Genomic DNA, 137938 nt, shown 5'->3' with positions numbered 1-137938 from the left:
ACCACTGACCGTCCTTGGTCTCATAAGTGGGTCTGGAAACGGGCGCATTGCCACCCGAAATGACCTAAAAGCCAGTGCAGCTTGCATCCGGGAGGCGCTGGGGAGGCCCGAGCCCCTGGGTTGGCGGCGGGGCCCCCTCCTCGGTCAGCAGTCTGTGGCAAGCCAAGGCTGCAGATTAGTTTCCGCTTTGGTTCATATTCCAGACAGGCTACTACTTGCTTCCCCACCAGATTCCCAGTCCACCGGCTGCTGGGCCCTGTCCCTTCCAGTGGTGGCCAGCAGCTGCTCCCAGGTGTACCTCACTGTCCATCGTAGCTGAAGTTAGGGGGGGCGGGGAGCAGCCTTACCCCACCTTAAAGGAAAAAGACCAATGCTCAGTCCCTAGATCCCAGTCATGCTTCCTAAACCTTTGGTCTGAGGAAGCCCCTGTACACTTACCAGAGGCCCCCCCAGGAGCTTTTATCTGGGAGGCCTGGGTCAGCTGATACCCATCGTATTAGAAGTTGGATTCTCGTCCAGACAAAAGTAAAAGTACACATCCCACCGGCTGCCAGCAGCGGCGCCTCGAGAAAAGGCCAGCGGGTGACAAGGTGAGGCGGGTGAGCACCAGTGTGGCAGGGAAGTGGTCTTGACCCTGATGGCCGTCTTGTTGGATGTGAGGGATGGGGTCAAGGGACTAGCAGGGCGTGTCATCCCCTGGCGCCCCGGGGTTCATCCGGATGAGTTAGAGGCCCCGGCCACGAGATGGCCCCTGCACCCACCCACACAGTGTCCCTGGGACTTGAGTCCCTGGCCGTGCCCCGCGAGCCACAGAACCGCTGGGGGAGGAGAGCACTGATGCCCAGGCACCACCTGGGACCCCTGCATCAGAGTCTCGGGGACATGCACGTGGTGTTCTGTGAGCTTTGCTCTACCTCTGTAAGTGCCCCAAGGGCCCCTCCTGAGTCGGGGATGGGAAGCAGTGGCCTGCGGGATCGCGGGGCACAGAGAGAAGGTGGGTGAAGGGCCGGGAATGTCCGCTGCAGGAAAACAAAAGACACCCAGGATGGCGGAGGAGGTCCCAGACTGGCTTTACCCTGTGACCCTGTGCCTCGACTGCCCGCAGCTCCACCCACACCCGCTCGCAGCGTCCGCAGCCCTTCCCGGGGAGGCCGGGTCCCCCGCCTTTGCCCAGGGTCCCGGGCCACTTCCCAGGAGCTGCCGCAGGTGCAAGGCCGCACTCTGGCCCCTCGGGGGCGCCTCCGCGGGCGCGCAGGTGCCGCCGCCGCCCCGCGAGCTGCTTTTCGGGAACCCTGAGCTGGCTTCTGTCCCTGCCTGTGTCACACACTAACAGTGTGGCCCTGGGCAAGTATCGGACACAAACTCGAGGCCCCGCGACAGTCTGGTGTCCAGAGAAGCCCCCTGGCGGCCGCAGCCGGAATCTGTTGCGAGCAGATCTGTAGCGAGCCCCACGCGCTAAGCTAGCGCACCGGCTGCGGAGCACAAGGTCCGCGGCCCCCCTCCGGACCGGCAGCCAGAAGACTGGGGGGCTTCGGGAGACGTGGGGGAGCCAAGTCCCGCGCCCCGCTCTCCGGAGGCCAGGCCGCGAGGCCGCGCGGGGGTGCAGGAGCACCTCCCTCCTCGGGGACCAACCGCTCTACCTCAGATCCCCAGGCGCCTGTCCCCAGAGCCCAGCGGGGGCGGCAGAGGCGGGAAGCCGCTGGGAACCCACTCCGCCCGTCCTCCCGCGCCGCTCTTCGCGTCCTGGGCTCCGGGAGGGCGCGAGGGCACCTGCTCCGGGCCTCCGGCAGGTGGACCGGGTGCCGAGGCTCCTCGCCCGCGCTTCCCTCTTCGGAGGCGATGGAGGGGCGCCCCTGGGGGCCGAGCGCCCCAGTCTCCGCAGCGAGGAACCAGACATCAGCCAAAGCAGCCTTCACTCCTCGCAGGGGGCCGTATTCCCCACGCAGGAGGAAAGTTCGCGTAGACCTCGCCGGTGATCGGTGTACACCTCAGTGGGCCCAGGTACGGCCTCTAGGCTAGTCCGCGGCGGGAATGAGTCCACATCTACACCGGTTCTCTTCGCTGCTGCCCCACTCCCATGCCAGGAGCCCGCGCGTGCTCCACTGAGCCTTCCAGAACTTCGTAGGGCTCCTGCAGAAAGGCAGGCGGAGGTAGAAGGGCCAGGTCACACTCACCAATGCCTTCAGGGTATGGTATCTCAGAACAAAATTAAAATATTTCCCTAAAGTTAAAAAGAGAAAGGTGCCGATTTGGTTCATTTGTATCAGTGGCCAAGAAATAAAATGCTGTGGTCTTGGATCAGGCTGAGCCCCACTCAACCGGGAGCAGCCGCAGCACCCTGTGTGAAAATCGGGTTTCCCTGGCGGGGACAAAAATGGGCCCAGAGTCACACTGCAGGAGTGGACTGGGGCCAGACAGGTACTTCCTACCAACCCAGTGAGACGAGCTAGTGGACTTGAAAATAGCCCGTTTATGCTATTTTATGGTTTTTGCATCCTAGGTGTCAAACTAAGAAATAGCCAAGTTAAGTAAGAAAGGGCAGTGGTCTGTTACTTGGGTGTCCATCAGGATTCCCGGGGCTGCTCCACAAGCCAGAAGCTGGGAAGGATGGACTGAAGTTGTAGGAGAGGGCTTGGCCCCCACTGGGGCCTTTTCCCAGCTTCCCTACCTTCCTACTCCCCAGACTGCCAGGAAGCCCCCTGGACGGTCCCACCCTCAAAATTGCCCTGCCATTTGCCCATTTACTAAGCGCCTCTTCATCTGTGGGCATCTTTTTAGTGGTTATAACCTCTACACTTTCTTACACTTTGTTTTATTATAAACATTAATTCATACTCTGTTTGGCACATGTGAACAGTGGAGAATCACTGTAAAGAAACAGAAATGAAATGTTCTTTCTCCAAACCCACTTCTTAAAGGTCACTACTGTTAAAGAATATAGTACCTTTTGAAAAAACTTGATAATTTAAAAACTTTTTTGAAGTTTATTTATTTTGAGAGAGAGAAAGAGAGAGAGGGAGAGAGAGCACAGGCAAGCAGGGGAGGGGCAGAGAGCAAGGGAGAGAATCCCAAGCAGGCTTTGCGCTGTCAGCACAGAGCCCAATGTGGGGCTCCAACTCCTGAGCCGTGAGATCATGACCTGAGTTGACGTTGGACGCTCAACTGAGCCTCCCAGGCGCCCTAATTTTTTTTAAATCTCAGCAGTTAAGTGCCTACCACATTTATGTATATATTGAAAAAAGTGTTCAATGATAAAAAAAAATCCATGTTAGGTATGTGGAATTTGAGATACAAAACAGATGAACATAGGGGAAGGGAAGGAAAAATAAGATAAAAACAGGGAGACAAACAGTAAGAGACTCTTAAATACAGAGAACTGTTGCTGGGGGGAGGTGGGGGGGATAGGCTAGATGGGTGAGGTGCACCTGTTGGGATGAGCACTGGGTGTTGTGTGTAAGTGATGAATCACTGCATTCTATTCCTGCAATCGTTATTACACTACATGTCAACTAACTGGGATTTAAATTAACACGTTATTATTACGTTGTGCCACCAAGCCAACAGCCCCCATGCAGAAATGGAATTGAAAACTAATGTTTCATTACTTTAGGCTTGATTCAGACTCAGGCAAATGCATCCTCCCTGGTGGTAAAACAAAACTTTTTGAGCCTCTGAAGTTGAGAGAAAAGTATCTCTATTTCGTGAACTCTGATAAATGGAGAGATTGCTGCATTTCTGATCCATTTCATATTTCCTTTCAGGCAAACAACTTGCCTTTCCAAGTAAGTCATTAAATGAAGGAATGCTCACCCTGGGGGATCTAGTTGCCCTTCGATTTTGATTTCGTGTTATGAGACTCTTGTTCAGTTTAGGAACATGAAAATTTTTTTTTGTTTTTTTTTGTTGTTGTTGTTGTTTTGTTTTTGTGTGTGTTTGTTTGTGTTTGTGTTTGATTCTGTGACATACAGTGTTTCCCCGACCGTAACAACAGGAAGCAAAGGTAGTTGCTTCCTACCTTTAAGCTTTGGCTTGGAGCTCAGAGCGAGCCTTGATGAATATATACATTGTGTCCCTAGAATGCACACACAGTTCAGAATACAAAGGCAGGCTCCCCACCCTCAAGAATAAATAATGCAAGAAGAACGCACGTTAGGTTCTCAGGTTCTCAGGAAGACAGGAAGACAGGCAGACGGCAGTCCTCCAAGGCCAGGAGAGCTGCTGTCAGCAATGTGGAATGTTCTAGTGCGGCAGCTGCTATTCCCTGGCTATGAAAACCCAGCTGGGGATATCACTCAGGCTAGTGACTCATCAGGGCAGGAGGGGGTCTCATTTGTCTGCCCAGCTGACACCACACCTTTTGGGGGTGGGGGTGCTACAAACTTGCTTTGGATGTACGTGCTTCACTCTGCCAAACCCTCTGGCAGCTCAGGTGTTCTCTTGTGGATGGGACCCAGGATGAAACAAGTCTGTGGGGAACTCACTGCTGTGTTTCTGCACTGCACCTGCCAGTGAGCCTTTGGAGGCTACACTTGGCGGGAGCCAGCTCTTGCTTCCCCTAAAAGCTGTTCTCACCCACCCGCCAAGGGCCAGGGCCTGACATCGAATCGAGGGCGCATTCTAGAGCAGGGCTGTGGGCACGGTCATTCTTACAGTCATTAAGCCCACAGTGGACCTTGCCAAGCACCCGCCAAGGCCACACCCCAGGCCTTCCCAGGAGAATTTGGCTGTCCTTTCCAAGAGTGGCCAAAAGAAGATTTCTTTATAATATTTTGGAGAGTATCTCCATGTTAAAGTGAATTTAAGATTCAACACAGGGGTAAAACTCCTGGAATCTGTGTAGTAATCATGTAATCATGAAGGCTTTCTACTCGAGAGGCTAAAACACGGTCATTTCCCTGACAACATTGGGGAAATGGATGTCTGGTATAGGAGGACCCTGTCCGTGTAAATGTATTGTTGACTCAAAAAATTACAATTTTGCGAAGAAGAGCCATTGTGTGGAGTCAGGTGTCCCAGGAAACAGACTTGGACGTGGGGATTTGCCTTCATGGGGTTCACTGTGGGTGGCTCCTGGTGACATTACTACGAGAAAATGAAGAAAGCAGCATTAAATAGAATGGCGATGTTGAACAGCAATGCAGTTCAAGCAGGTCGGTGTCAATCACACAGCAGACTCTGAAATGGAAAGGCTCTTCAGAGTCCAGTCAGAGTAAGGCAAAAGAGCCGGGCACCATTACCCCACACCCACTGGTGGCTGGTGATTGGCTGCCCCCGAAGCACTGATCCCTGGGCCATGCTGTTCCCTCTGGCCAAGCACAATTCCCTAGAAGACTGCTGAGCAGCGACCAGTCAACACTCAGGTGCTGATGCAAAGGTGCCTCTGTGACTATGTGAGAAGCTTATTCTCAAATTGTAGGGCACACAGATCCCCTGGGGGCCTGATGGGCCCACGCACAGTTTCCCACTCAGTGGGTGTGGGTTGGGCATCAGAACCTGCACTTGCAACAATTCCAGGTGACCCCAATGCTGCTGTGTAGGGACCACACTTTGAGAACCATATACTGTTACCTGACCAGGTTAAATCCTGCAGGTTGAATAACCTGACATGTGTGGTAGTTTATCACTTGTAGATGCTAATTCCTACGGTTCCCTGGTTAGGCTGGTCTTTGTGAGCCCATGCCACCTGCTCTGCAGCCCTGGTTCACTGGAAACCAGACTTGATTCGCTGACACACGTCCTTTATAAAATTGGTAATAGGCAGGTTTTCTTTTTATAAATGCGGGAAAGTTCCCACCCGATTTTCTTCTGTCTGTGGGCCTCAATCTCCATCTAGTTCTCTCGGCTCTAAACAGGATGCAGAGATGGGGAAGCGGATCACTACTGTTTGTGATGAGCGCCAGTGTCTGTCACCCTAACTGCACTGTCCTCCACTCTGAATCAAGGACTTGAGAGCCGAGGGGCGACGGAATGAACTGGCGGTTAAGGAAAGAAGTGACCCAAGTGACCGTGTATCGGACATGACCCCGTGCTAGGAACAGGACGCTTCCTCCTAGGTTGCTGAGTGAGCGCTCACCCCAACGCTGCGCGGTGGGCACTCTTGCGGGCAGATTTAATGACCACACAGGCGTGGGCATACGCGGTGCCCTGCGCGGACCACGCAGCCAGGGAGCGAGCGCTCGGGGTCAGGCGTCCCCACGGGTCGCACCGCCCGAGCCAGCGCTCGGAGCTGCGCGAGTTTGCGTTCCCCCCGGCGTTGTTGGAAGGCCAGGGTCTGCAGGTGAGCGCTGGGGGTGGGGGTGGGGGAACGGCCCAGATCTCAGTTGAGCTCGGAGAGCAAGGGAGTCACCGAGGGCGCAGGGAGAACCGGGGTCTGCAGGTGAGCGCTGGGGGTGGGCCGGGGGCGCGGGGAGGGCGCCCGGGCGCGGCGGGAACCTGCTCTGGAGCCAGACTCGGGGTTGCAGGGTGCCCTCCTCTCCGCCACCCCCGCCCGCACCGGGACCACCCGGACTTCACGAGGAAGCCCCCACGGGAATCTGTGGGGTCCCGGCCGGCGGTGCGGGCGCTCCCCCTCCCCTCCGCTCGCCCTACGTCCCTGCCCTGCGCGCACGCACGAACCCCTGGCGGGAGCGCCGGGAAGAGGACGCCTGCGGCTTCGGAGAGGGCGGCGAGGGGACAAAGGCTGATGCCGGACGCGGGAGAAGGAAAAGACAGGAACATCCCTGCGGGGCCAGTCCTGAGAAGGCCGACCGCTTCCCCTAGTCTCGGCGCTCGGACGCCCCTGAGAGCCACAGGCTCGCGAGAAGGCGCGCACGCAGGCGACGCCCACCGCTACTTCCGCCCAGAACGCAACTCAGAGACTACTCCCCGCAGAGAACGCGCGGGAAAGCGGCCACCACCTCCAGTCACCCCACACATTGGCTAACCCCGCTGTCGTTCCCGGCAACCCGCCTCCCCTGCTCGCGGGCAAGGTTCTCATTGGCTGAGTTCTGCCAGCCGTCCGTCCTCATTGGTCCGCCCCTCCATTCATCCGGCCCGAGCCTTGGAGACAGGCGGAGAGCGGCGCGTGGCCCCGCCCCCGCTCGCACGAAGGGCGGTCCTTGTCGGGGCTGGAGGCCCCGCCCCCGTGTGCCGTGTGCAAAAACAAACAGCCGTTAGGGAGGTGGTGCCGGGGGCGGGGCCGGACTAGAAGGGGGTGTGCGATTGGGCGGCCTCCGGGGTTCAAATTAGCAAGGCGAGCGGGGATTGGTCGGGGCGGCGCGAAGCGGGTCCCGGTTATTGTCCGGGCTCCGGCGGCGGCGGCGGCGGCGGCGGCGGCGGCGGCGGTGGTGGTCGGTGCTGCGGGGCGGCGGCTCGGCGGCGGCTCGGCGGCGGCTCGGCGGCGGCTCGGCGGGAGCGAGGGCGGGAGCGGCCGAGACCATGGTGAGGGCAGCGACCGGCCGGGCGGCGGCGAGTGGCGCTACCTGTTGACGCTGCGCGGTGCCGCCTCGCCCGCCGTGGCGCCGGCGTGGAGCGCGGGGAGAGGGCCCTGCGGCCGGCCTGCGTCCCGGGCGGGTGGGCGCTCCCCGTGTCCCCCGGCGCGGTGCCTCAGACCTGCGTCCCTCCACCAAGCCGCTAAAATTACGGGTTGGCCGCGGGATCTAAAAATAGCGGCGGCGGAGACTTGTCAGCTAGTTGTTGGGATGCTGACGTCGGGGCTCCGGGAGCAGGTGCCCTGCTGGAAGGAGACCCGGTGTCCGGCTGGGAGGGACCCCCGTCCGGCGCTCCCTCGTTCTCCGGGGCGCGGACCCCAAGCCGATGCTCCCTCGGCCCCCGGGACGCGGACCACCGGCCGGGCCCCTTCGTCCCCGAGACGCGGACCCCCGACATGTGTCCCCTCCCTTCCCGGGATGCGGACCCCGGCCGGTGACCCCTCCGCCCCTGGGACGCGGACCCGCGTCAGCTGCGGGAGGTGGACGTGCCCAATCCGGGGCGGAATCGCCCGCTGGCTTCTCGAGTGCGAGCTGACCCGGGCGGAGCGCCGGGCAACTTGGTGGCTGGTGTCCGGAAGGTGACCGCGGCCCCCACACCTGGCAGAGTCGTGACGTCTGTTGTTCTTAAAACCGTGATTTCACGCCTGCCTCCTTAAAAAGCAAATCAGACAGTAAACAGGATGGATTGGACACAGGCTGAAGTTGCCTATGAAGAGTCAATTCGGGCTTTTGCGGTTTGGTGGCTTTGGATTGGTAACTAGTTCTTATTTCCTGATTCGGCCCTGGAGGCACGGTGATTGAGATTTTAGATTCCTGCGCCTGTTGAAAGGTTTTTACATTTTATTCCGGGACAGATAGAGCTGAAACAATTTCTGTACTTGAGGAAGAAGTGGGAATGTGTTGTTATGTAAGCCAAATTCAGAAATCAAAAAATTCTACAAAAATCTTTTTATCGTATATCAGTGTGATCAGAAATTATTAAAACATACAAGGCATCCTGTAGAAACCTAGAGCTTCTCAGTCCCCTCTGTTAAACTTAAATCACTGTCTCCTGCTAAAGTGCTAAATGTGAAAAACATAGGAATTTGTTCTTAAACTTTTTTCCTGCTTCTAATACGTGCCAAGACCTGTATTTTTTTTTTTTTTTATGTCGTTCCGGGAAATAAACATTAAATCACCTGAGGCGTGCAGTTGGGGGGGACTATGTGCAGTTGATTTTTTTTTAGCTTAAAAATTTTAAGAAAAACATTATAAAGGGGATATGCCATTTCATTGCTTATCCTCTGCTTCGAAAATGTAGACCCTTGAACAGCTTGCCCGTCTTGTAAACCATTTTTTTTTTTTTAAAAAAGGGAAACCATAATAGACTTAAATGGTAAAATTAAACAGTCCAAAGAAAACAGTAGTTTCTCTCTCAAGTCAGATTCTTGGTATTCCCCCCCCCCCCCCCCCCCCCCCCCGCCAGAGGCAAATAGCTTTTCTAACCTATTGTGTGTTCTTCTGGAAATCTGTGTGCACACATACTCTGCATAGAAGACCCCATGTTTATGTAAGGAAAAGCTCCCTGCACTGGTACATACTTTGCCTTTTCTACTTAAGAGTTTTGTGGGTGTTTATCACACATATCTTTGTCTCATTTGTTGAAATGGCTGCATAATATTTTCCTTTTTTTATGTAAAAGAATTTTTAATGTTTATTTTTTTTATTTTTTATTTTTTTTAACGTTTTATTTTTTTTTATTTTATTTTATTTTTTTTTTTTCCAACGTTTTTTTATTTATTTTTGGGACGGAGAGAGACAGAGCACGAATGGGGGAGGGGCAGAGAGAGAGGGAGACACAGAATGGGAAACAGGCTCCAGGCTCCGAGCCATCAGCCCAGAGCCTGACGCGGGGCTCGAACTCACGGACCGCGAGATCGTGACCTGGCTGAAGTCGGACGCTTAACCGACTGCGCCACCCAGGTGCCCCTTAACGTTTTATTTTTGAGAGACAGTGTGTGTGTGGAGGAGGGGCAGAGAGAGAGGGAGACACAGAATCCAAAGCAGGCTCCAGGCTCTGAGCTGTCAGCACAGTGTCCAACGCGGGGCTTGAACCCACAAACCCCGAGATCATGACCTGAGCGGAAGTCAGACGCTTAACTGACTAAGCCACCCAGGCGCCCGTTGAGTATTTTTTTTTTTTAATGTTTATTTATTTATTTTGAGAGAGAGAGAATCCCAGGCAGGCTCCGTGGTCAGCACAGGTTCATGGGGCTCGAACCCATGAACCATGAGCCAAAATCAAAAGTTGGATGTCCAACCGAACCACCCAGGCATCCAGCAGGTTTGGTTTACTTTTCATTCATTGATTGACCTTACCAATAAAAAATGATTTTATTCAGGAATAAAAGAGAATTGCAATGTGGGAAAAACAAGCTGTGAGCAAAACTGTAGGCAAGTCCTGGCAGGATTGCTTTTTTGTTTTTCTTGTTTTAAACCTCAACCAGCCAAGTATTTATCTATCTATCTATCTATCTATCAATCAATATGAGAGAATACTAACACACACACACACACACACACACACACACACACACACACACACACACACGAGAGGTGGTGGGGTGGGGGAAGGGCAGAGAGAATCCCAAGCGGGCTCTGCATGGTCAGTGCAGAGCCCAGCATGAGGCTCAGTCTCACAAACTGAGATCATGACCTGAGCCAAAAATCAAGAGCAGGACGTTTAATTGACTGAGTCACCCAGGTGCTCCTATTTAATTAGTTATTTGAGACAGAGTGAGTACAGTTGAGGGAGGGGGAGAGAGAGAGATAGAGACCCAAGTAAGCTTCATGCTCAGAGCAGAGCCCCCCACTTGGGGCTTGATCCCACGACCCTGGGAGCTGAAATCAAGAGTTGGCCCCTTCCCCCTGCCCATCCCTTGCTTACGTACTCCCTCTCAAAAATAAACATATTTTTAAAAATTAAGAGAAAAAAAAGTTGCTCCCTTAACTGACCCACTCAGGTGCCTGAGGTTTTTTTGTTTTGTTTTTTTTTTTTTTTTTACTATCTATTGATAGTAGGATTTGTTTAACCTTTTTAGTATAAGAGGTTCTTTTTTTAAAATATACATACTAAAACTTGCCATTTTAGCCATCTTTAATGTGCAATTACTGATGTTAAGGACATTTAACACTGTTATGCAGCCGTCACTGCCAGTCACCTCCAAAACTTCTTCCCAAAGTGAGTAACTCTCCATTCCAACCCTGTCTCCAGTCTCCTGCAACTACCATTGTACTTTCTCCCCCTCTGATTTTTTTTATTTTTATTTTTTAATGTTTGTCTATTCTTGAGAGAGTGAGACAGAGCGTGAGCGGGAAAAGGGCAAAGTGAGAGAGGGACACAGAATTCAAAGCAGGTTCCAGGCTCTGAGTTGTCAGCACAGACAGAGCCCGATGTGGGGCTGCAACTCCCCAGCTGGGAGATCATGACCTGGGCCGAAGTCGCCGCTTAACGACTGAGCCCCCCAGCTGCCCCCCCCCTTCTGATTTTTGACTAGGCACCTCATATAAGAGGAATCCTACAACGTGTCCTTTGGAGACTGGTTTATTTCACGTAGCATCACATCTTCAGTTTATCTGGCATAGGGCGTACCACAATTTCCTTTATATAGCCGAATGCTGTTCCATGGTGTGTGTACACCCCCTTTTGTTGATCATTAGTTCCTCAGTAGGCCCTGGAGCCCTTTCTGTCCTGAGGCTGTTGTGGACTTGCCTGTGTGTTGCTGCATTGAGTCCTCTGCCGGTTTCAGTTCTTTGGGTAGAGACCCCCAAGTGCAGTTGGTGGGCCGGATGTTAATTCTGCGTTTAATTTTTGGGTTTCTTCTAAGGTGCTTTTTTCTCTCCCAAAAGAGCTAACTTCTTTTTTTTTTCTTAAGTTTCTGCAGTTTTTTTAATGCTTATTTATTTTTGAGAGAGAGAAAGTATGGTGGGAGAGGGAAGGAAAGAGGGACAGGATCCCAAGCAGGCTCCACACTGACAGCAGAGAGCCTGCTATGGGGCTCGAACTCACGAACCATGAGATCAGGACCTGAACTGAAGTCAGAAGCTTAACCGACTGAGCTTACCCGGGCTCCCCGATATGTTAACAATTTTAAAAATCACTACGTTATGAAATATTTCCAGCATGAAAGTTATGTTGACTTGATGAAGATTCTTTGGTGTGAAATTCAAGAAAAATAGGCAAACTTATAGAAAACTCAATTTAAATAAGAATTTAAGGTTTGACATCATATTTACATAAGTTAGTAAATAATGATATAACACATGTATATTTGAAATTGAAGAAAGGGATCACTTACAAATGTATATTTTTTAACTACCTGAAGTAAAAGTGGAGAAAATTGTTTCCCAAATGTTTTTGAAATAGCATTTTCGAGTCTTCATCTGGAGGTTTGTTTGTTTTTTTTTCTTTTCTCTTTCACTTAGGCTGGAGGGAAAGCCGGAAAGGACAGCGGGAAGGCCAAGGCTAAGGCAGTGTCTCGCTCGCAGAGAGCTGGGCTCCAGGTAATTGATGCCGTCATAATTCACGACTGGGTTATTTTCTTCATTGTTGTAATTTAGGACCCATAAATGTTTCATTACTTGCAAAATTATACTTGTACCGCTGACCTTTTAATGAGAGTGAGTGGTCAAAAATTAAAATCCCAATGCAACAGTCTTTTAATTTGGATTCTTCCAAATGAGAACAAGTTATGAAGCGGTGTTAAATGAGCTCTTAAAATCTGTTATTTCTAGATTATAATTATGTTCCTGTTTTTGTTATAAATTGACCCCCATGAAAGTAAGTATGCTGTGATTTGTCTTCCGGGGACTGTCCGCGCCATGTGTGTTCACCCTGAGGCAGACACAGAGCTTGGGGGAGGACCGGGCGGTGCACCCGTCCCCTGGATGTCTCCCCTTGAGCTTCCTTCAGTTTGAGCCAGAGTGATACGCTCAAAACACTAAATACTTTCAAACTTCACGCATTTGAGTTGTTGCAACTTTGATCCACAAACTCCAGTGTTTCTGAATGAGCGAGAACCGCACCTACCTAGAGGAGGAGACTTTGAAACAGGACAGTTTGCAGGCCAGACTGTAAGGTTTGGGTTTTCTTCTTGGCGGTGGCGGGGAGCCACTGAACATTGTGGAGCGGGAGAGTGCCTTGAGCCAGGGGCACCGAGGGGAGGGGGAGGGAACTCCCCCTTGAGGGTGACTAGCTGGGCTCTCCCTGAGCATTGCCGGGGGCAGGGGCGTCAGTGACCGACAGTGACCCTTGTCCGCGAGAGGGCAGGTGATGAGGTCAGGTGACGGAGGCTGTGCCGCGCTTTAGGACTGAGGTAGGCGCACCTAAACCCCGTGCAGCAGAAGGAATAGAAGGCACATGTGTCTCCCGAGAGTGGACAGGGAGGCACGGGGGTTCTATAAGGCTTAGAAGCACAGCATCAGAGGAGTTTATGTTGTAGCAAGAATGCGTCAGGAGAGAAGTTGAAGGTGAGTCATTTGAAGTTCCACCGAAACATTCTCAGGAAAATGTCTCCAAGTTGTAGATTTGAGTCCCCTTTCCAAGAGGAATGATGAAAAGAATTACAAAGTTGAGATCACATGTGTAAATTTGGGAGCTCGTGCCGCAGTGAGTCTGGTCACAGAGGACGAGAGGGGAACGGGGGGCCTTGGGCGGACCCCACATGCAGCCTGGGAGTCCCGGGAAGGCTGGGACCGGCCCGAGGGCACAGAGAGGCTCGAGTCCTCGAGGATTGAATCTAAAAATGGCTACTGGATTTGGCAGTTAAAGTGCCACCACCTACCTTTAAGAGCAATGGCAAAAGCCAAGGTTGGGTTAGAATAGAACAGGTGAGGGGCACCTGGGTGGCTCAGTCGGTTGAGCGTCCGACTTTGGCTCAGGTCACGATCTCGCGGTCCGTGAGTTCGAGCCCCGCATTGGGCTCTGGGCTGATGGCTCGGAGCCTGGAGCCTGCTTCCGATTCTGTGCCTTCCTCTCTCTCTGCCCCTCCCCCGTTCATGCTCTGTCTCTCTCTGTCTCAAAAATAAATAAATGTTAAAAAAAAAATTTTTTTAAATAAATAAATAAAAAGAATAGAACAGGTGACGGGACTTGGGGTGCCTGGGTGGCTCAATCGGTTGAGCATCTGATTTCAGCTCAGGTCATGATCGCGCAGTTTGCGAGTTTGAGCCCCGCATAAGGCTCTGTGCTGACATCCTGGAGCCTGCTTCAGATTCTGTGTCTCCCTCTCTCTCTGCCCCTCCCCCACTCATGCTCTGTCTCTCTCTCTCTCTCAAAAATAAACATTACAAAAAAATTGGAAAAAAAAAAAACAGGTGAGAGGACAGTTAGGTGTCCAGGATTTGCTTTTAAGTTTTGCCTTTGGAAAGGAGAGCAGGGGACGGGCTGGAGTGGGGTTGTTTGCTGTGAGGCTCAGAGGACAGGTGCAGGGGGGAAGGCATGGGGGTGGGGGTTGAGCTGTTGTGGTGCTGGCGTGGCGAAGGGTCACAGAAAGTGCGTGAGAAGGGGGCCGTGGGGGCGACATGCCTGAGGACACATTGGAGAAAGTCTGTCCTCGGAGAGTCCCCAGGAGAGTTAGCATAGCTGTCAGCCGCAGGGAGGGAGCCGGGAGCTGGCCACCCCCCCCACCCGGCTGCGAGGCTGCCCCGGAGGGCGGAGGGGTCAGTGGTCAAGGGTCAAGTCTGGCACCAGCACACACCTGGCCCCTCCTTGGGCTGTGCTGTGCCGGCTGCCCGTCTTCACACACCTGGCCACTCCTTGGGCTGTGCTGTGCCGGCTGCCCGTCTTCAGAAGCTAGTTCCTCAGACCACCCCCCCCCCACCCCCCCGCCAGTCTCTCCTCAGGAGGGCAGAGGTGGGACCTCTAGGCCCTTACTGCAACACACAGGTGCTAGCAACTGTTCCTTGTTAAGTGGGTCTGACTTCTCTGATCCGTGCAAGCGAGTTCACGGTCTGCTCCGCCTTTGGTCTCGCTCGGTAGCGGGCTGGTAAGGCCGTGGTGCCTCCCACCTGGATGCTCTGTCTTTCAGTTTCCCGTGGGCCGCATCCACAGACACTTGAAGACCCGCACCACGAGCCACGGGAGGGTCGGCGCCACAGCCGCGGTGTACAGCGCCGCGATCCTGGAGTACCTCACAGCTGAGGTCAGTCGTGCGCGGTCCCGGCAGGTGCACCGGGTGCGGAGTGGTAGAGCCCACGGGGGAGGGGGCGCCTCCTCGGCACCCAGCCCGGTGGCACCCAGCCCCGTGTGGGAAGGACCTTGATGCACTCATGCTGAGTTAAGGCAGGGTCCGTAGCCCCACGTCTGCAGGAGGTAACATGTGTCCGGTGCCTGCGGTACTCCGCTACTAAGGAAGCGAACCCTCAGCGGGAAGTTTGTGAACTGAAATCATGATCTCTTCGTGAAGATGGGGGGGGAGGGGGCAGAGTTTGCCAGGGTGATGTACATTACACATCCATTCTGATGGTGGAATCTGGTGGAAGAGCAGACGAACCCTCTTCTCTGCGTGGTTGCCTGCGTAGACTGCTGGGTCTTGGCCAGTGTGACATTGCAGGAAGATGGGCTGATTGGGTGAAATTCTTAACACCTGGGTGATGGACCAGCCCCTTGTAAGGAGAACCCCCTGAAGGCTGCGACCACCCCCCATCCCTGTACTGTCCGCCCCAGTCAGGGCAGGATGAGTAGCAAGCAGGTCAGGCGGTTAGAAACAGAGGGAAGTTCTTCCCCGCGATCGTGTGGTGGGGACCCGGACTGAAAGGTGGGAGTTTGGGGTGTGTGTGAACTGTTAATGCCGTCATCTCATTAACTTCATCTGGTCCCTGCACTCCAGGCGGTTTCTACGGTGTTAGGTCCTGAGACAGGGACACGGGGCCTCCCCCCACCCCACCTTCTCCTTCAGCCTTACACCAGTTTGTGTTTGGTGAGTGGCAGACTTTTCAGGAAGGTACACGTTTCATTCATCACGTGGAGGCATATTCTTCTGACTCAGAATGTTCCAGGTCTCATCCAGACTCCCATTTTCTTTATTCCCAGGAACTTTAAGTACAAGTTTTTAGGTTAAGATTAGACCATGAGCATTTATGTAAGCAGTTAACATATTTTCAGGTATTTGTGTTTGGGGTGTTAGTCATAGTAGGATGCAAAGAAAATACTGAAATCTGAAGTCAGTAGCTTCACACTAGGGTCACTTGGAGCTTCCAAAAGATACTGGTGCCCAGATGGGTCAGAGTCTTGGGAGGAAGAAGCAGGGGTCCCCGCTGCTTCTGACATACACGGGGACTTCCCACTGCTCTTTTTAAGCGAGGCTCTGTGGAGTTTTTTTTTGTAGGACTTCCATCAAAGGTTTTATAATGCCAGTATAGTCTGTAGAGGCAAAACAAAACAAATTAGAAATGCAGTTTTTATGGCCAGCTGGGACTTTGGAATTGTTTTAGTTGAAAATTCCCATTCTAGAATAAAGGGCTTCTAGTATATTGCCTCTAGATTAGAGGACCCAGTGATGTTAAAAACTCTGAGTAAGAAATTATTTTTTAAACTTTTCTACAAGTACTAAGAAATAAGTTCCGTCCATTAAGGGCTGGACAAAAATAGACTATGGGGCCATACTGAAATCACAATTTTCCTTGATGTTCGCATTCGGAATCTTGGCTAGGGAAATAGTGTTATCCCTTGCCCTTCTTTCTGGAGAAGTGGGTTCTTGCTCAGGGGTCTAGCTGTCCTGCAGAAAATGAATATAAGAGACCCTAGCGAAGTAACAAGATTCCTATGAAAGCATCAGAAATGTGAAAAAGAAACCCACATTACCGGCTCATATGCATTGTGTGTCTTCTGTGCAGATACCGTACAGGTCTGTGTAGCTATAACTGCAGGTCTGCGCTGAGCCTCACGCACTTGAGCCTCTGATGCATCGTCTCACGGTGCTTTGCAGGTGCTGGAGCTGGCGGGTAACGCCTCCAAGGACCTCAAGGTAAAGCGGATCACCCCGCGCCACCTGCAGCTCGCAATCCGCGGCGATGAAGAGTTGGACTCCCTCATCAAGGCAACCATCGCCGGGGGTGGTACGTAGGATCCCCACTCCCGCCCACGTGGCCGTTGGCCGTTCTGACATCATTCAATCAGTGACCCTAGAACTCATACAGACCTCGACTCCAGGATTCCAGGACTCCAGGAGTGTTGAGTCTGTTACGTTACAGTAAAGGCTCCTTTATATTCTGATCCCAATAAATGCTATGGCCAGATATAGCACTGCTTTAGTTTGGCACATTCCTTGTCTAAATCTCATAAATGATCCTTAAAACCTGGGGTTTTAAATATTTCCCATACCCTTGTAGCGGTGTCTTAAAGATGATCCTGAGAACCTGCTCTGTGTGATGCCCTTGAAAGTCAGGGCTGAGGTGATTGAGTGAGTCAGGGTCAGTGAAGGTGAGATGAACACCTGAATCCCTTCCGGGTCACCTTCGGAGAAGCTCTTGAAAGCTATGCTTCCTCTTCCCCAAAGTCCATAAAAGCGGTGTTTTATGTAGTTTTAGGGGGGTTCCCAGACCTCAAGAGAGGGAGGCCTAGGCGTGGGGTGGGTGTGTGAAGAGGGCCATCGGCAGATTTCATATCTGGGGAGTTGCTCTCCGGGGAGGCCCCGAGGTGGAGAGAGCGCCCGTGGAGAGTCGTTCATATGTTTCCGTTCTCTTCCAGGTGTGATCCCGCACATCCACAAGTCTCTGATCGGAAAGAAGGGACAGCAGAAAACCGCGTAGAGCATTGTTTTAACCAGCCCCTTCCTCCCGTCATTGTACTGTAACCGGGACAGAAGAAATAATGGGGACATGGGGGGTTTTTAAAAAGAGGCAGATGGAAAAGCTTAGACAATTACTGTAGACAAGATAAGAGACATTTGTACGTTCTTAGGCTCAAAGTTTGATAAAGTACCTTTCCACGCGGCAGCGCTTGTGTGGTGATTGGCTAGGTTTCTCCCGTTGTGTTTTATACAAAAACGGAATTGATAAACCATTTTTTACAAAAAGAATTGGTCTCAAAACTGTTCTGTTCGTGACGTGTTGGAAATATTTTGCTCATACTTTGAAATTTTTTAGATTTCAAATCGGTTATTCTATATTCAGGATAATCTGAGAACAAATTGGGAATCTAGATTTACCAGGATTGATACCATATCACCGTGTGCTACCATATCAGTAGGTGCCATCCACTTGCGGTACAAACCGTCGTGTTACACACCCCAAAAGAAGGAAAAACGGCCAAGTAAACCATGGGGCGCCATCAGCTGTGGGACGCTCCCCAATCCAGAGATGCCGGAATAGGAAAACGCATGCGTTTAGGATTGATGACCTAGGGTAGTGGACTCGTCCACTGAGCACTTACCATGGCAGGCCCTGAACTGAGTGCCTTAGTGATCCAGACTTTTACTCCCCGCCCCGCCCCCCCCCCCCCCCGCTTTTATTTATTTATTTATTTATTTTTTTTTTTTCAACGTTTATTTATTTTTGGGACAGAGAGAGACAGAGCATGAACGGGGGAGGGACAGAGAGAGAGGGAGACACAGAATCGGAAACAGGCTCCAGGCTCTGAGCCATCAGCCCAGAGCCTGACGCGGGGCTCGAACTCACGGACCGTGAGATCGTGACCTGGCTGAAGTCGGACGCTTAACCGACTGCGCCACCCAGGCGCCCCCCCCCCCCGCTTTTAAAGATGCAGAAACTGAGGTGCCCAGAAGTTACTTGCTGGAAGACATTTATCTAGTAGGTAGGACTCGCAGGGCTGGGAGACAGGCCTCGATTCAGCAGACTCCGGATCCCACACTCTTACCTGGATCAAAGTTCAGTCTATCAGTTTTCTGCTTTTACTTAAACCTCCAGCTTTTAGTGGTCTTCTGTTGACATAGTAACATCCAGCAGTTGGTGCCATATTTAAAAAAATATTTTACTTTGTCAGCTTTTAAGTAACTTGTAAGGTTTAATGTACCAACTAATAGTCCATCACAAACTCTTTTTCTGCTTGGAAGTCTTCATTAAAAAAAGATCTTTCAATGTTTTATAATCTAGCTCTATCAAAACAAAGCTCTCATTTAAAAAAAACTTATTTTATTATGGAAATTTTCAAAAATACAGAACAATAAAGAGAAGAGTATAATGAACCCCCGTGTACTTACCCTCCACCTTCCAACAACCCTCCTGCGGTCAGCATTGTTCCACCTGTTGGCTCCCTGGTGGGTTGGTTTGAATCCTGTTTCAGGCGTGACTTCCTGCCTTATATCTATACTTAAGTGTGAGTCTCTAAAGATGGGGCATAATCACAATCTTAAAACAGCATTTAATGTTTTATTTTTTAAGATTTTTTTTAAACTTTATTTGGCGGGGGAGGGACACAGAAAGAGGGAGACAGAACCCAAGCAGGTTACAAGCTGTCCGTGAAGAGCCTGATGTGGGGCGCAAACTTACAAACTGTGAGATCATGACCTGAGCTGAAGTCAGACACTTAACCAACTGAGCCACCCAGGTGCCCTGACAGCATTTTATAGTATCTGATCTATTTGGTGTTCACGCTTTCCTATCAATTTGTTTATGGTTGGTTTGAATCAAGATCCAGATGTGTTCTGGATCTTTTTTTATTTTTGAGAGAGGGAGACAGGATCTGAAACAGGCTCCGAGCTGTCAGCAGCACAGAGCCAACACGGGGCTCGAACTCACAAACTGTGAGATCGTGACCTGAGCCAAAGTTGGACACTGAACCAAGTGAGCCACCCGGGTGCCCCTTTTTTTTCCTTTAAGTTTGTTTAACCTCTGCAGTCAGCATGGGGCTCGAACTCACAACCCCAAGAACGAGTTGCATGCTCTACCGACTGAGCCGGCCTGGTGCCCTAGCTTGTCCTATATCCTAGATTTTGTTGATCCCTCTTGTTTCTTTTCTTTTTTTTTTTTTTTTTAAGTTTTTTAAATGTTTATATTCATTTTTGAGACAGAGCATGAGCGGGGGAGGGCAGAGAGAGAGGGAGACACAGAATCCGAAGCAGGCTCCAGGCTCCGAGCTGTCAGTGCAGAGCCCGATGAGGGGCTCGAACCCACAAACTGTGAGATCATGACCTGAGCCGAAGTCGGACTCTCAACCGAGTCCTGTAGGCACCTCCCCCACCTTGTTTCTCTTTAATCCATAGGTTTCTCTTCCCTTTTCCTTACAATTTTTAAAGAAACGGGGTTGTTTGTGGAATTTTCTCAGTTTTACTGAATGCATCCTGCTGGTATTTGAGATGTCTTTCTGTCCCCTAAATTTCCCGTAAGCCAAAAGATCTTGAGGGGTTGGCTTTTGTTGCGTTTTGCTTTTTCACAAAAATAATTCCCAGGTGACACTGTACTCCCTGCGGTACTTCGTCGGGGGGCACCTGGCGCCTGCCATGTGAAAACTGCCGGTTGGGCTGTGCCAGCCGCTCTCCCGGAAGGGGCCTGTCCCAGCATTCCACGGGGGGCGCCGGTGGGGGACACGCTTGCCATCCTTATGCATCCAGAATTCCTGCCGAACTTCTCTTTGATTTACAAGGCAGGAATAAGAAAGAACATTTCAATTTTGGATTCAGTTAGCACGTATTTTGAGGTTTCTGTGTTGAGTGGGCCCGCGATTATCCTGTGAAATTTTAGTAGTTTCCGGAAGCCAAAGTAACAATAGCAAAGAAGGCAAAATAGAGAAGAGTGACTTTTACTAGAGTTTTCTAGGTAATTGCTTCAGATACCGGCCTCCCTTTGGCAGTTGCTTGTGGTGTTCCTAGAATTGTTTTCAGTTTTTTAAAGAGGAATTTTTTTAAGATTATTTTGAGAGAGAGTAGGGAAGGGACAGAGAGAGGGAGAATTCTAAGCAGGCTCCACGCTGTCAGCACAGAGCCCAATGTGGGCTCAAACTCACAAGCCCGAAGATCATGACCTGAGCTGGCCACCCAGGTGCCCCTTGTTTTGTTTTCTAATGGAGAGGAAGTCAAACAGCTGGGCCCTGCCCTCCACCCCCACGGGTGGTCCTTGTTGCCCTGCATGTACCTGTCCCCCACCCCGCTCACGGGCCTGGGCCTGTGTTGAAGTCCGTCCCCTCCCAGACTTCGTGTTCCCTCTGTGGTGCCTTAACAGGTGCCTCCAACAGAAAACTTTTTTTTTTTTTTGAGAGAGAGAGTGTGTGTGTGTGCACGCGCCCTTGGGAGCAGGGGAGGGGCAGAGGAGACAGAATCTGAAGCAGGCTCCAGGTGCTGAGCTGACATGACAGAGCCTGCTTAGGAGTCTCTCTCTCTTTCTCTTGCCTCTCTCCTGCTCACACTTTTTGTCTCTCCAAATAAATAAATTAAAAAAAATATTTTACCATATTTATCACATAATTATTTTATCACACCATATTTTATCACATAAGTATTCATCAATGGCCCTTATTTGCCTGATGTTTTATGCTCTTTATTTATTGAGAGAGAGAGAGAGAACGTGAGTGGGGGAGATGTGGGGGGGCATGAAGCAGGGTCTGAGCTGTCAATGTAGAGCCTGACACAGGGCTCAATCTCATAAACCCTGGGATCATGACCTGAGCCAAAATCAAGAGTTGGATGCTCAACCGACTGTACTACCCAGGCGCCCAGGAATCATTATTTTAGATGCAAATAGTGGTATTTTGGTTATGTTAAAAATGCAAATTCGTATCTTTTAGAGACAAACTATTTACTAGAATATTTGTGCCTATGATATGTCCGGAATTTGCTTCGAAACAATCCAGTCGGAGAACAGGGAGGAGGAGGGGAGGACACGAAACAAGGTTGAGTCTGAGGTAGCAAAAATATACATGCAGACACAGGTGTCCTCAAGTGCCTGCATGTGACATGCGCCAAGTCAAATAGTTAATAGTTAAACGAGTACAAGCTGGGAGCTCACAGGTGAACTGTACAGTTGTGAAAACGAAGACTGTTCCCCCCGAGTTAGGTGGCCAATTGCATGGACGCATCGACCTCTGCTGTCCCCAGACCCTCTTATAACTGCAGCTCACAAGGAAGGGCTCACAGACCCCTGGGACTAGGTCCAAGCAACACAGGGCAGCTCAGAGGGGCTCCTGCTGGTCAGATGGGGGGTGGTTTGAGTGTCAAAAATTGTATTGTTTGTAACAGGTTCAGTAAAAATTCGTGAGCCCTTAGTAACTGGAAGAGGGAGAGATTTGAAATTGTTTTTACAACTACAGAATAATCATTGATCGAGGCAAAGATCGTTCACGGGTGCGAAGGCAGAGCCATCAGGTGAAAGGTCTGGGAACGGGGTTCAGACCGAGGCAAAGTATGGCCCACAGATTGCCTCCTCGCTGGGAAGAGGACACAGTGCCTCCCAGGGGGCTGTCTGGTGAGTTGGCCTGATGTCGCGTGCACCCCCCAGGTGGCAGGATCGCGTACACAGTCACCCACAAAGTCTTCCTGCTACAAATGTGGAGCTTGTGTCTAAATTGAGATTCTCGGCCTAGCTTCCAGTTTACAGAGAATCCAGGAGCTAAATAAGCAGGGGACAGGAACTGGTGGCAGTGGGCAGCTCCAGAATCAAGCACGTTCCTTGAGGTTAACGTCCTGGACCACTTGAGGAGCCAATGACATAGAAAAAAGTGGAGGCCAAAGATCTTACATATTTTTAGTATTTATTTTTGAGAGAGCACAAGCAGGGGAGGGGCAGAGAGAGGGGGACAGAGGATCCAAAGCAGGCTCTGTGCTGACAGCAGTGAGCCCAATGCCGGGCTTGAACCCATGAACCACAAGATCATGACCTGAGGCGAAGTCAAACGTTCAACCTACTGACCCGCCCAGGTGTCCCTAAAGAGTTTAAAAAAAAAAAAGGGGGGGGCCTGGGTGGCTCAGTCGGTTGGGCAGCCGACTTCGGCTCAGGTCATGATCTCGCGGTCCGTGAGTTCGAGCCCTGCGTCGGGCTCTGTGCTGACAGCTCAGAGCCTGGAGCCTGTTTCAGATTTTGTGTCTCCCTCTCTCTGACCCTCCCCCGTTCATGCTCTCTCTGTCTCAAAAATAAATAAACGTTAAAAAAATTTAAAAAAGTACATTTATGGTGTATAATTATAATCTCCATACAATTATTTTTTTAATGTTTACTTATTGAAAAAGAGTGGGTGCATGCATGCTCCTGAGAGCAGGGGAGGGGCAGAGAGAGACAGAGACAGAGACAGAATGCCAAGCAGGCTCCATGCTGCCAGCACAGAGCTCCACATGGGGCTCGACCTCAGGAACAGTGAGATCACGACCTGAGCCAAGATCAAGAGTTGGATGCTTATCTGAGCCACCCAGGTGCCCCTCCGTAGTTATGTTAATAATAGAAGTGACAGTGCGAAGGTCGCCTGATGGCTCTCTCCGGCTCTCTCCCGCCTGGCAACAGCCTGAAACAGGCGGAAACCGATGCACAGAGCAGGGGAAGCGCGGCCTTTGCACTTGCAAGTTCTTGGCTTGGGCCTTTCTTTCCCTCACTTGGTAAATTCTCCAGGAAAGCCACTCGGGACCGATGAGGTCTCATTACACACGCTAACACCATGTTACCAACTTGGCAGCTGGCCTGCCTAACCCTTGGAAAGCTAAGTCGGGCACCGCTCTACTTTGGTTACCTTTTTTTCCAGTACCCAGTGCGGCACATCGGTGTCAGACACTCGGCGGCAGAATACACACAATCAGTGACTAGGCAGGTGTGATCACGTGCTCGAGGACAACTCTAAGTGAGGTTGGGTTGATGAAAGCCTATCACCACCTGGACACAAGCCATCCATGGACATTAAAGGTCACTGCAGTCACCCAGGGGGCAGGGGAAACGGGACAAACCCAGAGGCACAAGCATTTGGTGAAGGAAGCAGCCAGCAGCCCGACAAATTACATTCTCACACCATCAGGACAGAAATGGCTCTGGGTCAAGAGCCCCGGTGGGGAGGGGCCCTGCAGGGAGAGGAGGGTGTCGGGGCTCTAGACAGGTGCCCCTCAGCCTGTGCAACTAGCTCTGGTCACCAGTTTGCAGCCCAGTTAAGGGGAAGGGCCTCTCCTTTGCCAAATCTTACAGCTTGTGACCGTTAGATCTTCGTGACTGTGGGACCTTGAGGGGGCCAGGAGGGGATCACTGGTCCGGGAGAGCAAGGACCGTGGGTCACAGCACCAGGCACCCCATAGGCCAGGGTCTACCAGACTTTGTCAATTCCAGAATTGGACTTTACTGCACACCTTTTGCCCCAATTCTATACCCCCAGACTAAACCGGATCCGAAGACCCTTCCCCAGAGCCTGAGGTCCAACACTCAGTTTTCCCTGCTGATAAACAGCACAACTAGCGTCTCCTAACACCCTTTTCAAACTTCATCAAAACCAAGAAATAACGGGGTCTTAGAAGAGCAAGAGGCGCACATATTCTCCAGTGTTAGAGGGATTCTCCACTTACTGTGGTGCCAGTCCACGTGCCAAGTGCAAATTTGTCCCTGCTCCCCTTAAAGGAGCACCTACCCCACCTGCCCGTGGTCACCACCTCCCTCCCCAAATCCTGGCTCTTTCCTTCCTTGCCCCCACCCACATCTTCAACACCCCCCACCCCAGGACCTTTGGGCCAGGGAAGCAGAAATGGCAGCTGTGGAATCCAGCAAACTGCAGTGTTGCCAAAAAATGCAAGCTGCAGGACCCCCGCGCCACACAAGGACAGACAAGTGTTGTTTAGCTTTTATTTCATGATCATAAACTTCACTCTGCAATCCAGCTAAACTTGGAGGGGAGTAAGGAGAACACAGGACCCGTGGAACTGCGGCAGGAACACAGGGACTCTAGATTTCGAGCAGATGGGGGCGGAAGGGCGCTCTCCCGAGCTACAGAAGGAATGGTCTGGTAGTTAAGATAAAACATGAGTCAAATTTATTAGATTTGTCCACAGTCAGCAATGGTGATTTTCTTGCTGGTCTTGCCATTCCGGGACCCAAAGCGCTCCATGGCTTGCACAATGTTCATGCCCTCCTTCACCTTGCCAAACACCACGTGCTTGCCATCCAACCTAGAAACGAGATGGAGCGTCAGCACTGGTGCCCAGGGGCCACTGAGCCTGCGCTGCACCCCGAGAACAGAGACCCACAGAGCAGTACTGCACCCCCAGAAGAACAGCTGGAGGCCGGGTTGCACCGTCGTCAGTACCAGTTAACGTGAATCAACAGTGAACACCTCATCCTTCTAACAGAAATGGCAACACCATAGGTCACCAGGAGTCAGAAGATTCTCCAACTCCTGTCAAAACTCCCGAATTTAGAATGGACCCCTAAAAAAGGGCCAACACCCACAGGCCAAGGAGATCTAAGTACTACTCTTTTGTAGTTTGCTGACTTGCTCTTTAAGTCTATTGTTGTTAATTACCTCCACCCCCAACCTGGACACAAAGGGGTGCATGCTCTGCAGACAGAGCCGGTGGGCACCCCACAAGTACTGGTCTTAACTACTCAGTTCAGCGCCCCGTTGCGCTATGCTCGGTATCTTGCTTTCTCCACGGACCCCCATTTCGGCTTTCTCACATACTCCTACGCTAGAAACAAGGCCAGGCTGAAGCGGGCAGCGCTCCTTGCTGCAGGGATCTGCCCTTACCACTCGGTCTTGGCGGTGCAGATGAAAAACTGGGAACCGTTCGTGTTGGGTCCGGCGTTCGCCATGGACAGGATGCCAGGACCTGTGTGCTTCAGGATGAAATTCTCGTCGTCAAACTTCTCCCCGTAGATGGACTTGCCTCCAGTGCCATTATGGCGTGTGAAGTCACCACCCTGTGGAGTGAGCAAAACCTGTCACTTCTGGCAACAGCGTCAGAAAACAAGCCAAGTCTGCAGAGACCTAGCTTCAAACTCAAGTTTAAATGGACTAGAAGGTGAAGCCGGACCAGACTGGCAGAAAACAGCTCCCATGCACTCATGCTGCGTTCTCCTAGCTGTAGCTCAAGCTCAAGGACCACCACCCAAACCAGAGTCCATGAATTTCATACCTGGCACATAAATCCTGGGATAATCCTGTGAAAGCAGGAACCTTTGTAACCAAATCCTTTCTCCCCAGTGCTGAGAGCACGAAAATTCTCTATTAAGAGACAAAAACATTGGTCACACACACAACTAAAATCCAAACAGGTAACGGTGAATTAGACAAGAGAACTAACCTGCTGTCTTGGGAACTTTGTCTGCAAACAGCTGTAAGACAAGAGGAGCATTACTTCACCACCTCTGCCCCCCACTGCGGCTCACGGAGTCGGGGGGGGGGGGAGGTCCCGGGCACGAGCCCACTTTCTCACCCTAAAAGAATGCTTCTGCAAGAACCACCGGCCCCAAACCAGAGCCGCTACCTGAAGCCTCGGGGCCCTGTAGGGTCGCGCAGAGTAACAGAGACCGCCCCCCCCCCCCAATCCAGCACCAGCCAGGGCTCCACCCACGGCCGTGCAGCCCGTGGGGCGTCTCCCACGTGCCCCCGTCCCCCACCCGAGCACGACTGCGGGAAACCGGCGAGGCTCCCGCAGAACCCCTCACGCGCGTGAGGGGCGCGTCCTGGCCACACACGAGGGGACGAAGCCCGTCCGCGAGGACAGCTGCTTAGGCCTCCACGAACCGTTCCGAACACGTGCGACCGAACCCTCCCTCCGGCTGCGGAGCAGGCGCCGCCATCTCAGGGCCGGGTGTTCGGGCCCCGCGCGGGCGTACAGCCCACTCAACACAGTAATCCGCGGGCGTCCGTCTCAGCCCGCACCCTTTCCGCGCGTGAACGCCACCCCCTCCCGGCCGCCCCGCCCCCGCCCTTCTCGCGGGGCCGCCCGAGCCCCCGGAGGCGAGCGGGGACGCGCACCCCGAGGGCCGCGGGCTCCCGGGAGGCGGCCGAAGGAAGGGGACCGTTAGGCGCGGGCGGGGCCGGCGTCGTCTGCGCGGGGCGGGGGCGCCGCTGGCTTCCGCCGGGCGGGGCCGGGCCCGCTTCCGCAGTGCGCCCGCCGCCGCCCCCCGCCGCCCGCACACACCCGCGGCCGCGCCTGCGGGCATCGCCCTCACCCAGCCCCCACCGCGACCCTGCGCGGCCCAAACACGTGCGCGCCGCCCCGCCTTTGTCCGCCGCCGCCCCCGGCCTCCCAAAATGGCCCCTCGTCAGGAAATGGCGCCACCCGCCGCCCGCGCCCCCCGCCCGCCGCCGCCCCGGAGCCGCCCGCGCCCGCCCGGCACACCCCGCCCGCCCACCGACCTCGAAGGAGACGCGGCCCAAGGGCTCGCCGTCCACGGCGATGTCAAAGAACACGGTGGGGTTGACCATGGCTAAGAGGCGCGGGCGATTCCGGGGCAGCGGCGTCTGCAAGGCGGCACGAGCTCCGCCGCGGCCTCTTTTATAGCCGCCCGGGCCCCGCCCACGGCCGGTCGCGCGCCCGGACCCTGGCCAATCGCTACCGCTGGCCGGTCGGAGTGATGGTGTGGCTGGCCTATGAGCTGAGACGGCGCCGGCGGGGCGGGCCGGCGGCGCGCGTGCGCGTTGGCGGCGCAGGCAGGTTCCCGCCCGCGGGCTCCGTCGCGGTACTGCGGCGTGGGTACTGGGACGGGGGCCGGGCGCGGGGACGGAGGCCCGGGGGACCGGCGGAGCCCGAGGGCGCGCGGGGAGAGGGGTCTGCGGCGCGGGCGGACCCACGCAGCCCGGCGATCAGGGCGTGTCCCCATTGCGCAGAGGGGGCAACTGAGGCGAACGCAGGCCTCAAGGTCGCGCCGCCCCGCCAAGGTCGCCCGGTCCCGGGTGACCCCGCTACCCCGCGTATATCTGGGGGCTCGCGGGGGGGGCTGGGACATCGCCTCTTCCGCGCACGGGAGGTGCCGTCGTCCCCGTCTGAGAAGTTACGAAATGCTTCCAAAATGCCCTACTTTCCATAAATATCTTGCTCAGTCCGTCTGAATTTTCTCCAGCAGGAAAACGTTGACTCGAGAGCCTGGCAGACTCGTACCTGCAAAGGCGCTGTGTGCTCTTCCGCCCTCCTTCTCCGTCCTTCTGCGCCTCTGCGCTCCCGCACGTGGGGGCAGGACTGGGCCGCGACCCCGGGCGCCCGGGAGCGCGCCCTGGTCAGCCCCCACGCTCGCACGCCAGCGGTGACCCGGTTCTCTGTGCGTGCGGAGCCCGGAGGAGGGACTTGACAGGTTCTCGTCCGCCCCTGAGTTGCAGTATCCAGAGCATCATCTGGTTTCCAACTCGCTTTCTTCTCCGCACTACCGGGGAAGCCTTGGGATGCGCCGGGTGTCGGGCATCCTGCATCCCAAGGGTCGCTAGCTGCCACCAGAGCGCACCTGGGCTGGGACTTCGTGCCCCCACTGACACACGTGCCTGAGGAGGCTCCGCCGTGGGAGGAGCCCGCCCCGGGTGTCCCCAAAGCCAGAAACTGCTCCCCCCGTCTTCCCCCGCCCCCCCCCCCCCCCCCCGCGCCCTTCTCACCTGGTGCTCCGTGACCTTGAAGCTGCTCGTTCGTTCCCCTGTGGCTGAAAACCAAACGCCCAAGGCCCTGAGATACAAGCGCCCTGCACTCCGGTCCTTCCTCCACGCTGACCCTTGCAGCAGCTAGGGACCTCTCCTAAGAAAGGAACGAGTGTGTGGATGAGAAAAGAAATCAGCCCGTGTGACTTACCTGGAGCCATTGAGAGTCCTGTCCTCTTGTAACCGGCAGCATCATCAAGGCCACTGCCTAATTCAAGAAAACTAACCGCTGGTGATTTGTTTCTGGGGGAGCTGGTGTTGTAGGGAATCCTTCATTATTACCCTTACCTGTTGAACTGGACTTTCTAACCAGCAAAGGAGGGGCAGGCCCAGAACCTCAGGAATGTAGGGCTGTCCCTACGGTGCTGGGATGAACCAGACTGAACTCAGCAGGGCCCAAAGGGACGGGCAGCCTGGGTTCTGTACCCACAAGCGCAGTGCTGTGGCTTCGCTCCTACAGCGGGTTGTAAACAAAACTTCTGTCCAGAGCGTCTCTGAGCAAGAGAAGTTAATAGGGGGGAAATCAGGGCATTGAAACATCCAGAAAACAGACAGCTTTGGAAGAGGGTGACTCACCTCCCTTGTGCCTCTTGCCCAGGGGCGGGCGTGGTCACCTTGCATCTTCCGGGACCACTGGTGACTTCACAGCCCGCCATCTCAGGGCTTCATCCAGGGTGAACTTTCCGTGAAGACACCCTCCATCAGGCAGGTGTCCGCACCCCTACTGCTCCCTCAAGGCATTCTCCAGCCCTGCCTTTCCCTGTGAACTCCTCCACAGATTACTCCCATGTCAAAGTTCCGTGTTTGATCCTGTGGGGTTCCTTGCACATGTGCCATGACCAACCTCCTCCGTTCCCAAGGCTCAGATCATCAGGAGGCTTCTAAACCTGCCCCTAGACCCACAGCTCACTCCACAGTTCCTACGGATCCTCCCTGCTCACCAGGTCCTCCCCATGGATGAGTCCCTCACAGAGCTCTTCCAGTTCCCTCTCCAGGCCACAGCCTAGGCTGCTATGCTACCCTCCTCCTCCTCTCCCTCCTCCTCCCTCCTCCTTTCCCTCCTCTCCCTCCTCCTCCCCCTCCCTCCTCCTTCCCCTCTTGCACCTCCTGCTCCTCCCCATCCCCCCCTTCTCTCCTTCCACCTTCCCTTCTTCCTCCCCCTCCCCTTTCTCCTCCCCCTCCCCCTCTCCCTCCCCCCCTCCTCCTCTACCTCTCCCTCCTCCTCCCTCTCCTCTTCCTCCTCCACAGGCTTGGTCTCTGTGCCCACAGCTACAGCTCCTGCTTGGCCTTGTTTGCAGCAGCCTCCTGACTGATTACTGGGCCCCAGTTTTTCCAGGGACTTCCAGGATGCTTATTCTCAAAACCTTCTGCAATTGTAACTCCTGTGCTGGACGGCCTCTCCCGGGTTCCTGGTTGCCCACACTACCGAGCGTGCCCCACAGCAGCCCTGTCTCAGCTGGCTCGCCTTCCACTCTTCTCTGGCCGCGCTGAATTTCCCCACACTGCTCCCTGTGTGTGCAAGGCTCACCCCTGGCCTGTGCAGGGCCTCCCTGCTCCCCGCCAGCAAAGCTCCCCACTGTGCTTGGTCCTTTCTGGGAAGCTTTCCTGAGCTCTCCCAGAACTGGTTGCTTGAGAACACCGTGCAGAATCAAAACTCAGCAAAGATGCACTGAGCTAACACATACACGAGGTCAGCCCTGGTGCGTGTGGTGAGAGCCTGGCACTGAGGTGTCCCCCCAGGGGGCTAGTCAGTGAGTTTGCATACCCCGTGGTCACTAGCACCCCAAGCTGTCCCTGCTCAGGCTCCAGGATCTCGGATTCACAAGCCGCAAGGACTCGTGCTCTGTGGTGGCTGGCATTGACCCCATGGAGGAGGCAGGGCGCCCAGCTCGGGGCTGCAGTGCCCAGCCCACCGCTCGGGTCAGGGCGCAGCAGCAGCAGCAGCAGGTGGGGAAACCCCACCACAGTGGGTCCTGTGGGAATTTATCTCTGTGCTGAAGGTCACAGGCAGAGCACAGCTCCCGGTGCCCTCAGTCAGGAGAGCTGTGCGGGGGACACCTCTCAGCAGGCACGCCTGCCCCCCAGAGCAGCTGGGCCCGGGAAGGCCGCGAAGGCACCATGGGGCAAGGTTGACCCAATACGGAGAAGATGTTTATGGATCTGACTGAGGCATCATGCATAAGGGTGCTTTGGGAAAGAGGAAACAAACACGTGGTCCGTGCGTCCCCTTCCAGTGAGGACAGGGGGCCCTGAGTGGGCTGCTGGCAGGAGCCGGGCCCGGGACAGTCATGCTGGGGTGGCCACAGGCCATTATCGCTGGCACCGACCTTGGTTAGGTGTTAGAGTATGCACTTGTTTTTCTCTTTGATGTATGTACCTACATGGAATTCACTTGTGTTAAACATACAGTTCAGTGAATTGTAGAAACCAGAGCTGTGGGGCGCCTGGGGGTGCTCAGTCGGTTGAGTGTCCAACTCTTGGCGTAAGCTCAGGTCATGATCTCTCTGTTCCTGAGTTCCAGCCCCATGCTGTCAGGGCAGAGCCTGCTTGGGATTTTCTTCCTCCCTCTCTGTCCTTCCTCTGCTCCGCCTGCTTGCGTGCTCTCTCTCTTTCTCTCTCTCAAAATAAATAAATAAAATTTAAAAAAGAGAGAGAAATCAGAGCTGTGTAGATCCCGCCACAATCTAAGATTAGAACATTCTCTTGGCTCCAAAAAGGACCTTGTGCCCATTTTTAGTAACTCCCTGTTCCCATCCCAAAACTGCATTTTCAAATGTGAAGTTAAAAGTTGACTGAGGGGCACCTGGGTGTCTCAGTTGGTTAAGAGTCAGACTTTGGCTCGGGTCATGATCTCATGGTTCATGGGTTCAAGCCCCACATCAGGCTCTGTGCTGACAGTGTGGAGCCCACTTTGGATCCTCTGTCCCCTTTTCTCTGCCCCTCCCCTGCATGCTCTCTCTGTCTTTGTGTCCAAAAAAAAAAAAAAAAAAAAACCATTAAAAAAGGAAATATTTGAAAATTATTAAAAACAAGTTCAAATCTGCTATACTCACAAAGATACTAACATGGTTTCTAAGCTAAAGAGTTATGTTCTAAAATGACAACTTTAATAAATGAGATATCAGCTGTTACGGTAAAACAAAATAACCCCGAGTCCTTTTCCTACATAAAGAAGCCCCAGGTCCCAAATCGCCAGACAGGGGCCCCGGGGACTCTGCTCTTCCCGTCCCTCAGGCTCAGGCCAGTCACCTCAGGGGCCTCTCCGCAGCCCCCAAGTTCACGTTCTTCATCCGACTGCCTGCTGGAAGACTAGGAAGGGGAGAGAAGGAAGAGGCCAGAAGGCTGGGAGTGACGCCACCAGTCAGGCCTGTTCTCGGCTTCCCCGGGAGCCCGCCCAGCTGCTTGCACCCTGGTGCAGGAATCCGGGAAGATGAATGTGTGGGTCCGGGCACGCTGCCCCCCCCCCCCCCCCCCCCCCCCCCCCCGCCTCCTGCTGGTGAGGAGGGAGCAGGAGCAATGCTTTGGGTAGCTGGCTGGCCAGCGGCAGAGGGGGGCACAGGCCGGGAAGTAGCAGGCGATCAGAGCCAGGAAAGCAGCACCCGCTGCCGCTGCCAGGGGAGACGCCCCAGCCCATGACGGCCCGGCGGGAGGTGGGGCGGGGGGGGGGGGGGGGGGCGGGAATGCAGCTGCTGCCTCCAGAATCGTCAACGCGATGGCGGGGCGGGGGCGGTCCATCTGCCAGTGGAGCCCGGATCACGCAGATCTCTGGAGGCTGCTGCTGTCTGGAGTGTGCACACAGCCTCCCCTGGGCCAGGTGGGAAATGTCCCCGGCACAGAAAGGGGCGCAGTACCCAAAGCAGGGCAACGAGGCCCAGTTCCTTCAGAATTCTGGGGACTGTCAGGGCCCCCCAGCCCCATGACGCTGCTGTTTTCCCCAAGGGCAGAGAAAGCTCAGGGAGGATGAGAAATTTCCTGAAGGCAGCACAGCCAGCCAGAGGTAGAGCCAGGGTGGACGCCCATTCTCCCTGACTCTCTGCTCGGTGCTCATCAGCAGGGCTTGGCTTGAAATTAAAACAAACAAAAAAACCTTGGTGGGGCGTCTGGGTGGCTCAGTAGGTTAAGAGACTTCAGCTCAGGTCATAATCTCCCAGTTCAGGAGTTCGAGCCCCGTGTCAGGTTCTGTGCTGACAGCTCCGAGCCTGGAGCTGCTTCAGATTCTGTGTCTCCCTCTCTGTCTCTGTCCTTCCATCGCTCACACTGTCTCTCTCAAAAGTAAATAAACATTACAAAAAAATTTTTTTTAATAAATACAATTAAAAAATTTTATCAAGGATTTCGAGACAGGGACAGCAGAGTGTTAAAGCAAATGCAAGTCCTCTCTGAGAACCCCCGGGCCACATGCACTGCCTTTGGCGACAACCTGTCAGTCCCTGGGGGGCTCCAGACACACATAGCTCAGCTCTCTTCCAAGAGCCGTCACTAAGTGCTCATAAGGAAGACGGTGGGGGGTCCAGGGGACCAAGGAGCTCCCTGAGGCACAGGTGCTCAGGGCCTGCCAGAGTCTGAGGGAAGACCCGGGCCCTGAGAGACCCTCCAGGACAGGGGCTTCCCAGTAAGATCCCAGGAGTGACCGTGCATCTGCTGCGGGGAGCCGTGAGTGGGGCCCCGGCCTGAGGCCCAGGCATGTTGGCTACCAGAGCCTGAGACTGGAGCAGGAGGCCTGGCAGAAACCAGCCAGGTGAGCCTCACACCAGGTAGCACCTGGGATTCGACCGAGAGCCAAGTCCACGCAGAGGCTCAGGTCCCAGAGACTCATGGTGCTCTGGGGGCAGGGGGGCACCAAGGGAAACATGGGGTGTGTCGATTGCCAGCTGGTGGCCCTCTACCGTTCGGGGAGATGAAAGAGAACAGAGGGCCACTGGTCAGCACAGGGCCACCTGGCCTGCTGCAGCAGACCCCGACCCACTCAGATGCCACCCCCGCCCCACTCCACCAAGAGGAAGGTATGATCCTTCTGCCCGCAGGCCACACAGCCGAGCCCAGAACCAACAGCCAGCACCGGAAGGGGCAGGCCGTCCTGGGCACATGGCCGCTGACCTGTCACAAAATGCCTGGCATTCAGTCACGAATCTGTCCCACCTTCCTCCTGCCTCCTGCCTGGAACTTACCCCATCACTTGTCCCGGGGCCCTGGCTGCCAGTTCACCTTGCAGAACTTGGGATGTGTCAGCCTCTGTATTCATGCGAGTTAATTCCTTGTGATAAATATCTTTATATTAATTCTATTAATTCCTTTATGTGTGTGTGTCTTTTATTGGCTCTATTTCTTTGGAGAACTTTAATACAGACACCCCAAAAAAGCAAGCTGATGTGGCCCATCGTCCAGGGAGACGACAGTCGATAGAAGCAGACCCAGGCATGGCCTGCAGTAGTGTGGGAAGACAGTCTTTAATCCTGGGGAGCGTGTGATAGGGTGTAGTGCTAAGGGTGGACAGCATGCGCGAAGACATGGGGGTTTCAGCGGAAAGAGAGAACAATAAAGAAGACCCGAGCAGAGCTGCCGCAAAGGGAAATTATGAAATTAGAAGGAAATAGGACATTGGAGATGAAGGCCTCTTGTAAGGATGGAGGGTGGACTGGACTCACAGAGGGAGGTCCCGGCGGGTTTGAGGGCAGCTGTGGACTGGACGTCTGTCCCTCTCAACAAGTCATGCGTTGAAGCCCTTAGCCCCAGTGTGACTCTGTTGGAGATGGGGTCTCCACGGAAGTAACTCAGGTTGAATGAGGTCACGAGGGCAGGCCCCGATCACATAGGACTATGCCCTCCTCACGTCTGGCTCTCCCTCGCTCAGCGCACACACGAAGGAAAGACTGCGGGACCGAGAAGGAAGCTTCCTGAGGGTCAAGAAGAGAGGCCTCACCAGAAAGCAGATCAGCCGGAAGCTCGACCTTGGACGTCCAGCCTCCAGAACCATGAGAAAATACACATTTGCTGTTGAACCACCCAAATTGTGATGTTTTGCTGTGGATGCCCAAGTCGACTAAGACAACAAGGCAAAAGAAATGATCCAATCAGATATATGAAGATAAAGAAAAATCAGGAGAAATAAAGCAGCAGCCAGCACTGCAGATGTGTGAGACGGTGTCTGACTGTCCGACCTGCCTGCAACTAGCATTTCCTGAAGGTAATGAAACGTGTCAACTGATCCCAGAAATCCCAAAATGGATTTAAAAACAAACAAAGGGGGCACCTGGGTGGCTCAGTCAGCTGGGCGTCTGACTTCTGCTCAGGTCATGATTTCACGGTTTGTGAGTTCAAGCCCCACGTCAGGCTCTGCGCTGACAGCTCAGAGCCCAGAGCCTGCTTTGCATTCTGTGGCTCCCTCTCTCTGCAGCTCCCCTGCACTCTCTCTCTCTCTCTCTTTCTCAGAAATAAATGTTAAAAGACATGCATTAAAAATTTTTTTTTGAAATGGTCAGTAAAACCCTTGAATGGCCTTAAAAGTCTGAATACTATTAAAAAAAATAAGACGTTTAAAAGAACCAGATATAAAGTATGAGGTGTTATTTTTTATAATCTCGGAGAAGAGAGGCAGCCAGGAGACGCGGACTAGATTCATAGATCAGTAATAATAAAATTAAAAACTACTCCAGCCAAAGGCTATAAACAAGGTTAAGATAAGCAAGATTCAGGCACAGACAGAAGGTCAATATCTGTAATATTTGAAGTGTTCTTTTAACTAGAAAAAGACACTAGAGAAGAAAACCAAAAAAGGAACATTCGGTATGAAAAACAGGATGCGGCCCACCGATCATCAAAGAAACATAAAGCATGACATAAGACCATCCATGGTGTCCGCTCTGGCAGAGATGGAAAAGGAAATTATGCCAGGCTTCTCCCTAGGCTTGAGTTGGACACACGGAATACACAGCTGTTTGTATGTCATATCTCAGTAGAGTGCCTTAATAAAAGAGAGAGAGAAAGAACGAGAGGGAGGAAGAAGGACAGGAAGACAGCCTGGGTCTGGCAGGGAAGTGGTGGGGGAGAGCATGGGGAGGCAGGAAGGTCATCCCATCACTAGACCTGTGGCCCGGCCTGTGTCCAAGCCCCAGGCGAGGCGGGTGGGCCTGGACAGCTCTCCCGGGGTGGGGCCTCAGCTGCTGGGACTCGGTGAGGGTGGGGGGAGGGGCACAGGCATGGGAGGCGTCCTCCGGCTGTGAGGTCGCCAGGGAGCCACGTTCCATCAGAGTCGAGCTGCTGGCTTGTGTGGAGAGTGGACGGCTGTGCCGGGTGAGCACCCGCTCCCGTCAGTGCCCCGACGCCCTTGGGGGCCCCCTCACCGTACTGCCCATGCCAGGAAATGTGATGGCATTTGGTTTAGACCAAATTTGGTTTAGGCCCGGCCAGCATGGGCCTCCCCAGAGCTTTCCCATGGACATGGGGTTGGAGGCTCCCTTTCTGGCGGCCATGCTGGGAGGTGGCCCTCACTCCTCCCTTCGCGGGGGCGTCCCTGGGCCGTGTCCCTGCCCCAGGACCACTTCTCAAGTCTTGGCTCAGCCCCCCCACCCCCAGCAGCTGTCCCCCTGGCCCCTCGTCTCGCTCTGGCTCTGCCGGGACTTCATACACAAACTCTGGAGCCCAGGACAAAATAAATACTTGGGGCCGCTTCTTGTGAAGTTATGAAGAGTTTCAAGACAGGGACGGTGCTTCTGAGCACAGGTCCTGTGTGACTCTGCAGTGGCCTGACCTGAAGCCACTGCTCGCCGTGCAAGTGCGGCTAGAGGTGCAGCTAAGACCCAGCGGGGCCATCGGAGTCCCCGAGCTGCCTCTCTGCAGGGTCCTCTCTGGACCTGACCCCAGGCCCTGCTGCTGGGGCAGGGTTTCCTCAGTCCCGGGGCCCTGCTCTCTGTGGGTCTGCTTTCCTGGCCTGGTCTGGCTGGTGCCACGGGGAATGTGGGACGTGCCCCAGGCCCCTTGCTTCTCCCAGAGACCATGGCCCGACTGTCTGGCAGCTGAGAGCTGTTGTCTCTTGCGTCCAGTGCTGATGGGATGGGGTGAGGGGAGTGAGTTCTTCTGCGGTGACTAAACCAGAAGTCCAAGGTTGTTTTTTAAAGATGTGTGTATCTGGGCGCCTGGGTGGCTCAGCGGGTTAAGCATCCAACTCTTGATGTCAGCTCAGGTCACGATCTCACGGTTCATGGGTTTGAGCCCTGTGTTGGGCTCCTTGCTGACAGTGTGGAGCCTGCTTGGGATTCTTTATCTATCTCTGCCCTCCCCCCCCCCCCCCCCCCACTAAATGAATAGACTTAAAAAAAAATAAATGAATAAACTTAAAAAATGTGTATCAACCAGCCAAAAATCGTGTGCCTATCAGCAGAAACCAGTCCCGGCTGAGTTAGGCCGATCTGGCCACACTCATGCACAGTGGAGGGCTGGGGCTGCAGGCTCAGAAAATGGGCAGGAACTAGGAGCCTACATGGCCCCGGCATCCGGAAGGATGCCGCCCAGTGCCTTGGTGCTCCAACTGGCCCTGCGCCTGTGGCAGCCCAGGCCTCACCCGCTGGGGGACCTGTGTGGGCAGGGCATACATGTGCTTACAGGGGTCCTGCCTGCTTCCCACCTGTTTAGGCCATTTTGTTTGTTTTAAAGTCAATGACGGGGCGCCTGGGTGGCTCAGTCAGTTAAGCGTCTGACTTCAGCTCAGGTCATGGTCTCGCAGTTTGTGGGTTCAAGCCCCGTGTGGGGCTCTATGCTGACAGCTCAGAGCCTGGAGGCTGCTTCAGATTCTGTGTCTCCCTCTCTCTCTGCCCCTCCCTTGCTCATGCTCTGTCAAAAATGAATAAATGTTAAAAAAAATTAAAAATAAAGTCAATGACAACGATTAAGAATTTGTATCTGGTATTTAAAAATAATACGTAAAATGCCAAATTTTTAACAGACTTTGTGAATAGACATTTTTAGAACAGTTGTAGGTTTACAGCAAAACTGAGTGGAAGCTTCGTACAGAGATTTCCCCCCACATCCCCCACATCCCCCCACCATCACCACCCCCATGATTCGGTGTGCTGGTTACAACCGACAAGCCCACACTGATGCGTCATCACCCGAAGTCCACGTTTGACGTGAGGACTCCCTCCTGCTGTTGGGCATTCTCCAGGTTTGGACAAGTGTCCCGCATGTACCCACTGTTGTCGTGTCACACAGGGCTAAACCCTGTACTCTGCCTGTTCATTGCTCCCCGCAAAACCCTGGCAACCAGCAACCTCCGTACTGTCTCCATACTTGTGTCTTTTCCGGAAGGTCAGAGAATTGGGACCAGTGTGTAGCCCTGGCTTCCTTCACTGGGCAATAAGGTTTACGTTTCCTCCGCGTCTCTCCATGGCTCAAAGGCTCATTTCTTTCTAGCGCTGAGTAATACTCCAATGTGTGACTGGACTGCCGTGTAGTATCCGTTCACCTGCTGAGGGACACTCCTCAGCAATCCTGGTTGCTCCCAGGTCGTGGCAGCTATGACTGAGACTGCTGTGACACCGGTGTGTGGGCTTCTGTTTGGACACAAGTTTTGAGCTCCTTTGGGGAAAATACCAAGGAGCTCGCCAGCCGGACTGTATGGTGAGAATATGTTCAGTTTTACAACAGCCCCCCACAACTGTCCTGCAAAGCGGCTGCACCATTTTGTATTCCCACCACCACCGGGTGAGCCCTCCGGCTGCTCTATTATTTCTTTCACCACGCGTGTGTTTTTGCAGTACAGAAGCAGCCTTTCCTGCCCATGCAGGGAGCTCTGGGGACCGTGGCCCCCGTGGCTGACCGCCGGCTCTTCTTACTTTGGGCTCCCATGGGGAGGGTCAAAGGACACAGAGGCGGACAGCCAGTTGCTGGCGAGACGGCTGGAAACCAGGGGCCTCTGGCTCTGTGGTCTTGGGCAGCCTCGGTCAGGATAAGGTTTGGCTTTGAGACAGAAGCCACCACAAGCCAGGCTTAGACTGCACGGCTGCCAACCTGCGCACACGAGTGAAGGCCCCGGGGTCTGGGTGCCGTGTCCTGCCCGCTCAGGAGAGAGGAGCAGTGTCCTGCAGGCTGGGTGTGGGAAGCCGGTTCAGTCCAGCCGGAGAGCAGGGCAGCCGCTCCTGAGGCGGGGGGGGAGGAGGGGAGGTACCCCCATCACGTTGTTGGAGGGGCTCCTAGCATAGGCCTATGCTGGGACCCCGACCATCAGGGCTCACCTTGCCCTCAATCCTCATCGGAGCACATGCTCGCCGGACACCTGCCGGCCATCCCACGGTGCACCTGCAGGGCACAGGGCCTCAGCCGGGACAGCGGCAGGCTGGTTGGAGAGACGCAAGCGGGCGACAGTAGGGGTGCTGGGTGCTTAGCCGGCCATGGGGTGGGGGGGCTCGTTCCGGGCACCGGGGCCTCGTCCCTACTTAATCTCTCGGACAAACATTGCTGGCTTGGGGATAAATCGCGACACAGAAGTTGGTCCTCGCCCCCATGGAGCTCACGGTCTGGAGGATGGACACTTAAAAACCAAGGCTTGTCTGGGGCGCCTGGGTGGCTCAGTCGGTTAAGCGGCCGACTTCAGCTCAGGTCATGATCTTGCGGTCCGTGAGTTCGAGCCCCGCATCGGGCTCTGTGCTGACAGCTCGGAGCCTGGAGCCTGTTTCAGATTCTGTGTCTCCCTCTCTCTGACCCTCCCCTGTTCATGCTCTGTCTCTCTCTGTCTCAAAAATAAATAAAAACATTAAAAAAAAAATAAAGTATTCAAAAAAAACCAAGGCTTGTCTGACCAGGAGCATTCAGGCAAGCTCTAGATGTCCCTTCTAGGGGACAGGACACACAGGGCAAAGCACTGAGCGTTGCCAGGACCATATATACAGGTGAACGTGGGCCTTTCTGTGAGGCAACTGGCCCAAATTGTTCAGAAAATCAGCGTGAGGGAAAAAAGCCAAGGGCTCTTCTCTCTTAGAAGGAGCAGAGACACAGCCACCAGTCGCAAAATGTGAGCCTTGACAGAGTCTCGGTTGGTAAAAGTTATAAAAGGCATTGGGACACTGAAATGTGATGGAGGACGTGGTGGGACTGGATGTGCTCACGTAAGGGAACATTTTTGTTTCTCCAAGACGCAAGCTGAGGTGTTTAGAGACCAAAGGTCCATCTGCAACTGACTTTCCAAAGTTGGCAACAACTGTGTGCACATAAAAAACACAGCTACACGAAAGGATGGTGGGAGGAAAGAGGTGGCATAATGCTCAGTCCGCAAACCCGAGGGTTGTGCAGACGCTCCCTGTGCTGTTTAACTTTGCAAAGATGGAAGTGTTTTTGAATAAAACATCGGGGGGCGTCTGGGGTGCTCAGTCGGTTAAAGCGTCTGACTTCGGCTCAGGTCATGATCTTGTGGTTCATGGGTTCGAGCCCCACGTCGGGCTCTGTGCTGACAGCTCAGAGCCTGGGGTCTGCTTCTGGTTCTGCGTCTCCCTCTCTCTGCCCCTCCCCTGCTCACTCTCTCACTCTCAAAAAAAAAAAAAATAAATAAATAAAATAAATTAAAAAAAATTGTGAATAAAACATGTGGGAATGATCACTACCAAGTTGTCTGTGATCAGCTGCACGGGGGCCACGGAGGCAGCCATGGAGAGAGCAGTGGCCACAGCAGGCGCCCCGACTTGTTCTGGAGGAGGGCCCCCTGGGGCAGGGGCAGGTCAGGCGAAGCCTGGATTTGGGAGGAGAAGCCTGTGTGTCTCTGGCGGGTGGCCTGTGACAGGTCAGCAGGGGCCATGGTACTTCTGGTACCTGTTCCCTGTGGCAGGGAGCACTCCTGACCCTACCCTGGTCTCGACCCCCTAGCCAGCCGGCCAGAGCCCCCCCACTGCAAAGCAGGTGGCTGAGGCCTTGGTGGGGTGTCGGCGAGAGCAGGCAGGGCTTGGAAAGGCAGGTCTCTTGCTCTCTGGCAGCCGCTGCTCTGGAGAATGAGGCCCTCAACGGGGGCAGGCCGTTCCGGGGCTGTGCCTGCCAGAGTCCGGCTGTCCCCAAGGCACTGGGTGGCCCTTTCAGGATGGCTAGCTTCCATCCTTCCCTTCCAAGCTGGTCCTGGTCACTCGCAGCCTGAGCCGTGGCGAACGCACACAGAAAGGGAACAAGTGGAGGGGGCCTGGCCGGAGGTGTGGAGGCGGGAGTGGTGTCAGCTCGTCCCCCACACCCGTCACAGACAAGGAGGTGCCAGCCTGGGTGGCCAGCAGCTAACGAGGAGGCACAGCCCTGTGACCCCACTGACAGGCTCAAGACCATGCTAAGTCATTGTCTGCTGACAGAAGCAAAGTAGTGGTGGGTGGCCGCACAACAGGGACAGTGACGGTGCGTCACTTCACATGAGCCCACTGCACTTAGCATCTGGGTAATTCATAGATGCCAACTTTAAAAACTGGATTGGGAAAAAAAAAAAAAAACTGGATTGGGCAAGTGGCCAGTGATTCCTAACCTCAGATGTAAACTAAAACAAGTGATCCTGTCCAGGGACCCTCCCTCCAAAAGGGGCCTGGCGTCCCGACTTGTGTCATGATGCCCATCCTGGTCCCTGTGGCTGGCCCAGCTTGGGAGGGGGTGAGGCAGGGGCCGCGCTGCAGGGAAGGGGCTCCTGAGGCTAAAGATGGGGGATTCCTCGATGTCAGGTAAACGAACCCGAGCTGCATGGGGTCCCAGCTTGTGTGTGTGTGCTTGGGGGGCAGGTTGACCAGGGGCTCCGCGACCATGCTAGAGTGTGCACTCTGTGGTCCTCTCGCCTCCTGGGACCTGCACACTGGGTTGTCTGTCTTCTCCTCTCTGTGACGGTGGCCACAGTTTCCGGCCCTATTGCTGACCTTAGTCACTCGGTCAGACTCCAGGTCGGATCATTCTGTCGCTTCTTAGAGATGCGCGTTTACCTGGCCTCCTCTGCATGGGCCTTGATTTCCTCCTCTCTGCGACTTTGGACTGTTTCCCTAGTTCCTTCAGGTGCAGAGTTGGGGTGTTGAGAGCTGTTGGCAGCTAGAAAATTCCCTCCTGTCGCTGCTTTCACTGTTGCCTCTTAATGCCTGCTTGGCTGCAAAGTATCTTCTAATTCGGCTCTGCACTCCTCTGCGCCTTGGACCGTGGTGGTTGTTTGACCTCCACGCTAGTTACTGTTCCATGGAAGGTTACGGTGTCCCACCGGAATGCTGTTGGTAACATGCAGCCTTGTCCCGCTGGGCTCAGAGAAGGTACCTCATAGGATTTCTGTCTCTTTAATTTATGGAGACTTGTCCCGTGGCCTCAGACAAGGGGTGTCACCCCGGGCACTTGAGAAGAGCTGGTGGGTGGTGGTCAGTGCTCTGAGTCCCACCGGCTTGTTTTCATATTACACACATGGCAGACATGAGAACACGATGAAGCATGAGGACAGCTGCCACTCACCTGGAGGAGGTCATCACCGGTACCCCCCATGGTGAAGCACTGGTCGGTGTGCCCTCGCTGTCCCCCGGAACTATAGCGCATACATAGGAGTCCCGTGAAAGGTAGATTTGGTGTTGTGCTTTACTAAAATGGCACGTCCTATGTGAACGATCGCACCTTGCTGTCACCCCACGTTGTTTGAGGGGAGTCCCCATGTGGCCCTGCCCATCCCTTGGGAGGACTGCCTCAGCTCAGGTCTAGAGTTCTCCGTTCCACCCAGAAGCACCCAGAAGACGCTGACGGTGCACGGATGTCCAGTGAGACCACACCCCGCATGGCACCCTGGTCTGCCCCCCCCCCACAGTGGGACAGCACTCTGGACAGGCCCCCTCATCCCCTGCCGTGCTGGGTGGCACTTCCCATTCCCTCAGCAAGGAACAGGCTGCAGGCAGACACTAAGGCTCACACCCGGGGTCCCGAGATGTCAACGGCTAAAGCCACCTGGGGCTGGGACACCTGAGCTCTCAGTACCCCACCACAGGGTTCAGACCTGCTGTACAGGAAGACCCTCGGGGTCAGGAGGAAAGGGCCACCCAAGCAGCTGGCAAACGGAGGGGCCTGCAGGACCCGGGAGCCCAGGACCACCCTCCATGAGCCGCCTGGGGCTGGTGTCTAAGGCCCCTCCGGAGACCCCTGGCTCCCTACCCCAGGCACGACCACGCACAGTGACATGGTGGCAGATGTGTCTCCTGGCCCTGGTGACACCTCACAAAATAGTTCTCCAGCTGAGGCCAACTTGGAAAATTCCAGAGACCAGGAAATTTACCGTGAGGCAGGAACAGCCGGGTCTTGGCTTGGAATGGAGCCCTGCCCACGTGAGGAACACGGGCAGGGCACAAAGGAGGGACTGGCCAGGCCCACCTTGAGGGAGTCCTTTAATAGAGACTGGCAGACAGGGGACACGACTGGCCCCCCCTCCCCCACCCGGCCTGGCCCCGGGGTGGACGCGGGAGAGGCAGTTTTAAAAAACACAGCGGGACCAATTCTTCACGTTCACGGAAAAGGGGTACTCGGGCAGCCCGCTGGAGTCTGTACACAGAGCTGGGTCTGGGCACCCACCCCCGGGAGACCGAAGCTCACGGCCATCTGCCCCACTGTCTGCACCCAGGAGGGGCAGGAGCCCGCGGGGTCCCCGGCTGCTTGCCCAGAGCTCTTAGTGTTTCTACACTATGTACACTGTTGTGCTTTGGACCTCCTACCCCATGGCCCTGGCCTGAGGCTTGGGTGGGAAGACGGACCGCTCCCACTGCGAGCTCAGGCTCAGGACAGGGCCGCCCTGCTCCTTGCCAGGGAGCCACAGGGTCACTGCAACAGAAGGGTCAACGCTGGACAAGATGCAGGCTGGTGGGAGCAGGCGGAGCTGGGTCCGGGGGTGAGGTTGGGGACACAGGTGTGTATGGACGGGGCCCAGCTGGGGTCGGGGGCAGCAGGTGGTGGATGGGGTGGGGCTGAGCTGGGCGGGGGCGGGGTGTCTGAGGTCCCCTCCCACCCAGCGCAGCTGCCTCCACGGTCCGAGGGGGGTGGTGGGCAGGTGGCTGGGGCAGGGTGTGGTGGCATCTGCGGGTGTGTCCCCGCCAGCTGGGCGGGGGCGACAGGATCAGTTGTTCTCGAAGAGAGAGAGAAGGTCGTCATTGTTGTTTGTGGGGAGGTCAGGTGGGCCAAGGTAGGACAGCAGTTCCTCGGGGTTGGTCAGTTCTGGGAGCAGCTGGGGACAAAGCAAAGCCATCAGCAGCTTTGGCCTCAGGCCCACCACACCCCTGCAGGGGACCCTGTGCCTGAGCCCCTCAGCCTGCACGGGCCTCTCCCTGCCGAAGGCTGCTCTTTGACCAGGAATCACTCCATACAAGTTGTCCAAGGACAACCTGGGACACAGAGCACCTGCCCCAGGGGGCACGCATGGGGCCATGTGGGGACCCCTATGTGAACAGAGCAAATGCAAGAAGTGGGGTTTCCAGTGTCTGGGATATTCTGCTTTGAGCTGCTCTAATTTTCTCCCGCTGAACTTCAGGGTGTTCGGTTTATTAGAGAGAAAGACCGTTACCTGCAGTGCACACACTGATTTTGGCTCACGTGACACCTGTGGGTCAGCTCAAACCACACCGAGGCCAGTGTGGTCCTCTGCAAGCCCAATCTTCTTGGGGACTCTACACAGGTTCCTGTAGCCAACTGCCTGGACAGAGTCATCCCACCGCTACTCAGGTACCTGACACTCATCATCAAAAGAGCTGACGCTACCTGACCAGCTGTCCTGGCTTCGAGGTCACTAGGGCGTCAGTGTCCTCCCTTCTATGAAGCATGTGGACCCTGGGGACGACGGACACACCGTCCCCAGCCCCAGCTCCCATGCGCTCCCTGGCATGGGGCCTGTACTCACGTCCAGGGCTGGTTCCGGGGCCTCCCCCGCCCCAGACATGGGGGGCCCCATCACGCCTGTGGCAGTGCTGAAGGCCAGCTCGCCGATGGGGCCTGAGCTCACTGGGCCCAGGGGCTGCCGGGATGCTGGGGGAGGGTTTGGATGGTGCAGCTGGGGCCCTGGGGGCCCTCCAAGGCTGGGGGCGAGCAGCCCTGGAGCCCCTGGGTTGTGGGCAGGGTCCAGGTGACCCGCTGGCGGCATCTGGAGAAAGAGAGAAGAACCAGGTAGAACAGCTCCTGGCCCCCTGGAGTTGGCCCTCCGCCCCACAGCTTGCACTGACCTGGCCTGGGAGGCAGGGAACAGACTTCTCAGGTGTCAGGAGGCTGCTAGGAATGTCAGACTGGTAGGAGCTGGGGGGTGGCCCTGGGGTGAACTCAGGAAGGGCCGGGGTGCTGGGCGTGGCAGGCGGGAAGGACTCAGGGAAGGTCCCGGGTCCCAGGAAGCTGGAACCTGAGAGCAGAGCCCATGTTGGGTGAGGCCTGGGAGCTGGCACTGGGGAGCAGCCAGGGGGTGAGGGGGGCTGGCGGCCCAGGCTCCCAGCGCTCTCCGCAGGTAGCTCTGGGTTTTACAGAAAAGAGCATTTCCTCTCATCACAGGGGAGCGGGCCTCACCCAGGCACACCCACACATGGGGTCAGGTGGGGCCGGGCCCCCAGCGGGCCAACAGAGAGCCTCCATTCCCAAATGCCGGGCCCCCCTGCCCGTCCCCATGGCGTGGCCACACCTACCCCACCAGGTCCCCAGGAGGCCCCCCCAGGCACAGGGCCCGCAGCAGACTGGTCTGGAGAGAGCAAATCACTGGCCCGTGGCACTCACCCTGGCCGGGGTAGTCACCAGGGGCTGGGGCCGGGGCCGAGGGGGGCTGCAGGGGGGCGAAGGGGGCGGCGGCGGGGCCCAGGGCTGCTATCATCTCCATCACGCTGGGCATGAGCATGTGTGCGGGGCTCACGGTGCGACAGCGCTTCAGCACTGGCCCGTCCGGCTCTTCCTTGACGTGAACGTCGGGCTTTACGGGCACCGGCTTCCAGCTGCACGTGGGGTCGATGGTGATCTCCTCGTAGTCAGAACTGGGCAGGGACACATGGCTGGTCACCAGCTGTCCTTGCCGTCTCTCTCGGCCCCCGGCCCGCTTCTAAGCAGACCTCCACTCCAACGCCTGTAGCCGCACGGCCCATCACACAGGCCCCGTGGGTGGCCGGGCTCGGTTGGATGTGGGTTCCATCTGCGGCCGGAATCAGCCCGCCCCGTGGCCGAGCTGTCACAGGGCAGCCGGCGGCGGGACGGCACGAAGACACTTACTTCTGAATGTGAACGAGGACACCCAGCACATACTGGTCCACCTGCAGGCCCTCCAGCAGCGCCGTCTTGCTGTAGGAAACCAAAGGCATGTGGCTCAGGGGCCTAGCCCGACCTTGCCCCGGCACACTTCTCAGCTCTTTCACCCTGCTTGAGGCCACATGGCATGAAGTGACCCCGCATGCGATGACCCCGTGTACACGGACCCCACGTAAAGCTATTCTATGAGATGATCTCAGAGATGACCTCGCACAAAGCGACTGCGTGCGTGAGACTTTTGCCCTGAGCCGCACCGTCCTCGTCTGCTCTGTGACCCCCTAAACCTGGGGTTTTGTTGGTCCCCGTGCCTGGGATCCCGGGAGGACTGTCTGGGAGACACTCACTTGCACACAGGGCACCGCCAGGTCCCCCGCTCACAGTTGAGCTGCAGGTAGGACTCCAGGTCGAAACACTGCGGGGAGCAGGAGAGATGGCTTCTCACACGGGTGCCGGGGGCAACCGGGCCATACTTTGCGATTGAGCCTTGTGGTTTCGGGCTGAGTTACGTGAATGTTGAGAAGCCACGTGGGCCAGGCTTGCCCGGGGCACCATGCTAAGTGCTTGGCCCTGGGGGCAGCCGGGAGAGCACAGCCCTCCTGGGACTAGAGTGCCTTGTGGCCAAAGAATAGGGTATCTGTGCTGGCAAAGACCTGCCTCCGGGACACGATGCTGAAGGGAAACTAGGGCCAGGGTCTGTGCGTGCTGCTCCTGGCCAGGGCAGGAAGACCCCACCCGCCACACTGACACCTCTTGAGATGTGACACGAGAACGCAGGAAACCATGGGGTGCGCTCCAAGAAACCAATGCCTGGTCTGGGGAGCACGTGGGGGACGGTCTGGTGAGTGCATGGGGGCTGGTCTGGGAAGCACGTGGGGGAGCCGGCTACCCACCCGCTGGCTGGTCACCTGCTGGTGGAGGGTCCGCGGGAAACCGCTGCACGTCACAAGTTCTGGACCACCCACCTGTATGTGGCGACAGTCATGGCCTCGGGCGGGGAGCTGGATCCTGCGGAATGTGATGGGGCACCTGAGGGACACCTTGATGGCTGTCTGCTCCACCCCGTCCTCACCGTTGGGCCCAGGGGTGCCAGGGACGGTGCCGCTGCTGAAGTTGCGTTTTACTGGCGTGCACGGGGAGAGGACTCGAGTGAGGGGCCGCCAGCTGGGCCAGCCGCTGCCCCTACCCCCCGAGTCCCCAGCCCCGGCAGATGTGGGGGTGTGCCATGTGGTGGCTGGTCACCGGGTGGCCACTCACTCTTGGTGATACAGTGCTCCGCGGGCAGGAGGCGCTTCCTGAGGAGGCCCTGCAGCACCGAGCGGACGGACGGCCGGTGCACCAGCTGCAGCACGAACAGGTGGGACTGCGGGAGGTGAGGAGGGTCAGGGGCGCGGCCCACACCCCCACATCCCGCACTAGCTGTCTGTCTGCGGCCTGTCAGAGCACCGACCCCCAAGAGCCCCCCTGCACGCCCTGCAAACTGCACCTCGGTGTCTGTGCAGGGCCTGGGCCTGCCTGGAGTCCCCAGCCGGGGAGGGTTCAGGTCAGCCTCCCCCTGGGGAAGGACAGGCTGCCGTCTTGTAGGGAGTAAGCGAGAGCGCCAGGCCCGGGTGAGCAGGCCTCACCAGGGAGGAGGGAGGTCCCCTCTCTCGGCAGGGGCTGGGGTCGGGGGCAAGCACAGCCAGGCCCCTGCAGGCCCAGGAGGCACTCACGCAGCAGCAGGCTGTGACCGTGATCTGGATGGTGTTGCGGCCCGGCTGGCACACGTGCTTCAGGTACAGCGGCTTGTGGGAAGTCTTGTTGTCGCCGCGCTCGATGGTGAGCGGGGTGGCGTTGACGCTGACCTGCACCGACGCTGGCCAGTTGGTGTTGGTCTGCCGGTCCTCATGGTGATAGCACTTGAACTGCAGCTCCAAGTCTGGCCTGCGAGGGGTGGGCCGCTGAGCAGGGGTTGCAGGGCGGGGCTCGGTACAGAGCCACAGTGGGGATGGGGCAAGAGGGCGGGGCCCTAGAAAGGGGCCGTTGGGTGGGACCACTGAGAAGCCTCAGGCAGCCGGAGGGGGCTGCGCGCAGCTAGGCAGGGCCACAGGGCGGGGCGGGACCTCTGGGAAGGGGGCTGCAGGGCGGGGTCACACTGTGTGGCGGAGCCAGGCACCAGGCCGCTGAGATGTGGCTGAGGGGCAAGGCTTCATGGAGTGGGGCGTGGGTGGGAGGGAATATCTTGGGGTGGGACCTCACCGTGGGGCGGAGGCACTCAGCAGGGGTCTCTAGGCGGGGCCACACTGGGGGCGGGGCCTCCGGAGGGGCGGGACCTCTCAGAAGGGTCAGGCGCTGGAGGGGGCTGCGCAGCTAGGCGGGGCCGCAGGGCCCGCTCACCTCAGCATCAAGGTCTTGTAGACAGAGTCCCGGAGCTGGAACGCGTGGTTGCTCACAGCCAGGTTGTGCTGCAGGCGGAAGGGCTCCAGCACTACCCCGTCCCGCACCGGGAAGGTCAGCCGCAGCTCGTCACCCTGGCCGCTGCCTGCGACACGCTGCTATGAGCAGGCCACCCCTGTGGCAGGGCCCCGGGGGGGGGGGGGGGGTAGGGTGGGCAGGTCATCTCATCCTCCCGCTCGGGCTGGTGTGGGCGGCATCTCCCCTGGGGTCCTGGGCCCGGCCATCACCCCCAACGGGAATAGGATCTTGGTTCTGTCCTGGTTCTCCCGCTGTTCTGTCCTGCCTCAGTCACCTGGCCCCATGTCCCCTAAGTTATGACTGGAGAACGTGCCCCAAACCCAGAAAGGAGGGTGCTCCTGTGCTTTCAGAAGGGGTGCGAGGCTAAGGTGTGAACAGACCACCTGCCATCATCCTAGCGCTTGAGCTAGGGTTCTAGGACCCCAGCTTCTGTGTGGTGGTCTCCCCCAGAGCATGGGTCTCTTAACCAGGAGTGGACCTCAGGAGGCCCATAAATCCCCTGAAATTATACACAGAACTCTGCGTGTGTGGGTATTTTTCTAGGGAGAAGATCAACACCTTGAACGGATGTGCAGAGTTCTAGGAGCACAAAATGAAACTGAGGGCCCCCACCCCCACATTCCCTGCAGAACTCCGGGGTCCTGGGACCCCCGCCCAACCGTCTTAAGAGCAGGTGACACTCACTGGGGGGTGATGGGTGCAAGGAGCTCACGCTGGGCTTGAGGTCCGGCAGGAAGGGCGATTTGACCTCCTGGCTGGTGGACATGTAGGGGACGCTGCTGCCGGGGGTCATGGGTGGCGTAGGGCTCCCAGGCAGTGGGGAGCTGGGGTAGCCAGGGATGGAACGGGTGGGCTGTGGGGTTGAGCAAACAGTCAAGGTGGGATGGTGGGGGGTGGAGTTTGTTCTCGAAGCACCCGCTGGGACCGGTCACAACAGAAACAGGCAGGGGTATCCGGCTGGCCACCCGCACTTCCTCCTGCTTGGGTGCCCTCTGTCCACGTGCCCACCCTGAGAGCCGCCCACCCGTGTGCCCGTACCCCACTCAGGCCGGGCTGGCTGTAGCTGACGCTTCCCCCGTTGAAGTTGGCACCCTGCCCGTTGAACTGCTCTGTGGGCTGTAGGGAAAACACGGTGTGCGCCCGGGGCCCCAGCCTGCCCACCGCCGGGCCCCTGAACCTGACTCAAGGAGTGGGCTGGGGGCAGGGAGCCCACCACACACATGGCACTAGCCTGTTTTCTTTGTACACTTTTGAAGTTTACCATGTGATCTGCGGGGAGCACGTATCGTTGTGTAATTAAAAAAAATTGCTACTATAGAGAACAAGATGACCCCATGTGTCAGAGGGGTTTTGGGAGAGCCACAGAGAGGCTGACCCCCCCCCCCCCCAGGCCTTGCTGGGCTTCTCCATGGTGAGTGGAGGGAGTGGAGACACTTTTCCACAATGAAATTCAAGTGACTTGGGGGCCTGCCTACTGCTCCCTACACCCAATTTCCAACAAGATATATGAATTTCAGAGGGTCCTTTCAGAGCTGGATCCCTGCCCTGGTCAGGAACCCTATGAAGCTCCTGGCTTCTTGGTCACCCTGAGTGCACAGGGCCCAGCAGGAGCTGTGTCGGGCCCGGAGGAGCCATGCCTACCTTGTAGTGCAGTCCTGCTGGGCCAGAGGCGGACAGGGACTGGCCCACACCCTGCTGCAGGGGCAGCCGGTGCCCAGGGTAGGAGGATGGGGCAGGGGGCGGCCCGGCACCGGATGTGTACTGGGTGGCACTGGGTCCGTACTGGCTTCCTGGCAGGTACTGCTGTCCTGGATAAACCTGAAAGAGGCACCATGCCAGAGGAACAGGTGTCGGGGAGGCCAGGTCCCAGGGAGGATGTGGTGCCCGCTCCATGAGGCGTGGCCGCTTTTCTCACACAGATGCCCAACCTCACCATGGGTCTGGGTGGAGCTCAGGATGAGGGAGGAATGGACACTCACCTCGCTGGAGTAGGCTCTCTTGACCCCCTGTCGGGGCAGTGGCTGGGCCTGGGGAGGCCCAGGGTACCCGTGCTGGGGCAGGCGCTGCCCTGCATAGAGGGGTGCCATGCCTGCTGCCCGGATGGGGTTCATGCCCATGGGGTTCATGCCAGAGGGGCCCAGCAGCCCTCCCACGCTGGTGGGGTTCATGCTGCCAGGGACGCTGGGCCCCCGGGGACCTCCGTGCTGCAGGAACTGGCTGTTAAAAGCCTGCCCGGCCCCCATCTGGGGAGAAAAGAGAGGAGCCATTCAGCACCCCCACCACTGTGGGTGCTGCCCAGTTGCCCCCTGCACCCCCTCAACCCCCTCGTCTCTCTGTGTGCACATCCCCAGTCCCCAACCCAGCTGCCCGACTGGTCCCTGCCTTCCAGACCAGCACATGTGTGGGCTGCATAGGAGGAGCAGCTGGGCCTCACCGCTCCGTACTGGCTCAGCTCCTGGCTCTGCTTCTCCTGGAGGGCAGCCACGGTGGCCGTGGCGGTGGCCGTGGCGGTGGCCGCAGCAGCAGCCACTGCAGCTGCTGCTGCAGCCTGAGTAAAATCGGTGGAGGGTCGTGTGGCATGTGAGGGCAGACCCAGGCCCCCTGGCCCCCCCGGGCCGCCCGCATACCTGTGAGAGACACAGATGGCTTGGCTCAGAAGTGCTTCCCTGCCTGTCGCCCAGGGGCCCCCTTCTTGTCTAGATGCTCCAGCATCAGCCGTGGGAGCCCACAAGAGCATCACACTCACAACAGTCAACAGACTGGTTCACATGGTCCCAGGCACCTGCCAAACCAGAAGCTTTGCACCTAGAGGACTCCCAGCACACCTCACAGGTCAGGGGTCCTGCTTACCCAGCCGTGAAGCCAGGGCCCCCTGGGTAGCCCCCGCGGCCATACACTCCTTGCTGCACGAAGCCCTTGCTGGCAGCGCCCTCGCCAAACGCCTGCTGTCCGAGGCACTGTGGGGAGTTCAGGGCAGGGCCACCACCTGCCACGCCAGGCATTACAGAGCTGCCGGGGGGGCTCCCTGCAGGGCCCATGGGGTTCCCCAAAACCTGCGAGGAAGCAAGAATTGCCAATGGGAATCATCCAAACAACTCACTTCCTGCAGTTGCTCTAAAGGGCTACAAAGGAGAGGCCTGGCAGTGAGGGGCTGGGGGCAGAGGTGAGGGAGGAAGGAGAGGAAGAGAGCAGGGGTGCAGAGGCCCAAAGACGGGGGAAGAAGTCCCACACAACATGTGGCGGGGGGACTCGTCTACAAGGATGGGGCAGACTCGGGGAGCCCAACCCCATTTCTGTCTAAGGTCTAGGGGGGCCCTGGCAGCTCTCGGGGGTGGCCCCACTGCAGGCTCACCTGACTCTGTGCCGCGTTGCCGACGCCCCACACGGTCGTGACGACAGACAGCGACCCTGCTGGCTGAGTGGCGCTCTGCTGCCAAGGCACCGGTTCATAAGCAAATGGACCATCACTGCAAGTAGACAGGTGGGTGGGGAGGCCCAGGTCAGGAGGCCACGGGTGTTGAGACCCCTGGCTGGGGAGGCTGGCAACTGGAGGAGGAGAGGTCCTGCCCTGCCACCCCGCCCGTACCCGAGGCCTGAGAAGGGTGGGCGGCAGGAGACCCACTCACCCGTGCGGTGTGGGGGGCAGGGCGGGTTTTACGGGGTGCATGGGGTTCATTAGCCTCGGGCAGCCTAAAGGCCGGGTCTGCGGGTGGCAGGAAGTAGTCCTCACAGCTGTTTACGTGGGACTCGGCTGCTCTGGCTGTGGGGACAGAGGAGGACGTCAGTGGAGATGCAGTGGCCGGGGGCTGTCGGTGGGGTGCCGGGAACCCCCAGCACCAGGCCCCCTTGCTCTGCTCTGACTGATGGAGGGCCGGGCGACAGCGGGGTCTGAGGGCCACTGTGGGGGTGGGGGCAGCCTCAGCCTGAATTGCCCACCCTGACAAACCTCTGTCCTCTGCACCCCTAAAGCCAGCCTGGAAGCCAGCATTAACCCTTTCAGGCCAGGCCCTGCTACTCACAGCCCCTGAAATAGAGCAGGCTTTCTGACCCAGATCCTTTTCACACGCCCCTCCCTCAAGAAAGCCTGGATATCCATTAAAGTCAGGGAACTCCCAGGACCCAAGTGCCAGAATCCCCCAGGTAGGCCCCAGGGTGGAGGCCAAGGCCAGAGCCAGCAGAGAAGAACAGAGGAGGACCAGCTGGCAGCCACCTTCTGCTCAGGCTCTGAGACTTGCCCACTCTGGGGAGGGGGCTCTGTTAAACAGGGCTGAGCAAGGTCAGCCAGCTGCTGGCTTCACCCTGGGCTGGGGAAGGGAGTACAGGTCACCTGCGTGCTCCTGGCTGACAGCCCCTTGAGGGCTGACGTGGGCACAGGGCCAGGCAGACCTGACCCCCATGGGCCACGGTGACACCCACTGAGAGGTCCCCAAAGGGGAGGGATGCACACACGGAGCAATGGGCAGGGGGTTGGTGCGAGCCCAAGGGCATGTCAAGGGGCCAAGGGGAACACGGCGGCAGTGGCTGGCAAACTTTCTTGGGACCCATGTGCCCGTGCAGGGGGCGTCCTCCTACTGTGTGAGGCTCACCGCCCCCTCCAACTGCTGTCTCAGAAAAATGAGGGAGGGAGGGCCAGGCACTCACATCCTTCAACACCCCCAAAAGCAAGCCCAAGCCCTTGTTGGCACCCCCAGGGGTATGCTGCACACCTACATCTGCCTGACCCAACCACAGAGGCGCACTGGCTGTGGTTCTCAGGGGTCCCCGGGAATCCCAGGTGGGGGGACTCTGCCCTCCTGGTGTCCAGGTTCTGTCCTGGAGCACCAGTGCCTTTTAGGGGCTGCAAGCCCCCCCCCCCCCCAGCATGCACACGTGCCACCCTGGACAAGCTAATGTGTGGTGGCTCAACCCAGACACCCCAGCACTCACAGCACCTCCCTCTGGCCTAGGAGTGAGAAAGTCGCCCCAGAACCCACCCAAGCCCGTGACTCACATTCCTGAGTGCTGACCAGGGACCTCAACGTTACCATGTCGTCTGTAAATAGTCCTGGAGGTGTGTGTGGGGGGACCCTCATCAGGGACCCAGAGCAGGGAAGGGGTACAGTGGGAACTGTGACACGGGTGGTTCTGCCTTCGGCCCTTCGTGCCACTGAGCACTGAGGTAAGTGGGTCCCGGAGCCGCAGCAGAGCCGGGGCTGGGGCAGGAACAGTTGGCAGGTCTGCCTCCTACCTGGCTCTGCTCCCCCTCTGAACGCTGTTCTCCCCTGCCACCCAGACCAGGTCCCACTCTGGAAACAGAGGCCAGAAAATGCAGGAGTCAGTGGGTCCAGAAGGCTGTGGCCCCAGGAATCTGGGTAGACACAGGCCTGCGAGCCAGGATCACCCAGCCAGGCTGGCGTCCTTGGTCCCTACTGTCCAACTCCAGGACGGTGATGCGGCCACCGTGGATATGGATGGGTGGACCTGCCAACCAATGGACCAGACCACAGAGGGCACAGACCAGGCACCGGAGGAAACCGGCATTGTAACGCGGGGCTCCCACAAGCGAAACCAAAAGTTCTAAACTTCACATCTTGTGCAAAAATTAACTTGAAACGGGCCACGGATGTAAATGAACAACAGAAAATGATAAAACCTTTGGAGAAACTCTTCGGGACCTGGAACCAAGGAAAGAGCCCTTAGATGTGACACCAGTGCAGTCCTCACAAGGGAGAGGGGGAGTCATCTCAGAAAGGCCCTGCTGATGCAGAGCGACAGGTATGCCCGCAAGTCGCATCTCTGACGAAGGACTAGTATCTAGGATATATAAAGAATTCTCAAAACTCAAAAGAAAAATAAACACCCCAGCTAGAAAATGGGCAGAGGACACAAAGAGACATTTTAGCGAGGAGGTCGTCCGGACGGCATGCCGGCCCAGGAAGAGACAGACATCCGACGTCATGGCCACTGGGGACGTGCAAACTAACACCACATGGAGGCATCGCTATGCACCTATCAGAGTGGCTACAACAGTGACACCACCAAGTGCCGGGACTGGGGGGACTGGGGGGACTGGATCTCCTACCCACGGCGGGTAGGACTGGAAAATGGCGCGGCCACTCTGGAAAAGTCTGGCAGCGTCTTGTGAAAGTCGGCACACAGCTACTGGGCAACCGGGCGACCGCACTCCTCTTCGAGACATGCATGCTGAGGTTCACAGAAAACTATGCGCGTGTCTATACCAGCTTCCTCCTAGCAGCTCAAGAACGGCCACCCAGACGCCCTTCGGGTGAGGTTAGCCAGCCGTGGGGCGTCCACAGCCCGCGGGCATGAAAAGGAAGAGCGAGCAGGAATCCCCAGAGGATCGAGCCGTGGAAAAAGCCAGTCCCCGAAGGTTACACGCGGTATGATTCCCTTTATGTAACGTTCCTGAAATGATGAAATCACAGAAGCGAGGAGCAGAGCCCAGCTGCCAGGTGGGGAGGAGGGAAGCAGGTGCGAACAGAAGAAGGTGTGGAAGGAGAGATGTGCATCTGGCCCGTATTCCCGGAGCATCCCGGTGTGACATGCCCGTCGTCTGGTGAGACGTCACCGCCAGGGGAGCCGGGAAAAGGATACAAGGGTGATTTCTCACAGCTGCACGTGAATCCGGAATTCTCTCAGAATACAAGTTGACTTGAAAAACCACCACCACCACCCGTGGTCTCCACAGAGAAGCCCCCGACAATGCTCCTTTAGCCCAGGCTGGTTGGGCTGGCTGGGCCCACTCAGCTGTCCCAGAAGCAGGGGGGAGACCAGCCCCCTGCCCGGTGCAGAGCCCCAAGACTGCAGGTGCTCCACTCTGCTCCGGGCCTCCTGTCTGGCACATCACACTCACCTGGAGGGCGGGGGCCGGAAGACTCCTGTTTCTAAAGAGCTTGTGGGTCAGGGTCAGGCTGCTGCTGACGCAGGGACCCCAGTCTGAGAGCCCCGGAGATCCAGGGAGGAGGGGGCAGGGCAGGGGCCCCAGGAGGCCTCCTACATCACCCCCGAGACTTCTCTGCCACGGACGAGACCACAGACGGTTCCAGTTCCCCCTGAGCCTCCTGCACGCCTGGGTGCTTGGGTGTATGTGTGACTTCCTGCCAAACTGAGTCTGCTCTCCTCCCTGAGAAGACCCAGACTCTCCGAGTGGGGCACCCCACAACCTGCTGCTCCCCACAAATGGACAGGTGCCCTCTGAGTGGAGACCCTCCTCCCACTTCCTGGCCTTGAAGACAGAGCCAGGAAAACCGGTGCGGGCCCACGGGGCTTGTGCCCCAGTGCCAGCCGGAAGCCGGGACCCCTCGGCAGAACTGCCCTGGTTCTGGTTCTGCGCCCCATCTTTCTCCAGAAAACTCACCACTCAGGCCCCCTGCCCCAGGGCCTCAGAGCAGCTGTGCCCAGGCTCCTGCGTGCCAACCAAAGGCAGACGTTAATGTGGGTCAGCCTCTTCACTCCACCCTGTCCAGGCCGCTTGGTCACCCAGGGGCGGCACGCCCCATGACAAGCCACCTGACCCCAGGAGGGCAGGCCTACTCCATGGTCACAGAGCAGGGAGCCCATGGTTCCAGGGCGAGTCCCCAACCGGAGGGACACCAGGGTCAAATGGGCTCAGAGGAGGTAGAAATGACGGCTCCAGTGAGCGCGACGGCACAAGGTGGAGACTCAGGTGTTCTGGTGTCTGCAGGTCCTACCGCTCTACATGCGAGGTCCCAACACTGACCAGCTAACTAGAGTCGTCCGAACACCCAGGAAGGAGCATTTGTGAATGGCCCAGACACCAGACACATCAGAGACCAGCTACAGGGTTTCACTACTCTGAGCCTCGGTTTACAATGTGTAAAATGGGTACGTGGTAGCCACCCCAGGACTGAGGAAAGAGGAAGACACATGACTGCATTTATGCCAGCAGCCCTGACTGCTGTAGTGGAGGCAGCCACCAGTGGACACGCCATGGGGAAGCCTGGCTGCCCTTGGAGTCCTCCCCAGGCACACCCTGCCTGTCCTTCATCATCTCCTCCCCCCGCCCCCCCTCCCCGACTTCTCTTCCCAGCCAGTAACCAGCCCCTGGGCATGGCAGGTCCTCAAGGCCAGTATCCCACCAGGTGAGGCTAAGACCCTGCACGGATCCTGGCACCTCCCTTGAGCCTGGAGAGGCCCCCGCTGCTAGCAAGCCAGGGTCTGGTTGGTGAGTCTGTGCTCACTCTCTCTACATCCACCACCGGCTTACAGATCAAGTCACGTGTTCTGTGTAGGTCCCTGCGAAATCTTGAGATAAAACAAACGACTTACAGACGTGGCCATAGATGTTCTGCAACTATCAGGAAGAGAGCAGGGCAGGGAGGAAGCAAGGGGGGGGGGGGTAGGAGGGAGTAAAGGGGAGCAGGGCTGTGGGGAAAGGGGACCAGGACAGGGAGGAAGCAGGTCATGAGGGGGAGAAGGGAGGATGGCTGGGAGCAGCTCAGAGGGGGAAAGCGGAGGAGGAAGGGAGCAGGTCGGGGGAGCAATACACCCTCCCGCCTCAGCTTCGTGCGTCCCGTTTGGAAAGGGGTGTCCCCACGGAAGCCGCGGCCGGAGGCTGAAAGGTCTGCCAGTGTCGCCGGCCCGAAGCAGACCTGCGTGGGTCCCACGTCGCTGGACGGTGGGCGCGCACGGCCCAAGACAAGCCCGGAAGGCGAGCCCGCCGGCCAGAGCGCGGGGCGGAGGCGGCGGAGCCAGGTGGGGCGAGGGCCGGGGGTCACCCTCCGCGCGCAGGAGGTCGCCGGGGCCGCGCACACCCGTCGGGCGATCGGCCGGCTACCAGCCCCAACAAAGGCTCAGGTGAGGGTCTCCCGGCGCGCACGGGGTCGCTGGGCCCAAAACCGCGACGCGCACGCGGCAGGTGCGGCAGGTGGGCGCCGGGGCCGCCCCCAGCGCGGCCAGAGCCCCGGGGCAGAGGTGCCGCAGCGCCGGGCCCGGGGCGCCGCACCTGCCCACCGCGCGCACCTGCCGCACCTGCCGCCCCCGCCGCCCGCACCTGCCCGCCCGGCCCGCTCACCTGCGCCCGGCCCGGCCCGGCCCCTCGCCGCCGCGGCCCCCGGCCCGCGCCGCTCCATGCGCTCAGCCCGCCCTCCGCGCCGCCCGCCGCCCCGGGGCCGCGGCCGCCACCACCCGCGCCATCGCGCCGCCGCCCGCTCCGAGGGCACAATGGAGCCGCCGCGCCGCTCATGCATATGCATGACGCCGCGCGCCGGCCCCGCCCCCAGGCCAGAGCAGTGGAGCCCCGAGCCGGCACTCGGGCGGGGCTGCCGCGGGCCTGCGCGGGCCGGGGTGGCTGACCGAGTGGGGCCGAGCCGGGAGCGGGCGGGCAGCGCGGGCGGCGGGGGACCGTGACCGGCGACCCGCGCCCCCTCCACACCTTTCCGAACGCCGCGCCTGCGGAGCCTCCAAAGCTTCCTGCTCGCTGTCCGCCGGGGCGTGGCCAGATGGAGGGGCGGGGCCTGATGGAGTGGATGGGCCCGGGTGGCGGCGGGGACGGCTGATGGGCGGGGCCTGTCAGGGGGGGTGTCAGAGCCTGGCTGGGGGGCGGGGCCTGGTGGAGGTGGCCCGGCGGAGGGGCGGGGTCCAGCCGGAGGGGCGGGGCCTTGTAGAGTGGGGTGTGAGAACCAGACTGGAGGGCGGGGCCTGGCGGAGAGGGCACAACAGAATGGAGAGCGCTGCCGATAGGCGGGGCCTGTCAGAGGGGAGGGGTCCGGTAGGAGAGGCGGGGCCTGGTAGAGGGAGTTCAGAACCCGGCTGGGGTCGGGGCCTTGCTGAGAGCGGGGCCAGTCAGATGGGGGGGCAGGGCTGAGGGCGGGGCCTGGGCCTGTCAGACGCGGGGTATCATAGCCTGGCTAGGGGGCGGGGCCTGGCGGAGGGGGCCGGTGGAGGGGCGGGGCCTGGCTGGGGGCAGGGCCTGTCATGAAGGGCGGAGGCGGGAGGTGAACGGGGTCTCTTCAGGGGCGGGGCCTGGAGGAAAAGAGGGCCCGCCCACGCTGGACAGGTCGCTGTAGCGCCTTAGCCGATGAAGCGCCTTCTCTGATCTGCTGGTACCTTCCAAGTACTGTTCTCACTCTTTCAGTTGTCCGCTTTTTCCTATCCTTGCTTTAGTGACACCTCGTTCTCCTGAGTACTCATAATTAATCTTTTTTTATCGGGGGAGGGCCAGAGAGAGAGGGAGACACGGAATCCGAAGCAGGCTCCACGCTCCGAGCTGTCAGCACAGAGCCCGACACGGGGCTCGAACTGCCGCACCGCGAGATCATGACCTGAGCCAAAGCCGAACACTCAACCGACTGAGCCACCCAGGTGCCCCTCATCTTAGCTACTTTAAAAAGTATTTTTGAACAATTACTATGCACTGGGCAGTTCTTTATTTTAAAGTTTTAATTTATTTTGAGAGAGAGAGGAGCACAAGCAGAGAGGGGCAGAGAAGGAGGGAGAGAGAGTCTCAAGCAGGCTCTGTACTCCCAGCCAGAGCCTGTCATGGGTGGGGCTCGAACTCACAAACCGTGAGATCATGACCTGAGCCAAAACCAACAGTCAGATGCTTAACTAACTTATCCAGTCGGGTGCCCCAGAATTTCCTTCCTCTTTAAGACTGATAATATTTCATTGTATGGATGTTTGGCAATTTGTTTATTCATCCTTTGGTGGATGTGCCATGGCTTTTAACATTCTTCCCTCTAAGACTGTCTGAACCCTGTGCTGTTTTTCTTCTTCTATTTATTTAAAAACAATTTTTTTTTGTTAACGTTTATTCATTTTTGAGAGAGAGACAGAGTGCGAGTGGGAGAGGGGCAGAGAGAGAGGGAGACACAGAATCCAAAGCAGGCTCCCCCCTGGCGTGGGGTTCGAACCTATGAGCCATGAGATCATGATCCGAGCTGAAGCCAGACGCTCAACTGACTGAGCCATCCAGGAGCCCCTTTCTTCTTCTTTTAAATGTTTATTTGTTTTGAGAGAGAGAGAGAGAGAGTGTGTGGGCCAGCAGGTGAGGGGCAAAGAGAGAGGGACAGAGAAAGAACCCCACGTGGACTCCGTGCTGTCAGCACAGAGCTGGGTGTGGGGCTCGATCTCAAGAACATGAAGTCATGACCTGAGCCCAAATCAAGAGTAAGATGCCCGACCACCTGAGCTGCCCAGGCACCCTGGTGCTCTGTTCCTTCAGAGAACCATTTGTCAAATGGTGGACCTGTTTTGTGCCAGGCATTCATCTGGGCTCTGAACACTGGTCTGTCGACAGTGACCATGGCAGCAAGGACTCTCCAGCCCCAGTAGAGGGGACAAAAAGAAGCAGGTGACTCACCAAGTAACAATGCGTCCTTCAGGGAGAGGGTTAGGAAGAAAAATAAAGCCAGAGCAGGGGATGGGGAGTGCGATAGAATGGGGGAAGATTCTATGGAGAGTTGGCCCACATGAAGGGGGAGGCAGGCGCCAAGGGACCCTGACCCTCTTCTGCCTCCAGGAGGCCATGGGTTTGGGGGAGCTGCAGGCAGGTGTCTGGAGGAGGCCAGAAGGGCTGTACCAGGCCTCTGGGCCTGAGACTGGCATCTCTGTCATCTCCCCAGGGCAACAGCCGCCCCCCTCATCCTGGGAGATGCCATTTGGTGGCCACTCCCTTCTACATCGTGTTTTCATCTCTGACCATATGAACTGTTAAAAGAGTCTTCCTTATTTGCTGGGAAAAATATGCCCTCCCCAAACTTTTCTTCTGTGACTGCATAAAATGACAGTCCTCACTTTGGTATGTGACAGCTCTTCAGGGATTAGAAGAAACTTCTCATTGCCCCTGAATCTTGGGCTGGAGGACACAAGTAACTGATCCCTTAAGTGTTTCAGAGCCAATACAACAGGCCACTCCCTCCAGGCCACTCCCTCCCTCCACTCCCTCTGCTGGGCAATGCCCTTTTTAAATGTGACACCAAGTGGGGGACACAATACTCTAAGTGTGGCCTAAAGCTACATTTGCTTTTTAACTTGGGCCCTCGGTCTTTATGAATGGCTGCTAAACACACATAGCTTCACCTGTTCTTGACTTGCAAAACTGACTTTGAAAAGAAAAAACCTACCACTTCTTTGTATACGAGTATTTTATTCTGACTGTAGAAAATACAGAGGAACTTTTTTTTTTAATGTTTATTTATTTTTGAGAGAGAGACGGAGTGCAAACGGGGGAGGGGCAGAGAGAGAGGGAGACAGAATCCGAAGCAGGCTCCAGGCTCTGAGCTGTCAGCACAGAGCCTGACGCGGGGCTCGAACTCACAGAGCGTGAGATCATGACCTGAGCCCAAGTCAGACACTTAACCAATTGAGCCACTCAGGTGCTCCTAGAGGAACTTTCATAATAAATCGAAACCTTCACCATCCAAATGTTCAGCGTTAATCCCTGTTGATTTTTTGGTCTATTTTCTCTCAGATGGTTCTCCACATATCTGAGCACACGTGTGACTTTGCAGCCTTATTTTTCACTCCATCAACAGAAATGTTTCCCTTCTCGTAAATGTTTGAGCTTCCTAAAATCAATGCGAAGGTTTGTGCACCAGGATGTTGCACACAGGCAATTCCTGTAATATTGGACAACTGGATTCAAGCTGTGTTCGACCTTTCAAAACTTTTTACTGAGCTCCTCCTACTTGCCAGACATTGTTCTCAGCTGAAAATACGTCAGCAAGCGAGCGCAGGAAAACGTGTGGTGGCCAAGCGTCCATCTGTAAGCCCGGAGTCATGCTCATTAAGTACAGTACCCCCGCAGGCTGCAATTTAGGGAGCGCCCAAATAATGCTGTTGGAGCTGTTTAATTGTATGAGAAGACATTCACAATTCAATCTGCTAAGTAAAAAACCAGGATACAAAGTTGTGTATGATGACAGCATAGTTTCTTAAAACCATTCATGGAGCAGAAGATCTTCCCCAGGTGTAGAAAAGTACTTTGCAGTAAAGATGTGGCTCAAACACCCCCTTAACCAAATGAGTGACCAAGTCCGCAAGGCTGGGCGCGGGGCCGCTGACATCCGTGTGACTCGCGACCAGAAATGTTTAACCTGAACCTAATCATGACAAGGCCACGCGGGAGTCAGCCCCCAGCGCTGGTCTGACTCGGAAAACTCCAGAAAATCGGCCTGGGGAAATGGCCAGCAGAGGCCCCCGGGGCCGGGACCCTCGCCGCGACCTTGGGTGGGTGGGGAAGGCATGTGGCGACGCTGGGGCTCCCTGGGCGCGGGCTACAGGCGGGAAGGAAGGGGCTTGGCTGAGGACGGCCCTGGGGGACCCCTGCGGGGCCTGGGGACCGGAGGCCGGCCTAGAGGCCCCGGTGAGACCCGCCGAGAGGTGTGCAGCCGGAAGTGGAGGCACGTGGCAGAACCGTGGCGGGGCACGGGGGCAGGAGAGACACAGGCAGGAAGTGGATGGAGGGCGTGTTTGTAAGTGGTGCGCGCACTCCTCAAACCCCGCGATGCTGTAGCTGGCTGCCTCCGCCCAGGCCAGGGAACCCAGAGCCTCGGGGCACGATGGGCCGCGCACAGCGGCTTCCGGGAGTCCCCGCAGACCCGCGGGGTGACGGCAGGGGCTGTCGAGGTGGGCCGTGGCGCAGGACGGTGGTGTCTCCCAGGGACTTGGAGACGGGGACAGGGGACCGAGCTTTTTCTCAAGGGTGTCCTTGGCCGCTGGCGAGGAGCTGCAGGCCGCGCTGGGTGACCGGTCCTGGCGCAGGCACGGCAGGGTCACTGCGACGCGGCAGGTCGGCGCTCAGGGACTGCTCCCGGGGCACGGTCCTGTTTTCTTCTTGCAAGGGGTGCTTGGCGAGGAAACCCGCCCAGGCCCCACCCAGGCCTCCCGGCCCCCATCCCCAGACCCTGCCCACCCCACACCCCGTTCCACCCTATCCAGACCCCGCCTGACCTCGGACCCGGCCCAGGCCCCACCCCAGGCATCCCCAGACCCCACCCCACCCAGACCCCACCCAATCCCCAGGCCCTACCCCACCCCAGAGCTCACCTCACTCCAGACCCCATCCAAGCCTCACCCCAGGCCTCAGGGTCCCCGCCCCAGACCCCGCCCCACCCCGCCCCACCCCGCCCCTGCTCCACCCCGCCCCACCCAGGCCTCACCCCAGGCCTCGGGGGTGGGCCCCCATCCCGACTCCACCCCACCCCAGACTCCACCCCAGCCTCAGGCCCCGCCCCACCCGAGGCACCCTGGCCTCACCCCAGACCCCACCCCCAGGCTTAGCAAATTGTATTAGTTTTTAAAATAAATTTTTTTGTCATAAAAGTAATACATATTCATGTAAAAAATTAAAAATAAGCAAATAGAATAAATTTTACTGCAACTTCGTCTCCCCGAACAAAAATTATTTTTGGTGTACCTCCTTCCTGTATTCCATGTGTAAACTCTCTCGGGCAGCAGCAGAGACCACACGCACTTGTTCCCTACCCAGAGCTGGGCCTGACTCCGCCTTCTCCTGGGTCCCTGGGGGTCACCCGCCTCCACCTCCACCTACCTGCCCCAGCGTTCCTGTGTCTCAGTGGGGGCTGCCCCGTTGGCACAAGCAGGGTCTCCTGGGGGCTCCTGTGACCCATGACCAGCAAGACTCTCACTGTTACTGTTTGCTTCCCAAGCCCCCGACCCTTGGGGTCCGGCAAGGGGTGGACATCTGAAAGGTGAGGACAAAAGTCAGCTGCGTCCCTGTCTCTGCCGGCCACGGAGGCTCCCACGCCCACAGGGCAACACTCCAGCCCTGAGCCTCAGTGGGGGTGGGTGGGCAGCGGAGAGAAGGGCAGTGTCCACACTGTGTCCCCCAAGAGCCTGTGACACAGGACACACCCCCACCAAGATAGCACCTCTGGTGGCATCCACATCCTCCTGAAGCGTCTGCTCCTGGGCTCTTCAAACCTGTCTCCATTCACACATGCAGCTTGGCACCCGCCCCCTCTGCCTCTGTTTTCTTTCCCTACCATTGTCTACAGTGTACCTGTTCTTGGTCAATTCACCCAGCTCTGCCAGACATAGACCACTGTCCCCAGCTTCCTGCACGCTCTCCAGAGGGCCTGCTCGGGATTTCAGGAGCTAATTGAACTAACAGGGGACACAACCCGCGTCCCTGTCCAGCTGCACCTGCTACTGACCCAGTCCTCTCTTCCCTGGAGGTTGCTGCTTGCAGTGGGCAGATTAGTGGTCCCCAAAGACATGTCCATGTCCTCGTCCCCAGAGTTTGTGGACATCACTTCCTAGGACAAGAGGTGTGACCAAGGACTGGGAAAGGATTAGCCAGGTGGTCCTGAGAGGGTCAGGGAGAGAGAGACAAGGCGACTTTAGAGATAGACCCACAAACGGCGATGCAGCCATGGGCAGAGACAGGAGGTATGCGGCCAGCAGCCGAGGAAGTTGGAGGTGCCCGGAAGTGTCCTACCCCAGAGCCCCAGAGGGAGTGTGGCCCCACACACCCTGATTTCAGACTTTGGCCTCCAGACTGGGGAGAATGAACTGCTGTGATTTGGGGCCCCTGGTTTGTGGTCCCCTGTTAGGGTGTCTGTGGGGCCCGCTTCCTCTGTCTCCTCCCCTGCATCAGGTCCCTCAGCGCCTCCCACCAAAAACCGGGGACTCCCAGCCCTCGGGGACCTGTCTCCCTGCAGCCACCCTACTTTCTCCAGACTTGCTGTCCCCCACCGTCCCTGGGCAGTGGCCAGCCTGGGCTCAGTCCTCAGGGCTGCCCTCTGCAGTGACACGTGTGGCCCTGGAGCTTTGTCTTTCACGAATCTCCTGCCACCCTCGTCTGTCTCTTTTTGATTCTGGCCTCGGCATGTGCACAGGTGGTACTCCGGATCCTGCCCCAGGCCTGCTGATCCCACTCCTCCGGCAGGTCCTCCCGCACAGCCACCACCGTCCAAACCCCAGTTCTCAACATCATTTTAGTGGAGATACTGTTCAGCCGCTTGAAGTATACAATTCGGTGGCACTATGTGTATTCGGAATAGTGCCGCCATCGGCACAAGATGAGGACATCTGCATCCTCCGGGGAGAAATCCCGCTCCCGGGCGCTCACTCCCCAAGCCTCCCCCAGCCCCTGGCAACCAGCCGTCTACTTTCTGTCCCCTTGAATTTGACTGCTCTGGACATTTCCTACCTACGGTATCACACGGCATGCGGTCTTTCCTATCTGGCCGCCTCACTTACTGTTCCCAGGTTCTGCCGTGCTGTTGCAAGACCGCACTCCTGTTTGAGGCCGAGGACTGCTTGTCACGTGGATGGACAGGCCTTTGTACCCATCGGTTAAGGGGCATTTGGATTGTTTCTGCCTTTTGGCTATTATGAGTAATGCACGTACACGTTTCTGTGTGGACATGTTGTGGGTCATACGAGAACTCTAGGTTTAGCACGTGAGGCGCCACTGGATTGTCTTCCACAGTATCTTACGTTCCCACTAGTGCACGAGGGGTCCAGTTTTTCCACATCCTGTGTCTTACTCACTATAGTCATACTAGTGAATGTGAAGTGGCATCTCATTGTGTTTTTTTTTTCTTTGTAATTTTTTAAAATGTTTTATTTATTTTTGAGAGAGAGAGAGAGAGAGAGAGAGACAGAGCACGAGCAGGGGAGGAACAGAGAGAGAGGGAGACACAGAATCTGAAACAGGCTCCAGGCTCTGAGCTGTCAGCACAGAGCCCGACGCAGGGCTCAAACTCAGACCATGAGCTCATGAACTAAGCTGAAGCCGGACGCTCAACTGACTGAGCCACCCAGGTGCCCCTCATTGTGTGTGTGTGTGTGTGTTTTTTTAAAGTAACCTCTATGCCCAATATGGGGCTCAAACTCATGACCCCTGAGACCAAGAGTCACAAGCTCTTCCAACGGTGCCAGCCAGGCTCCCCCTATTGTGGTTTTGACTTGCGTTTCCCTGATGACTAATGATGTTGAACATCTTTAATGTGCCCATTACCTATTTCTATACTTTAATTAGTTGTTTTATCGAGTTGTAGGAATACTTTATATATTCTAGACACAAGTCCTTTATCAGATAGATGATGTGTAAATATTTTCTTTCACTCTGAGTTGCCTTTTTACTTTCTTGATGGTGTCTATTGACTTACAATTTTTAAAATGATGTCTAATATATATTTGTTATTTATGCTTTTTGTATCATATATAAAAAACTCATTGCCTAATTCAGGGTCACAAAGGTTTATACTAATGTTTTCTTCTAACAGTTGATAACTTTAGCTCTTACATTTATGTCTCTTTTTTAAAAAAATATTTACTTACTGGGGCGCCTGGGTGGCTCAGTCAGTTAAGCGTCCGACTTCGGCTCAGGTCATGATCTCACGGTCTGTGAGTTCAAGCCCCATGTCGGGCTCTGTGCTGACAGCTTGGAGCCTGGAGCCTGCTTCGGATTCTGTGTCTCCCTCTCTCTGCCCCCCCCCTGCTCATGCTCTCTCTCTGTCTCAAAAATAAATTAAAAAAAATAAAAAAAATTAAAAATATTTACTTATTTAGAGAATGAGCAGGGCGGGGGCGGGGGGCAGAGCGAGAGGGAGACAGAGAGAATCTCAAGCAGGATCCACACTGTCAGCTCGATGCAGAGCTGGAACTCACAAACCATGAGATCATGACATGACCTGAGCTGAAGTCGGATGCTTAACCAACTGAGCCACCCAGGCACCCCAGTGTTTATTTACTTTTGAGAGAGAGAGAGGGAGACCGTGAGCAGGGGAGGGGCAGAGAGAGAGGGAAGCAGAGGATCTAAAGTGGGCTCTGCACTGATAGCCTGATGTGGGGCTCGGTCTCATGAACTTCATATTTAAGAAGACAATAGATGCTAACGCCAAAGTGAAAGAAATGTTAGAATTATCTGACAGAGATTTTAAAGCCACCATCGTGAACATGCTTCAACACACACTTATGAACACTCTTGGAACAAATTTAAGAAACAGCCTCAATAAATAGAAGGTATGAAGAAGAGCCAAGTGGAAAATTTACAAGTACAAACACCATAACTGAAATTTAAAAACTCAATGGGTGGGCTTGCCGGCAGAATGGAGAGGGCAGAGGATGGCACAGCTGGAAGGAAGAACAACAGAAATGAACCCAGTCTGAACAACAGAGAGAAACTGACTGGAAAAACGAAACAAAACCGAGTTTAGGGACTTGTGGGACAAGAACAAAGGATCTAACGTTTGTTTTTATCAGCGTCCTGGAAGGAGAGGAGAAAGAGGGCAGCTGGAAGAGCACCTAAAGAAATAGTGTCTGAAAACACTCCAAATATGACGAAAGGCAAACACATACAGCTTCAAGAAGGTGAGCAAGTCCTAGAGTGGATAAACCCAAAGAGACCTATGCCGAGACATATCATAAGCAAACTTCTAAAAACTAAAGACTGAGAAACACTGTTCCATGCAGCAGGACAATTAATGTGACAGGATTTCTCATTGGAAACCAGGGAAGCCAGAAGGAAGTGACACATTTCCAAACACTAAAAGAAAAGAACTGCAAAAGCAGCAAAAATATTCTCAAGGAATGAAGAGGCAGCCAATACATTCTCAGATGTAGGGAAAGTAAGAGATTTGTCAGCGGCAGACCTACCCTAAAAGAATAGCTGAAACACGTTCTCTAAACAGAAGGGAAATGATAAAAGAAAGCACGTCTGACCATCAGAAAGGAAAAAACAACACAGACAGCAAACCATGTTTTTAAGTAAAATAGAACTGGGTCTTCTAAATTGTGTTTGGTGGTTGAAGCAGAACTTATAACACTGTCTGATGTGGTTCTAAATGTACACAAAGGAAATATTTAGGGCGATTATATTTTAAGTGGAAAGGGTAAAGGGATGTACAGGGAACTACATTTTCTAAAAAAATTTTTTTTACCATTTTAGTTTATTTTTGAGAGAGAGAGAGCACAAGTGGGGGAGGGACAGAGAGAGAGAGAGGAAGACACAGAATCCAAAGCAGGCTCCAGGCTCTGAGCTGTCAGCACAGAGCTCGACGTGGGGCTTGAACCCACAAACTGTGAGATCATGACCTGAGCTGAAGTCGGACGCTCAACCGACTAGCCACCCAGGCACCCCGGGAAATACATTTTCTGCACTTTACTTGAACTGTTAAAATGATGACTCCAATAGACTGTGACAAGTAACGTACACATTATGTCATACCTACAGCAACCACTAAGAAGCTATACCATAGACAAATACCAGTGGTCAAAAACACCACAGATAAATAAAAATGGAATTATAAAAAACATGGTAGTTCACAGAAAGGCAAGAAAAAAAGGATAGAAATTAAAAACAGGAAGAACAAACAGAAATTAAAAATAACATGGCATACTTAAGCTCTGACATAGTAACAATTACACTAAATGTAAATGGTCTGAATATACCAATTAAAAGATAAAGATTGGAAGAATGGATAAATATTACATGCTGTCTACCAGACTCTCACTTAAAAAATAACTTATAGGCAGGTTGAAAGTAAAAGAATGGAAAAAGATAAAGATATGCATATACCTGGAGATATTAAGCAAAGAAAAGCAGAGGTGGCTCTATTATCATCAGATAAAGTAGACTTCAGAGTAGAGAGAATTAATGGAGTCATAAATGAAAAAAGGGCCAATCTACCGAGAAGACACAGCAATCCTAAATGTCCATGTACCAAACAACAAAGCTACAAAATAAGTGAACAAAAAACTAAGAACGAAAGAAGAAAATGAGAAACCACAGCTGTACTTGGAGATTTCACCATCTCTCTCTCAACAACTATGGAAAACTAGAGAGAAAATCCATCATGATGTAGAAGGAGTCAACAACCATCAACCAACAGGATCTAATAGATATTGACGAGACACTTCGCCCAATGCACATTCCTTCCAAGTGCCAATGGAACACACACCAAGATGGACCATATCATGGGCCATAAAACAAATCTCAGTGAATTTGACACAACTGAAGTCATATAGAGTGCCTTTCTCTAGGGACAATGGAATCAACGCAATCAATAACAGAAAGAGAACAGGAAGCAACACATGTTTTAGAGAGGGAGTCTCAAGGGAAAACTTTTTCAATGTACCAAGTTCAATGAAAATGAAAAAATACAACATATCAAAATTTGCGAGCCACAGCTAACAGCAGTGCTGACAGGGAAATCTATGGAAGTAAATGCATTAATTAGAGATGAAGAAAAGTCTCAATTTAATAACCTACACTCTCACCCAAGAACCTAGAAAAAGAAGAGCAAGATAAACCCAAAGCAAGTAGAGGAATAAATAATAAAGACTATAAATCAGTGAACCAGAAACAGAAAAGCTAAGTAGAGAAAATTAATGAAACAAAAATCTGGTTTCTTGAAAAGATCAATAATGTTGGCCAATCCCTAGCAAGACTGGTAAAGAACGCAGAACGGACTCAAAGAAGCTATAGATTGATAGCTGCATAGAGAATAGAATCTTCATGGAAGAGTGTCCGTAACAAAATATTATCAATGTATAAAAGACATCACACATCGTGACCAAGCAGAGGTTCATCCAGGGATCCAAGGACAGTTCAATGTTCAAAAACCAACCAACATGACAGACTAATGAAGGAAAATCACATGATTGTGTCCATCACTGTCGGTAAAGCATTTGACAGAATTCAACACCATTTAGGATAAAAACTCCCAGAAAAATAAAAACAGAGGGGAACTTCCTAACCAGATAAAGAAGTCTACAAAGCACCTGCGGCTAACATCATACTTAATGCTGAAAGACTGAGCTCTTTCTCCCTGACTGAAAGCAAAGCAAGCCATCTGCTGTCACGGCCCTTGTCCAGCGTGGTGACGTGACTCCGGCCTGTGTGACAAGGCAAGAAAAGGGAATAAAAACCATGTCTATTGGAAAGGAAGAAATAAATGTCCCTATTTGGGGCTGCCAAACCCCGTTCTTAAGGCTAATCGTGATCTGGAGCCAAGGAGGCAGCAGGAAATCTGAACCCCCTCGTTCCCAAGGTGAAGAAGGTCCCAGCGTGGAGGGGAGAGCACAGCCTGAGACTCCCTCGGGTGGCCACAGCCGACCAGGGAGACGGCAGGAATACCCTGGGGCCGTGTGTCCAAGCCAAGGGCCACCAAAGGCAGGGGGACCCTGGGCTGGGGAGACGGGGCCTCTGCCTGCCCATCTGACCCCAGCAGACGGGGGGACGGGGAGAGGGAGGGGTTGAGGCCGGTGGTTATCCCAGGCACACAGGGGCTAACAGGCTGGGGCAGTGAAAGGGGGGCCCTGGGTGCAGGGGGTCACAAGGGACACATTTCCTTACACCGTGAGCGAGCTCTGGGGTACAGCGCACAGCACAGTGGTTGTAGTTAATGCGTATTTGAAAGTTTCTAAGGGAGTAAGTTTGAAAAGTTCTCGTCGTAAGAAAAACTAATTGTAAGTATGTATGGTACAGATGCTAGTAACATGGAACCACGTCATACACCTGGACTATAACGGCATGTATCAATTACCTCTCAATTAAGAAAAGGGCCCTGATGGGGCGCCTGGGGGGCTCAGTCAGTTGAGCGTCCAACTTCAGCTCAGGTCATGATCTCGTGATTTGTGGGTTTGAGCCCCGCGTGAGGCTCTGTGCTGACAGCTCGTAGCCTAGAGCCTGCTTCCGATTCTGTGTCTCCCTCTCGCTCTCCTTTCCCGCTCACACTGTCTCTTGCTTTCTCAAAAGTAAATAAACATTAAAAGAAAGAAAAGAAAAAGAAAAGGACTCTGAGGTGATGAGGTCATCAGGGCTGGGAGATGGGGGGTTATGTGACATGGGCTCTGAAGGGACAGTGGGAACTTGAGGTGGGGGTGTGGGCAGTGTGGCCCCAGACCGTTTTCTATTGTTCTGCTGGGTCTGGGCCCAATTGAATACTAGCTGACGGTGGGGGGTGGGGGGGGCGGAGCTCACTGTCCCACCTAATTTAGGGCAGAAATAGGTTCCACATTGATTCCAATTCCCTCTATTTCCACTGGAGAAGTTGGGTGGGCACCTCACCCCATACCTGCCTAAGATGGGTCAGGCGTCAGCCGCACCTGGGCCACACCCCCCCCCCCCAACCTCCTCCTTGCCCAGGTCACCTGTCCTGGGGCTGCAGCCCCCTCGGGTCCAGGCCCCCCAGCACAGCAAGGTTTCAAGCTGGTGCAGGTGTCCGAAGCGCCTCTCTGTCCAGAAACACCCCTCAGCAGGTTACTCACACTCGCCCTCCCCAAAGCCCTGTCGGAGCAGGCAGGATGCTCTTCTTTCGCGCAGAGGTAGGGGCGACCAAAGGGTGAGCAGACAGCCGCCCAGCGAGGTCTAAGCAGTGCCTCGTCAAAGCGCCCCCCAGCAGCTCTCACTCTACGTGCCAACCACAAGGTGGTGGCATCCAGAGGCGACATTCCTTCACCGCAGGCCTCCCAGGCTGCAACAAGTGGAGAGGGGACCCCAGGGAAGGGAAGGGGCTCCTGCCTCTCATTTTTTGCCTCCTTTAACCCTGATCCACCCTGCCGACTCCATCAGATGCAGTGCCCTGCTGGTCCTGTTGTCCTGACCCCACACCCAGCTCCGCCTGTGTGGCCAGTCACAACAGGGCTGGAGGACCCACGGCCAAGCCACAGGGAGCACACGGGACAACACGAAGAGATTCCAAGAGGCTTCAAGAACAAGGGACCCAAGTGTGTCCTAGAAGATGGGGTGGCCGTCAGCCCGTGTCCACACTCAGGCCTTTCCCTGAGCTCGCTCAGTGCTGGAACCTGCTGACCCCCCAGGAGGCAGAGGATGGTGTGCTGTGAGCCCAAGATGGTGGGGCTCTTGTCAAGAGGGGACACCGGGCCCCGGGGGTTCTGCACACATGGCTGGTTCCCCTGCAGAGGTTGTCCAGGGGCACAAACTCGTCGGGGAGCAGGCCGACCAGCCTGGGGTCTAAGGAGGGGCCACTGGGCACAATCTGTACCTGTGACACAGGGCCATGCAGTGAGAGGCTGCTTCCACGGCAGGATGGGGGTGGGGGGGGTGGGTGGGTAACAGAACCACACACAGACGGCCTGAGGGTAACTTCGTTTATGGGTCAAGCCAAATGCAATGCCAAGTTGTTTTTGTTTTTGTTTTTTTAACCAAAATAAATAAATCAGATTTGTCCCTGTGACGGGTGAGGGGAGCCGCCCCTGGCCCCGGACCTCCTGTACCCCCTGACCGGTTACGGCACGGCCCAGACAAGACCGCTTCCGTCTCCACAGCGTTGGCATTGGGAGAAGCGGGACACGAGGGTGGGCTGAGGGGGTGGGTGTGTGTGCGGGGGGCAGGCAGTGGCCACGTCCTGGCCTGGCCCAGAGCCCCGCATCCTGTGGCCTGGCCCCAGGTGGGTGCAGTGTGCACGGGCCCCACAAGCGGCCCAGGCCCCTCTCGAGGGCCAGAAGTGGATGCTGCAGAGAGCGGACCCGCCTTTTCTGTGCCAGGCCAGATGCAGGCCACCTCCCGCCCGCAGCCCCACCCAGCGCCTCGGTTCACCACGCAGTGGGGGCCCCAGTGGAGCCCTGCCCTCTCCCGCCGCTCTGGGGGTTGGGGTGGGTGGCGTGAGGCTGGGCCTGCAGTGCGAGAGGGCCGGGGCACAGCAGACCCTCCTGGGACACCCACAAGGGCCCCTCTCCACGCGGGATGCTCAGCCGGACAGAAGTCGCGGCACCTGGGGGGATCTGGCCTGGGGGGTGGCCAAGCACTGGGGGTATAGCAGCCTAACGTTAAGCGGGACAGGGTGTGCGGTGAGGTGGACAGCAGAGATGCGGACAGCGCTGAGGCACTATTCTTTAGTGGAGAAGCGAGGGGCGGCCGTGGCGTGGAGGGTGGCGGCTCAGGCGGCCTGGGCAGCGTCTACGAGAAGTTCTTGAAGGCGTCCAGGTCGAAGGCCGTGTCCAGGAGGCGCTGCAGCTCTGTCAGATGGGTCTTCTTGTTGCCAGTGGCCGGAGCCGCGGCTGGATCCCGGCCAGCGTACCTGCGGGGGGGAGGGGGGGTACCATGGGGGCACAGTGAGCCCAGAGCCCCAGCCCCCGCTGAGCCAGCTCCCAGGCCCCGCCCCCATTGCCCCCAAGGCAGCCAGTTCCCAGGGCCGCCCCCAACCCCTGCTCACCACACTGGCTTGGCACGGCTGATGGTGGTGCGCAGCCGCGGCTTCACATAGTCGTAGTAGCCCTGGTTCTTGTGCTCCTCCTGGCACCAGGCCAGCTCAGCGTTGGGGTACTTGCGCACCTCCTGCAGCAGCAGGTCGAAGGGGAACGGGGACAACTGCGGAATGAAGGGTTCCCGTCAGAGGGGATGGGGCCTCGGGCAAGGAGGGATGCTGGCCCCCACTGCAGTGCCATCTTCCCCCACCTGTTCGATCCTGGTGATGGCCACCTGCTCGGCCATGCCCCGGGCCTTCCGCTCGCGGGTGAGGTCATAGTACACCTTGCCGGTGCAGAAGAGAAGTCTCTGGACGTTTGCTGGGTTCTGAGCCGCCAGGCCGTCTTCTGGGATCACCCGCTGGAAGTTGGTTCCTACAAGAGAATCCCCACGGCCGGGGGTCCTCTCAGGACCTGGCCGAGGGCAGCCAGGGCCCGCTGCTGCTGCTCGTGCAGGAGCCGGGCCCCCGGGGCAGCCAAGCGAGAACACCAGCTCCGAATGAGCACCAGCCTGGGGGAGGGGGCCCTGGAATCGCTCCGGACCCAGAGAGCCTTGAGAAGCACATCGTGTGCAGTGCATAGTAGGCAAGGCCAGCCCCAGACAGCAAGCAACACCGGTTCCTTCCTCCCAACAGGAGGGCAACGAACTCTGCTCACTCGGCTCAGATTCCCCACGAGGTACAAACACCGAACCTTCCGCACAGCTGGAACACATACTCAGCTTTCCAGCGCTGGCCCGGCCAGGAGAACCAGACTGCCCTCTGGAAGGGGCATCCAGAAAAGGGTCTCACTTAGTGATACACACATGACACATGCACAATCGTGCTACAGGAACTTTGCCTGTGGAATATAGGCCAGATACAAAAAGCCCACCACGAGCACAAGACTTGGGGGTGACAGAGCTCTTCCTCTAAGACCAGGAAGAAGACAAGGACGCCCACGGCCACCACTCCTGCCCAATCTCATGCTGGAAGTCTCAGCCAGACCAGTGAGGGGAGAAAGGAAAATGAGAGGCCTCTGAACTGGAAAAGGAAAAGGTAAAACAATCGGTGTGTAGATGGCCAAAACCCTAGAGATTAGAATAAACCAACCCGGCAAAGTTGCAGGATAAAAACGTCCATACTCAGTGCTCAGTTGCATTTCTGCAGACTAACAACGACTAATCCAAACACGAACAAGAAAGCCCATGTGCACCAGCATCAACGGGATAACTGGAGACGGTGAGGACTTGGGATAAAAACTGTAAGGTGCTGCTGAAAAGCACTGAAGACACAAGTGAACGAAGACGCGTGTTCTGGGAGTCAGGCTTATTGCTATTCTGTAGTAACCTCCACACACCAAGAACCACAATTCAACAAGGCAAATAGCCTAACTCAAACTCAGGCGAAACCACGCACAGATGCTTATCCAAAGTGGACGCCCAGATAGCCAGCAGATGTGCGTGAGGGGGCTCAGCATCACTGTCACACAAGTGTAGAGACGAGCTCTGGCGGGCTGAATGTGAGATGGCGCGGCTGCTGTGGACAACAGTTCCTCAAAATCCCACGAACAGAATTACGTAGGCCCCTGCCTCGGGGATGCGCCTGAGTGAGTGGAAAGCAGACTCCAGAAGAGGCGTCTGTACACCCACGTCCACGGAAGCGTCACTCTCAACTGCTCGAACGTGGGAGCAACACCATGTGCACCAAAGGATGAACAGTCCACTCGAGCGGACCGCCCAGACAGGGTAGGTCAACAGCCACAGGGCAGAAACGGTCCCGGCACCTGCTCTGTGACGCCTGCGGGGCAAGGACGGGAGCACAAATGGCCAGACACAGGAGGACATGAGCTGCGCGGCTGCACCCGTGTGCAGGGCCCCTACAGGGTGACCCAGGCACAGCAGCAGGGTGGTAGCCACCGGGTCTGGGGGGGTTCAAACAGACTGGGGAGGCTTCACCTCGACTCAAGATGAAGGCAGCTGCCTGGCCCAGGGGCCTGGGGTCTCTGTGGGTCTCATGGCAGGTCCCCCTCCTCAGAGTGGGGGAGGTCTTAGCTGACTTGCTCTGCCACCTCTGAAGGAGGCCTGGGGCGCCCAGGCGAAGGCTGCAGACGGGGGCGGGGGCACAACACCCAAGCGCAAACTCTGGCTTCTGGGCCGTCGCGTTCGCTGGTGTGTGTGCAACGACCGCAGGAGACCGTCGCCACCCCACCCCCGGCACACCCACCTGAGAGCATCTCGTCGAAGCTGGTTCTGGCCTCGGGATGCCGCAGCAGGGACTTGGGGGTGAAGATGATGAGCTGGAATGGAGGAGCACAGGCCCGTGATGGGTCAGGCCCCATGGGGTCCAGAGGGAGGCCCACTGTGTGGCCAGGAGCCCCGCATCCACTCTCCCAGCTGCACTGAGTGCCGGCACCCTGGCCCTGGGCCCCCAGCCTCTCCTCGGGGTCCCCACCCACAGCCAGGCTCTGTGGACTGTGGGTCCTTCACACCCACTTCCCCTTTAACACCCCGCCCAGGAGCCCGCTCGCTGGGACCCTGCCTGGTGTAGCACCCACTATCCCCTACCCACAGGTCCATCCCCCTGCTGGGCAGGGGCCCTGGACTCCTGAGGCCCGGCCTCTGGGCAGGGACGCCCTGACTGACCGGCTTCCGGAAGGGCAGGAGGATCTGCCGCCGCAGCACATGGAAGAAGTTGCCGGGCGTGGAGCAGTTGACGACGATCCAGTTGCAGTCGTATAGCTGGTTTATGTCGAAGTTGGCTTCCTCCAGGTTCTGCAGCATGAGGGAGAGGCCCCAGCCCTGCCTCAGGCACCATGGCTGCCCTGGCAGGGTGCGCGCACGAGGGGACCCCACCAGGAGCTCTGGCAGCAGCCACACGCTCTCGTTGGGGTTCTGTGTCCTGTTCCCTCCCTCCCTCCCTCCCTCCGTCAGTCCTGAAATCACCAGAACTTTCCTCTACAGCATCTGCCTGAACCCATCTGCGCACAGCTGCTCCTTGCAGCCCCCGAGGCAGCACCCACAGCAGCAGGACAGAGCCTCTCACTCCGGGGTGGGGGTGGGGGGAGGGTGCTCTACTCACCGGTAGGACGTCCGGGTCGTCATTGCACATCTGCAGGAACCGCTCTGGCCGGGCAGAGGAATGTTCTGGACCCTGGAACCAGACACACAAGTTACAGGCAGAAGGTGTATTTGCAATGTCTCTTCCTTAACGGACTTGGGTCATTTCTGGTCTGAAAAACACCAACTTCCATCAACCTGCTGGCATTTCGACCCCTTTCCTGCCCCCAGAGCATGGAGGGGTGCTTCTGTGTCAGGACAGGGCCCACAGCCTGGCTCCACACGGCTCCTCCTGTGGGGCCTCGGCAGTGAGGACAGTCCTTCTAGGCCCAGGGCGGGGACAGGGAGGTGGCAGGGTGTTTGAGCCGGTGTGACCCGCACCGGCACCCCTGCTTCCCTCCAGAGGTGGAATGGGACCTACCACCTGCCCTGGGGGGTAGGGGGAAGCAGACTGCACCCTGGGCAGGAGGGAGGGTGGGAACTCACCATGCCCTCCATGCCGTGGGGCAGCAGCAGCACGATGCCGTTCTGCCGCACCCACTTGGCCTGTCCTGGGCAGATGAACTGGTCGATGATGCACTGGGCCGTGTTGTGGAAGTCACCAAACTGTGCCTCCCAGAGGACCAGGGCGTTGGGACTGGCCATGGCAAAACCCAGCTCGAAGCCTGCAGAGCGCAGAGGAGGAGGGAGGAGGGAGGAGAGCGGACCTGAGCCTACAGGCGGGCGGGCAAGGGCAGCAAGGGCTGGGCCTGAGGGCCGTGGCACTCACCCAGGACCCCGTACTCAGACAGCGAGCTGTTGCACACGGTGTAGGGAGCCTGGTTGGGCCAGAGGTGGTTCATGGGGATGCAGGTCTTCTTGTCCACGTTCTGGTCATGGAGCACGTGGTGGCGGTGGCTGGGGTGGAACAGCACAGGGTAGACGCGGGAGTTGCAGGGCGTTGGACCGATGAGGAGACCCAGGCAGTAACCCGTTCTCAGCCGAAGTGCCCCCATCGGAGCAGGGAAGGGGTGTGTCTGGGCCAACAACGGGACTGCATGGCTGCTTCCCAGTAGTGATTTTCTTCTCAGGATAAATGCCAGGGCCCTCCCCTTCCGTCCCCTGCACTTCACCGGGGCCACGAGATCACGCAGTTACCTAAAAGTGCCTCGCTCCACGTCCTGGCCACTCAGCCGGATGTGGATACCCTCCTTCAGGAGGGAGCCGAAAGCCATGTACTCCGCCAGGGCCCAGTCCACGGTCCTGTTCTTCACCAGCTCCCCACGTGTCTTCAGGATGCGGCTCAGCCCTGTAGAGACGACGCTCACCAGCTGCCCGTTATACCCCCTCGTGATGAGAGCTTGTGGTGTCTCCTCTGGCCCAGCCCCTGGGGTCCTGACTTGCCTCCCAGGGGGCAGAGGCTTCCTCACCTCCATGAATGGTGAAGTTCTCCACGGGCACGGAGCTGGCCACGTTCCCGATGTGCGTCAGAATGTCCTCTGTCAGGCCTGTGGGTGGGCAGGTCATGCTCCTCGGCTGCCCGTCCAGGGTGAAGAAGCCTATGATGGGAGGCCCAGCTGACGCACAGCCACCACCGTCCCGGAACCAAACTGTGGGCCCTGGGGGCGCTGTGGGGGTGGGTGAGGGGCGCATGGTGACGTCCCCGCTGCTTACCGGGCCAGGGGGAGTCTAGCCAGTGCTTGATGTGCAGGATCTTCTCGTCCTTGGACCTGGTGAAGGCCTCCTCGCAGATCTTGTCGTACTTGGAGATCTCCTCCTGGAGGGCGGGGCACAGCACAGCTGTTGGGGGAGCTGCACAACAGGCCCCAGGGTCCCCGTGTGCACAACCACTCAGAGGCCAGCGAGGAGCTGCCGTCCTTTTCTACGCCCAGCACCTTCTTCTCCAAGTCTGGGGAGCCCCCACCCCGACCCCGCTGGCTTCCTTGCAAACTGGCCCAGTTCATATGACTTCTAGCACCACTGGGAGAGGGGAGGCCCGCCGCGCCACCCCATCACCAGCCCTGACCTCCACACGGCCACCAAAGCCAGCCCTTCCTGCCTCTGTGCCCTGAGCATGGGCACGGGCCTCTCTTAACCTGTCAGGAGTGACCAGATCCACAACAGGCCCTTTACCTGCCCCCGCCCGCCCCCGGGCTCTCAGGACCCACCTCTTTTGTGAGCTCCCTGCAGCCGCAGGACAGTCAAGAAATGACAGTTGTAAATATTGCGCATGCTCTTACTTGGGGCCTCTGGCCGGCCGCACCTCATACTCACCTCGTACTCAGGCTGGTTGACCACGCCCTGGGACACCAGCAACTCCGCGTACTTCTGCAGCACTGGCTTCTGCTTGCGGATCTGCTTGTACATGAGCGGCTGCGTGAACATGGGCTCGTCCATCTCGTTGTGGCCATTGCGCCGGTAGCACACCTGGACACAGCCCAAGATGCCGGTGTCAGAAACACACAAGCGCCTGCCCCCAACTCCTGTGTGATGCCTCAGTGCACCTCCTCTAGAATTAGGGTCTATGTCTCCTTCACACCAGAGTTGCTCTGTCACAGGAGATGGAACAAGAGTGACCTGGGGACACCCTGGGATGAGACCCCAGCTACTTTCTTTCCCGGGCATGGCTCACCCAGGCTGGAGCCTCGGGAGCTCTGGGGAGGAGCGGCAAGGCGAACCTGCACCAGGGAGCCCGGCCGTTCTCTCCCTGGCGCAGACAGGGGTGGCTCACCAGGTCCACCACCACGTCCTTGTGGAATGTGCTCCTCCACTCGGCTGCCACCTTGCACACGTACATGACGGCCTCTGGGTCGTCCGCGTTCACGTGGAAAATGGGGGCATTCACGACGCGGGCCACGTCAGTGGGGTAGGGTGAGGAGCGGGCCATGCGCGGGTCTGTGGTGAAGCCGATCTGCAAGGGACACCCAGGCAGGGTGGGCAGAGCGCCATCAGCTGGCGGCCACCCGGCTGCACCAGCCCCACCAGGTCCCCAAGTACCTGTTTAGGGTTACTTATTTATTTATTTGTAAATTTACATCCTTATTTTTTTAATGTTTACTCATTTCTGAGAGAGAGAGAGAGCACGCGTGCGAGAGCGAGCGGGGGAGGGGCAGAGAAAGAGGGAGATACAGAATCCGAAGCAGGATCCAGGCTCCGAGTTGTCAGCACAGAGCCCGACCTGGAGCTCGAACTCACAAGCTGTGAGATCATGACCTAAGCCGAAGTCAGACACTCAACTGACTGAGCCCCACAGGAACCCCTAGGTCTTTAAAAAATTTTTTTGTTGTTTCTTATTCTATGAACAAAATTCACACGTGTTCAATATACAGTTTGGAAAACAGTATAAAAAAATGAAAAGTTAAACAAAGTTGTGTATCTTTCCACCAGCCAGTGGAAATATCTTGATGTTTTTCTTTGCACATGTACACATGTAACCTATGTTTAAAATTCTGAATGCTACTCTCTAACAGCCTATAATAACTAACCCTAACTTTACCGTAACCCCCACTTTTCCTCCTGAAGCATTCAGGGTTGAGTTGTAGAATTCCCATTTCCTAAAACAGGGACATGCCCTCACTAGCCTGAGCAGTTCCATGTCCTAAATACGTAACCTGACCCACGGTGTCCACACACACTGTGCCTGATGACCCACCTTTCTGCCCCCGGTCCAGCGTCCAATCCAGCACATCACCCCGTGCCAGTCTTGTCTCATCTGGAAGGCTCCCCACCTCCTCGGTTTTCCGAGGCACTGGCATTTGTCTATGTTGGTGGCCTGTGGTCAATCCGCTGTTGCTGGACACATTCTTACACAGGGTTGGTCCAGCAACATGGACTTCATGTGCGAACTCTCCCAGCAAAGAGAACTGAGGCACAGGGCGAGCACTGTGGACATTTCCGAACAGCAGTAAACTGCTCTTCAAAAGTGTGAGCATGCGTGTCTGTGCCCCACGCTCTTGCCAGCACAAATGAGTGCCCTGTGCTTCCTCTCACTGCACGGGGACTCTTTCTCTAAGACATCAGATATTCTAATGCTTATACGGCACTGCCTCCTATGGCTCTGCCAAAAGTTATGCAAAGGCTTCTATCGTCAGGCATATAGCTTATTTCCCACTCTTGTACCAACATGGTTTTGACACACACAGAAAAATATTTAGCTCCTGAAGCCTTCCTCAGGAGAGAATTTTAGAAGGTTGAACCTGAGGCACGTTCTTAGCAAGACAAGGGCCAGGACGGCAGCCAGTTCTCCTGCTACAGATCTTACCGACCCCACGCACGCCATCAACTGTGGCATCAGAATCAGTGAAGAGATTAAAGAAAACCCTTGCTAAACTGAAGCTCTTACAGAAGACTGGGCATCATTTATCACATGTTGCTTTCACATACTCTCCTTTATCACACTAGCTAAAGAGATGAGAAATAGAAACCGATGAGGATGTTAACTGATGACAGTTCTCATGGACACGTCTTCAACAGTCTCCTCGCCTGGGAAATGAGCACAGGGACTGGTGAGTTAGTGATCACAGCATGCGTGCCGTCTCTAGTGCCTCACAGGAAGGAAACTGCTCTGGAAGGTTAAGACCTCAGGCCCTCGGCTGCCCCCCACCCCAATGTCCGCCAGTTACTAGCTTCTGTGTCTTTAAGCACATACGGATGTGGGCACACACACGTGTGTGTGGAGACGGTGTGCTCTGTGGGTGTGCACGCACACAGACGTAGGGAGATAGGTGTTTACACACAATACCTTTCTGCACGTAACAGATCTTGTAGGTCATTTCAACAGTGTATGAAACAGTTGAAACAGTTTCACTGCGTGGTATTAATCACTTCGATAACTTAGGTCAGTGCTTATTCGTGGGCCAGGCACTATTCTGAGCATTTCATGTATATTAATTTTCATGCGTTAATTCATGTAAGCCGTATGACACACATGTGGGTACACCATAAATTATGTAACCAGCTCCCCATTGATCTAGGGATGGAAATTTTCATGTCTGGTCTTGTTGCATTAGCGATGTCTTTAAAGACATCGTGAGGGCACCAGTGGGAAGACCCCACTGACTGGAACTGCTGGTGTGAGAGCCAGAGACCCTGAGGTCAGCCCTGGCTGGAGCCCTGTCTCCCTCAGCCCTGCGGCTGGTCCCCAGCTGGAACAGAGCTGGTTGCTGAAGTTCTTCCTGTCACTCCACTGAGACCGGATTTCTGGTTGTTAGCACCCATGGTGCCGACTCTGCCGTCACATTCTTGCTGTGTGAATCATTCGCTCACAGGAAGGGAGCCCTCATGCTTCCTGGGCCTTCTATCTTCTGGGCTACACGGGCCCAGCTTCCTGGGAGGGTAGTTTCCAGACACTGCCATCCTAGGACACTCTCCCCTGGATCCGGCCTCAGGCAGGTGCAACCAGGATGCTTAGCTTTCTGTCACAAGAAGTCTGACACACCCAAGGCAAGGCCTACCTGTACCGTTTTTGTGTAACGTGATTCTTAAATCGGAATGTTATTAAATGTTTCTATTGCAGAGAAGGAGGGTTTCACCCCAGTGATTTAAGAAACCAGGAAGAGAGGCTACATTAAATCCAAAGCAAATAGAAAGAAAGGAACAACAAAGAGCAGAAATCAATGAACTAGAAAAACAGGAAAATACAGAAAATGCAATGAAGCCAAAGCTGTCCCTTTGGAAACAACAACCAATCTACAACCACAGCAATTGAAAACAAAAAGAGAAAAGACACGAATTATCAATATCAGGAATGAGATAAGGGATTCCAGGACAGATGCTAATAACAGAACATCACAAACTCTAAGAACACAAATTGTAATTGTACGACTTACATGAAAGAAATTACCATAGCTCACTCAAGAACAAACAGACCTGGAGAGTCTTACGTATACTAAAGAAATGGAATTTATACTTAAAAGAAATGTTCTCATAGGGACTTGCACTTCTGGAAGATGAAGGAGGTGAACCTTTCCCTATTCTTCCTACCAAGGACAATGGAAGCCCCAGGACATTATCTGTAGAGTAAACATAAAACTCTGAAGGTAGACAGAAGTCAGACTAGCCAGGGACCATAGGGCCCGAGGAGTGACTCAATGACAGGTCCCAGGACGTCTCCTCCTATACCCTGGGCTGGGTGCTGGAGCAGGTTGCTTGGCAACACCAGCAGGGGGAGCCTGGGTGGCTCAGTTGGGTAAGTGTCAGCCTTCTTGGTTTTGGCTCAGGTATGATCTGACGGTTCATGGGTTCGAGCCCCTCGCTGGGCTCTGTGTTGGCAGTGCAGAGGAGCGTGCTTGGGATCCTCTCTCTCTTTCACTCTCTGCTCCTCTCTTGCTTGCACGGTCTCTTGTCTCTCAAAATAAATAAACTAAAAAAACCCCCAAAAACAAAAAACAAAACACCAGCAGGCGCAGGCAGGAAAGCCAGAGGACCAAGACACTATTAGACAATTGCCACCCTGCTGCAGCCAGCCCACAGAAAACACCGTGGCCCTTCCCCACCCCCACCCAAGATGCCTAGGAGATGGGCCTCACAGAAGATTTAAGTAAGATCGGAGTCCCACAACAAAATGCTCAAAACATCCCAATGTCATTTGAAAACCAGTGGAATGTTACACCAACACCTGGGAAAACCTCATGGAGTAAGAGAAAGCAATCGGCAGTCAGCACCACGATGACACACGTTAGAATCACCTCACAAAGACATCACAAAAGATGTCAGGAACATGCCTGGCATGCGTGAAGTTCTGTAAATTCGATGAAATTACGAACATGCCTGGCATGCGTGAAAAAAATAAAAGCTCTCAGCAAAGACACAGGAGACATAAAGAGAACTAAGTGGAAGTTTAGAACTTAAAAGTAAAGGAAATTGGGGGAAAACCCTGAATATTGGTCTGTATAGTGGAACAGGGCAGAGAGGAAAGAATCAGTGACCTTGGGATCACCCCAAATCTCAAGAAATAGAGACTGAAGGGCACCATGAACAAAGCCTCAGGAAATGTGGGCTCTAACAACGTGTCTGACGTTGGTGCCGCTGGAGACCCAGAAAGAGGGGGTGGGGCTTAATAAACGTCTGAAGTAAGAGACACTGTCTGCAGAAATAAACATAAAAGAGGGGGTGAGAGATCTGTCCTCTGGAAACTGAGGACATTCTGATGAAAGACACTGATTATGACACAAATAGAAAGATATACCATGCTCATGGATTGGCAAAATAAATATTAAAATGTCCAAACTGCCCAAAGCCACCTACAAATTTAATTCAATCCCTATAGAAATACCAGTGGCATTTTTCACAGAAATAGAGCAACAAATCCTAAAATTTAGATGGAACTACAAGACCACGAAGAGCCAAAACAGTATTGAGAAGGAAGAACCAAGCTAGAGGCACCACATTCCCTGATTTCAAATGATACTACAAAGTGTAATGATCAAAACAGTGGTCCTGTCATAAAACCAGACACATAGACCAATGACAGAATGGAGAGCCCAGAAATAAACCCATGCCTCTATGGTCAATTAAGTTATGACAAAGGAGCCAAAAATATACAATGAGGAAAGGACAGTCTTTTCAACAAACGGCATTGGGAAAACTGCACGGCTACATGCAAAAGAATGAAACCAGACCACATTCTTCCATCACACACAAAATAAACTCAAAACAAAGACTTGAATGTAAGGCCTGAAAACCATAAAACTCCTGGAAGAAAACACAGGCTGCAAGCTCTTGGATGTTAGTCTTAGTGACTTTTTGGAAATGACACCAAAAGCAAAGAAAACAAAAGCAAAATCAACAACTGGGGCTCTATCAAACTAAAAGTTTCTGCACAGCGAAGGAAACCATTACCACAATGAGAAGGCAGCCATGGAATGGGAGAAAATATTTGCAAACTGTATATCAAATTGTATATATGGGATTCATACTCTAAATACATTAAGAACTGATACAACTCAGCAAAAAACAATCCAATTAAAAAACAGGCAGAGGACCTGCACAGATATTTCCCCAAAGAAGACATCCAGATGCCAACAGACACATGAAAACATGCTCCATATCACTCATCATCAGGAAAATACAAATCAAAACCACAATGAGATACCACCTCACACCTGTCTGAATGGCGAAAATCAACAACTCAGGAAGCAACAGGTGTTGGCGAGGATGCAGAGAAAGGGGAGCCCTCGTTCACTGCTGGTGGGAACGCAGACTGGTGCAGTCACTCCGGAAAACAGTACTGAGGTTCCTCAGAAAGTTAACAATGGAACTACCTTATGACCCAGTAATTCCACTTCTGCGTATTATCTGAAGAAAACAAAATCACTAATTCAAAAAGATACATGCACCGCTATGTTTACTGCAGATTTATTTACAATAGCCAAGACACGTAAACAATCCAGGTAGCCATCAACGGATGAATGGATAAAGAAGATGTAATATATATACAATGGAAAATTATTAGGAAATCAAAGAAGGAGGGGCGCCTGGGTGGCTCTGTCGGTTAAGTGTCCCACTTTGGCTCAGGTCATGATCTCGAGGTTCATGAATTTGAGCTCTGCATCAGGCTCTGTGCTGACAGCACAGAGCCTGCTTCCTATCCTCTGATCCTCTGCCCATCCTCGTCTCTCTGCCCCTCCCCTCCTGCTCTCAAAAATAAATAAACATAAAAAAAAAAACCCAAAAACAAATCAAAGAAAGAAATCTTGTCATCTGTGACAACACGCATGGACCTTGAGGGCATTTCGCTAAGTGAAATAAGTTGAAGACAAATACTGTATGAACTCCTTTGTATGCGGAATTTAAAACAAAACCAAACCCAAACTCATAGAGAACGTTTTGGTGGTTGCCAGAGGTGGGAGTGGGGAGGAGCATGGGTAAAAGGAGTGAAGGTGGTTTGGAAAAAAAGATACAATGTTTGAAAATTCCCCAAATTTGTCAAAAGATACAAATCTACAGATTCAAGCAGCTGAATGATGCCACGTCACGTGTCACGTGGGTGGGGGAAAGACGGTCTTCTTCACAGGTGGTGAGGTGTAAGGCAAGCCCCCCCTCCTTGCCTCACACGCAAAAGTTAACTTCAGGGGGTCACAGACATAAGAGCTTAGAGGGAAACAAAGGAGGAAAAGTACAAAACTTTCGGGCTTCAAAAAACAACTCAAGAAAGTGAAAAAGCCATAAAGTAAGAGGAAACATTTGCAAATCATTTATCTGATAAAGGGCTTGTATCCACAATATATGAAGAATTCTCACAACTCATAACAAAGAATCCAATTTACAAATGGGCAGAAAATCTTTGTGGATATTTCTCCAAAGATCTACAAATGGCCAATAAACACATGTGAAAATGCTCAACATCGTCAGTCATTAGGGAAATGCAAAAACCAGTTCACACCCTCTTTGATGGCTGAGACAGAAGGGAGACAGTAAGAAGTGTGAGAGAAGACCCGGGAAAGTGGGAGCCCTCAGACACTGTGGACGTGGGGAGAATGGCGGCCTCCTGGGAAAACAGTCTGTGGGGTCCTCCAGAGGGTACTCAGAGCTACCATGTGACCCCACAACCCCGCTCCTGGTACGTGCCACACAGAAGCCTGCGCCCGGAGCAGCGTTATGTGTATCAGCCAGGAGGTACGAACGGTCCAAATGTCCGTCAACAGACACGTGGGTGGACAGCACTTGACAAAGCCACAGGACAGCTATCCACGGCCATCACAAGGATGAAGTCCTGACTATGATGTGGCTAATGGCTGTGTAGGCCTGGGGAGCACGGGGGGCAAGCATGTGACACCTAAGAGACACAGAGTTTCTTCAGACAACGTGATGCTCCACAAGAGTGAGGACACCAGAAGCCGCTGTCTGCTGTGGGGATCCCAGCTCAGTAAAGCTGCTGAGACAGAGAAAACGTGGAGCAAAACCCCAACAGGGTGGATGGGAAGAAATCAGGTGCCATGCAATCGAGCCCTGAACGCAAAGACAAGGGAAAGGCCTTCCCATGGCCAACACTCTGGGCCACCAAGCCTCCTGCCGGCAAATTCCACTCAGTGTTTACAGAGGAAGTTAACACCCACTCTACACAGGCTTTTCCAGAAAACAGAAGATGAGGGAGAAGTTCCCAGCTTACTATATGAGGCCAGCGTTACCCTGCACAGCCAGACCAGGCCGACACGGCCAGAACACCACAGAGCCACGTGGTGTGTGAGCGGACACAAGAGTCCTATGCTCAGAGTGGATTCACTGTCCGCAAACCAGTTGACCATCTTCAGAGACGCAGAAAAGCATCTGCTAAGAAACACCAGCCCCTTGTGATAAATACTGCCTACAAACTGGGAACCGCCTGCAAAGGCACGGACAGAAAACCTACTGCAAGCACCACACTTAGCGGCCAAGACTGAGCACTTTTGTCCTAAATGGGGAACAAGGAAGGGACGTCTTCCCTCCCCACTCCACGCTCTGCTTACATCCTGGCCTCACAACAGGAAAGAGAAACACGAGGTGTTTACGTATGTAGGTTGGACACAAAGAAACAAAACGGTCGCCAAGACAGGGCTGTTAATACAGAAATTCCAAACTATCACAAAAAAATTAGTAAAAGCGAGTTTAATAAAGTTGTGGGATAAAAAACGCAAAACTGAACTCTATTTCTATATCCTAGTAACACCTGGATATTAAAGTGTTTAAAAAGTACCCTTTATGATAGCCCCCAAACAGTGAAATATTTAGGTGTCTCACAAAACACGTGCAGGATCTATACTTGGAGGATTACAAAATACCTAGACAGAAATTAAAAAGAATCAAAATAATGGAGAGATTTACATATTCTCAGATCAGAAGGCTCAGTGTTGTTGCAGCTGTGGCCCCTCCCTAGCGGACATACCTGCCAGCGCACTTCTAATCACAATACCAGAGCTTTGTGGAAACTGACAAGCTGCTTCTACAGTTTGGATGAAAAGGCTACCAACTTAGAAAAGCCAGAACAATGTGAAGAAGGAAGGAAGCCGGAGGACTCCCACGGCGGCCTCCAGACACACAGCAGAGCTACGTCATCAACGTGGTGTCAGCAGAAGGGACACACGCACATCAGTAGAAAAGAACAGAGGCAGAACAGACCTGCAGTCACGTGGTCAATTCATTTGACAGTCCTTTCCACAGACTGTACCGGAACAAGTGGATATCTACACCCACCTCGAAACTCCAAATACATCACAGACTACACCCTATAGAAAAGATGAAACTGTAAAACTTCTAGATGGGGGAAAATCTTCGTGACCTCGGCAAGGCAAAGTTTCTTTAGATCTGACATCAAAAACATGATCCAGGGGTGCCTGGGTGGCTCAGTCGGTTGAGCGTCTGACTTTGGCTCAGGTCATGCTTTCACAGTTCATGGATTTGAGCCCAGCGTCAGGCTCTGTGCTTTTGCAGGGTCCTTGGTCCCCCCTCCCCTTCCCCTGCTTGTGCCCTCTCTCTCAAAAATAAACAAACGTTAAAAAAAAAAAAAAAAGAAAAAAGACAATGCATTGTCCACATTCTTATAAAAAGACATGTATCTTTATAATCAGAAAAGAGCAACTATGCTAAAAAACTGACACACGCCACCCTAGGTAAGACTAATATGAGCACAAGGGCCCTTGGGAGGGTCTGACCACAAACCCGATGCTGTGGCCTCAGTGGTCTCTGCCACCAAGATGCAGAGGCTGCCTGGAGCCCGGGTTACCTGGTTGTTGACGACCACGTGGACGGTGCCGTGAGTTGTGTAGGACGGCAGGTCGCTCAGATGGAAGGTCTCGTACACGATGCCCTGGCCGGCGAAGGCAGCATCTCCATGCAGAAGGATGGACATGACCTATACACATGCAGAGAACACCCCAAATCTGACAGAGCCCCGACCACCACATCCACAAGGCACCCCAGAGACAGTCACTTGTCTGCTTTCCCAAAAATAATGTTTTTAAAAAATTTTTTTCTTAAACGTTTATTTATTTTCGAGAGACAGACAGAGCGTGAGCAGGGGAGGGGCAGAAAGAGAGAAGGAGACACAGAATCCAAAGGAGGCACCAGGCTCTGAGCTGTCAGCACAGAGCCCGACGTGGGGCTGGAACTCATGAACCGAACCGTGAGATCATGACCGTAGCCAGTCAGTGGCTCAAATGACTGAGCCACCCAGGCACTCCCCAAAATAACGTGTTTTGAGACCATTTCAGACTTAGAAGAAGTGGCAGAACACAAGACCCCCTAGACTCCTTCCAGTGTGTCTGCCCTGCATCTGCATACCTGTCACAGAGCCCACGGACCCCATGCTGAGCACAGCAGGTGGGACCCTCCACCAGGGCAGCAATGCAGGCCGGGCCTTGACCGGGAGCAGCCCATTGCCCCTCCTGTGTCCACAGCCCAGACAGGCCCGGGGTTCTGGGGTGCTTCATGAACAGGCTCAGGAATGGCGCCCTCTGTGCCAGGACACCTCAGCTGTGTCCCCCATTCACCCAGCCGTGTCCCCCGTTCACCCAACTGTGTCCCCCATTCACTCAGCATTTCCCCTGTGTCGTGAGAAAGGTCTCTGTGAGGACCTCAGTACCCCGCTCCTCATCAAACTCTGCCCGGCTGTGGTCGCTCCAGCGTGTGTTTGCTGGGGTTCCAGAAGAGCCTTCCCTTCTCACCCTTTACGTGTGCTACTGCAGGTTCAGGAAGCCCTAGTCCGTCTGGGAGGCACCACGGGCTCACAGAGCCCTAGTCTGTCCAGGAGACTATAAACGATTAGTGTGATAGTGACTCCGTGGCGCCCACCATCCCAGATTTGGCATGGGAGCCCCGTGCCATCTGGATGGGCTCCGTGGCTCCCGCGCCTCCTGCTCTCTGGCCGGGCGAGGTTCAGCCTCACGCTGCGTGGCCCCCGCACAGCCTGGAACCACATTTCTCTGGGAGCCTGCGTCCTTGAGCAGAGCACGGGATCCAAGATTAGTATTTGCACACAAGGGTGTCTCCTGGTGTCCGTGTCTCTGGCAGGATGGCAACACTGCCCCACGCCCTCCTCCCTGCATGTCTGTGAGCACCTCTTGCACCATGAGACACTGTTCCTGCCGCCTCGACATATCCCCAGTGCCCCTGCTCCTGACAGCCTCCCGTGTGTCTGTCCTCAGTGCCAGGAAGGGAAGGTCTGTGACGTCCTTCTTGGGGACAAAATCTAGATCTATTAAACAGAACCCTGCGTGTCCTGCCTCCAGATGCTCACGAGGACAGGGGGATGGCGGACATGGTGCTAGGTTTGTGCAGGGGCCTGCTTGGTGCAGCTGGGGGGAAGGTCACAGGAGCCCTCCTCCCGTCGTGCTGTCTCTCCTGAACTGGTAAAGCCACACGGCTGTCCCAGAGGCTCCTTCGGCGTGGTGCTGCTTGCTGACGCCACAGGTGCCCAGCGTTCCTGGTGTCTGACAGCCCCCGGTGTCCCACACGGACCCTGGCAGGAGCGGGTCTCAGGGCAGCCACCCCTCTACACCAGGGGCCGCTTTCCCACAAACACCCAAAGGGCCAATAGGGCCAGACTCTGCCTTGGTCACGCCTACAGAGGTTACATGACTGTTCTTAAATGCCGAGTGACATGGTGTAACAGACCCCAGCCCGGCATCCTCAGCGGAACAGAAACTGCAGACGGTGGGGTCTAGGTTCATGGCCGAGGCGGGTGCGGGCTCACGCCTGGGCAGCAGCGCTCCCCAAGACCGGAGCCTCTCCTGGCCGCACATCGCACGGCAGGACCTATCAGTGCCGTCGCCTGGAGCACGTTACCTGTGCCTGACAGCTTTTGCCTGTTTCCTTCCTCTCTAGGATGCTCCCAGCACTCCCACTGAGTGCTGCTTTGGGGACAAACGAGGACACCACACGGAGCTTCCTGCCATCTCACTCCCTGCTCGGCTCCCAACGCCCCAGCGAGTGTCCTAGCCCAGGACAACGGAAATGCTGGAGGCAATGGTCATGCTGGCCTCCTCCCCATCCCTCCCCGGCCACCCTATCCTTGCCGGTCCCAGGGGCTGCATGGGGTCCCTTTCCACCTGGAGTGTGTACGGCACCGCCCAGGCCCCTAAGCCCCTGGGTGTGGCCTTCACATCCTGCCCCTTGTCTGCAGGGCATCCGTCAGCACAGGAACCACTTCCTGTTGCCAATGCCTGGCCCAGACCCATCGCCGCTAACAATGTCCCTTGTCACCCTCTGCGTGTGGTACTAGTGAACCTATGGGATTTTGAATCACAGAACGCGGTAAACGAATGCTCGGCTCCACCTGTAATGAGCTTAACTCATGTAAAGGTTGCCCTGGGCCAGCGGCCCCGTCTGCCCTCAGTGCCCTCGACAGGCCTCTACTCTAGCCCGTCTTCATCTCCAGAGAAGGTCCTTTTTTGGAAGACCAGCTTCACCACAGACGTGATGGTGGCAGCGGCCCCTCCAGCCCAGCCCTGTGCTCACCACCTGGGAGGGAGCACTCTGAAGGCAGGCCTGGGTCACCATATACAGGTCCCTTGAGGTCCGCTCAGAATACTTTGTTAAATGCCAGAAACTCGAGGTCTGAGATACGACTGGGCCTGTGAGCCCATCCTGGCCGGCCCCCCACGGCCTTACCTTCTTGCCCTCTGTGTCCCCGCAGTAAAACTGCTCGGCCTTGGTCTTGCCCATCACCACAGGGTCTGCAGCCTCGAGGTGGGAGGGGTTGGCCACCAGTGACAGGGTGATGTTCCTGTCGGTCACGCGGTTGATGCGCCGGTGGTACATGCCCAGATGGTACTTCACGTCCCCGGAACCCTGACACACAAACAGCAGTCTTGGCTCTTGGAGGGAGGGGTTCAGGCTGCTGTGCTACATCCAGTCCTAGGACTCCCAACCTGCAAAGGTTCTTCCCAGGACGGCTCCCGCCCATGGCACCGGGAGGAGGTCCTCTGCCAAGGAGCACATCCTGGACCCCCAGCAGGAGGCCTGGGGGTTGTTGCTGGGCCTCTGACCTGTGGCCGTCCCTCTTTTCTCAGAGAGGACGGCTCCGGGCACGTCCTCTATGAGTGGGGTGGAGTGGGGTGGAGCCCCCACCCCTGGAGGCCGTCCTGAGAAACACACGGAGAGGGGATCCCATGTGGGCTGAGCTGCGCCAGACGTTTCTGGGAGAAAGTGGGGGCCTCACCTCATCGGCAGCCTCCAGCTTTGAATCGAACTGGCAGAAGATCTGCTCCAGCTCCTTCCTGATGACATTGGCAAGCACGTTCAGCCGCCCCCTGGGACACAGAGACCGGTGAGCGGGGATCAGCTGCTCTGGGCACCTCAGGCCACGGTGTGGCAGGAGGCAGGAAGGCGGAAAACAGGCCGCTGCCCATGGGGAACACTCCACTAGCCCCTTCGGCTGCGGCCCCACATGGTCGGGGATGGGGGAGGCTCATGGGGACGGTCACCGGGGCGGGCACCTGTGGGGCATCCCCATGATCACGTAGTCCACTCCATTCTCACTGGACTTGTCGATGATGGTCTTGAGCGCAGGAATCAGCACCTCACACCCCTCCAGACCAAAGCGCTTCTCGGATGACCACTTTCGCTGCAGGAAATCCTCAAACCTGGACAGGGACCGAGTCACCCCGAAGAGCCAGGTCACCTGGGCCAGTGCGGCTCGCAGGGCCTGCAGCCCCACCTCCTGCAGCGACCCCCTGCCCTGAGCGCAGCCCCCACCTGGTAGACCGCACGAGCCTGGCCAGCAAGGTCCGCTTCTCCTCGTTGGTGAACTGCATGATCCCCGGTGTCTCAAACTTCTGCCGGATCCACTGGCACTGCTCCAGGTCATTGATGAACATGAACTCCACCCCGATGTGCTGACAGTACGCCATCTGCTTCACACACACAGACCCCATCAAGGCTGCTTGCCCAGGGCCGCTGGCCGCCCACCCAGCTATGAGGCCAGAACAGATGCAGCAGAGCCGGCTGTGACCCAGGGCAGAGACCAGGGTGGCGCCAGGCCTGGGTCCACGGCCCCCTCTCGCTGCCAGTGTGGCCGCAAGGTGCTTCCTTGGGGTCACGCTGTGCCCACTAAGCAGGGAGGGGCAGCGATAACCATGGGGCCACAGTGCTTCCCTTTGTGGCAGGAGGACGGAGGCACCTGCCAGGGGACCGGACGACTCTGGGAAGATAGCCTCCCTGAGCCCAAGGTCAGACTGTGCCTGGTGCCAAAAGAAAGAAGGGACCACACTGTTGGTAGGTGATGGAGCTCAATGGCCACCTAAGATTTGCAGGTGCTTAGGTTTTAAATTCAACTTTTAATGACTGCCTCCTCTTGGGAAGGCCGGGTCCTACAGCAGCGTGCTTGCACACATTGCAAAGCAAAGGGCCCTGAACAGAGTGAACGCATCCCATCCACGGTGCAGACGTTGCCACTGGGAGGGAGGCCGTGTGTCCTGTGGGAAGCATGGGCTCCCTGGACAGGAAATGGTGGCGGGGGACACAGGAAGGCCAGGAGGGCCCAGCCTCAGGGTGGGGGGCCTGGGCCCAGGCCCGTCTGTATCCTCCACCAGTTCAGGGTGAGAGTAAACCCCAAATCAACATATGAGCTAAAGAAGAAAGCACCTGGTGTGGCAACAGGGCTATTTTATGAACCCCAAAACGTCTCCAACAGCCACACCGTCCAAGCACTCAGTACCAGGTTCTGTCTGTGCCCCATCGGTTTTTACAACAGATACGGAGCCTACTGGCACAGGGCAGGGCAGGGACATGCCCCAGGCCCTTTGATCCTGTCATCTGGAAGAGTGCGCATCTCTGCACACTGCTCCATGATTGTGAAACAAAGGAAGGTTTGCCCTGAACTCAAAATAACAGCCAAGCACTACACACGCCATCATGCTAGCCAGGAGGAGGACGACCTTGTCTGGGGATGAAGAGGAAGCGAGCTGGGGAGGGCCTTGGTGCTTCGGATCAGTTCATCAGCCAGGTCAATGAGGGTGTCTCAGTGATAACAGAGGGTGCAAGAAGTCCGGGGCTGGGGCTGCTGGGCCGCCCTCCCTGACTGCACGGTTAGCACTAGCTTCACGGTGCCAGGCTGACCCACAGAACATGTAACACAGCCCAAACAGAGTGCCTCTGAACATGAACCCTCCTCTCTCAGCTTCAAAAAGGTCTTCCTGGGGTCCCAATACGATCTTCAAGGCCCAGAGAGAGGGGGAGTGAGATGGAGGGGAGGGTAGGAGTTAAGAAGGGGGGGAGGGGAGAACAGGAAGGAAAAGGGGAAGGAAGGAGGGAAAGAGGAAGAGGGAGAGATGGAGAGGAAAGCAGAAGAAGGGGGGAAAGGGGACAGGGAGAGGGAAGAGGGAGGGGAAGGAGGAGGGGAGGGAGAGAGGGGGGAGAGGAGGGGGAAGGGGGAAAGATGGAGGGGAAAACAGAAGAAGGGGGGGAAGGGGAGAGGGAAGAGGGAGGGGAAGAGGGAGAGGAAGGAGAGGCAGGGAGAAGGGGAAAGGAGGGGGAGGGAGGGGGAAGAGGGAGAGATGGAGGGGAAAGCAGAGGAGGGAAGGGGAAGGGAGAAGGGGAGGGGCAGGGAGAGGAAGAGGGAGGGAGAGGAAGGAAGAAGGGGCTAGAGGGAACAGGAGGGGGACAAAGAGAAAAGAGGAAGGGGGACAGAGGGTGAGGGCAGGGGAGAGAAGGACGAGGGGGAGGAAGGGGGCAGGGAGAGAGGAGAAGGGATGGAGAAGGAAGAAGGGGGCAGGGGAGGGGAGGGGGAAGGAGGAGGCAGGGGAGCTCTGGGCACAGGTGGGAAGAGGGCAATGACAGGTGCCCCTGACACCTGCTCACACCTGTGGGGCATAATTTCCCTGAGGGAACACTTAGAAGATCAAAGGAAAGATCAGGCAGAAACTAGAAACGAGTGAGGTCAGTGTGGGTTGAGCTACTAACTGGGACATGTGGTTACTGGGACCTGGACGCAGTTTTGTTTTTCCCATTCCTGGCTCCATCCCCAGGAGAAACAGCAGCGAGTTTGAGGGGTGGTTCTCAGCCTCTCTCCCTAGAAACAGGTGCCGAGTGGCCCTGGCTGCAAGCAGATCGTATAGCCCTGGGGCCCCAGGCCTGGCCTGTGGTTCTGGCAGCGCACGTGCGCCAGCAACCTAGTGTGGACAGGCGTGCGTGAACGTCCGCACCACCGGCAGGCAGGCAGGTCTGCTCAAATGCCTGGCCACCATGAGCACAGCACTGGGGTGGGGATGTGGGCACCCTGGGGTTGGGACACGCTATGGTCAAGGTCCCACACCTTAAGAGTGGGCTCCTGGGCTGAAAGAGAGCCGTGGGGCTCTGCTCCCTCCCAACGCCGGGGTCAGGGCCACCGGGGACTCCAGCCTGAGGAGGTCAAGCACAGGGCTCTGAACATCTCCACTGTGCTCTGGCAGGGGAGGAGGGCTGAGCTCCCCACTGGAGACCATCTCTGTGAAGGGAAGGAGGGGCAGATGCACAGCATGAGCTCCTGTGCCGACTGGTTCAGTCCCCGCCTTCCGGAGAAACCGTCAACTCTGAGATGGCTGAGGTGCCTGCGGGCAGGGGTGCAGCATGCACAGGCTCATCTGGATGAGGACAGGTCTACAAGGGGTGCTGTTTCTGGGGTCTAGACCAGGAGAGTGCCTGGTCAGGAATGTCCCAGAGAAACACAACATGAGCACACATGGAATTAAAATTTTTCTAATAGTGCTGAATGAGTCCTCAGACCATGTAGTGAAGTATCAACACGTCAGGTCTTTAATACTAAAAGGTTACTCAGATCCTCTGTACACTTCCAGTGCTCAACCGCCACAGGTGGCTGCTGGCCGCGTGTGCACAGAGCGGGTCTATACACTGCAGTCAAGGTGCACATGGAGGAAGAGGAGGGACCAAAAGTCCATTGCCTTGGCCAATCCTGCCCACCCCTCCCTGATGTCCACCTTCCCTCACGCTTCCCCGTGCTCACCTGTCCCCCATGCCCACCCCTCCCTGATGCCTGTCTCGCCCCAATGTCCACCCCTCCCTGCCATGCTCACCCCTCCCCCATGCCCACCCTCCCTGAGGTCTACCCTTCCCCCCTCCCCACCCTTCCCTGTGCTCACCTGTCCCCCATGCCCACCCCTCCCTGATGCCCACCCCGCCCCAATGTCCACCCCTCCCTGCCATGCCCATCCCTCCCCCATGCCCACCCTCCCTGAGGTCTACCTTTCCCCCGCTCCCCTCCCTTCCCTGTGCTCACCTGTCCCCCATGCCCACCCCTCCCTGATGTCTACCCTTCCCCTCCCACCCTTCCCTCCCACACTCACCTGTCCCCCATGCCCACCCCTCCCCATGTCCACACCCTCATGCTGGCACCAGGTCACCAAGTTTCTATATTTTACCCCACAGCCTAGAAGTGACGAAGACCAAACTGAGGTGCTGATGCCATAGGCCACTTGTCACAAGTTAGACAATGTCACCAATAGACACTCAGACCTTTCTAAGCCACCGTAGCCACATGTGGTACCACTGAAAGGAGCATTTTGATCAGACCCCACCGGCTGGAGTTGGGTCCCCATTGTCACACCTGAGTCACAGGGCTGGGGCTCTGGCTCAGTGGATGCAGGTGTCAGTGGTGGTTCTAGGGCCCAGCCTGCAGACCCGCTGCCCGGTGTCCTTCAGCTGGGGATTCCAGGAACGCCAGGTGCCACCCGTGATTCAGAGCGTGCGTGCCAGGCAGCACCCCAGAAGGCTGCACAAACCCGCGGGGAGCCCACTGCGGAGTAGTTTTTTTCTCAGTCTGTCTGAATGGGCAGTGTCTGCATATGGAGCCTCCCCCCACCCTGTGTAGACCGCGGGGCTGGACACCAGCAGCCAACAGCAGAGCCCTGTGTAGTCCCAGTGTGTGTGTGTGTGTGTGTGTGTGTGTGTGTGTGTGTGTGTGCGCGCGCGCGCAGTGCCCAGCAGGCTGTGAGGCCCAGCCCCAGAAAGGAGAAGGAAAAGAAGAAAACCACAGAAGGACCCTGTCTGGGGTGGGGACCTGCCGGGTGGCCTGGGGCTCGTTCCCAACGGGGCCCAGAAGGTGGAACTTGTGCTCTGGGGGACCTCACACTCCTGAAGCAAGCCACTGAGCTTGGGACGCACAGAAATGCTTTTTCTCTTCTATGGTTGATTGTAAAAATAAAAAGCATGAATCTTTATCTACAAAATAGCAAAAATGCTCCCCGTTACCTTACATTAAAAAACAAACAAACAGAAAACAAGACAAACAACTGCCTCATCTGGAGGCCCTCCCCCACCCCCTGCCTGCCCCCACCCCATCTGGAAGCCCCTGTATGTTCAGGTTTGCAGCAGGTGCACTGGGTTTCTGTGCACGCACCCTGTGCCCCCTCACCTCCAGCCGCCGGATGATCTCCCGCAGAGGAAGCGCTGACTCCTGTCCCCCGATGAACGTGGTCGTGGGCAGGTGGAAGACCTTGTCCAAGTCAGACTCATCCAGCCCATAGAATCCTGCATGGTGAGGAGAGAGGGGCACAGCCACACGGGGGCCATAGTTTATGGAAAGGGGAAGGGACTCCCCAGGGGAGAGAAAAGAGAAGAGCAAAGGCATAAAAACCTCTGATATATATGAAAATAAGTAATGTCTTATAGCTAGGAACACAAACTTTAGCAACAAACAGCTGTAAACATTACTGGTGTGGTAGTTAAACAGGAAAAACGTCCATATTATGTGTGTACTAGTCCAGTGAACCAGTTTCTCATAATTTAGGAAGCACTGTACTTCAAGGTCCCAAAGACATAAATTTTGACTTAGAAAGGCACTGGGTAAGTTAATCAGAAAGCAAAAGAGAAGCAGTTAAGGGAGGAATTCAGGTAGACACTGAAGAACTGGTGTAGAATAGGGCCAGGACCTTTTGTGCAGAGGTGGCGGGCGGGGCTGGGGGGGCTGGGGGACCGGGGGACTGGGGCATGAGGGCACAGGCCGCGGCCGCCCTGGACGAAGGTGTCCCTCCTTTCTAGGAACCGCACATCTGCACCCATCCTGCAAGTGGAAGTGCACAGGTACCCCAGTACCACACCAGCAAGGACCTGCTGACTAACCGCTAGTATTTTCTACGTTGCCAACCACACAAGGCGCCTCTGTATCTGAAAGTGTATTTCAAACTGACAAAAACGTGAAGGGAGGGCTCTTTCTCAGGCATGACAGGCTTGTTTCGTGTCAAGGTAAGTGTCACGGGGAGGAGACCTGGCAGACTGTCGGGTAACACAGCAGGCAGGGTCACTTCACACCAGCATCCCAGATGCCAGGACGGACAGGGAAGCTCTACGCCAGCGCGCCGCGGTCTCTGTCACCTGGCTGTGCAAGGTCAGACTGTGTCCTGGTTTCTGCCTACCCAAGTGGCAACAAGACGCGACAGCCCAGTATAGGACTCAGGCAGTTGCCGGCAAATACGGTTGTGTGTCTGAACTGCTGGGAGGTTTGTAAAATTGTATATTTCCAGGCCCCATCCCCAGAGCTGACTCACTGGCGGCACATGGGCCAGGAGTCCCCCGGTGTTCCCATTCAAGCTGCCATGGGAACCACAGCCTTTATGTCTTTAACAATTCTGTACACGTTTTGTAAGACTTCAAAGCAAATTCTGTTTTTCAAACACTTTTTGCTTTTTTGCTGGCTTTTTCACGTGGGGGTGGCAATGGCAGCAGTGGTGTGGGTGACCCCATGCGTCCGTGTCCTGCCGCTATTCTACCAACAATGAGGACAGGTCATCGTATAGGTCCAGGGAGGCTCTGGGCATTCACAGCCCAGCGCGCGGCAGTCACGGGGGGCAGCCAAAGTCATTTGGGCGCGGGGAGAGGGGCATTCTCCCTAGCTGATGAAAACACCAGGCGTGGCTACTCTCGGGAACATTCTGACCCGGAGACCCTCAGCCTGCCATGACCTTTTAGCATAAGGTGCCCCTGGCCTCAGCACGGCTCTTTGCCTCCATCACCTAATCTGAACACTCTGGGGCTGTCCCAGTGAGCCTCTGCACGGCCAGCCCTGTTTCACGTGAGAAACGGAACCTCAGACACCTATTTCCAGGAAGGTGGAGCAGACATCTTCGTATCTCTTTCCCACTAACCGCAACTAGAAACCCAGACATCCTACATAAAATGTAAGACAATGTCAAAGGGTGGAGAAGAAGGCTGACCAGCCAGTGAGGTCCCCGGATTTGCTTCTGGGCTCCCATACCCCAGACGTGGGGCAAAGAACCAGAGATCTGTGAACTCCTGCAAATGCAGACAAAAAAAAGCCCCAATCAGAGACACTCTAAAGGGTCAGGAGAGGGGCAGCCGAGCAGGACAGAGAGCTTTGACAATGACAGCTCTATTCTACCCAAGCACACAGACCACACCCTTGCCAGGCTGCCATGCATGCCAATCTCTGGCCCCGTCCCAAGGCTTCAGGCCCAGGATGGAGCTCAGGCTTCACTCCCTCCAGGAGGTTGTGCACAAGCCCACTTCCCCATCTTAGTGTCAGCAGGGTCTGTGGGGACCGGGATGCGCACCCCAAGCTGGCAGTGAGGAGGCAGCCCCTCCCTGCCGCAGCAGTGTGCAGACGGGCCCTGCTGTCACAGAGCTCCGAGTGAGACTCCAAGTCTGGTAACACCCACACGTCCTGGTCTCAATAAAAGAATCCGTCACAACAAGAACACTGCAGACTGAATGAAGAAAGACAAGCAACAGACACCAGCAGCCGGTGGCATGGACGCTGGGGATTACCTGGCGGATGCTCCCCAGGAGCCGTCCTCAGACGACTTTGGTTAGCAATGAGAATGTGACAGAGACAGTGGGGAACCAAGTCTCTGCAAAGACTGGGGACGCCAAGAAGGACCAGATGGGAAATTCTGAAACTGCAAAATGCAATAGCCCTGAGTTAAAGCTGGCAGATAGGCTCAGGGGCAGAATTAGGGTCACAGGATTGGGGACCCTGAAAACAGAACAGTAGAAATGAAGTAATGTGAAAGAGAGAGAGAAAGCAGACTGGGGAATGAACGAAGAAAGCCCCGGAGACACGTGACATAAAACAAGAGACTGTGTTGTGCCCACGAATCCCAGAAGGGGAGGAGGGAGAGGGAAGCTGAAAAAAGGGACTTGGAAAATAATGGCTGAAATGCCCCAAACATGGCCACAGACTTCAACCCAAAGATTCAAGACGTAGTACGAACTCACACAAGAAACCCAAGTACGACCACGCCAAAACACGGCATAAACTTCTCAAAATTAAAGATGAAGAAAGAGTCTCAAAAGTAGCAGGAGTCCAGGACACCTCACCTGGAGGGAAAAACCACTTGCATGACTGAGGGTTTTGCATCAGGAACAAGGGGGAAGAGTGGGGTCCGCACACTTTTCCAGAGCATGAGGAAAGAGCTGTCTCCCTAGAACCCCATGTGCCGGGTTTAACACGCTTTAGGAACGAAGGGGAAATGGAGATATCCTCAGTTACAGGGAATGAAGAGAGTCTATCACCTAAGGAATAGCTATTGGAGGTGCTCTACAAAGAAAGGAGGTGATGTCAAAAGGGCTCTTAAACACTAGGAGGAAGCTAGGACACGGAAGGCAAAACACAGGCAAACAAACCAGATTTCCTTCTCCTCCTGGGTCTTCTAAGTTTGGTTTGATGTGATGCCAAACCTCTGACCTGCCTGATGTGGTTCTAAATGTAGGCAGAGTAAGTATTCAAGACAATTTTACTTTAAATGGGGAAGCTAAAGGGACGTACAGGGAGGTGCACTTTCTACACTTCACTTGAACTTGTAACATGGCGACACCAGTAGGTTATGGTAAGTTCTATATACATAATATCATACCTAGACAACCACAGAAAAGCAGAAAAAAACTACTAAAAACATGAAAATATGACCAAAAATACTATATATAAATAAAAGTGAAAAAAAAATTTTTTTTTTTAACATTTATTTATTTTTGAGACAGAGAGAGACAGAGCATGAACGGGGGAGGGTCAGAGAGAGAGGGAGACACAGAATCTGAAACAGACTCCAGGCTCTGAGCTGTCAGCACAGAGCCCGACGCGGGGCTTGAACTCACGGCCGCGAGATCATGACCTGAGCCGAAGACGGCCGCTTAACCGATTGAGCCACCCAGGCGCCCCAATAAAAGTGAAATTTTAAAATGTAGGCTTGGGGTACCTGGCTGGCTCAGTTAGAAGAACATGTGACTCTTGATCTCGGAGTTGTGAGTTCGAGCTCTATATTGGGTGTAGAGATTACTAAAAAACGTAAGTAAACGTTAATAAATAAATAAATAAAATATAGGCTTAAAAATCCATATGAAGTCAGGAAAAAGAGCCAAGAAATGAAAAAGAAGACAAACAGAAAAGAAAGAATAGGAAGTTAGACTTAAGCTCTAGCATAACAATAATTACATTAAATATAAATGACCTAAATACACCAATTAGAAGACAGAGATTGGCAGAGTGGATTAAAAATCAAACAAACAAAAAAACAGGACCCAACTATATGCTTGTCTAAGAAATCCACTTCGACTATAATCTTACGGGCAGATTAAAAGTAAAAGGATGAAAAAAGATATATCATATAAACCCAAGCAACAGCAGAAGTGGCTCTATTATTACCAGCTAAATTAGACATCACAACAAAGAAAGTTAATAGACACAGAGGGAGCATGACATAACGATAGGTCAATCCACCTAGAAAATACAGCAATCCTAATTGCACATGCACTCAACAGTGGAGCTACAAAATATATGCACCAAAAACTGAGGACCAAAAGGAGAAACAGAAACTCACAACTATAGTTGGAGACTTCAACTCTTCTCTCTCAGTAATTCATTGAAAAAGTAAATAGACAAGGATGTAGAAGGACTCAAGAACTATCGACCAACAGGATCTAATGGGCACTGACAGGACATTTCACCTATCAGTAGCAGGACACACGTTCTTTCTAAGTGCCCATGGAACTCAAGACAGACAACACCCTGGGCCATAAAAAATCCTCAACAAGTTTAGCGGAATTGAACAGAGTGCACCCTCTAACCACAAATGAGTCAAATTAGAAATCAGTAACAAAAAGACAAAAGGAATGTCTCCAAATTATTGGAAATGAAACAACATGACCCTAAATAATCCACAGAGCACAGAAGAAGTATTAAAGGGTATCAATACAATGACCTGAATGAAAAAGAAATACAACATATTGTGGGACAGCTAAATTTATAGTAGTAAACACACACATTAAAGAGAGAAAAAGTCTTAAGTCAGTAATATAAGCTCCAACCACAAGAACCTAGAAAAGGAGGGGGGAAACCCCACACAGAAAGCAGAAGGAAATAAAGATAAAAGAAATCAATTGAAATCAACTGAAATTGAAAATAGCAAACAACAGAGAAGAATCAGTGCAACAAGAAGCTGGTTCTTTGAAAAGATCAATAGCACTGACAAACCTTTAATAAGACTAACAAAGAAAAAGACAGAAATTACCAATATCAGGAATAAAAGCGGCTATCAATACAGACCCTGCAGAAATAAAAAAGATACTTAGGGAATACTACAAACAACTCTATACATGTACAATGTATACTTGACAACTCATATGAAATGAACCAGTTCTAGAACAATACAAACTGCATTACTCACCTGATATGAAACAGATAATTTGCAATATCTCTACCACTATTAAGGATATTGAATTCATAAATAAAAAGTTTCTGAAAAAGCAATCTCCAAACCCGATGGTTTTTTTTTGAGAATTCTAGAAAATGTTTAAGCACTTTTAAAAAATGTTTATTTATTTTTGAGAGAGAGGGGAGAGAGAATCCCAATCAGGTTCCGAGCTGTCAGTGCAGAGCCTGATATGGGGCTCGATTCCACAAACTGGGAGATCATGACCTGAGCTGAAATCAAGAGTCAGATGCTTAACCCACTGGGCCACCCAGGTGCCCCTCTACCGAATGTTTAAAAAAGAATGAACGCCAATATATGCAATCTCTTCCAAAACAGAAAACAGAAAAGAAAAAAAAAAAAAAAAAAAAAACACCTCATTTTATGAGGCTAGAATTACCCTGACACAAAGAGCAGACAAAGACAGCTGAAAAAGAAAATTACAGACGAATCTCCCTCATTAATACGAATACAAGAAATGCACAGTTGCAGGAATATGTATAAAAAATTATAACCAAGAGAAGTTTGTTCTAGCAATGCATGCTGGGTTCAATATTTGAAAATCAATCAATGTAATCTACCATACTCTCAGGTTAAAGAAGAAAAATCATACGATTGTATCAACAGATACAGAAAATTTTCACTCTTCCTCATAAATAACAATAAGCAAAAATAGGAATAGAAAGGAACTTCCTCAACTTGATAAAGAGCATCTACAAAAAAATCCGTGGCTAATATTATACTTGGTGATGAAAGACTGAAGGCTTTCCCCCTAAGACCAGAAACAAGGCAAATATGTACATTCTCAGCACTCTTACTCAACACAGTGCTCTAAGTTCTAGCTAGGGCAATTAGGCACGAAAAGGAAATAAAAGACACACGGATTGGAAAGGAAGAAATAATTGTTCCTATTGTCAGGTGACATGATTATCTACACAGAAAATCCTAAATACTCTACAAAAAAAAAAAAAAAAAAAAAGTCCTAGAATAAGCGAGCTCAGAAAGGCCACAGGATACAACATAAATGCAAAAATCAATTCTATTTCTAGATATTGGTAATGATACGTAGACACTAACATTAACAAGAAAAAAAGTCTTGGGTATAAATCTAACACAACACATACAGAACTGGTAAGCTGAAAACTACAAAAAGCTGATGAAAGAAATCAAAAAAGATCTACATAAATGGAGAGGCATACAACATTCATGGACTGGGAGGCAATGGAGTAAAGACAGAAAATCTCTTTAACCAAGCTGTAGGTTTAGCACCATCGTTACCAAAATGTCAGCAAGTCGCTCTGTAAACGCAGACAAGCCTTTTTTCAGATTTAAATGTAAAATGCAAACCTAGAAAAACCACTAGAAAAATACACAGGAGACAATCTTCAGGTTCGTAGGCTTGGCAACGAAAGCACAATCCATCAAAGGGAAAACTGACAAACCAGACCTCATCAGAATTTAAAAATTTGCCTCTCAAAAGACTCTATGAGCCAAAGAATGGGAACCACGTGAAGGTCCCTTAATGAGTAAGGAGTGGACACAACGGTGAGAGCCCACGGCAAGGGGTGCCGCTCAGCAAGGAGGGACAAGCTGGAGTGACAGAGTGGCCTGGATCAAACCTAGAAAATTCACGTTGACTGAAAAATGCCAAATCCAAAATGCGACGTATTATGGCTGCATTTGCATAACACCCTGAAATGATGAATCACAGAAATGGAGATCAGGGTGGTGGCTGCCAGGGGTTCCACGGGGTGGGATGGAGGGGAAGCAGTTGGGGCTGAGAAGGGCAGCAGGAAGGACCCGAGGTGACGTGTGGCCACACTGGCACGGGGGACCCCTGTGAACTCTTAGAGCTGCTGTGAATCTACAGCGATCTCACAAGTGCAATCAGGATGAGAGTCACAGCTATGGGACAATGGAGGAAAAAGAGACCCTCTGAGCGCCAGCTGGCATGGGTAAGACTGGCCACTGGTGGGGGGTGGGGGGGATGACGACAGGCAGATGGCCCCCAGCACCTCACTCTGGATTCCTCAAAGGCGCTTTGCCCAGAAGCACAGGTCACTGAGGATTCCTTACTCGATGAAGTACGTGTTTACAGTACTTCAGGTGTCCTTCACACACGGGAAGATCAAAGAGAGACCTTGTCCAAAATGCCCGGGAAGCAGAATCTGAAAGAATCCAGAGCCCCGTGGAAGGCACAGCACGGAAGGTGGTGAGGAGGAGCCGACATGCACAACATCGTGTGGCGTCAGGCCCCGCCGGCCCCGGCAGGAGCCACAGGCCACCTGCACCGGACAAGCCCAGCGAAGCAGCGGCCACAAACTCCAGGAGGTGAAAATGGACAGGGACAGAGACGACACAGAAGTGGCTCCCCCTGCTGGGTGACAGCCGAATGATGGGACAATCAACAGTCAACTTTCCCCAAATGGCATGCTGGGAAAAGTTGCACATCCTGCTGAAATGAAGTCCTCTGCTCAAGAAAGGGGAGAGGCTCGTTGTTTTCCTACCTCCTACGGTTAGCATTCGGAGTCGTTCCTTGAAAACTGCAAGGTCTGAGAGGCAGAGTGAGGTGGCGTGGGTGAGCGCAGGAGGAAAAAGACAGCAAGAGTTAGTTGAGGACCCAGACACCCCAACCCTGCACCATCACCATGGTCACGGGGAACACAGACACCATCACACAGACAGACACCAAAAGGGAACAGGGTGGGGCTTGGGGGCTGAGAGCTGCTGGGGTAAGTGTGGAAACCTCTCAGGAAGAGCAGGAGTGAGGGGATCCTGAGGGAGGGATGTGGGCCAGCCACCGCAGTAGCGGCAAGACATTCTCCCGACCCGTCCCGTCCTGTCTGGAAGAAGCAGCTGACACAGGCCTCTCCTGGGACGTCAGACCCACCCAACCCAGCTGGCTTTGGGAACAGAAAAGGAGAAGGCCTAATGTCTAGCATACCGTCCTCAGAATCCGGAACACCAGGCAACAGACCAGACCTACACCTCCAGACTCTGATGGGTCCTAGAGGACACATACAGGTCCTCGGTCCCCCCCCCTTGGCTAGACGGCAGAGCTGGGGGGGAGCCCAGCTGCAGAGAACCACCCAGGGGGCCTACACATGGCTCCCGCTGCAAGCTTTTCAGTGCTTGTACCGTTCCTGGCGCTTTCCAGGCCACTGGCGAAAACCCACACGTTCGTCTGGATGCACAGAGCACCTTTCTGACCCTGGTCACCCAGCAGGGGGCATGAGCCTGGGGAGGTTCGTGGCAGCGGGGCACCCAGGCCTGACGGTCACTGCAGCTGGTCCCTGCCCTGGGAGTGCAGAGGAAGGCCAGTGGATGCCGTCTTGGGGGCTGAGAGTGAAAACTCTGAGGCAGGGCAGGCAGGACCCCTGCTCTGGGTGGTAAGCCCCCCTCCCCACCCACAGGGACAGCAGCACCCAGCAAAGACCACAGAGCCGGTGGCTCTTAAGACAACAGATCGTCGAGTTCTGCACAGAAGTGCGGATACTCGGCTTGGGCAAGAATAAAGAATCTTCATTTTTCTCCTTCTATCCTCAGAATTAAGACACAGGACCACACCAGGCGGCCACCCCCACCCAACAGGGAAATGTAGGGGGCCACATCTGTTAACAATCTACAGGCAACACACGAAATGTCCTGAAATGTTTACATTTGTTCACTCTGTACTGGTTATGTGGACGTGTTCAGTTTCATCTGTACTTCTTTGTCTTTTTAAAATAAAACGTGAACAAAGACACCAGCTGAAGGTGAGTGGAGGGGCAGCGGCATTCTGGTTGTCATTTACAGAAAGTGCATGGGGGCCCTAGCTATCCACACGTGACACCACGCTGGACGTAGAGAGGCTGGGATTCAGCCATGGTGCCCCGGGGCGTCCAGCAGGACACCTCTGCAGGGCACGGCCCCTGTGGCCCTGGCTTGACTCCAGCCTGATTCCCAGCTCTTCACTCGGGTGTCTGGTGGCTCCGCACGCCACACATGGCAGTCCCTAAACATTAAGTGAATTGTTCTCTGTTGCTCTGAAATTAGGAAAGTTGACTAAAAAATCAACTCTATTTTAGTTATTCTCCCCGGCCATCAAGGGAGCACAACTGGCCCTGGGGGATGTGGAGTGGTGGAGCAGGTGGGGAGGACCAAGAGGACCAGGAGGATGGGCAGAGAGGCCCCATTGCTGGAGCAGGTGGGGAGGACCAGGAGGAACAGGAGTATGGGCAGGGAGGCCCCATCGCTGGAGCAGGTGGGGAGGACCAGGAGGATGGGCAGGGAAGCCCCATTACTGGAGCAGGTGGGGAGGACCAGGAGGACCAGGAGGATGGGCAGAGAGGCCCCATTGCTGGAGCAGGTGGGGAGGACCAGGAGGACGGGCAGGGAGGCCCCATCGCTGGAGCAGGTGGGGAGGACCAGGAGGACGGGCAGGGAGGTCCTGTCCCCCACTAATGCACTCAAGCATCAATGTTGCCGTGATCTTGCACTTCTGACTTGGCTCTGTAACTGCAGACATACCTCGCGTTGTTGGACTTCACAGACAGGATCCGTCTAACAAATTTTAGAAGTTGACACATTTGTGGCAACTTTGCACCAGCAAGTCTATGGGCCCTGTTTGTCCAACGTATTTGTGCACTCCCTGTCTCTGTGTCACATGGTGATTCTCACCGTTTCCAACTTTCCACTGTGACTGTGGTCTGGATGTGAGGAAGGCCGGACGGCACTTTTCAGCATAAGGTATTCCGAACTAAGGTGCGCACGTGGCCTTTACTCACAGTGCTCCACTGCACACTCACAGTGTGAACGCTTCTGTGCAAACGCGCAGGGAGCCAAAGCGCTCACGGGGCAGGCTTCAGTGTCACACCAATTTTCCTGTGCAGGTCTGGAGCTGAGCTCGAGGGGGCTCCAGCCACGTCCCCCCCGCCCCACCCCAGCCCTGCACTGAACTCAAATGTGAACAATGGTGGCAAACAGGAGCAGCGCCATGAGGTTCTTCCCTGCTCTTTACAGATTTTGTCTCGGGCCCCCTTTAATTGTGTTTAAATCTCACACCAAGGCAGAACCGCACACAGGCGAGGCAACGTGGCTGCGTCCACAGTCCGTAGCGAAGATGGCAATGCCCCGACGCCACAGGACTCTCTATCTAGACCTTTCCATCCGTCACACCCTGATCCATCTTTCCCACCAAGCAGAAGAGGTCTCACTAGGAAACCCAATCCTGTCTGCACCCCCCACGGTCTCCCCTGGGGTTCAAGGTGGACCGTGTGCCGGGGCATCTCAGGTCAGCGCTCCGGACTCTCCTCCACAGACGTGGGGTTGACGGTACAACTTGACACAGATGAACATGCGTTACTGGGGCCCACCTGGGACACCTGGCTCCCCGCAAAAGGTGGGAAAAGGTGCCCCGTTCCCAGTAATCACCTACCCAACTGTGGCCTCATTCAGAAACTGTACCAACATTAGTGTAAATTTAAAATCGTAGTTAAAATAATCATGTCCTCAACAACGTTCCTGCCACACTGGCGGTGTTGTGTGCGCCACATCCGGCATAACCCTGGAGCCCTGGCTGTCCAGGAGCACTGTTGGCCACAGAGCCTGCTGGGACGGGTATGAGCCTGGCTACTGGTATCTGTTTATTCAGGTGCTGGAAGGCACGAGACGGTAGGGTACAGACCCTAGGCCAGCATTTCCCCTTCTCAATACTGGCCAAGGGGCAAGAGCTTCGTGGAAACTATTTCACATAATCCACTTTCTTTAAAATAAAAAAACAACTCTGAGTGGACACGAGCCATGCCGGCACCGCACACGAGTTCAGCACGGGACACCGCGTGCTGTCTGCCTCCGGGGCCCACGCCTGCCCAGCGCTGTGCCCCCTCCCACGTGATTCTTCAGCAGAACGTACTCTCAAACATGTGTGGAGCGAGCTTCTCCCCAGCCTCGGTTTCCCCATAAGAGAATGGACAAATTGTGCTCACCTCCACAAGGAGAGGTCAGCCTGGAGGAGGTGCGAGAGGGTCCCAGGCCCAGGGAAGCTGCCGCGTGACCGGGTGGTGCGTCCCCAAGACCTCCACGTGGAACGTGCAGGCCACCCTACTCCGGCTGTGGCTCTGGGCTCCCTCACCACTCCTGACTCCGGTGTGACCCCAGGCTGCCTGCCCGCTCAGTTGCTCTCATTGTGACCACGAGGTCTGACAGCTACTTACGTCAGAAGACTGCTAAGCACCGCACTAGCTCATACTCCCACGGAGCTCAGGAAGCTCCAGGCAGCATTCTAACGAGTTTATCTAATTCTGCAACAGCCTCACGGATGAGGAGATGGAGGTGCACAGCCGCTCCCACCAAGGGGGCTGGTGCTGAGGCCAGGCCCGTAGCCCAGAGGAGACCATGGGCATGTTAGCGCCTGTGTCTGGGTCCATGAGCAGCGGTCAGGCTGGACGGGCTGTTTTCCTGAAGACCTGCACGTGCCAAACTGACATTCCTGCAGATTTATTTCCAGTGTTTGCACGTAAAGCAAGAACTCAGCACAACTATTCCGTGCTGATGCTCAACTTCACACAAGCACAAATGCCCAGGGACACTATTCTAAGATGGAATATTAAGGGGAGGCCACAGCAGCCCAGAAAGAACTGGAAAGCATGATGCAAGCCCTGCCCCGACCCCCACCTCTGCCCCGGGCCAGTGCTGTGAACAGACACCGAAGAGTCCACAGGCTTCCCACCCTGCACAGACCAGCCAGGGGACCTGTAAGCATCCTGTGCCGGAGCCCGCAGGATGCAGCTGGGTCCTGGCCTGACCAGCCTCACATGGGGCAGAGCAGAGCTGCGCGCCCCCCTCCCTGCAGTGATAATGAGAGCCCAGAACCAGCAGGAAAGGTCCACTTTAATACCAAGCACCCTGCCAGCACGGATGCCCCCAGACGGGATGCGGTGTCAGGTGGGAGATGGCAGCCCCCACCTCCCGCGTCTGGGAACACTAGCCTCCGAGGCCCTCACTGGTCTCTGGGAGAGAGGCCCCAGGCCCCCAGCTGGCCCCGGGCGGCTCGCCTGCCTTCCACACCTGGAGGGGACTCCCTGGGGAGGAGTGGAGGCGCCAGCCAGGGCTTCAGGACAGGCAAGCATTGGTAGAGTAGGGCCTGAGTGCTGCAGGGTGGCGAGGAAAGGGAGGAAGCCCTGCACCCCCAGCAGCGTTTCTCCAGTGGAGACAGCAGCGATTCGGTCTGAAACCTAGCCTACGGGGTGCCGGGACACTACGGTGCGGGAGACCGTTACTCGAGGAGGTGGGTTCCGTCCCCCCGATAGGGCAGTGTTAGGCAGGTAGGCAATTGTCAGTTTTAGTAGCATGCACGGTGTGTCTGTGGACGCCTGGCCATTTCGAGATCAGTCACGTCTCAGCACAGGTTAGTGGCACAGTGACCAAGAGCAGATTAACTGGAGGAAGCAGCTGCAGGGTGAACCCAGCGCCCTGTGCTGCGCGGTGGCAAAGGAAGGGTGGGGACGCGTGACAGCAAGTGCCCGAGCGCCACACACACGCCTCCCTGCACGCCGGGACACCTTCCAAAGTTTCCTCGGTGTGATCACCAGCATTTACGGATTGACAGCCAGCGCACAGAACGGACCTGCCCGCTACAGGCAGCCATGTCTCGTGCCCAGGAGCACAGCGCGTGCCCACGGCCCCAAGAAGAGTCCCTGGAGGGGTGGAGGCCGCACTGCACCGGGATCTGGACACCCAGCCGGCAGAGCTGGCCTCCGGCATGTCTTCTGACCTGCCTGCCCAGCGAGGCCATCTTTTCCTCTGTGCCACAAACCTTTTCTGCCCCAAATTTTACTCTCCAATTTTGAGACCCAGACAATTGAGCTCACACTGTCTGGCTGAAAAGCTGGGATAAACGTAACTCGTCCCAAACGCACTAAATATTGAGTGATCAGAACGAAGGAAACTTCAGAGTCTCTCCCTGGTGCCTGAAGACACCCTGGCTGCCACAGATGTGACACCGGGCGGCGGCGCGGCGCTGGCCGCCCCCAGACCCTCACCAAGTTTGTCTGTGGATGAGATAATGTCAGCGGGCACGGAGGAGTCCAGGTCGGCATCCAAAATTCCCAGGGGGTCCAGCTGCGCTACATGGTGCCCTCGTATCTACGAGCGGGCCAGCGAGGGAGGGGTCACACACAAGAGGACAGGAGAAAAAAAAGAGGGAAGGGGTAAAAAAAAGTAAAATTACATTAAAATTAGCGTTTACAGACGCATTCTCACCCACGTTTGAAGACACAGTTACCGGAGCACCATCAAAATTTACACAACTAATGCCGAGAGGATCAAGCTTTGCAATGTGGTGACCCCTGACCTGGAAGCAATAACACAGGCAGGCGTTAGCAGGACCCGGGCTGTGGGGGATGTTACACCTGGTCCAACCTGAACCCAAAACAACAAGATTAGTCATCATCGTGAAGCACGCTTGTGCTCACGGATGAACCTGGCGGTTCAGAGATTAGTTTTGGGGAGCCCTGCTGCCCCCTGGGTAAGTGGAGCGGGACATGCTGGGTGCTCACTCCCACGTGAAGCCACACAGTTCAGCACCTCTGCACCCTGAGAGGGGATGAGCAGGTGCTGGCCCAGAGTTGGGGGGGGCAGTGGCCACTGGGGGTCTGCCCTACACCCAGCCGGGCCCGCCGAGAGGCACAGGGCCTTCCCATCTGATCCCAACTGCCCGAGGAGCAAGAGAAGGAAGAAAATCCCTCCCAGTTTTAAGTCTTGACTGTTTCGCCCACGATTGTGTGCTAGCTCTTTGTGAAGGGGTGGCTGCTGGGGGGACATGGGACCAGGTGACATTACTAAGGCTGCAGGAGGCAGGCGACAGTCAGAAGCCACCCAATATGCCTCTTTCAACTGAACAATGCTGGAGAACATTGCTGGCCACTGGCTCGGAGTTTCTCCGTCTGCTCGCCAGGACCCACTACCCTCCCCTGCACCACCTGCCCCAGCCGTGTCGTCTCTTGGGAGACAGAACACGGATGAGGAGACTGCAGCAAGCCCAGGTGCCAAGGACCCCCAGAGGGACACCCTGGGTGCTTAGGGACCTCGGGAGGGACACCCCGGGTGTCTAGGGGCCCCCAGAGGGACACCCCAGGCCTGACTTCTCCTATCCTTCTCGGGGCTACCCTCAGAACAGGTGCTCAGGTTTGAATTCTGGGCTCTTCCCCGTCAGGTGGAGAAATGTCAGGGGAGCCCCACTTGCCCTGACACTCCCTTCAGTGGTGCTGATCACCAACTGGAACATTCCTGGACACTGCTCCACCCTCACATGTCTGCGGGCTCAGTTTCTGTCTCTGCGGGTTCGTTTTCTCTTGTCGTATCCGGGCACTGGCGACTGAGAAGGGGCACACCCCGCCTGGTCACTGCTCCCTCCCGGTGGCTAGGACCCCGCCCCACCCCCCAGCCATGACCTTCTTTCCCTGCCCACAAGCTCTTCTTGCCAACTTATGGGAAGAAATGAGGAGCTGTTCACATCTGCAAACAGGGTCAGACTGTCCTGGCTCCTTCCATCTTGGCACATCTCAGGTGTGCTCCCCAGGCCCCCGGGCAGGGAGGGTGTGTCTCAGGGTTGGGGGGGTGCTAGTCATAGGACAGTTCACGCGGAGCGCCCGGTGTCACAGATGTGCCACCGCTCGGCCGGCGCCCTACCTGGTAGGCTCTGATGAGCGACTGCACTGCCAGGTGGTCCTCCACCAACTTGTCCACGTTGGGCTGGGCTTCCACCAGGGGCTGCACTCTGGCCACGGTGGACAGCGAGCCTGGGCTCAGGGGGAGCGGGCTCTGGTAGGCGGTGCCTGGGGGCGCTCCAGCATTGGTGTTTCGGAAAAAAATGTCCCATGACTAAAGACAAACAAAGAACTCACGTTATCCCGATCACTTAGACACAGGACTCATCTTTAGCCCAAAGGAGCTCTGTTTTTGGCAGGCAAGTCCCATCCTGGGGGGGCTGATGTGCTCCTCCGCTGGACGGCCTGATCCCAGGCCTGAAGTATGGGGCCTTGCTCCCAGCATCCCCGCAGGACACCCCTCCTCACCCCCACCCCAAGATGCGGAGGACTTGAGGCTGCCCTGCCATCAAAACCCCAAAGGCCCAACGTCGCCCAGCAATGCCACACCCCAGTGACATGCCGAGTGTCTCTGTGGCAGGCTGCCCGGGGCGGGCAGGTGAACACGGGCCTTCCCACCCCATCTGCCCCTGGTCCGGTTATCGCGAAGACCAGAGCTCCTGGCCCTGGCCTGCAGCTCTACAGCTGCCCCCACGAGACCATTTGAGGGGGAAGGGGCATCCTAAGTGCGTCTCCAAACCCCAGAGACTGGGCACGGCCTTGGGGGCCCAGGCTGGCTTTGCTCATGCTCGTGTCCCCAGGTGCAAAATGGAACCAGGGCCTGTAAGGAGCCGGGAGCTTGTACTGGGCAGCCTGCCGGGCTCCCTCACCGGACCCTAGACAAACAGTCTTGTTGGTAATTCAGAAGGGCGACTCTGGAGCTAAGGGCCCAGGGAGCGAGCTCAGAGAGGGGACCTGGTGTGTTGGCCCTGACATCCTGGTGAGCCTCCTGACTTGCTGGGCTCGGTTTATCTGTGAGAGGAAGACACAAGTACTTCTCACAGGTCTGCTGTAAAGATCAACTCACGTGGGGAAAGACGCTCACACATGACCTGCAGGCAGTTTCCTCCAGGCACATGTGAGCCACCTCATCTACTTCTTCCTCCTACATTTGCTTATCCCGTGTTTGGATGGTCCAATTTCTGATCTGCATAGATACCACGAACTAGAATAATTTATCATCTCATGCAAAGGTATGAGGCTTAAAGTAAATATTTTAGAGGTCAGGGAGATGAAAACTCAGTAAAATTCCTGTAGAGAAAAGAACACTATTGAAAAGTGGCAAATTCAGAAACACGAGAACACTGTCTTTCCTGTCGGCCACACATACTCCAGTTTCCAAGATTCTTCTGTCAGTAAGCTCTGATTTAGACTCGTGGAAAGTCTGGACAGGAGGAATGTCGCTGGACTTTTGTGCTTGTCCTCCCAGGAAGAGCTACCAGGACCATTTCTGGAGTGGCTTGGCTGGGGCTCGGTGGGCAGCGAGTGGGTCTGTTGGGGCGCGGGCTGACACTGGTCCTCGCCGTCTTCTGGCTTTCTCAGAAGGGCTCTTCAGTGCTGTTCAGGGCACAGACCTACTGAGTCCATGGCCCCTCAGTGGCCGCTCACAAGCTCATCACCGGTGTTACCGGCTCACTGTGCTGGCCCAGAGCACCGCCTCCTGCAGGACAGTCTGGCTTCTCCCTACAGCCACTTTTGAGGGAGCTTTGCAGAATGTTTAAACCATGCTACAATAAGAACATATTCCTTTTGTATTCAGAAAAATTGGTTTTTAGGGGCACCTGGGTGGCTCAGTAGGTTAAGTGTCTGACTCTTGACTTCGGCTCAGGTAATGATCTCAGGGTTCGTGGGTTCAAGCCCCGCATCGGGCTCTGTGCTGACAGTGTGGAGCCTGCTTGGGGTTTTCTCACTCTCTCTCTCAAAAGAAACACACTTAAAATAAAAAAATTAATTAAAAAAAAAATCAAACCAGAAACGAGATGACTGTCCAACACGGAGTTGTATACTTTATGTGATTTAGAACTCAGTAACAATTCTAAAATGCTTTAACTGTTTTTACCTTTCTGGTTAAGCTGGAGTGTGCCAGCTGACGGTGGGAGGGAAGTGTGGCTCTCTGGGGGCACCTGCCTTAATACCGACACAAAAGCACCTTGTGGCATGAAACCTGAGGCCGGATGCCCTGTGCAATCCAGGACTCAGAGGCCCAGGGCCACCCCCCTCCCCTTTCCAACATCGTCCCGCTACTATGCTGGCCCTTCTGACACGTGTCCACCAGAGAAGGCAGCTGCCTTAGTCTCTGGAGGGAAAGAGAGGCCACCTCAGTGTGGACTCCTCGGGGAGGATGAGGCTGCCCTCCCCACCCTCTCATCCCCACTGCTTGGCACCCACTTGATTCCTTACAAGGACACCCCCCCCCCAACTTCTGACCTCGTGGAGCTTTGCCACCAGGTCTCAGGGAGCCCCTGCATTTGGGGAGTGGCTGTGGCCCAGGGCTCTCCCTGACCTGAAAGAAGCCCCCTGCCTGAGACGGCAGCAGCAGCCAGGCAAGAACCACCGGCACGCGGCCCTGAGCAGCGGGGACCCAGGTTGGCGGGCAACCCCAAGTACACGGCCCTGCTCACCCGTCCCCCTCCCCCCCCCGCCAAGCAGATGACGAAATGAAAGGCCTCTCCAGCAGACACCGAGGGCGCAGCTGGGAGACAAAGGCTGTGGGGGCCCGTCCAGCCTGGGCCCTGAGAAAGGGGGCGATCACCATCATTGGGCCTCCTCTCTCTGACCTTCTTTTGTGCTCAGAATACAACTCTAGGTGACTTTCAACTGGCCGAGGACAAACGTACGGCCACGAACCCTGCTCGCACTGGAGGCGGTCAGAAGAAACTGGTTGGTGGCAGTCCTACAGAAAGCAGGGAGCCAGCACCCGCTCCCCTGGTGCTCACCCCCAACACCCGGCCAGGCTGGGCACCTGCCCTCACGTGACCCGCCCAAGGACAGCAGCCCGGGAGGCCGTGCACACCTGCAAACCCGCTGCCGCGCTGCCACTCATGTTGGTCAGACCTCAGAAAAGTCTGCCTGAAAGTGGAGGGCGCGTCTTGTCCCTCTAGTGCTTTCTGTTCCCTGAGGAGCCTCTTTCTCTCTCTCTCTCTCACCTCCGCCCGCCCGTTCCAGACTGGGGCCCTTTGCCACCACCTGGAGAGAGAGCTTCCTATCTGACAAGCACAGCCCTCACACGCACACACCTGGATGGCAGGTTTTACAGACCTGTGCGCGGACAGGTGACCATGAGGCTGCAGCACTGGTCAGGGGCGCCCCTCCCCTCCTTGAGGAGGAAGCTTCCAGAAAAGGATGCCTGTGCCTGCCCACAGGCTCCTTGAGTCTGAAGGTATGAGGCTGATGTGCCATCAAGGCAGGTGGCCCCAAGCTCTTGTCAAGAAAAACCCTGTCCATGTTGGCCACCTCAGTGAAGTTCTCTTTTTCTCTGAGCCAGACTCATCCCTAACGATCGCGTGCTCTTGTGTGGATGCCCCAGTCCACGGCGCAGGGACTTGTGCCTCTAGCAGTCACTCGGGTGACCCAGCAAGGAGTGAGGAGAAAGCACAGGTCTCTGAACACCTCGAGAAACAAGCTGAGCCGAACTGGCTTCTGTCTGGGGTCTGGAGAGTGGCCTCCGGTGGCCAGTAATGGATACCCAGTCCTCTGCCCACCGCTGGAGGAAGTGGTGGCCTGAGGGGGATACGAAAAGGCGCCAGCTTCTCCTCCTGCCAGGACCAGAGGGTTCCCATGACCTTCTCCCTGCACGTGAACACTCTTCCCAAAGGCACACGGGACGCACACACAAGGTGAGCACTTTACTCCAAAGTCTGGTCCCGTGGTCACACCAAGGCAGCCTCATGCAGTGTCCCGGAAGCCTGGGGCCAGGGGGATGACTGTGGGAAGCCCTCCCTTCTCTCAGGAGCAGCAGGCACAGGTGCGGAGGTGAGAAGAGACGGTGCTTGGGGGACGGCTGGTATGAGGAGCCCAAGGAGAGGACCCGAGGGACGTGCCGGAGACAAGACCAGAGAAAGGGCTGGAGCCAGCAGGGGCTGTGTGGGAAGGGGGCATAGCCATCAGTGGAGCTGTGGGGCTGAGACCACCACCAAAACACGGTACATTCTGAATGTAAACGAGTGGAATATTCTGGTCAAAATGAACCCACGATTCTTAAATTTTAGGTAATTGAAGCTCTGTCCCAAAAGCCATGGCACCCACATTCCCCCAATTTCCCATAGACCTGCCAGGCACTCCCTGCAGTCCCAACGTTCTGAGAGCAAGCAGAGGAACGTGCAAGGCTGCAAACAGGTCCCTGTTCCTCTGCAATGTCCCCAGGCTTTGCACACAGTAGGTGCTCAACTGAGATAAATCAGGTTCAGACTCCTTCACAGGCTGAGTCCGGCAAGTGTGCTGTTAGCTGTGGTGCCAGGTGGGGGGTCAGGTGAGGTGCCAAGTGGGGGGGTTGGATGGGGGGTCAGGCGTGGTGCCAGGTGAGTGCCAGGTGGGGGTCAGGTGGGGTGTCAGGTGGGAGGTTAGATGGGGGTCAGGTGAGGTGCCAGGTGGGGGGTCAGCTGTAGACACCTGCAGCCTCCAGAGTCCAGAGGCCCCACCTCAGCTCAGAGAAGGTGCTGGCACTGGTCAGCATAGGACTGCTCACCAGCAACATGGGTGTGAGCAGGTCAGTGAGGCAAGTGGACTCTGCCCTAAATTATTCAGTCAGCAGATCACAAGCGCCTCTGGGCCTAGTTCCCGGCTGTGGAGTTCATGCCAGAGGCCATTCAAGGAGCTTTGGTCTCGGAAGGGTGGCACACGTGCTACCTGGCACCCTTCTGCTGTTGGGAAGGAAGGCCCCCATAGCGTGTGACCGAAGGGCCCTGTGGCGACAAGCCTGTCTCAGGGAAGCGGCTTGAGCAGTGTGGGTGCCCGACGCCTCGCCTGCAAGTGTGAGGAGCATGTCTGGCACTTGCACACCTGCTCATGCTTTGAAAAGCAGCAGGATACTTGGATTTGTTGCAGAAGCTGTTGATCAACACTGACCACGGGCGCGACTGATGCTGATTCTGGCCACCAAATCGTACGCCTCTGGGTTCTAGGGTGACCAGACCGTTTCCCCTTTTCCAAAGTCCCCTTCAGACGCTGCTCCACTGGGGGGCGCCATGCACCTGCATGCCACACCCTGGTCTGGCACATGTTGTCACCTGATGCCACCACCACCCTCTGCTGGCATCCTGCCAAGGACCCTGCTGTAAAGCCAGCTTGGGGAGTGTGGGTGAGGCAGCCTCTGGCCACCTCGGAACGGACCGAACCCTAGGCTCAAAGGCCACCACGAGGCTGATGATCTAGTGACCCACAGTCATTGGGGTTGGACCCAGCATGTTCACAGACAACCGCGTTACTAAGTTCCAATGTTAACAATGTTTAGCTGCTACAAACATGAAACTTGGGGCATTAAGTGACCAGTGGCCATCCTGAAACAAGGGTTTGGCTGCTTCAGGCTAATCCCTACAGACATGCAGCAGCAGCTCCCCAAGCTAAGGGTGGCACTGGGGCCAGCAGGTGCTGCTCCCAGGCTCCTGTCCTCCCCAGCCCCCTGCACACGGGCTCTGTGGGCTCAGGAAGTGTGCTGGTGGCCCTGTGTTATTTCCTAAGCATCCAGGGGACTGTGCACAGCAGCCCAGCCATGGCGTGGGTGTACATGCAAAGGCTGCCCTGGACGGTTCCCACACCCACCTTGAAGTGCTCTATCTGTGCCAGACACTGGGTCCCGGCCTTCCTCGAATACACTGTGTATGCCTGCCCTCCGGTGGGGCTCTGACCCCTCCATCCAGGGACACTGTGTCTGGAAGGCAAGGACTGACCACGCACTGGGGTCGGGAACTGCCTTGCCACCGTGGAACACTTCATAATAGAAGCCGCTAAAACTGGGGGTTCTGCTTGGGACTTCCTCGGTTACAGAGACTGAAAGAATTTATGTGCAGTCAGAGCACAGCACAGGGGAGGGAACATCTCTGGGCAGGCTCTGCCACCATCTCTCCAGAGGGCGCATGAGCAAAATGCCAGCAACCACCCAAGACCAGCCAAGGACAGTGCCCTCTGCTCTGCCCGTGGACTCCGCGGACGGTGACAGGCCTTTGCCTGAGGGACTGAAGGCGGCAGTCCCTCCAGACAGTGATGGTGGGTCCTCCCAGGCCTGCAGCACGTCCCCTTGTGGGCTCTGAGTCCCGGGCTCACTTCCAACCCCTGAGAGCCCGAGGATCTTCAGACTCCTCGGGGCTTCGCTCATCACAGCCCACCCAGGAGAGGCGGCACCTGGCCTGGGCGTACAGGGCCCTGCAGGGTCCCAACAGCCGTCCCCGCCCCCCCCCCCCCCGCCGTCCTCAGGCTGATGTACGCATAAGGGAAGGCACTACTCCTGCTTCTCACTCTTCGCACGTGCTCACTTTGTCCTTGGACTGAACCATGCAGGTGGAAAGCCCCTTGAATACCAAGGTCAGGAAAAGCACTCCACCTGTTTGGTTAACTTAATACACAAAGCCACTACGGCTGAGGCTCGCAGCCTCCCTCACCAAAATCCCACAAAGCGCTCCAAGGACCTTCAACATAGGTGTCCCCCCGCCCCCAGGGGCCAGCCCACGGTTCTCCAAGCACAGCCCGGGATGGTTCAAAACCACAGAGCGAGCAGGCACATGTCACCATGAATTGGGGGCTGTGTTTTTCCCTGCTGGTCTGGTTCACTCACAGAAAACGACAGGACTGTGTTTTATGAGCGTGGAAGAGGCAGAGCTATCCAGGCCAGAAGGGGGGCACGACCGAGCCCCGAGAGGTGGGACCGAGTCTGGAGACTCCGCCTCGGTGCGGTGACCACGCTGGACCAGAGCTGTCATTACACTTGGAGCCGACCCAGGAATGGCATAAGAAACGGATGTGGTTATGAAAAGAGGAAGACGGCATTTAGGAAGTGGGCCGAGGCCACCAGAAGGCCTGGTGGGGGAAGCAATCTCCGAGGCTGTGGGGGGCCCAGCGAGCACAGGCCTGGTGGGTCTCCCGCCAGCACCAGGGCTGACGTTGTTCTGTGTGTGGGTGGGCACGTGCCTCCGTGCACAAATGGGGCCTGGCAAGGGCTCAGGGGCTCCCAATGCCTGCCTGTCTGACACATGAATGGGGCAATCTGCCTTTGGTTCTATGCGTTTCTGAGACATAAACGAAAGATGCTGCCATCTGACTTGTCCCCAGAATGGCTGAGACCCCATGAGGGAGGCTTCGTAGGCTGACATCACAAGCCCCAGCTGGGGGTTCCTAGGGCTTCAGGTGGTGAGCTGTGCCTGGAAAGGTGTGGAGGACTGGAGGGGACAGTGGGGGAGGCCGCAGCAGGGGGCACAGGGGGGCTGGGGGCCCCTGCAGCCCGTACGGGCGCCGTCGGGGCCAGCCACTGACCTGGGCACCAGCAGCATGAGGGGCTTGCGACTCCAAATTGCTCAATTACTTTACCAATTTCCACAATTAGACATTTCAAAATAGAAGTGGTCTTTAAAAACGGGTATGACAACCAACCGTAAGTTACGAAGGCAGCTGGCTGAGGCTGAGGATTAGGTGTTAGAGAATTATCTTGTTAACTTTGTTAGGTGTGGTTAGGAAGACATCCCTGTGTTGGTTAGAGCCATGTGGAAATGACTCAGGTCTGGATCTGCCTTCAGACTCTCCCAGCCACCCCCGCCCCCGCCCCTGCCCCCAAGAAACCAACCAGCACAAATGAGTGGGGAAGGAAGAGGTTTAAGGCCTAGCAAACTGTAGAGTGCCGTTGAAGGTGGATGTGGGTCTCCTCACAGAGGCTCACTTCGTACTCTTCTCTCTACAGGAAATGTTACAGAAGTAATCAGAAAGCTAAGTACAGTAGGGCAGGGAGGGGAGATGCTAAGCTTGTGCTGTTCCTGCTGAATACGAACAAGTTCTGTGCCAACGGAGGAGGGGACAGAAGCAGCCCTCAGGACAAGGAGGCCGCACCCCACAACAACGCACAAGTGGGGGATCAGAGGCACTCAGTTTAAACCTGAAAATCTAATTGTCATTTCTTCCTGAACCATGGGTTCTAAAACACGAGAACAAATGAGGCATTCTTAACGTAGTCAATTATTTCTGAGGACTTCTGTAGTCGCTGATGCCTCTAAAATCTGGTGAAAGTTCCAGATTGTGTCTCTGAAACAGCACGCACACAGGTATGGGGCCTCCAAGGAAACCTGGAGAAGTGATCAATTCCACAGGGTAGGGATGGTGGACGAGGACACACCCACTGACGTGCGCCCCCTGAAGAACCCTGGCAACAGAAACTAGCATGTAAAATCGGACCCGGGGATGATAGCCTGTGCGTACTCTCTCATTAAACTGAAAAGTCCCTTTCTGGCATCCTCCATGTCTCTGTGGCATCTCCATGTGGTGATCGCTCTGGCCTGCAGGGTCCAAGGGCCATGCCCCTCCTGAATTCCCCCCAAAACCCCGGCCCCACGGCACCTGTGCCTGTCAGTGGACCTGTCGGTGTGCTGTCCTCCCCAGGATGGACGGGCACCATGGCCACCCCTTCCCGGCCTGAGAACCTCTGAGGGGCTTCCTTGAAACCATGTGGTAAAAACACTTTCCAAGAACAGGTGGGGTGCAGAGGACTTTGAGGGCAGTGGAAACACTGGGATACCATGGGAAACCATGACAGAGATACATGTCACTTGGCACCTGTCCCAACCCTCAGAACACATACCACCACGAGGGGCCTTTGGGCAAAGAAGACGTGTCAGCGTGGGTTCCCCAGCCTGATAAATGTCGTAACCCCAGCATGTGTGCCGATGGTAGGGGAGACCGGGCATGGGGGCCGGGGGTACATGGGGAATCCCTATACCTGACCCTCAATTTTTCTGCTGAACCAAAAGCTGGTCTAAAGAGTAAGTCCCAGGGGTCCACAGGGCCTCAGCTGGCCTAAGACCAGTCCTGTTACTGGTGATGATGAGTGGGAATGAAATCAGGGGGCTCCCCTACAGCCCAGACTGCACGCACTACTTCTTGGATCCTCAAAAAAGTCCTTAAAAAAAAACCCCCAAACCAGTAATAATCAAAGACGCCTGGGTGGCTCAGTCGGTTGAGCGTCCGACTTCGGCTCAGGTCATGATCTTGTGGTTCGTGAGTTCAAGCCCCGTGTCAGGCTCTGTGCTGACAGCTCAGAGCCTGGAGCCTGCTTCGGATTCTGTTTCTCTTTCTCTGTGCCCCTCCCCTGCTCATGCTATCAAAAATAAAGATTAAAAAGGATTTTGGAAAAAAACCCAGTAATAATCATAATGATATTAACTCAAACTACTGACAACAATAGCAAACCTAATAGAAAAAAAATTTTTTTCAAGGAAAACTGGCCCCATTTAGGCGTCATGGTTTACAATCAGATCCCCATAAAAACTTTCTCAAGAAGCTTCCGGCAGGAGCCGTGGTGCCATGTCAGCCCCACTTGTCTGTGCTCTGTGCCGGAGCCACGGTGCGCTTCCCAACTGCAATGCAGTCCGAGGCCAGGCACTGGTGTGGATGCTCCTGAGCCTGGGCCCGTCAGCACACATACAAGACGTGGCTAGTTCCACGAAGAGGTTGTGTTTGGGGAAAGGAAGGCAGAGGGACAGGCTGGGGCACCAGACGACTGTCCGACCTGACCCCTCCAGAGCGCACCGCGCACACCTGTCTGCAGAGTGCCTGCCAGCCGGCCAGGCACGGCCATTCCTACAGCGCACTTGTGGGCAGTCTTTGTCTGCAGGCCAGGGAACACCTACTCTTAAGGAAACCAGGCTTCACCTTGTTCAGGGAGCCAGTGGCCTCCAGGTTGGTAGGGAATGACTGGCTGGGTGCCCTGAGCAGTGAGGTCAGACCAGGAGGGCATTCGCAACGAAACAGGGCCGGCGGCTGTGGCAGTCACATGAACGTATCCAACCTTACACACCACTAACATTTCAGGGTAAAGCGGATTCTCGGGGGCCTGATGGAAGCAGGCTGCCTTCTGATAATGAGACCCTAAGATTCACAAGTGAGGAAGGGGCGAGGCCGGCAGCGCATGGCAGCCAGGCTCCGTCGGGCACTTCCTCTGCACAGGCCCTGAGCACCTCACACGCACTGTCTCCGCCAAACCTCCCCCGGCCTGCATCGGGGCACGACGGCAACCTGGGGACCCACCACCCTCTGGTTCCTACCGTGGGACCGCCGCCCAATGTGAACACAAGAAATGGTGTCAGAACCAGTCAAGTTTAGAGGCCAGGCCTGCCCTGTGGGCGGACTCATGCACACGGGTGACCGGGAGGACGTGCCTCACAGGCAACAGAAGTACATCAGAAAGAAGCCTGCAGGGAATTCACTTCCAGATACAGGAGGAAAAACACGGCACGCTAACTGGAAATGCCATTTGCGCAGAAACCAATGTGATGATTCTGAGGTGCTCCTGGCATGACGGGACTGGGGAGCATCCAACGGGGTCGCCGCTCTGGCCGCGGCCTGTCTCCACTGTCTGTGTCCTGCAGCGTCGTCGGGGAGATGCTGGAGGTGGAGCACGTCCTTCTCACACCCTCGCAGGGCAGATGGGCCTTCTGTTCCCAGGAGCAAGTCTCAAGTGCGTGGCTTGTCAAGGGGAGGGAAGCGCTCCTCCGGTGGTGTGGCGGTCGTGGTCAGGCCGATGTGGAGGACTCCGGTCGGTGGGGCTCCCAGCCGCCTGCCTTCCCAAGGGCTCCTCAGCACACTGGCACTTACCTGGATGCCCAGCCAATGGCAGGCCGAGACACCAAACACAGGAAGATGTCTGCTCGGAGCCTTACCTTGTGTACGCTTTTGGGGTTTTCCAGCCACGCATAGTACATTTCCTCCACATAGTTGGAGCTAGTCCCGCTGAGGAAGGGCTCAGCAGCAACGGGGGCGGTATAGCCCCGAACCTGCCCGAACGTCCTAGCTGCGGCCGGTCTGTTTTGTGAAAACGTCCTCACAGTCTGGGAGGCCGTCAAAGGCCTCAACTTAGCAGCACAAGTCCTTAAGTGAAACATTCTCGTCCCGAAGCCTCTCGCGAGCGTCTGCACAAGAAAGGGAAGAGAAGTCAGGAAGTGTTTTAGCGAACAAGGCCACCAGGAAAGACTGGCGGACACACCAGGGACCCTGCGCCCCGCCCCAGTGCCCAGGCCCGCGCTTGACATGACACCGAGGGGGAGACGCAGCTTCGGTCTCATAGGAGGGAAGCGAAGCAACGATCGACATGTGATACTTGTCAAGTCTGTGCATCGTGTGACACAATCACAGAAAAGGCAACAAGGATTATTCAATGGGATTAGATCAGGATTAATTACAAAGCGAGAAAGACATTTTCTTTTTTTGTTAAAAAATTTTTTTAGTGTTTATTTTTGAGAGAGAGAGAGACAGACAGACAGACAGACAGAGTGTGAGTGGGGTAGGGTAGAGAGAGAGGGAGACACAGAATCTGGAGCAGGCTCTGAGCTGTCAGCACAGAGCCTGACATGGGGCTCGAACTCATAGACTGTGAGATCATGACCTGAGCCAAAGTCGGACGCTCAACTGACTGAGCCACCCAGGTGCCCTGAGAAAAACATTTTCTAATCTATCCTGGAACTACTGAGCACCTGCTGGACCCAGAGTGCTCTGGAAAGTACAGAGAAACTAGAAAAACACTGTGTTCACCCTCAAATAATTTATCTTGAGGCAGAAGAGAAAACAATCATAAAAGAATCAGTAGAAGGAAAGACAGAGGTGGAAAAGTGTGGAAGGGGCCCAGAGGAAGAGCAAGAATTGTCTGATGAAAGACAGGGAGGGTGGGGTGAGCCGGGCAGGACCGCACGGAGGATCCTGACACCCCACACACAGCAAGGCCATGTTTCACAAGCACTGGGTGGGGGGGAGGCAAGGGGGTTCTGCCAGGGGAGTGAGTGGCTCTAACAAAGGTTCAAAAGGAAAGTACGCACAGCCATGGTTAAAGAGATGTCTACCTGCCCTGTGCCGCTAGACGGTCAGCAATGAGACACGACAGGACTCCACGAACCCCACAAACCCCCTAGAAGCCAGGTGCCAGCTCCTCTACTTATGGACTGCCTTTCTGAGTTTCAGTTTCTTTCTTGAAAGAAAGTCCCCAAGGTCACAGGGCCATCAACAGCAGAGCCAGGATGCAAACCCTGTCTTCCTGTTCTGCCTGGCCCTTCAGTGGCTGGAGAGGAAGGGAGAGGCCGGGGCGGGAGGGCAGGGAATCCGGGAGGGAGGGGGGAGAAGGGGCCACTTACTTGCTTCTGATCTGAGTGGACCTTGTGCTTGGCGGTCATAGTGCTTGACGGTCATAATTTTACTAAGCTTAACGTGTATACCTGTCCAACACAGCCACACTACAAAAGCAGCTGTATCCACCAGACCATGCGAGAGCCAGACTGTTCCCAGGGTACCCTGAACCACTTGCAGCCATGTCTAAGAACCCTGCGTGTCTGAGGGCAGGGGCCCTATGCTGTCCTCCTCCCAAGAATCCTAGCTGCCCAGGGGCACCTCTATTCAGACCCCGGAGACCCCAGGAGGGCGGGAGGCAAGGCTCACCGCAGCCCCCTGTCCAGGGCTGCCCTGTGTGCTGCTGGCCTAACACATCACTCACGCCAGAGCCTCAAAGTAGGTGCCCTGGCTGGAGTCATGCACCACCCCCCACCTACCAGAGGGAGATCCAAGCTCTGAAATGTGCTGAGAATTCCCCAGAAATACATGTTGAGTAAACTACCCTCTGTACTGTTTACAAGAACTCTTCCTCTTGGCCCCAACACGATCAGAGTACACATAAGGCCTGTGATGGAGAGGGCACCCAGCCGGCTTTGTGGCTTGGAAGAGACAGGTCAGCAAAAGGAAAAAGCAGGGGGGGTGCCTGGCTGGCTAAACCAGTGGAGCATGTGACTCTTGATCTCGCGGTTGAGAGTTTAAGCCCCACGTTGAGTGTAGGTATTAATTAATTCAAAAAAAAAAAAAAAAAAAAGGAAAAAGCAGAACATGTGCTCTGAAAACCAACAACAAATGAAAACTTGCCCATTGAAAATTAAAGATGGACGGGGGTGCGTGGGTGGCTCAGTTGGTTAAGCATCCGACTCTTGATCTCAGCTCAGGTCATGATCTCACAGTTTGTGGGATCGAGCCCTCTGTTGGGCTCTGTGCTGATAGACAGCGTGGAGCCTGCTTGGGATTCTCTCTCTCTCTCTGCCCCTCCCCCGCTCATGTGCTCTCTCTCTCTGTAAAATAATTAAAAAAAATTTTTTTAAAGATAGACAGGCCATGTATTTTGAACATGGCCCCAGAATGCAATCGTAGCCTGTGTTTTGTTTTCACTCAAGTCGCACGTTCCACATTCAGCCGGCAGGTCTCCCGGCCCCTTGCCCCTCGCTCATTCACAAACATGTCAAGGCAGACCAGCACCTTCACACACAGTGATGGCAGAAAGCATGCCTGCTGCTCTGGACATCAGTCTTCTTTCTCTTATTTACGTCCAGAGGAAAGTGCTCATGTCTCCCCTCTGGTGTTGCTGCCCTCTGGACCTCCAGAACCACGCAACCGTCTCTGAGTCGGGCTCTCCTCCAGGAACACAGCAGTCTCACTTGCATTCACTGTCATCATTCAGCTGCCGTGGTGCCCAATTATACAAGGACCACACTGACAATCACAAAACCACTCGTTTCTTCTGTTCCACCTCAAGTTGTCCTTCCAATCCCACGTGCAAATGAACCGTGTTCTCTAGCTGTCTGCAGTCACAGAGTCTGCTGCCCAGTGCAGTGACTGGGGCAGATTGCAAGCATCAAACTTCCCTCGAGATGACTCATCACAAAGACTGTCTGTCAGCATATTGCTCGGGACCCCTTACCTCCACCCCAGGGTAACCAGGAGCAGCTGTTCTCTGTCCACAATCTGATGGATCCAGAGCAGACCCTGGGGTTACATTCAGACTTTGGAAGAATCAGTTTCCGTCCTTCCAATTCCAAAGTCAACTGTAAGAATAGCGTGTTCTTTGCTAGAGACATTCAATTGTTCAAACACTTTCATGAAACCTTTGGGCTGTCCCAGAAGTCCAAGTGTTCTGACTTTCATTTGGATGAGTATTTCTATTTCACAAAGGTGCCAAAAAATTCTATGGGGAAAAAGTAGTCTTTTCAACCGATGGTGCTGGGACAAGTGGGGTTCCACAAATAAAAGAACAAAATTGGACCCTATCTCACACCATATCCAAAATTAACTCAAAATGGACAAAGACCCAAACAGAAGAACTAAAAAACTGTAAGACCCTTGGAAGTTTCATAATTTCCAAGTTAAAATGGAGTAAATCTTTGTGGCCTTGAGTCAAGTAATGGATTATTAGTTAGGATACCAAAAGTACAAACAAATGAAAAAACAGATAAATTGGACTTCATCAAAATAAAAGCCACGGTTTGTTGTCACAGGACACCAACAAGAGAGAGGAAACACAAACAGAATAGGAAAACATATGTACAAATCATATGATTACGTACAGAATACGTGAAAAAAAACCCTCTTTTTAAAAATGTTTATTTTTGAGAGAGAGAGAGGGACAGAATGTGAGTGCAGGAGGGGCAGAGAGAGAGAGGGAGACACAGAATCTGAAGCGGGCTCCAGGCTCTGAGCTGTCAGCACAGAGTCTGATACGAGGCTCAAACCCACAGACCATGAGATCATGACTTGAGCAAGTCAGATGCTTAACCTCCTGAGCTGCCCAGGCGCCCCCCAAAAAACACCTCTTGTAATTCAATAGTAAAGGGAAATATAACTAAATCAAAAATCTAACAAAGGATATGAACAATTTTCCAAAGAAGATATACAAATAGCCAATAAGCACATTAAAAGTTGTTCGAAATCATCATTCATTAGGAAACTTCACATCAAAACTGTAAGAGACCGCTTCGCGCAAGGAGACTAGGTATAATCAGAGAGAAAATCAGTGTTGAAGACGTGGAGGAACTGGAGCCCCCTGCACCGCTGGTGGGAACAGAAGCTGGTGTAGCCATCGTGGAAAACAGTTTGGCAGGTCCTCAAAGAGTTAAACAGAAAGTCACCATATGACTCAGCAATTCCACTCCTAGATACATAATGGAGAGAAACGAAAACATATGTGTACACAAACATTTGTATGTGAGTGTTCACAGTGGCATTATTCATACTAGCCCCAAAATGTAATAGAATGGGCAATAAAAAGGAAGGAAATACTGTTATGTGCTGCAACACAGACAAACTTCGAGAATGTGAAGAAAATCATCCACAGAAAACATACTGTGATTTCACTCCTGTAAAACGTTCAGAAAGCCTGCGGGTGGCTGCCCAGGGCTGGGGGACGGCAGGTGGGGCCGAGTGCACACACGGCTGCTGATGGGTGTGCAGTTTTTTAGTTTGGGGGGGTGGTGCGGTGAAGATGCTCCATGACTAGATTGTACTGATGGTTACACAACCTTCTAACATACTGGAGAATTCCCCATCGTAAAACTTCAACGGGTGAATTGTATGGTATATGAATTGTGCCAAAAGTTGTTTCAAAAAGAACTATGGGGCGCCTGGGTGGCTCAGTCAGTAAGCGTCCGACTTCAGCTCAGGTCATGATCTCGTGGTTCATGAGTTCGAGCCCCGCGGCGGGCTCTGTGCTGACAGCTCAGAGCCTGGAGCCTGCTTCAGATTCTGGGTCTCCCTCTCTCTTTGCTCCTCCCCCACTCACACTCTGTCTCTCTCTCAAAAATAAACATTAAAAAAAAATTTAAAAAAAAAGAACTATGTCTAAGAAAAAATAAAAGTGAGTCTACCAGTATCAAAGTGACACTACTTGTGACCCATAATTTCAAGACGCAGGTCTAAACCTGTCCACTTGAAAAAACAACATTTAAGATAAACACAAACCAAAGCAAACTTTGTTTTTAAGGGTTCAATCTACTGCCCCTCAGAACCTACATGCTGATGTTAGACAGGACTTTATCTGTGCCTGGACCTTCCCCAGCTGGGCACACACTTTACCCAAGGCCACCTCCCCATACACAGAGTGGAGAGATAAACTGACTCCTGATGCCTATCAGGGTCACGTCAGCTGGGCAGGGGTGCAATTAGAGAGGCAAGGTCTAGCAAGCACAGGCTGGGCAGTTCCTCAGGAAAGGAGTCCCAGGAAAGGAGCACGCGATCACGATGTGATCGTTCCCTGTGCATGTTACTGACAGCAGTTTTAAAAGCATAACAACTTATCTTGAAAACGTTCCCCATTCTCTTCTGTTAATGGTTTTGGATGCAGGAAGATTCAGGTAACGAATCAAGAAGACAACGCATGCTACGTGCCTGCACGGCCACCTTTATCGTACTACCCGCAGCTGGACACAGACAGAAACGTGCACAGAGAGCACAGACATCAACTGTCCCCTCGCTGGCAGACAATCTCAAAGAACTCAAGTCTTTTACTTGGGAAGCCTCATCCAGCAACAAAATGAGGGACAGGGAGGTAGTGAGGAGCACTTTTCAGTGCAAAGGACTCTTGTCGGTACCAGGTAGAAACGATGGTCAGCCCACAGGACACACGGGCAAAGTGACCACGTTGCTGTGCAAGCCTCAGGCACATCGCAGGCTCTGCATTTAGGCTCTTCTGCCATCAGGTGTGTTCCCTGGCATCGCTTTTTGTGATTATGATGCAGAAGTGAAAATACTTTTGCACACTTTAAAACTATTCTATGACTAAAGAATTACAACTTACCGGCAGGAAAAAGACCAACTCATCTCTCTTAAAAACCAAGTTCCCAAGGTGCAAGGTTCCCAGATTACCATGGAGTGGGCAACTGACCAGGTTGCTGGGAGAGACTTCCACCTCCGAGGTCAGAACCCCCACCAGGTTTCGGGGCGCCTTCACCCAGACTGCCACTGTGCGGTGCTCTGGGGTGCGGCCAAGCAGGCATCCTTCAATGACCAGAGTATAAATGATTAAGTATTTATTAAAGCAAGGCTATTTATCAATATTTATTAAACATTTTAAAGGTACATAAAGGACTTGTTTCTCACTAAATGCAGCCAAAGAAATAAGACATTACACTTAAACCCAACAAAACAGGAGTGGAAAGGGATCTGGGGGCTCGAAAAGATACAGCATCAAGTCCTCAACTTTCTTTCTGCCTCACGTATCCCAGACTAGGTGCTGAAGAAGCTGGCAATCCAGAAATGCCGACTGATGGAAACAGAAGCCCCTGCTCTCTCTGATCAAAGGACAGACATTTCTAGACAATAACTGCTCTACTGCAGCCTGCAGCTAACCCCACAGAAAACACTGTGGCCCACCACTACCCCAACTGATGGTGTCAGAGAAGATCCGGGGCTTCCATCCCCACCGGATGACCCCCACCAGGTCCATGGAGGCCAGGAAGGGGCCTGCAGTCCACCTGTACCCTCAGCAACAGGGCAGCACCCCTCCTTTCCCACGCAGGGTTGAATCACAAAGGCCTACTGGGGAACGTTTACCCACACAGCAATAACAAGGAGTCCCTCCCTGCAGACACCAAGGAGGCTGGGTGGGGAGCCTGGATTCCACCCTTGCCCAGCAGTAATGAGGCGGCACCCACTGACACCCAGCAGTGTCAGCAGAAGCCTGTGTTCAGACATTTAAGATCCAGAGTCTCACATACAGAACACCCAAAATGTCCAAAATTTAACCAAAGATCACTCATCACAACAAAAAGCAGGGTGATCTCAACCAAAACAAAAAAGGACAATCTATAGACACCAAGAAGACAGACCTGTTAGAAATATCTGGCAAAGACTTTAAAGGAGCCCAGCCTCAAAACACTTCCTTGAGCAACTATGAACAAGTTTGAAAACAAGTAAAAAAAAAAAGAAATTAAAAGCCTCAACAAAGAAAGAGAAGACATAAAGAAGAACCAAATGGAAATTCAGAACTCAAAAATAACCAAAATAAAAAAATCTGATGGGTTAAATTGCAGAATGAAAGGACAGAAGAAACTCAGAGAACGTGAAGATAGAACAAAAAAAAGTCCTCAGGTTGAACAGTAAATACAGACTGAAAGAAAAATGAACAGCATCTCAGTGACATGTAGGACTATCATACAAGATTTAATGATGAATGTGAATGCCATCATATTAATGATGACATGTAAATGTCATCAGAATCTCAAGAGAAAAAGAAAGAGGGAGGGGTGGAAGGAGTATTCAAAGAAATAATGGCAAAAATTTCTCAAATTTGGCAAAAGACAACCACCTAGAGATTTGAGAAGCTGGGTGAACCCCAAAAAGAATAAACCCAAAGAAATCCACTGTAAGACACACTATAATCAAACTTGAATAGAAAAAAAATTTTTTTAGTGTTTATTTTTGACAGAGAGAGAGAGAGACAGACAGACAGAGCATGAATGGGGGAGGGGCAGAGAGAGAGGGAGACACAGAATCTGAAGCGGGCTCCAGGCTCTGAGCTGTCAGCACAGAGCTCAACATGGGGCTTGAACTCACAGACTGCGAGATCATGACCTGAGCCGAAGTCAGACGCTCAACCGACTGAGCCACCCAGTCACCCCCCCAAAATTTTTTAATGTTTATTCTTGAAAGAGGGAGAGGGAGAGAGAGAGAGAGAGAGAGAGAGAGAGAGGCAGAGAGAGAGACACAGAATCAGAAGCAGGCTCCAGGCTGAGCTGTCAGTACAGAGCCTGACATGAGGCTCGAACTCACTAACTGTGAGATTATGACCTGAGCTGAAGTCGGACGCTTAACCCAGGCGCCCCCCTAATCAAACTTGAAAACTACAAACAATTTGAACAGCGTATTTCTCACCAGAAACTATGGAGGCCAAGAGAAAGTGGCACAATTCGTTTCAAGTGCTGAAGGAAAATCATTGTCAACCCAGAATTCTATGTCCAGTGAGAATATTCTTCAGGAATGAAAAGGGAATCAAGACATTCTCAGATGATGAAAAACTAAGAGACGATAGGCAGACCTACCTAAGTGAATGGCTAAATGAAATTCTCTAAAGAGAAATGAAATGATAAAATGAGGAATCGTCCTTTAACAAGACTATCTAACATCTAAGTGGTTAGGTCAGCTGACCAAAGCTTCATGCCTGCTTTTTTATCCAATCTGAAAATCTCCACCTTTTAATTACCTAATGAATCATGTTTTAGAACATTTACATTTGATGTGATTTTTGATATGGTTTAGGTTAAATCTATCATCTTGTTTTTTGTTTTTTATTTGTTCTATTTGTTCTCGTTTTCTTTTTCTGTTTTCTTTTGTGTTAAGTATGTTTTATCATTCCATTTTATCTCTCTTGTTGGCTTATTGTATCTCTTTGCCTGTCAGTGATTGCTAGTGCAGTATCCTAAACTACACATACACATACGTACAGATGTACAAAAAGATCTACACCATACTATAATAAAAAAAAAAAGAATCCTCCAACATCATGAAATAACAAAGAATAACATATGGGTAAATATAATTTCTTTCTCCTCTTGAATCTTCTAATTCTGTATAATGGATGAAGCAAAAATTGCAATATGTCTGATGTGATTCTAAACATACGTAGAGGTAATACTTGAGACAATTTTAAATGAGGGAAGGGTAAAGAAATGTAAATGGAGGCACGCTTTCTACACTTCACTCAAACTGATAAAATGGTAACACCAACAGACTGTGATAAATTGTGTACATATAATACCCTGCCAATCACTAAGAAGGCCATATAAAGAGACATTCTCAAAATCAGCGTTTATAAGTAAAAGTAGAATTTTGACATGTGTTCAAATAATCTGCAAGAAGTCAGGAAAAAGAAAGCAGAGAAACAAAAAATAAAGAAGATTAAAAAAATGACAGGCTCAGGGCACCTGGGTGGCTCAGTTGGTTGAGCGTCCTACTTGGCCTCAGGTCATGACCTCACGGTCTGTGAGTTCAAGCCCCGTCTCGGGCTCTGTGCTGACAACTCAGAGCCTAGAGCCTGCTTCGGATTCTGTGTCTCCCTCTCTCTCTGCCCCTTCCCCACTCATGCTCTCTCTCTCTCTCTCTCTGTCAAAAATAAATAAACATTAAAAAAAAATGACAAGCTCAACTCCTAATATACCAACAATTACATAAAACGATCTAAATACAGCAATTAGAAGACACTGATTGGCAAAGTGAGTAAAACAGGATCCACCTATATGCATGTCTACAAGAAACTCAAGTCAAACAAAATTATATAGAATAATTGAAAGCAAAGAGATGAAAAATTACATATCATGCAAATGTTAATCAAAGGAAAGCCGAAGTGCTATGTTGTCAAAGTAGACATCAGAGCCAAGAAAATCTGGAGACAGAGACATTATACGATGATAACAGGTCAATCTACTAAGAAGATACTGCATGCATCAAACAACGTAAGGGTAAAATATGTGAATCAAACTACTAAAAAGATGACAAACCCACAATTATAATTGGAGACTTCCAACTTCCAATGCCCTCTTTCATCAAGAGGTAGAACAGCTAGACATTAGATCACAAGTATATAGAGGAATTTGGCAGAAGTACAAACTACCACAATTAACCCAATATAAAATGATTTTACAACCCCACAACTATTGAAGAAATGTAATGTATAATTAAAAATCTTAAAAAGTAATTTTCTGGCCTAGATGGTTTCACTGGGGAATCCTACCAAATGTTCAGAGATTAATTAATTCCAATCCTACACAATCTCCTCCAGAAAATATGAGAAACCAATTCATTTTATGAAACTGATATTTCCCTGAAACCAAACCCAAAGACAGTACAAAAAAAAAAAAAAAAAATGCTTCAAAGTAATATTCCTCATGAGTACAGATGAAAAAAAAAATCCTTAACAAAATTCAGCAAATAGAATCAAGGAATGTATAAACACAATTATACTCCATGACCTAGTGGGGCTCATTCCAGGAATGTAAGGTTGGTTCCATATTCAGAAAAACAACATAATCTATCATACTGACAAGCTAGAAAAGAAAAATCACAGGAGGGGCACCTGGGGGGCTCAGTCGGTTAAGCGTCCAACTCCGGTTCAGGGTCATGATCTCACAGTTTGTGGGTTTGAGCCCCACGTCAGGCTCTGTGCTGACAGCTTGGAGCCTGGAGCCTGCTTCGGATTCTGTGTCTCCCTCTCTCCCTGCCCTTTCCCCATTCACACTCTGTCTCTCTCTCTCAAAAATAAAATAAACATTAAAAATTTTTTAAATCACGTGATCATATCAATAGACGCAGATAAAACATTTCACAAAATTCAACAGCTAGTTATGATAAAAACCCTCAGAACAGTAGCAGAAGGGAATGTCAATTTGATACAGCACATCCACAAAAGCCTACAACTGACATTATACATAACAGTGAAAGACTGAATACTTCTTTCTAAAGTTTTTTTTTAACGTTTATTTATTTTTTTGAGAAGAGACAGAGCATGAGCAGGGGAGGAGAAAGAGGGAGACAAAGAATCTGAAACAGGCTCCAGGCTCCGATCTGTCAGCACAGAGCCCGACGCGGGGCTCAAACTCACAGACCGCGAGATCATGACCTGAGTCAAAGTCAGACGCTTAACCGACTGAGCCACCCAGGCGCCCCTCTGAATACTTCTTTCTAAATTTTTTTTTTTTTTAACGTTTATTTATTTTTGAGACAGAGAGACAGAGCATGAACAGGGGCGGGGCAGAGAGAGAGGGAGACACAGAATCTGAAACAGGCTCCAGGCTCTGAGCGGTCAGCACAGAGCCCGACGTGGGGCTCGAACTCACGGACCGTGAGATCATGACCTGAGCCGAAGTCGGACGCTTAACCGACCAAGCCACCCAGGCGCCCTTGAATACTTCTTTCTAAAACCGGGAGCAACACCGCGGAGGACGTCTATGCTCATGCCTGCTACTCAGCACAGTACTGAGAACGGCAGCCAGAACAAAAACGCAAAACAAGAAACTAAAAAGCATACAGATTAGAGATTAGGGAAGAATACTATATCTGTTTGCATATGGACATGGTTGTCTTGATATAAAATCTCCAGGAATCTACAAAATCACAGAACCAACAAGTGAATTTGGCAGGATCATAAAATACTAGACGAACATACAAAAATCATTAACATTTCTATATGCTCTTAACACAAGAAAACCAAACCTTTTAAAAAAAGAAATATTAGGGGTGCCTGGGTGGCTCTATCAGTTTAGCATCCAAGTCTTGATTTTGGCTCAGGTTGTGGGATCGAGTCCCTCATCAGGCTCCAGGCTGAGCATGGAGCCTGAGATTCTTTCTCTCTCCTCCTCTGTCCCTCTCTCCCAATTCATATGCACATGTTCTCTCTCTAAAGAAAAAAAAATAAATAAAATGTTAGAAAGGATTATTTAGTGTAAGTCTAACAAAACAAGTGCAGGACCTGTATGCTAAACACTACAAAACACTGATGAAAGAAATAAAAAAATCTAAATAAATGGAAAGACACACTGTTCATAGATGGGAACACTGAACACGGGAAAGATTTTGATCATCTCCAAACTGATATATAGACACAACACAATTCCTATCAAAATCCCAATCTACCTAATTTCAAGATTTATTATATAGCTACAGTAATCATAAACCATGAGGTATCGATGGACCAAAAGTCCAATGGGACAGAACAGAGAACTCTGAAACAGACCCACATAAACACAACAAATTTCTGACAAAAATGCCAAAGCAATTCAACAGAAGAAGTCTTTTCAACAAATGGTATTGGTTGGCAACCAATGAACGGTATTCACAGGCAACCCCACCTGAAAAATAAAACAAAAAAAAACACCTCAAACTAGACCTCACACCTTATTTGGAAATTAATTCAAAATGAATCAGAGATTTAAATGCACAACACAAAACTATGGAACTTACAGAAAAGTACCTAAGAGAAACCCTTCAGGAACTAGAGCTAAGCAGAGTCCTTAATTTTGACACCAAAAGCATGATCCATAAAATGCAAAATTGATAAACTGGACTGCATCAAAATGAAAAACTTTTCCTCTGCAAAAGATCCTGTTAAGAAAATAAAAAGATAAGCTACAGATTAGGAGAAAAATATCTGCAAATCACGTGTCTAACAAAGGACTGGAGTATATATAAGGAATTCTCCAAACTCAACATTACAAAAAAAAAATCTATCATAAAATGGGTAAAAGACTCCAAAAAAGGCATAACTCAAGAAGATATACGGACGGCAAGGAAGCACATGGGAAAATGTATGACGTCACTAACCATCAGGGAAATGTAAATTAGAACCTCAATGACACATTACTACACGTCTATTAAAATGGCTAAAATAAAAAAACAGTATCATCCTGATGTGCTGGCAAGGATGTGGAAAAAGTGGATCTCAAATACACTACTAGTGGGAAGGTAAAATGGTATAGCCACTTGGAAAAACTTGGCTATTTCTTAAAACAGTAAAAACGCAACCACTCTATGTCCTAGTAATTGCACTCCTAGGCATTTGTCCCAGAGAAACAAAAACTTATGTTCACATGAAAACTTGCATATGAATGTTTATGGCAGCCGTATTCATAACTGCCAGAGAATGGAAACAACTCAGACGTCCTTTATTGCATGAGTCAACTGTGGTACATCCACAGCCTGAAAGGAACTACTGATCCAGGCGACAAGCTGCATGCACCTGCAGAGAATCATGAGTAGGAAAAAATCAATCCCAAAAGGCTACATACTGTGATTCTCTTTACATAACATGCTTTGTTTGCCAAAATCATAGAAATGGAGAGATTAGTAGTTGCCAGTAGCTAAGGACACAGAGGCAGGAGGGAACAGGTGTGGCTGTAAGAAGGCAACAGGAGGGATCCTTGTGACTACGGAAATAGTCCATATCTTCACTGTTATCCGTGCCATTATCTGGCTGTGATATCATACTATAGTTGTTGCAAAATGTTATCACTCGAAGAACGGGGTAAAGGAACACTGGGATCTCTCTGTACTATCTGCTGTAACTGCATGTAATATGTTTATGTGTACAATTCTCCAAACATATCTCAATAATTATACGGTTATCCCCAAATAAAAAACTATCTACAAATTTAAAAGGTAGATGGTACATTTTTTTTTAATGGGGCAGTGAGACCAGTTAAAAGTAGATCTGATATGCACATAAGCACAGATATATGAACATATGATATACATGTGATATGCATTTAATAAATATGGCAAATATTTGCCATTTAATAAACTGTGCAAATTTAAATGAAACCAACAGAAATTCATGTTTCTGAAACTATTTTTTTTTTTTAATTTACTAATTTTGAGAGAGAAAGCGTGCACACATGGGGGAAGAGCAGAGAGAGGGAGAGAGAGAAACCTAAGCAGCCTCCATGCCGTCAGCGCAGAATCTGACCCGGGGCTGGATCCCATGACTGTGAGATCACAATGTGGGCTGAAATCAAGAGTCAGATGCTTAACTAATTGAGCCACCCAGGTACCCCTGAAATTAGGTTTTAAAAGTAACTGAACTGTGATGGTTGCATAACTGTGAATACACTACAAATTGTTTAGTCATATACTTTAAATGAGTGAACTGCACGGTGCGTGTGAACTGTGTCTCCATAGAGGTGTGTGTAAAAGAAAAAACTGAAATGTGGAAAGCACTCTTAATCATCAGGAAACTCTGATCTTTCTCCAACGTTCCACGATCCTCAGCTAATTGGCAAAGCTAGAATAGTATTGCATGTTCTCATATGAAGTGTGTCCTCACAAAAACACCGGTTTGACTATTGTAGCTCCCACCACTGTGCAAACAAGGTTTCATTCCAGGCCACTTGTCCTGAAGCTGCTCAGAGCTGTCAGCCTGGCAGCAAGCGTCCAGTCCCTGCTTCACAGGACAGGACTGCAGAACGAGGCACGGAGGAGCACCAAGACAGACATCACACCTCTCCCCCCCATGCTGCAAGTTTTCTACTACATTCTAGTACAGGTTACACTTCTGTCAGGCAGCTTCGCAAAGGGGAGGTGGCAAAGGACTAGCGTGCTGCTCCAAGAAATGTGCATCACCTCAACACGGGCTATCAAACCTCCTGAAGAAGGATGAATACCAAGGGGTGCGGCAAGGAGATTCGCAGGGAACAGAATGGATGTGGTGGGGTGGTGATGTTGGGAGGTGTCACCCTGAGAGCACAGGGAGAAGGAGGGGTATTATGGAGTAATGAGTACAGGGTGTGCTGTAGGGTGATCTCCCCAGGGTGTTACCTTAGTTAGGAGTGCAGGGAGAAGGATGGGTGTGGTGGGTGGGGTGCTAAGGACAGAGGGGTACTGAGTACACGGGTGTTGAGGGCAGAGGAGTACTGAGTACACGGGGTGCTGTAGGGTGATCTCTCCAGGGTGTGCAGGGAGGATGGGTGTGGCAGTGTGCTGAGGATGGAGGAGTACTGACTACACAGGGAGCTGAAGAAATTAAGGACTCTCAAGGGTGTCAACCCAGGAGCACAGGGAGAAAAATGGGTGTGGTGAGGTACTGCATAGGGCAAGTACTGAGTACAGGGTGCTGCAGGGTGATCTGCTCGACTGTCACCCCAGGGGCTCAGGGAAGATAGGTGAGACAGGGTACTGAGTACACCGGGTGCTGCAAACATTAAATATGCTCAGAGACCTCCTCAGGAGTGCAAAGAGAATGGGTTTGGCGGGGTACTGAGCACATAGGGTGCTGGTCCACTCGAGGACATCATCCTAGCCATGCAAGGAAGATGGGTGTGGTGGGGTACTAAGATGGGTCCTGAATATACAGGGTGCCGGGGAAGTCTGCTCAAGGGCGTCTCCCCAGGAACAGGGGAGGATGGGTGTGGCGGGGTACTGAGTCCGGAGACGTACTGAGCACGAGGGGTGCTGAGCAGGGTAAACACATTCTAGGGCGTCTCCCCAGCGGCGCCCGCAGCTAGAACAGGGGCGGACCCCGCACAGGCTCTGGCGTGGAGCACGGGCCCGGCGCCCTCAAGCCGTCCCATCAAGGGCGCGCCACCCTTCCGTCCGCGCAGAGGACAGAGACGGGAGGCTCCCTCGTGACGCCTCCTCGACCTTGGGGGTCACCCCAGTCTGGCGCCCGTTCCCTCACATCCGCCGCGCGTCCCGCCCCCCCCCCCCCGCCCGCCTCAGCCAATCGCGCGTCGCTCCGCGCCCCCCGCGACGCCCGCGCGCGCCCGCACCCGCCAATCTCTGCCTGTCAGGCGGCGCTCGCCGCGCCAATGGCTGTCACGCCCGTCCGTCAGGTCCCGTCCCGCCCACCTCCCTCCGTCAGCCCTGCTCCATCCGGCTTCACTCCCTGTCACCGCAGCGCCAGTGACAACGAGGACGCGGCGCCCTCGCCCTCTGCTGCATCCCCCGCCTCCTACCCAAGGGCGCGGGTCTTCTCGCACCGGGCCAGGCCCGGGGGCAGCGCGCGCTTACCTGTCCTCTGCTCAGCTCCACCCGAATGAGGCGCCGACACCCCACTCCGGGGCACCAAACTCTTGACCCCGCCCTGGCGTGTGGCGTCAGCACGCAGCCCCGCCCCTGGAGGAGAAGGCCCACCCCTGCCGCCTGGGCGTCATAGAGGCGCGCCGGCGTTGCTGCAGCGCATGCCAGTGGCTTGTGGTGGGCGGGGCGGGTTCGGGTGCTGCTGAGCGCTGGGTTTTGCGCGTGCCCAGTAGTGTCACCGGCGGTGGGCTCCCTGCGGGGGTTGGCATGGTCCGAGCGGAAGGAGACGGTTGGACGGCAGGCCTCGGCGCGTCGCGAGTGGATGTTGAGGCCGTCGTGGACGTGAAGGCTTCTCACAGGGGCGGCGGGGCGCTGGACTCTGCTCTGCGCCCCCCCCCCCCCCAGAAGGCTTCCGCGGGGTCGTCGTCCTGGCAAGACAGGAAAAGTGCGTGCCCATTCTCCGGAGCGGGAAGTCGTGCAGGGCTCCTCCTCGGAGGCCGCGGGCGGGGGACGTTGCCCGGTCTCGGAGCGGGATCCCGCGGACCTGCAGTACTGCTGAAGTGTGGCAGGGCGTGCAGACCCCCGGCTGGGAAGGTCAGCCCCTCGCAGCTCTGCGCGCTGACCGCTGCCAACGGGAAGCCTCCTCTCCCGGGCACGGGTCTGCACGTCCCTCCCCCACCCCCCTGTCCCCGTGTCCACAGGTCGCGGACCTTAGGCCCAACACTTTTGGAGGGCAGAAATAGAGAGCTAGAGTATAAACGGCTTTGACCATAGCCCTGTGCAGTACGTTACGTCCCCATCGCTCCGTTAGCTTATAACCGAAAGTCTAGGTCTCCTAATCCCCTTCACGTACTGTGCCTGCTCCCCACCCCCTCTACACGGCTGGTAGCCAACAGCACCTTTCCTGTGCCTCGGTGATGTTGAACATCTTTTCAAGTGCCTGTTGGCTGGTTTTAGCTTTTATGTTTAGGTGGTTTATCCATTTTGAGTTAATTTTTGTGTTTGGTGTGTCGTAGGGGTCCAGCTTCTTATGAACTCAGGCTGTTCCAGCACCAGCTGTTGAAAAGAGGATTCTTTTCCGTTGAATGGACTTGGCACCCTTTTTGAAAATCAGTTGGCCATATAAGTTGGGTTTGTTTCTGGACTCTTCAGTTCTATTCCGTGGGTCTGTCTTTATGCCACGGCCACGTTGTTTTGATTACTGTAGCTTTGTAGTATTGGACTCCTTAAGTGTGAGTTCTCCAACTTCATTCCACTTTTTCAAGATTGTTTTGGCTATTTGGGACCCCTTCTAATCCATATAAATTTAAGGATTTTCTACTTCTGCAAGAAAAAAAAAACCCCAAAACTTGGAATTTTGATAGGGACTGTGCTGAATTGGTGGACCACTTTGGGTAGTACTGAGATCCTAA

At 54.2% G+C, this 137938-nt stretch overlaps 4 protein-coding genes across 11 annotated transcripts; 1 reads left to right on the top strand and 3 right to left on the bottom strand.

Annotated features, from left to right (window-relative positions):
- The first annotated feature begins 7371 nt into the window (after positions 1 to 7371).
- LOC122205176 (histone H2A.V) lies at positions 7372 to 17527 on the top strand. 2 transcript variants are annotated; one of them, XM_042913328.1, is made up of 5 exons: positions 7372 to 7419; positions 11934 to 12011; positions 14537 to 14650; positions 16436 to 16565; positions 17197 to 17527. In XM_042913328.1, the coding sequence occupies exons 1-5, from the start codon at positions 7417 to 7419 to the stop codon at positions 17256 to 17258; spliced, it is 387 nt and encodes a 128-aa protein (XP_042769262.1). In that variant the 5' UTR covers positions 7372 to 7416; the 3' UTR covers positions 17259 to 17527. The 2 variants fall into 2 exon arrangements, with proteins under 2 accessions (XP_042769262.1, XP_042769271.1); XM_042913337.1 differs by lacking the exon at positions 14537 to 14650.
- A 6840-nt stretch (positions 17528 to 24367) lies between these two features.
- On the bottom strand, positions 24368 to 26853 carry PPIA (peptidylprolyl isomerase A). The gene is made up of 5 exons (XM_042927559.1): positions 26722 to 26853; positions 25661 to 25691; positions 25493 to 25581; positions 25105 to 25277; positions 24368 to 24526 (listed from the first exon to the last, which is right to left on the bottom strand). Exons 1-5 carry the CDS (start codon positions 26788 to 26790, stop codon positions 24394 to 24396), a joined length of 495 nt encoding a protein of 164 aa, XP_042783493.1. The 5' UTR covers positions 26791 to 26853; the 3' UTR covers positions 24368 to 24393.
- A 15456-nt stretch (positions 26854 to 42309) lies between these two features.
- On the bottom strand, positions 42310 to 57129 carry ZMIZ2 (zinc finger MIZ-type containing 2). 5 transcript variants are annotated; one of them, XM_042913294.1, is made up of 19 exons: positions 57044 to 57129; positions 51276 to 51409; positions 51002 to 51116; positions 50500 to 50702; positions 50084 to 50276; positions 49629 to 49892; positions 49291 to 49467; positions 48688 to 48765; positions 48334 to 48502; positions 47572 to 47716; positions 46908 to 47118; positions 46453 to 46558; positions 46089 to 46318; positions 45543 to 45610; positions 45163 to 45231; positions 44680 to 44930; positions 44145 to 44314; positions 43826 to 44065; positions 42310 to 43156 (listed from the first exon to the last, which is right to left on the bottom strand). In XM_042913294.1, the coding sequence occupies exons 2-19, from the start codon at positions 51323 to 51325 to the stop codon at positions 43049 to 43051; spliced, it is 2847 nt and encodes a 948-aa protein (XP_042769228.1). In that variant the 5' UTR covers positions 51326 to 51409; positions 57044 to 57129; the 3' UTR covers positions 42310 to 43048. The 5 variants fall into 5 exon arrangements, with proteins under 5 accessions (XP_042769228.1, XP_042769218.1, XP_042769234.1 ...); XM_042913284.1 differs by lacking the exon at positions 57044 to 57129 and adding an exon at positions 56684 to 56754; XM_042913300.1 differs by lacking the exon at positions 57044 to 57129 and adding an exon at positions 56684 to 56754 and having other exon boundaries at positions 46161 to 46318.
- Positions 57130 to 70684: 13555 nt separating this feature from the next.
- Positions 70685 to 136590, bottom strand: OGDH (oxoglutarate dehydrogenase). 3 transcript variants are annotated; one of them, XM_042913261.1, is made up of 23 exons: positions 136518 to 136590; positions 120893 to 121141; positions 110086 to 110277; positions 108438 to 108540; positions 95130 to 95245; positions 90479 to 90633; positions 90220 to 90366; positions 89943 to 90033; positions 89393 to 89572; positions 86508 to 86636; positions 77541 to 77720; positions 77084 to 77236; positions 76484 to 76586; positions 76240 to 76368; positions 75968 to 76118; positions 75600 to 75727; positions 75317 to 75495; positions 74853 to 74924; positions 74417 to 74545; positions 73998 to 74070; positions 72005 to 72168; positions 71763 to 71917; positions 70685 to 71627 (listed from the first exon to the last, which is right to left on the bottom strand). In XM_042913261.1, exons 2-23 carry the CDS (start codon positions 121112 to 121114, stop codon positions 71507 to 71509), a joined length of 3072 nt encoding a protein of 1023 aa, XP_042769195.1. In that variant the 5' UTR covers positions 121115 to 121141; positions 136518 to 136590; the 3' UTR covers positions 70685 to 71506. The 3 variants fall into 3 exon arrangements, with proteins under 3 accessions (XP_042769195.1, XP_042769201.1, XP_042769207.1); XM_042913267.1 differs by lacking the exons at positions 108438 to 108540; positions 136518 to 136590 and adding exons at positions 108658 to 108748; positions 122066 to 122165; XM_042913273.1 differs by lacking the exons at positions 108438 to 108540; positions 110086 to 110277; positions 120893 to 121141; positions 136518 to 136590 and adding an exon at positions 106383 to 106471.
- Between the last annotated feature and the right edge of the window lie 1348 nt (positions 136591 to 137938).

The sequence above is a fragment of the Panthera leo genome, chromosome A2 (assembly GCF_018350215.1).
Source record: "Panthera leo isolate Ple1 chromosome A2, P.leo_Ple1_pat1.1, whole genome shotgun sequence".
Classification (NCBI taxonomy): Eukaryota; Metazoa; Chordata; class Mammalia; order Carnivora; family Felidae; genus Panthera; species Panthera leo.
This window is presented reverse-complemented; position numbering and strand designations above follow the sequence as displayed.

Excerpts from the sequence above, each read along its gene's own strand:
- LOC122205176 (XM_042913328.1), top strand. Across the intron at positions 12,012-14,536 it reads CGCAGAGAGCTGGGCTCCAG|TTTCCCGTGGGCCGCATCCA; the intron begins GTAATTGATGCC and ends TCTGTCTTTCAG. Across the intron at positions 16,566-17,196 it reads GGCAACCATCGCCGGGGGTG|GTGTGATCCCGCACATCCAC; the intron begins GTACGTAGGATC and ends GTTCTCTTCCAG.
- PPIA (XM_042927559.1), bottom strand. The coding sequence starts at position 26,790 with ATGGTCAACCCCACCGTGTTCTTTGACATCGCCGTGGACGGCGAGCCC. Across the intron at positions 25,692-26,721 it reads TGGGCCGCGTCTCCTTCGAG|CTGTTTGCAGACAAAGTTCC; the intron begins GTCGGTGGGCGG and ends CTTGTCTTACAG. Across the intron at positions 25,582-25,660 it reads CAAAGTTCCCAAGACAGCAG|AGAATTTTCGTGCTCTCAGC; the intron begins GTTAGTTCTCTT and ends GTCTCTTAATAG.
- ZMIZ2 (XM_042913294.1), bottom strand. The coding sequence starts at position 51,325 with ATGAACCCCATGCACCCCGTAAAACCCGCCCTGCCCCCCACACCGCAC. Across the intron at positions 47,717-48,333 it reads CTTGCACCCATCACCCCCCA|GCAGCGGCCAGGGTGACGAG; the intron begins GTGAGTGTCACC and ends AGCGTGTCGCAG. Across the intron at positions 45,611-46,088 it reads AGCAGGTGACCAGCCAGCGG|TGTTTCGACCTGGAGTCCTA; the intron begins GTGGGTAGCCGG and ends TGCTCCCCGCAG.
- OGDH (XM_042913261.1), bottom strand. The coding sequence starts at position 121,114 with ATGTTTCACTTAAGGACTTGTGCTGCTAAGTTGAGGCCTTTGACGGCC. Across the intron at positions 90,034-90,219 it reads ATCATGGGGATGCCCCACAG|GGGGCGGCTGAACGTGCTTG; the intron begins GTGCCCGCCCCG and ends TCTGTGTCCCAG. Across the intron at positions 77,237-77,540 it reads AGGACGTGGTGGTGGACCTG|GTGTGCTACCGGCGCAATGG; the intron begins GTGAGCCACCCC and ends GGCTGTGTCCAG.